At 46.4% G+C, this 144,179-nt stretch overlaps 3 protein-coding genes, 1 long non-coding RNA gene, 1 other non-coding gene and 1 pseudogene across 6 annotated transcripts; 2 read left to right on the top strand and 4 right to left on the bottom strand.

The window, feature by feature from the left end:
* Window positions 1-2,310: 2,310 nt before the first annotated feature.
* WNT7A (Wnt family member 7A) lies at window positions 2,311-69,300 on the bottom strand. 2 transcript variants are annotated; one of them, XM_072784989.1, is made up of 4 exons: window positions 69,035-69,300; window positions 63,353-63,579; window positions 44,113-44,384; window positions 2,311-4,772 (listed from the first exon to the last, which is right to left on the bottom strand). In XM_072784989.1, exons 1-4 carry the CDS (start codon window positions 69,103-69,105, stop codon window positions 4,293-4,295), a joined length of 1,050 nt encoding a protein of 349 aa, XP_072641090.1. In that variant the 5' UTR covers window positions 69,106-69,300; the 3' UTR covers window positions 2,311-4,292. The 2 variants fall into 2 exon arrangements, with proteins under 2 accessions (XP_072641090.1, XP_072641091.1); XM_072784990.1 differs by lacking the exon at window positions 69,035-69,300 and adding an exon at window positions 67,747-67,879.
* A 754-nt stretch (window positions 69,301-70,054) lies between these two features.
* On the top strand, window positions 70,055-73,741 carry LOC140611249 (uncharacterized). The gene is made up of 3 exons (XR_012012529.1): window positions 70,055-70,400; window positions 70,977-71,166; window positions 71,745-73,741. It is a non-coding gene; the product is annotated as an uncharacterized lncRNA (long non-coding RNA).
* A 6,294-nt stretch (window positions 73,742-80,035) lies between these two features.
* LOC140611521 (U6 spliceosomal RNA) lies at window positions 80,036-80,139 on the bottom strand. The gene has a single exon (XR_012012672.1). It is a non-coding gene; the product is annotated as a U6 spliceosomal RNA (small nuclear RNA).
* Window positions 80,140-96,919: 16,780 nt separating this feature from the next.
* Window positions 96,920-97,846, bottom strand: LOC140611211 (vomeronasal type-1 receptor 90-like). The gene has a single exon (XM_072788065.1). The coding sequence runs from the start codon at window positions 97,844-97,846 to the stop codon at window positions 96,920-96,922; it is 927 nt and encodes a 308-aa protein (XP_072644166.1).
* A 25,830-nt stretch (window positions 97,847-123,676) lies between these two features.
* Window positions 123,677-127,004, bottom strand: LOC140611212 (protein FAM114A2-like). Its single transcript, XM_072788066.1, is given in 2 exon segments — window positions 123,677-125,430; window positions 127,001-127,004. Coding segments are annotated over 2 exon segments (1,269 nt in total). The 3' UTR covers window positions 123,677-124,165.
* A 1,931-nt stretch (window positions 127,005-128,935) lies between these two features.
* Window positions 128,936-129,409, top strand: LOC140611213 (large ribosomal subunit protein eL29 pseudogene; annotated as a pseudogene).
* Window positions 129,410-144,179: the final 14,770 nt, after the last annotated feature.

Genomic DNA, 144,179 nt, shown 5'->3' on the forward strand with positions numbered 1-144,179 from the left:
AAGGGTGCTGGAAGCCAGGGTTGTTGGCATTGAAGAATTGGCATTGGAGTTGTCTTAGTAACCAAAGAGATCCAGCCATGCAAAGGTCAGAGGGAACCGCATATGCAAAGGCCTGGAGGCAGGACAGGAACTGGCACAGAAGGAAGGCCACCAGCCACAGCTTAGGGAGGGAGGGGCTCTGTGTCCTAACAGATGACCTTCAAAATCTCAGTGGCTTCCACGGCAAGAGGTGTTTATCTTGCTGTCGGTGTTCCTGATCAGGAGGACGCTCTCCTCCAAGTGGCCATTCAGGGACCATTGAGAGCCCTTCCTTTTGTGGTTCCACTGCCCATACCCTAGGGCCCCGGAGTGGCTGTGTCACACACTGGAAGGGAAAGAGCGTGAGAGGTGCTGAGGGGCTGGGAGGGAGCATGTCACCCCCACTTCGTGGTCTGAGCCCAGTCCCCTGGCCACTCTCAACTGCAAAAGAGGCTGAAACATGCCCAAGCAACATGACCTGGGAGAAGAAGACCCTGCCATGGCGCAAACGTAGCCAGACTCTGCCACCAAATGGCTGCTGGGTGTGCCCACGGAGAGTGGTCAGGTTTGGGTATATTGTGGCATAGACCAACGGGATATGATGATGGATGGAGGAGTGAAGGAAAACAAGACTCAAGACTGATGACAGGGCAGCTGACAGGGGTGGGGAGGGTGAGACTCTGGGGAGGGGAGAATGGGAGGACTTGGGTTTCCCTTAGCCAGCTGCCAGGGCACCCCCTGCAGGCCTATCCCCTTGGGGTCCTTGGGAAGGCCCTGCCCCTGCCCTGTGGAGCCTTGAACTGGGCTTAAACTTAAGTCCAGAGGATGTGTGAGTGCATGCCCACACATGTATGCACACATATGTACGTCTGAAAACAAACAGGAACTTTATCCCTCCCAAACCAGCCTCCAAACTACTTTACTGCTGCTAGAGTGCACCACTGTTGGTGAAAGGACTTTCCCAGGAGGCACAAGGCCCAGCTTGGTCTTCTTTCTGCTAGACTTGCTGTGTGCCTTGCATAAAGCCTTACCCCTCTCTGGGCTTCAGTTTCTCCATCTCTAAAATGAGAGGTTCGGGGGCACCTGGGTGGCTCAGTCAGTTAAGGATCTGCCTTGGCTCGGGTCATGATCCCAGGGTCCTGGTATCAAGATCACATCAGGCTCCCTGCTTAGAGGAGAGCCTGCTTCTCCCTCTTCGTCTGCCACTCCTGCTTGTGTGCACAAATGCTCTCTCTCTCTCTCTCTCTGTCCCCCTCTCTGTCAAATAAATAAATAAAATCTAAAAACAATAAAATAAAATAAGATAAAACAGGAGCTTTGGTTCAAATTAGAGGCTGCATGCTGGTGGCCCAAAAGCCAAGTTCAGCTTATAGCCTACACCATCCTCATGGTATTTGTCAAAATACCAAAAAGGTGGGAGATTTTTATGTAAAATTTTGATTCAGTCTCTTAAGATTTAGGTCTTTTTAAGTCCATTTTGTTGAAAAGCCATTTTAGGAATAAACCAAAGAGGGGGAAATATTTTGCTAATATTTTTTGCTAACACAGAGCCTAATATTTTTTAGCATAAGCTGTGTTTGAAGAATCTTATCATTATGGAAAGAATAGTAATACATGATAATAGTAATATTTATTGTTCAACCATTGCTCTGCAACTCAAAGTGCCATACAGTCATCAGTGTGAGGAAGACCTCGCGACATAATTATTATCCTACTTTTATAGATGGAGAAATTGAGATTCAGAGCCCAACTGAGCTGGGGACCTCAGAGAGGGAGCAGCCCCAGGGTTGGAAACTAACTGTGCTAAGGGGCCAGGTGACACACTGGCAGCCAACCTAGATATTCTTCTCGAAGGCCTGGCTGCCCTCATGTCAGACATACTCTCCATCTGCATAGTAGGGAAGGACATGGAGGTGATTTCTAGGGTATCTAGGGAGGCTTAGTCAGAACCTTCTTGATTCTTAGACACCATGAGGCCAGGAACAGAGGGACTATAGGCTTGGAAACTCTCTTCGCTCATGGTAGACTCTGGTTTTCTCAGGCAGAGATAAACTGTGACATGGGATCTGTAAGAAGCTTCTGTATATTTTCTCCTACCTAACTGCCCACCCCCCACCCCCCATCCATCCATCCACCCATCTACTCACCCATCCACCCATCTACCCATCTACTCCCCTATCCACCCACCCACTCACCCATCCAACCAGCTACCCATCCATCCACTCAGCCCTTCACATCCCTACCCATCCCGACACCCAAGTAAAGAAGAAATAAATGGTCCAAGGGAAGAAATCAACCAACCATCCAGCCATTTTATTTGTCCATGCTGTGATCTAGGCCCAGTGCTGACATTGGGGAGTCCAACACAGCCTAGACACGGAGGAGTGCCCAGTGCATGGGGCCATCAGGCTGTGGTCTCAGAGGTATCTGAGTTTCACCAGTGTCTGTGGGCACAGAGTTCAGAGGTGCCATCTCTTGGTGGCTCAACACAATCGCCAAAGGTCCCTATAGTCTGCCTCACACCACACCTCACCCGCAAGCAGAGACACCTGGGGACCAGCAGATGCATAGGCACACACCCACATGTACACACACCACCCTGCATCTCTCAGGCACATGGAGAGAGACACACACATAGATGAGTATATGCACGAGCACACACAATGTGGGCACATCAGCCCCCCAAGGGTACTTGATGGTGCAAAGTCACATGACTACCCCAAGACTCCCCAAGGTCATACACACATACATACACACACGTGCACACAGAAATGCAAACGGACACATATTAGAACACCCACAGCCTCTTGGAGGAGAGCCTTCCAGGTTGACAGGCACTGGATACAGGTGGACCCAGAGCAGAGAGGCCTTGTCCACACCTCTCTGCCTGTCTGCCCTAAGACCACGACATCCAGGAAGCCATGCTGAGCCCTGCTGCTCACGGGACCCCCTCACCCCAACTTTTCTGCCCCATAACTGAAGACTATGCCTCACCTCTCGGGACACACAGCAATGGCAGGGGTGTGCCAGTGAGGAGCGGGCTCCCTGAGCTGGTTTCTGCCGAGTGGCGAACCATCAAGCTCTGTGATGGTCACCCAATGCCAAGGGTACGGGCCTGCCCACCACATGGCTCATCTCGAGGTCACAGCTCAGTGACCCTACTCAAAAGGCCTTGGCTGGGGATCTGATTCCTTTCCCAGGTAATATTGATGACACCCCAGCCCAGGCATCCAGGGGCCGCTTCTGCCCACCTGGCTAACAGAACTCGAGAACCCAGCTATGTGAGGGTCCCCATGGGGACCACGCCTCACTCCTCCTTACCCCAAAGCAAGTACCAGAATTAAGAAGAAGCACAGGCCACGGAATGATACAGGCAGACTCAATATAAATAAAATATTCATATAAAAATAGTCTCTTACAAAATATTCTCTCTTATCCAGTGGCTCACTTTCCAAAAGATGGAAACTGCTGGGAGTTTTATTATTACCCTTCCTCTCTCTCTGTATTCCAAACTGGATTCCTCTACTGGTGTTAAGTTTGATCTGGGGAGGACTAAAGGATGGGAATCATAACTGGGGAGATGTCTCCAAATCTGGATCATCTTAAATTTCTGGATAAGTAGCAGCAAACAGCAAAAAAATATAAACGTGTGTGTATATATATCTATATATGTATAAAGGACGTCTGCTCTTAAACATCTAGTGCTGCAAGGGTGGGGAGTACCTGCAAAATCAACTAGTAGAAATATCTGCATCAAGGATAATTATGTACAGTTCTACTTGGCTCCTTGTCCTAGTGACAAAATTATCCCGCAAGGAAAGCAAGCGGTCCACGTTGATTGCAGAAAACGGATCCCGACGAGGTGGAAGGATTCTTTTTAATTAAATAAATTAATATTATTTTTTATCAGAATAAATTGTTAAATATTGCTATGTTGAGGCCCCAGGGTCCAGAGCTCCTGGTGCGAAAGGCTCTGCTCCAGCCGAGGAGGGCCCTGGGTGGGCGCTGTCTGGGGTCGGGGTGGAGCAGCAGTGGCTACGGACGAGAACAGTCCCGGGCTCTGGGGAGATCTTTCATTTGGGCGCCTGCAGAAAACCCAGGAGAAGTGTCCCCATAGCAGAAAAGACAAGCTCAAGCTCAGCATTCCCCCCGTGGAGGCCCCTGAAGAGACCTGCCAGGGTGACTGCAGCCCGGGAGCTGTCCGGTCCCTCCTGCAGTCTGCCTCGCAGCTGGAGGCGCCCACCTGGCCCTAGGGCGGCGCCGTCGTCTCAGGCTCACTTGCACGTGTACACCTCGGTACGCTCGCTGCAGGTGTTGCACTTGACATAACAGCACCAGTGAAACTTGCAGTTGCACTGCCACACGCGGGCGTACTGGTGGGTGTTGTAGCCGCGACCGCAGCACATGAGGTCACAGCCGCTGGCCTGCGGGGCCGTCTTGTTGCAGGCGCGGCCCTGCGTGCCCACGCTGCCCGTCACCGGGTCCTCCTCGCAGTAGTTGGGCGACTTCTCGATGTACACCAGGTCTGTGTCCATGGGCTTGCGGTAGGACAGCGGCTTCTTGATCTTCAGGAAGGTGGGCCGCTTGTTGCGGCTGGCGCGCACCGGCTCCACGTGGACGGCCTCGTTGTACTTGTCCTTGAGCACGTAGCCCAGCTCGCGGAACTGTGGCAGTGTGGTCCAGCACGTCTTGGTGGTGCACGAGCCGGACACACCGTGGCACTTGCACTCCAGCTTCATGTTTTCCTCCAGGATCTGCAGGGGTGAGCGGGGAAGAGCACAGCGCAAGTCACTGCATGTGGCGGCCTGCGGCAGCCCACGCCCTGCCCACGCCCCCCACCCCCCACCCCCCACCACCTCCACCTAGCCAGCTAGGACTTTTTGTGATTCTTTGTGGTCAGGCCACAAATCCCTCTCACCTCTAGCCTTTGTGCCATGCTTCTACCTGGAACCCACTTGCTCTCCTGGCCCCCGGTCCCGCTCCTATCTGGTCCTGAGATAGATGCTGAGATCAGTCAGGCCAGTCCAGGGCACACAGGGGTTCCCTTTGGCCTGCACAGGCTTAAAAGCATTTTTGAACCAACATTGAAAAACCAGTAGAGGAGCACCTGGGTGGCTCAGCGGGTTCAGTGTCGTCTTGGGCTCAGGTTGTGATCCTGGGGTCCTGGGATCGAGTCCCACATCAGGATCCCCACAGGAAGCCTGCTTCTCCCTCTGCCTATGTCTCTGCCTCTCTCTGTGTGTCTCTCATGAATAAATAAATAAAATCTTTAAAAAGAAAAAGAAAGAAAGAAAAAAGAAAAACCAGCAGATAGAGACTTCCAGGGTTGGTTGGTTGGTTGGTTGGTTCCAGCAAACAGAAAAGGCACCTGGCAACTCCAGGGCAAGATTCAAATCATTTAAGGTACTCGGGTCCAGCTGAGCGCTGACCGACTGGCATGGAAGCTGGCCACAAATGCTAGCATGGCTGTCCTGCTCACCACAATCTCTGGCAGCAAGCCCTGGAGCTGAACCAGCAACCATCTCCTTCACAGGCTGGCATTCCTCAATTTGCCGCAGTCCCCACCACTCCATATTGTATCCCTGACCTCGAGTATATATTTAAAAGGTCATCTGCTTTGACCACTTATGACATCTGCCAGGCACAGTGAACCCCTGGGGCCAGGAACACCTGGCTCTGATTTAACCTTCCCTGGCAGCTTTCTGTAACCTAAAGGCTCAAAGGAATGCCTCTTCTGAGATCCCAATTCCCCTCCAGCTCCCATCACCATGGCACTGAGAGGCCACCCTGTATGAGGAACAAAAAGCACAAGATACCTGACCTTGGATTTAAACCCCAGATCTAACCTGAACCAGCTGTGTGTCCTTGGGCAACTTACTTGAGTCCTCTGTGCTGGGTTTGCTCGTACGCAAAATGGAGATGATAATTTAATTAGTAGTGATCATACAATGAAATACTTGGCAGCAACAGAAAAGAGTGAACTAATACACACAAGAACAGATCTCTAAGATGTAATGTTGAGTGAAAGAAGTCAGATGCCAAAAAGAACATACTATGCGATTCCACTGATAGGAAGTTCAAGGAGAGGCGATACTATTGGCTGGGTTTCGTTAATCTTTACATACAAGGGCAGTGGGCCACAGACGGCCTGTGAACCGTATTTTGCTGACTCCTGCCTTGGAATACCCCTGCGAGCAAAGAAGGCAACATTTACCAAACCCCCCATGGTACTGGATATTTAGGTTGTTTTCAAGCTTTTGGGTTCTATGGGGTTTTTAAAGTTTTTTCTCTCCCTCCCTCTCTTCTTTCTTTCTTTTTATAACTCTATTATAGAAGGCAGTGGAACTAAAGCTTCTCTTCCTTCCTCATCCTCTTCAGCCTGATTTCATCCCAAAAGACATTTATGAAGCTCCTACTGTGTACCAGGCATGGGGATGGGGATGTACTAGTGGGCATAGTTTCTGGGTCATAACATATGAGCATTTTCATGGCCTTCATCTGGACTGTTAAATTAACTTTGCCTGTTATCTAGTGGGAAGAAATGGACTGATGACTGAACATTTATTAATCACCTGTCCAGGCACTGGTCATGCTTTTGTATGTGGCATTACTTAATTCCACGAGGTAGGTATGATACCATCTTATGAGGTAGAAGCTAGGCTCGCCGAAGTCCTAGAGCTGGTCTGGAGGGCATTCAGAGACAAGGGTCTTATTGCTGGGAGTTGTGAATCAACTGCTTGGTGGCTGCTTACTTGCTTCATGACTTTGAAATTGTCACACCCTCTCTGGGCCTCAGTTGCCTTCACTGTGACATGGAATGAAGGCAATTCCATCTTTTCAGGCCAAAGTCAGGGCACTGGACCAGAATTAGACGTCCAAAAAATAATCATTAGTTCTGTCTCTGGGCCTGGGCCAGTGCGGGTCCTGGGGACACAGAGGTAGTAACAAGATAAGGTCCCGGTCTCCAAGGATGGGCTCGTGTTCAGGGTCCTCTCAGTCCTAAGAGCTCTGCCTCTAGGAGGAGGTGACCAGTGCATGGATCAACGGACTCAACAGGAAGGGAGCACACCCTGTTTCAACCATGGTATCTGCAATTCAATGAGCCAGCAACACCACAAGTATCCAGAATGTCCAGGGACAGAGATTCCAGTGGCTAATGCTCTGACTCCAGGACACCTAGTGTGAGAGCACCTACTGTGCACAGTGTCCTCACAGGACCCGCACACACATGCAGCTGCTACTGAATGAGCAGCCCTCCCAAAAAAACACACATGTCCCTTTCGGTTGTCTGTGGGGAGATAGCTCCAAAGTGTCCAGCTCTCCTTCCTGCCTTGGCCTGAGAAGCGTGGGAAAGAGCAGGGCTCAGAGAGGGGTGTGGCAATGTGCTTTGGGGGCAGGGTTAGGCAGCAGGTTCCGGCTGACTGAGGCTTTAGTGCAGTTGGAGATCTCAACAAGACATGCTGGGGACACTCAGAATGGATTCTGACAATACTGAGGATGTGGGGCACCTGGAACCCTCATCACAGTTGGCAGGTGTACACACACTGCACGGCTCTAATAAGATGTGCTGACCTACAACTCAGAGATTTCACTTCCAAGGTATACACCTGAGAGACTGGAATGCTTGTATGCGCAGCAAACAGGTTCAAAGACATTCATAGCAGCAGTATTGATGGACATATGGAGAGTGCCCAGGGGGGTGGATGCACGGTATCTTCACACTGGGCACTCTCCATATGTCCATCCGTGGTGGGATGGATAAACTGAGGGGTGCACTCAGTGAGACACTATAAGACAGTGACAATGAACAGATACAGCAAAGCACATCACAGAGGTCAAACTCAGAAACACAGTGAGGAGGGGCGCCTGGGTGGCTCAGTTGGTTAAGCGTCTGCCTTTAGCTCAAGTCATGATTCTGGGTCCTGGGATTGAGCCCCGCATTGGGTACCCTGTGGGGAGCCTGCTTTTCCCTCTCCTCCCATGCGTGCTATCTCTGTCTTTCTCTCAAATAAATAAATAAATAAATAAATAAATAAATAAATCGATCGATCTTAGGAGAAAAGGAAAATAAATACAGTGGGAACAAAGCAATTGTAAAAGACTTCCACAGAATGAGTTCATCTATATAAAGTTCAAAGGTAGGCAGCCCCCCCAAAAAACACACATGTCCCTTTAATATAATACAACTGGATTGTATTGTTCAGGGGCACTTACAGAGGTAGAAAGTATAATGAGAAGTAAAGAAATGAGGGCCACAAAAATCAAGACAATGGCTGTCTCTGGATGCTTTATAATTATTCTTTTAAATCAACACAGATGTCCTGTGTGCTTTTTTGCACATAAGCTATATCTCACAATTTATAAAAATGCAATGGGTACAAGAGCCACAGAGCACATGAAAGGATGCTCAATATCACTAGGCACCAGGCTAATGCAAATCAAAATTGCAATGAGATACCAGTTCACACCCTCCCTCTAGGATGGCCGATAGAAGAAACACTGGCCTAGCAAGTAATGGCAAGGGTGTGGAGAAATGGAGCAGCCCTGTGGAAAACCATATGGTAGTTCTTCAAAATGTGAAGCTTAGGGTTATCATATGGCCCAGTGCTATGACCAGAATGTTTGAGTCCCCCTTCTCAAATCTGTGTGTTGAAATCCTAACCCCCAAGGAAGACAGTAAGTAGGGCCTTTGGGAAGTTTTTAAGTCATGAGGGTGGAGCTGTCATGAATGGGATGAATGCCTGACAAAAGAGGCTCCAGAGAGACCCCTGGCCCCTTCCACCATGTGAAAATACAACAAGAAGGCACTGGCTTTGTTTTTTGTTTTTTAAGATTTTATTTATTTGAGAGAGAGAGAGAGAGCACAAGCCAGGGAGGGAGAAGTAGAAGCAGACTCCCCACTGGTCAGGAAGCCCAATGCAGGGTTCGATTCCAGAACCCCAGGATCATGACTAGAGCCGAAGGCAGACACTCAACTGATTAAGCCACCCAGGTGCCCCAAAGCTGGCTTTGAACCAGAAAGAGGGCTGGCGACCATGCTGGTATGCCTCCTCCAGAACTGTGAGAAATAAATGTCTATTGTTTGTAAGTCACCCAATCTGTGGTACATGGTTATAGCCGCCTCAACAGATTATGACACCCTGCAGTTCTGCTCCTAGGTATACACTCAGGAGAAATGAAAACATACGCCCATACAAAAAACTTGCAAACCAATGTGAACACCAGCATTCTTCATAATCGCCAAAAGTGGAAACCACCCAACTGTCTGTCAATTGATGAATGGATAAACAAAACGTGGCACATCCACACAATGGAACATTATTCAGCCATAAAAAGGAATGAAGTGCTGACACACCCTATAGCATGGATGGACCTTGAAAGCATTATGCTCAGTGATACAAGCCAGACACAAAAGACACAAATTGTATGATTGTGTTTATATGCTATGTCCAGAATACACAAATTTATAGAGACAGGAGGTAGATTAGTGGTTTAGGAAGAGGCTGGGGGAAATGAGTGACTGCTAGAGAGTACAGGTTTCTTTCTGAAGTAATGAAAATATTAGAATATTATGATGGTCTAACATATCTGAGAATATGTTTAAAAGTGTTGAGCTAAATACTTTAAATGAGTGTACTGTATGGTATGTGAATTATACCTCAGTAGAGCTGGTTTTTTAAAAAGTCACTGGAAGGTTTTAGTGAAAAAAGCAATAGGTTGTATTTTTGAGGCTGTGACACCAACTGTTTTTGTTGTGGCGGATGCTGGGCCAGGAGCCCCAGTGCCAGAGGTCAGGCTCCAGGGTCAGGTTGGGTGCAGCTGCCACTCCCGCTGCATGCAGCCTCCCCTACATTGCCTCCCTCTTCCTGTGAGGCCACAGCTGGCCCGAGGCCATGGTAGTATTTGTGTGGGCCCCTAATCAGATGATGGCCAGCCTGTTAACCCTGCAAACTCTGCATTTTCAGAGCCTCAGTGATCGCATTATATCCACACTAAGCTGGGCATAATCAGCCGCCCTGGCCAGAACTGGCCACCCAGACGGGCATCCGGATGGGCACCCAGCCCTCTCCCCGAGGCAGGGGACAACAGCAGAGGAAACAAGTGTGGGACAAAGCCACATTCTTTGCACTCCCTGCCCCCACCCCTCGAGGCCAGGCTGGCTACCAGCTTCTCAGCTATCCAGAGGGACTTCCAGGGCTCCCTCTACACTTGAAGAGTCTGGATTGTGGTTAAGTGACACGTGGTTGGAGGGTCTGCAGGCTCCAAGATGACACAACCCCATGCACCTTCCCAGTGCTTGGCACATAGCAGGTGCCCAGGAAATGGCCAAAGGTAAATTCGCCAACAGGAATTGATACCGGGGATTGATACCGGGGTCCTGGGATTGCATTCAAACTATTTCACGACCAGCATGCAGCAAGCCTGAGCTACCACCCTGAATGTTCAGGGTCTGGGAGGCCCTGCCTGGCTGGATGGAGGAGTCCGGAGGACCCCGGGAGCAGGCGTGATGTGTGGAGGGGTGATCAGAGGGCTTGGAGCAGCTGCTATGGACCTATGTTAATATTTTATGTCCCTGGTTGAGGTGCTGGGTCCCAGCTTACAGAGCAGCCACCTAAGACTGCTCGGGATCTGCCACTTTGCCATCCTGGGATGCAGAGATGCCTCGATGCAAAAGGCAAGTGAAGGGGGAAATCCATCTGGGAGGCCCAGGGCCTGGTGTCTCAGTGTCTCTGGAGAACATGGAGTTCTCCGGTCTCTCCAAACGGTGGCCTGGGTTCCGAACACAGTGAGGGCCTCAGATTAATGGGCTGGGGGGCACTCTGGGGGGAAAGAAGTGGCTGCTCCAGGGTTCACATTTTACCTGATTCCTTCTCTTCTCTACCTGTCGCTGCTGGTCAGCTAGGAGATGCAATTTTATCGTGAGTGGATGGGGAGGCCAGGAACACAATTCTGGATTCACAGAGATCTTGTACTGGTTGTAACAAACGTGCCACTCTGGTGCAGAAACTGTGCAGGTGGGCGCAGGGCCGATCTCTGTCCCTTCTGCTCAGTTTTGCTGCAAACCTAAAACCGGTCTGAGAAATAAAGTCTATTTTTAAGAAAAAAAGATCTCAGGAGAGAAAGCTGTATGCAGGGACAGTCTCCAGTGCTGAGATTGGGTTTGTCTCCACTGCTCTTTGGCCGAGTACCCTTGCTGGCCCTCAGTTTCCCCATTTTGAACTCAAGGGTCTGAACTAGATGATTCCCAAGGCTGCTTCTGATGCCATCTCTCTGTCTTAGCTTTGTATCCATACTGGTCCATAACCTATAGAGTGTTTTCAGAGCCCTGACGGCACCTGATTTTCCTGACACTCCCTGAGAGATGGATATTATCATCCCATTTCACAGGTGAAGAAAGTGAGGCTCAGAGAAAGGGAGGGACTTAGGCAAGGTCAGAGTGTGTGTCCGTATGTCTCTCCAGACCACTCCCCATACTTTTGCCTCTTGCCGTGTGCGGGGGAGACCACGTGGCCCCTGACCATTGCTATTGGTGATTGCTAGGTTGGGCCTGGTGCGTATCAGTCATGGGGTAGTTTGAATGCCACTGTCACTTCCAGGTGGGCCTGACCAGTGGAAGCACTGGTGTGAGATGAGATGGCAGGAGGCAAGTCCTGCCAGGTACACCTCCTGCTCGCTGCCCCCTGGGCCCCACATTTTCCATCTCCCTAGAAAGATGCTCCACTCCTGTTAGTAGTCACTCCCTATTTCTCCCTTCCCCTCAGTCCCAGGCAGCTACTAAATAGTGTTCTGTAAGGTCACCTGGGTGGCCAGGTGTGATACAGGGGTCCTGGGATTAAGTCCCACATCGGACTCCCTGCATGGAGCCTGCTTCTCCCTCTGCCTGCGTCTCTGCCTCTCTCTCTGCGTGTCTGTCATGAATAAATAAATAAAATCTTTTTTAAAAAGATAAACACTGTTCTGTCTTCACGATTTGTCCATTGTAGACACTTCCCATAAATGGCATCATACAACACGTGGCCTTTGGTGTGTCTAGTTTCCCTCCCTGAGCATAATGTTTGCAAGGTCCTTCCGTGGTGTAGCATGTAACCAATGCGTCCTTCCTTCTTTTATTTATTTATTTATTTATTTATTTATTTATTTATTTATTTATTTATTTATTTTTGTGTCCTTCCTTCTCATGGCTGAATAATACTCCGTCATGTGGCTACCCCACACTCTGTCCTGTTCCTCGGGTTGCTGGACAGCAGTCCCTCTCTAAACTCTCCCTAATTTCCTAGTCTGAGGCAACCCTGGTGGCTGCCCGCCACCCCTCTGGGGCAAGCTGAGAGGGAGCCCCTTCCCCTGGACTCCCACGTCTGTCCTTGTCCACCCTTTGGCTCTGCCCCCTGCCCCTTATCACGCTGACCTTTACTGCCATCCTGGGGCTCAACCCAGCAAGTCTACCACTGGACATATGGACCCTCCGGGAGGCTCATGCATGTGCCAAGTGGCCAAATGCCTCACAGAGGCATTAACCGAAATAGCGAGAGGCCCAGAGAATCAAAAGATCCACCCGTGGGGACTGATTATATAAAGTTGACGCTTCTGTAAACTGGAATGTTCTGCAGCTGTGAAAGAGAATGAGGCAGTGAAAGAGAATGAGTACGTAGACCGCGAGCTCATTTGTGTGAGAAAGAAAAGATGCGTGCATGGGTGTTACTAAGAGCACAGAATAATATATCTGGAATTATACATGAGAGATTGGTAAGAGCGGCCACTTCTGGGGCCTGGGGAGGGGGGAGCCTCCCTTTCGTACCTTTTGAATATGCTATCATGTCAGGAAAAAGCCACCCTGTCCACAAAGCCTTCCTTGATTGTCAAGGCAGTCAGTGACTTCCTTATGGTCTTCCTGGCTGTCCCGGGCTGTGGAGTACCTGTCACCTCGGCCCGGTGACTGTCCACCTGTCAGCAGGTCTTTGTGGTGCACATGGACATGTACCGTTCGGATGCCTCTTCTAGGGAAGTCTTGCATCAAAGCTACAGTTAGTGTCGTGCTAGGAAATTGGCTTGGGGGGGCAGGGTCGGGGGAGCCCTGTTTTGTAGTGTTTGCTAATCTCTTTGGGATAAATGTTCCTACCATGGCTGATTTTAAGCTACACATGATTTAACAATTGGCTCCCAAATCCCTGAATCTTTACCACTGGGTCTTGTGAGCCCAGAGGACGCTCCAGCAGATCATGGGACCGGGAGTGGAATCAGCATACAGCCCGCCTGCTATCAGATACTCCAGGGCCTGTCCCAGCCACAGAACGACAGCCTTCCCGGGTGGGCTGCAGCCCGAGGCTGTGGGGACAGATGGAACAGCAGGTCTGGCCACTCTGATGGGCAGTACCTGCTCCAGAGTTCCTCCCAAGGCTTTGTCCGGCCAACATCGCAGCAACCCCCAGCCCAGTCCTGCTCCTCCCCTTTCCCTCAGCTGAGCCCTAATGAACAGCTCTGACCTGCAATTCCATCCTGGCCTCTGCTTCTGGAGGAACCCCCCTGTGACATTCCTCGGAGACTGAGGCCAGACATTCACCTTCACCTCCCCAGCCTCTGGCAGAGAAAGTCTGGCATGGAGAAGGTACTGACCAGTAGGACGCAGAAAGAAGGCCTTAGCACATGTCTACGCATGTTCATTCACTTGCTCATTTTGCATCGAGCACCTGCTGCTGAAAAGCCTTGATGCAGGGAGATGCTATCCTTGCGTTCTCTGGGCCTGCAGATCCAAGCCGGGAGCAGCCACACTGATCCTCCTGAATCTAATGGCAAAGCAGTGCGTTCTACGAAGAAGTGGAACAGAATGCAAAGAAAACTTTTGTCCTAAGGATAGCTGCTCTTGAGTGCAGCTCCAGGAAGTCCCCCCCAAGAAGGCAAAGGCTGAGCCGGCAGCCAGATAACAGGAAGGATCAAATAGAATCAGCCCAACACAGCAGGATGGGAAAAGGGCATTTCAGACCAGGAAATAGCACATGCCAAGGCCTAGAGGTAGGAGGGATGTGGCCTGCCCACGAGAGAAATGGGAAGGGACGGGGGGCTGGCCACTCAAGGTGGACACTCGATGCCCTCTGGATGGATGCCCCATGGGAGGGACTGTGTGTCCATCCAGAAGGCAGGAAAGCCAAGGGGTGCCACAAGGGCCTTTCACATAGGAAGTGGCAAGGGCCAAATGACACCTGTAAAGATCATTCCAGACAGAGCAAAAATTAGGTTAGGGAAGTTCAGAGTGGCAGGATAGAGACGGGGAAAGAAACCAGCCCTATAGCCCAAGCCAGAGACGACAGTGGCTCTAACAAAGACGGTGGGAGGGGTCGGGAGGGGAAAATCGGCAATACTTCGTGAATGCCCCTTGGGGAGTTTACTGGGGGCCCGGGGCAACTCACGGGCCTCTCGTATGGACACGGAGACTATGCACTGAAACTAGGAACCCAAAGAAGGACCAGGCCAGAGGAAGAGCATGCATGGAGGGCATAATGAGGAAATTCCAGGCACAGTGAGAAGCCCGGGGCATCTGGGGAGCCTTCTGGTGCCACTGAAATCTGGCCGGGTCAGCCTGGGTGCCCACAGGAGATAATATGACTAGAGTCCCAGGCAGGATTCAGTCACTTCCACAGACTCAAGTGCTTGAAAGAGATCAGAAGTGAGGTAAAAACTTATAATTTTTGGCATTAAAAAAAGAAAAAGGGACACCTGGGTGGCTCAGCAGTTGAGTGCCTCCCTTCGGCCCAGGGCGTGACCCCGGGATCGAGTCCCAGATTGGGCTTCCTGCATGGAGCCTGCTTCTCCCTCTGCCTGTGTCTCTGCCTCTCTCTCTGTGTCTCTCATGAAAAAATAAATAAAATCTTTAAAAAAAGAAAAGAAAAAAGATTACAAAAGCACAAATCTGAGAAAGACTGGAAACCTTTAGATAACCACAAGTTCAACAGGAACTAATAAACTGCTAAAAAGCCAATAGCCTGAGGTCATATTAACTGAGGTCTGGTGCCCACAGTAAGGGAGGCAATTGCCATGTGATTTTCAGAACTCAGCTACACCCCAGCAGATGGACAGACACAGAGCACGTGTAGGGGAAAGAGCTGGAGCTGCTCCTCCATACCAGAGGAGCTGGAGCTGCTCAGCCTAGAGAAGGCAGTTTCTGGGTGTCCCTGGTCCCTGCCCTCCCTGCTCTGCAGGCCCATCCTGGGGCAGGGTGAATGGGAGGTACTGTGTGTCCACCCAGGGGGCAGCACTGGGACTCCAGGTGGAGAGGAGTGACAGGATAGTGGATCCCTGCTCAGGGAGACGCCCGCCCTCCGCTACCGAGCTGACCAGAGCTGGATGGGGGCTGCTGGGGAGGGGATGAGCTCCCTGTCCTGAGAGTGTGCAGCAGCAGCAGTGGGGTCCGCAGTGGGGATTCCTGCACAGGGCAGGGTGGGGCCACCCTCAATCTGCTTCTCTGCTCCCCAACCTGGCCCCAAACCTGTCTGGAGAGCAGGAAGGATTTTCCGCACCGCTGGAGGGAGAAAAATCAATCTCTCTCTGACAGGTCCCCCAGGAAGTGCCAACAATGTACCAGGTGCTGCCCGGAGCCCAGAATTACCCAGGGCAGGATTCTTCGGCCCAGGAGGAGCCTTGGGAGAAACCCAGCTCCAGAAAACGCCTTGATTCATAACGCCAAAGAGACACCATCAGAGTTGGCCTTCTGGGCCACTGCAGACTCTTGGGGCTGCCCAGAGGATCTGGGGGTGGAAGGGGTTCTGAGGGGAGGGAGGTCAGTGACCTCTGGCTCCCACATGGCCCATGCCGCATGGCACTCCAGTCACCGTCTGAAGCATTCTGAGGGGCATCTAATTTCCCAGCATTGAGTCCCACTGCTCCTTTTCACAGACCCGCCCACACCGAGGCCACTGGGAAGGACATGAGGGCCCGACAAGTCCAGGAGGACAGCCCACCTCAGGGCGGCCCGTCCCTCCTCCCACGCCCGCCTCCAGGTGTGCAGCTCCTTTGACCCCCGCCTTGGTCTGAGCCACCCAACCCTTCGACAGCCTCCAAAACTGGCCCTCTTCAGAGCACCCCTGCCCTGCCCCCCGAATGCCAGCAGGACTCAGCCAACACCGATTTCTCCTGCTCCCAGCGCACTCTTCCTTGTGCCTGTTCCACAGCGAGCCTGGGGTGGCCTCGGAGCTCTACAAACACTGAGTCCTCAGGGAGGCTTGCCAGCCACTACAGTCATCCTGTCAGCGTCCGCTCCCAGTTCCTGCCAGCCATCACTCCCCCTTCCCACTACTCATCACTCCCAGCTTCCACCAGTGGTTACTCCCAGATCCCACTGCTCAACCCTCCCAGATCCCACTGCTCTTCATTTTCAGATCCCACTGCTCACCCTTCCCAGGTCCCACTGCTCACCCCTCCCAGATCCCACTGCTCACCCCTCCCAGGTCCCACTGTTCACCCCTCCCAGATCCCACTGCTCTTTGTTCTCAGATCCCACTGCTCATCCCTCCCAGATCCCACTGGTCATTGCCAAGGATAGGCTCATGACTCAGGCCAGTCAGAACAAGTCTTGGGGATTCAATGTGAAGAAAAGCCAAGAACTGTTGGTTATTTCCCACCAGATGTGAAGAAGGAATGCAGGGGCCAGAGTTATGGCTAGGCATCTTGGGATCATCTGGGTATGAGGATGCAGTTAACTAGGAAAGCAGAGCTGAGAAAAAAGAGAGGGTTATGGGTATATGCAACTGGTTCCTAGGAATAGCACCTGCATCCTGGATCAAGCTGGACCTGAATCCATTCAGTTCCATGAACTGCTGAAATTCCTTTGTTTTTAAGCTGGCTGAAACTGGATTTCTGTCTCCTATGTCTTAAAATATTCTAACTGATACACAGCTCCCTTTATCTGTGTAGGAGAGATGCCTGTTATAAAGCTGATAGGCAGTCCATGGGTTTTAAGTCACAGCATGGAGCAGACCTGGGGGGCCAAAGACTGGTTTGCTTGAAAAGGCCAGGACCTTGAGGGCTGAAGACTGAAGTTAGCTGGGTATCTGCTGCTTCCTTCCTGCCCTTTGATCCCCTCCACTGCTGGCCACCCTGGCTCCTCTGCAGGAGGGCTCAGTTCTGGACCATTTGCACCCCAGGTAATGAGCAGTGACTCAGGCAATCAGAACTGGTCCCTACATGACAACATGTTATGATGAAAAGCAGCCTGCAGCTACCTAGGTAGCCCAAGAACCCCGGTTCAAGTCCTACCTCTGGTCACCACATGCCAGTGATGACAGAAGTGACTGAAGGAGCAGGGCACACTCCCTGTCTGGCCGTCCACCCCCCATCACAACCAGCCTGCCTCCCACCACAGAGGCTGAAAACCCAAGACTCCACTTGATAAGAAGAAAGCCCGAGAGACTGACTTCTCATTTCCTGCCTTTGGACGCTGTGGTGCTTAGGCAGCCATCTTGTGACCAAAAGGCAAGAGAACCAAAAGGCTGACCGGAAGGATGGAAACAACCTGGGCCCTCAAAGAGATTGTTGAACCTCTGGAAAAACAAAAAACAAGCAACTACAACAACACCTACATCCAGACTTTATTTTGCAAGAAAAAGCCAACTCCTATCATGCAAACCACTTCTTATTGAGTGAGATGTCTTATTACTTGTAACCAAATGCAGCCTCAGTCATTCACCCCCTCTTGTCAAGTAGGAGCAAGTCTTTCTTCAGAGAGAACAGTGGGGATTCAATGGGAGATGGGCTATCGGGGCCTGGTCCTGGGCTTCTCATATAACAGCCCAGCCTGTGTGTTTTCTTGTTTTGTTCGGGAATGCTGAGATGCCTGGGCATGGCCCTGGAGGGGCAGGGGCAGGGGCAGGGGAGCGGCGTTGTGGGGTGGAGGAGAGATCAGCTGGAGGGCCTGCTGCTGCCTCTACACTGCTATGTGGCTCTAGGCGAGTCCCTTTCTCTGGGCCTCAGGGTCGCCACCTGTGCAACGAAGGGGCTAGAGAGGGACCTCGAAGAGAGACGCCAGGGACCCAGAGGGGCAAGGAGGACAAGGGTGGGGCAAGGAGCCATGGGCTGAGGCTTGCCACACTCTCCCAGATGTCCCCAGGATATGTGTCAATCTCAGGGTGGTAGAGTAGCCATGCAGACACGGGGGTCATTGTGAGTACTGAGTGACCTCTGCTGAAGAGGCTCTGGGCCTCCATCCTCCCTCCCACCTCCTCCCACACCCAGGCCGACTCACCCCAAAAACCCATCCTGTTGGAAACACCCCCAGCCCAGCTCCTGAAGCTCGTCTGTGCTACGGCCACCTGGTATGGGAGCCCAGGGCATCTTCATGAAGCCCCAACATGGCCACTTCTTCTCCCCACACACCACCCAGTCCCGTGCCTGCAATGTCTCCCATCACGACGTGTTACCACTGGTGCTTGCTCCCACTCTCAGATCCTAACCATCCTCTCCCCAGCAGGACACCTGGTTCCAGAACCTTCTCCACATGAGCTGGATCACCTGGGAAGGCCGGCCGTTGGTCAAGGAGAGGCACAGAAAGTGGACGGCAGGTCTGCTGGGCACGGAGGCCTCACCTCCCTGGGGCTGATGTGTGGGTGCCGCAGAAGGGAGGTGACCTGAGGTGGGATGGTCACCAAGTCCCGCTGGCTTCCTCTCCCAGGTCTCCACGCCCTCCCCACCCCAAGCAGCTTGTGACCCAAACCACTTGCACCGACGGAGCTGAACACTTGTCTGTCATCCTCTGGGTGTGAGAAGGGGTGCCCCTTAACTGCGCTGGTGCCACTAGCTCACGGGTACATTCCCGAGGAGCCAGACAAGATGGGGGCCCTGCTGGCGTCAAGGCCGGCTCCCGTGCTCATTTCCTGTGAGAACCCAGATGTGTGGGCAGTCTGTTTGCCTCCTTCTCTGGCCCGGAGGCTCACCTGTGCACACTGCACCCACAGGCCCCCTGTGTCCCCCAGCCTCTGGTCAGGTCCAGCCAGCGGGAGACCCCACAGAAGACTGGAGGGCAGGAAGAAAGGGAGGCTGGGGATGCCTGGGTGGCTCAGCGGTTGAGCATCTGTCTTTGGCTCAGGTTGTGATCCCAGGGTCCTGGGATCGAGTCCCACATCGGGCTCCCTGCAAGGAGCCTGCTTCTCCCTCTGCCTATGTCTCTGCCTCTCTCTCTGTGTTTCATGAATAAATAAATAAAATCTAGAAAGAAAAAGAAAGAAAGAAAAAGAAAGAAAGAAAGAAAGAAAGAAAGAAAGAAAGAAAGAAAGAAAGAAAGAAAGAAAGAAAGGGGCTAGGACACTGATGAGTAAGTTATACCACCTCCTCATTTAATGGAATTCACCCATTGATGGTGGGCGCCAGGGTTGAATGACCAAAGGCATAGTGCCAGGCCAAAGGAGGCTCTCTAGAGACATAGCTGCTGTTGTTCTGACCATTAAATTATTTACAGGGCTGCGTGACATTTTTGTGTTGGTCTGGGGTAAGAGTAGGGACGATTTCTCAGGAAAGAGCTCCAGGCTGGCTGCCCGCCCAAGCTTCACCTATGCCTCCCTGCAGATCATGAGCCCCGTGAGGGCAGGAAACCACGTGCACCCCCAGTCAAAGCCACTCGCTTCGTCCAGCTGCTGTTCTGAATAGTTCGCATAAAGCAGCTCACTGACTCGGCACAGCAGCCCCCCGAGGCAGATCTGCCGTCCTCACCCCCATTCCGCAGGTGAGAAGGCCAAGGCCCAGCCCAGCGTGGGGACTGGCACAGCGCGCAGGCCCTGGGCCTCTGGAGCCACCTGCGGCGGGGCCGCGGCCTCTTCCCTCGCCTGCCTGCGGGCCCAGGGCTGCTCCGGGTGGTGCTCCCAGGACCCCGACTCCCACTGGCCGCCCGGATGCTGGAGGCGAGGCCCTCTGGGAGCTGCCCTCCGTCCTGGAAACGGCTCACCCAAACCCCCTCAGGGCACCAGCCCGTGACTGGTGGGTGCTGCCCACAGGCCGGCCCCGCTCCGTGAGGACAGCTCGAAAGGGCCGGTGCAGCCCCGGAGCGCGCCGTGGGAGCCGCGGAAGCCCCGCTCTGGCTCCGTCACAGGCCCGGGGCTCCCAGGCAGCCCGCAGCCCCTCCTGGAAGGCGCGCCACGGCCCGGCCCGTAGGCCAGTCTCCTCGTCAGGGGCCCTGGTCTAGGCCAGCGAGCATCCGGGGGGGGGGGGGGGGGGCAGCTGGCCGCGGACCGTGCTCCCGGACACCACAGGAGTGCGCCCTGCCCTGGGAGGAGAGGCGCGGCTGCCAGCCCAGAGGCAACACCGCCTCCCCTCCTCCTGCTGTCCTCCTCCTCCCTGTCCTCTCCTGTCCCTCCTCCGCCTGTTCTTCCTCCTCCTCTTGCTCCTCCTCCCCCTTCCCCTCCTGCTCCTTTCCCTTCTGCTCCTCCTCCTTCCCCTCCTGCTCCTCCTCCTCCTTTCCCTCCTCCTCCTGGTCCTCTTCCTTCCCCTCTTGCTCCTCTTCCTTCCTCTCCTCCTTTCCATCCTGCTCCTCCTCCTCCTCTTCCTCCTTCCCCTCCTGTTCCTCTTCCTTCCCCTTTTGCTCCTCCTCCTTCCCCTCCTCTTCCTCCTTCCCCTCCTGTTCCTCTTCCTTCCCCTTTTGCTCCTTCTCCTTCCCCTCCTCCTCCTTCCCCTCTTGCTCCTCCTCCTGCTCCTCCTTCCCCTCTTGCTCCTTCTCTTGCTCCTCCCTCTCCTCTGTCTCTTGCTCTCCTTCCTCCCCCTCCTGCTCTCTCTGCTCCTCCTCCCCTAGCTCCCCTCCTCTTGCATGTCAATCCATCATGAGCAGAAAGCTGCATGTCATTCAGCCGCAGCTGTATTCCTCTGGGCAACTCAGATGAAAGAGAGAGAGAGGAAAAGGCAGCTTTTTTGGTAAACACTCGGAGTATTTTCTTCTCAGTCACATTCTTTAAGTCATCTTGGATGCACTGACTTCAAGCAAATATTCCTGTCTGCCTCAGGTGGGGACGGCAGGGGAAAGCTGCGTTCCAGAGAACGGCGCCACTGGAATGCAACCAGGTTGGCTCTGAGTGCAAGGCGGGCACAGCGTCTGGCCTGGGCCTCAGGAAAAGGAGTGTCAACCCAAACTGGAGCGAGAAATTCCTGGTCTGGACTGGGACCTTCTCAAATTCAGTGCTGGCCACGTAACAACTGCTCTAACACCATCTATAGCTCCCCGTTGTTGGGGTTGAAGCCCAGGCTCTCCAGGCCTCCACGAACTTGGCCTCTGCCCAACTTTGGGGACTTGAAGGAAGCCACGTCTTGGAGACAAACCCCCTCAACCCTACACTTGTCTCCTTCCAGGCTCCCACTCCCCCCAGTACACCTGCATGTCCCTGCTCACAATCACACACGCCCTCTCCACATGCATGGCCCCCAGTGACCCCCACACTGTTCACACCCTCCCAATCATCACCACACACCCCGTCACCCATGTGCTCACATTCATCTGCTCCCTCACGCCCAGTCACACATACATGTGTGCACACTCACACATACCACCACACACCACTCACCCCTGCACAGCTCATGCCCATCTAATCCCTCACCCACCCAGACACACCAACACCCTCCTGTGCTCACACATGTACATACATATAAAGAGCCCCCACATCCTCATACATGGACACATGCACATCCATCTCCCCATACACACTCACACATGTCATACACATACGACCCCATACTCTTGCACACGTCATACATATACACCTATCACATGCTCACACACATGTATACCCATACATCCACACATACACTCACACATGTATATACACACATACACCTCCTCTCACACACACTCACACACATCATACACATATACACCCCTTATATGCTCACTCGTGTACCTAACCACATACATCTCCCCTCCTACATTCACATACATTGTACACATATACACTCACACACATTATACACACATCCTCAGACGTGAGGGAACCCAGATGGTGGATGCCAGCAAATGGGCTCCGCTGTGCTTCCTAGCCAGGCCCTGGGCCAGGCCTTAGCTTTGCTTACCTATAAATGGAGACTAGCACAACCCCTTCAAAGGGCTGTTGTGGGCATTTAAGGTAGAAACCTCATCTGAGAGGTGGAACAGACAAGCCCCAAGCGGGGCAATGGCTGCTCTAGTGCTGCCTCCTAACCCCAGCCTGTCTCTCCCGAACACACTCCGCTTGATTCTCACAAGCTGACTCACCTGGAGGCACCTGGGTTGACCAAGGGGCAGGGGCTGCCTCCAACAGGGTCGATCCGAGAGATGGGGTCTGGGTGGGGAACGTGGACTGTGGCTGGGAGTGAGGCTGTCAGGTGACCCCAACGGTTGCACAAGGGGTAGGGAAGCCAGCAGGAGGGCGCTGGAGCCACTGAACCCACCTGTTCCTCCCCACTTCCAGAGCTTCAGTGAACTGGCCTTGGCATGCATGGATTCTTTTACTAATTCATCCTTCCACCACGTGTTCACTTAACCCCTGCCCTGGGCTGTGCCCTGAGGTTGACGGCCAGGTGGGCAGAAAGAGGCAAGTCCCCTAAGAGGCAAGCCCTCTGTTCTCTGGGAGCTTAGACTCTGGGGGGAAGGTGACCATGCATCTGACTGTGCGTAGGCCGAGGTCAGCCCCCACCAATGGAGGCTCTGAAGGAAAGCACACACCTGCCCCTCCTGTGGTCACAGACCCTAGCCCTCTCCCTTTCCATTACCCTACTGGAAAACGTTTTTGAGATAATGGGGGCTATCATACAGCATTGGAGAACTGTTCATGTTATTCTGGGTAATAACAGTACCGTTGTTACATTTTTTAAAAAATCCTTATTGATTAGTGAAATAACATGATGTCTGGGATTTGCCCTCAATTGTTCCAGTTTAGGGGAGTTGGGGTGGACACTACAATAATATTGATGGCTGGCTGCTGGCCAAATGTTGGGGTTGTCATAGCTGGGGGTTGGGTGTGCGGGGTTCATTATACTGTCCTCTCTCCATCGACCCCCACCCCGTTACCTCTGACCTCAGCTCCTATGCTTTTGTCCACTGCACTCCTGTTACAATATGTTCCTAGCTGTTTCTCCAACACACGAGGGATGCTCTTGCCTCAGGGCCTTTGCACTTGCTGTCCCTCTGCCTGGAACACTCATCCCCACCCTCTCTATATATGGCTCTGTCTCTCCCGTGACCTTTGCTTAAGTCTCTTCTTTCCAAGAACATTTTCCCTGACCCCTGCCCTGGTTCATCTGGTTCCCTTGAGTTAGTAACTGACCAAGCACATATTTTCTTCCTTTGGTTTCTCTCGTCTCCCACTGGAACACAAACTGCTCAAGGACAGGGACTTGGTCTGTCTGCTCCTGGGTGTGTCCCTGGCACCTAGACTGGTGCCAGGACCATAAGCCAGTGCTCGGGAAACACTTGTTGAATGAATGGCTGAGGGCAGTTAACTATGGAGCACACCTGGAGTGAGGTGAGGAAATATCCTCCGGCACTGAGAACTGACGTTGAGGAGGACGAGGCTGGACATGAAGGAGGCAAGGACAGGCCGGGCAGAGAGAATAGCACAGGCAAAGGCCCTGGGGCAGAATGGAGCAAGAAGTCAAGACCCGGGGAGAGGGCCAGCCTGGCCTCCTGATGGGAGACTGGAGCTGGGGGTGGGCTTGGTATTTGAGAAGCCTCCTCAGGTGGTCCTCGGATGACAGAGCAGAGGCCTGAGCAGGTGCAGGAAGCAGGAAGATGGAGGCTCAGCCAGGTGGAACAGCAGATGAAGGGCAAGAAAGCTCACAGAAGCTAGAGGACCACTTGGCCATTTTCCAGAAAAAGGCCCCTGTAAACCTGCTTTGGTGGTGAAATCAGCTACAAACGGTCACAGCACCTGCTGCCTTTCATGGTCCTGGCCAGCCATCCGCGGCTACAGAGCCTGGGCACCCAGGGCATGGCCCTCGGCCTGTGTCTGTCTAGACCCTCCTCTCTAGACCTGGGGACTGGGCTCCTTCAGGGACAGCCCTGACAGTGGTGAACTTCAAGGACCCCTGGTATCTATGACCACCAGGATCGTTTAACAGACCAGACCAGATGCAAAACCTGGATGTGAACGTTCAGAGCAGCACCATTCGCAGGAGCCCAAAGGCGAGACACCCCAAGTGTCCCTCGACTGCTGCGCAGAGACACAAAGTGTGGCATATCCACACAATGAAATATTATTCAGCCATAAAAAGGAATGAAGTACTGATACAGGCACAACGTGGATGGTCCTGGATGGCACGATGCTAAGTGAAAGGAGCCAGACAAATGGTCACGTACTGTTGGATTCCCTTATATGAACTGGCAAATTCATAGAGACAGCGACTAATAGCTGCCTGCGGCGGGAAGGTTAAGGAGTGGGGAGTAACTGTGAATTGCTAATAGGTACGTGGTTTCTTTGGGGAGTGATGAAAACGTTCTAAAATTGTTATAACAGGGGCGCCTGGGAGGCTCAGTCAGCTGAGCTTCTGCCTTCAACTCAGGTCATGATCTCAGGGTCCTGGGATGGGGCCCCAAGTCAGGCTCTCTGCTCAGTGGGGAGTCTGCTTCTCCCTCTCTCTCTGCCCCCTTCCCCTGCTTCTGCTCTCTCTCTCTCTTGCTCCACTCTCTCTCTCTCAAATATATAAATAAGCTCTTTTAAAAATTGTTATGGTAATAGTTGTGCAACTCTGTGAATCCCTCTGTGAGCACTTACTGGCAGGTCTTTCTGAACCCCACAAAGCGCATGCCACCCCAGGGCCTTTGCAGCTACTGTTCCCTCTGCCTGTGACACCCTCCATCCGGTTCCTTAGCTCCAGCTCAGTTCCACAAAGTAACCCTCACTGGTTAGCCTCTCCACAGTGCCCTATGCACTTCCCCCCCAGGGTAACCCCCTGTCCTATCACCCTGTTTACAACCTCCCCAAGCCCTGGGGGCACCTGAAGGTCACTTGTTTGCCTCTTCCCTCCCTGCCTAAATGTCAGCTCCAGAAAAGCATCACCCTCATCTGTCTTGGTCAGGAGGCGTCTAGAAGAGGCTTACTTCACAGGAGATGCAACCGGCATTTGAATGCAATGAAGGAGGCCACCTGGGTGGCTCAGTGGTTGAGAGCCTGCCTTTGGCTCAGGTCGTGATCCCGGGGTCCTGGGATTGAGTCCCATGCCAGGCTCCCTGCAGGGAGCCTGCTTCTCCCTCTGCCTGTGTCTCTGCCTCTTTCTGTATATATCATGAATTAATACATAATATCTTTTTAAAAAATGAATGCAATGACGAAGTGACTGATGAGCAAATGAATGAGTTCACCCTGGATCGGGAGCCTAGCTGGCCCTTTCCTTCCTGGTGGGATCTTGTAGAGAGACCCTGACTTAGTCCACAAGGGGATGAAGGCTGACACCCCAGGGAGGGGTTTATGATGGGGGACATAAGGTAGGGGTGCTCCAGAGCATGGAGGAAAGACCCAGGAATGAGGTCATGCTGCCTGAATGCCCTCTGTGCCCCTGGCCACCTCCAGATGAATTGCCCTGACCCCAACAAGGCTCTGCCTGGGTGACCAGGTACCAACGGAGCCCTCTAAACCCTTATCCCAGAACAGGCATCCGGGCAGGGGAGCTGGTATCTAGGAGCCCCGAGGTTTCATGTTCCCTCACATGCCCCAGAGGACATGGGCACAGGGACACCTCCCCTGAGATAGGCTTTTTCCTGCCCCACTGATGGTGTCAGGTTTTTTTCCAGCCAAACGACAAGGAAAAACACCCTGGGTTATCTCTATGCCACGGCAGTTCCCAGAGAGGTGGGGTGAGACCTCTCAGGCGGAGGGGGGCCCTTATTGAGCAGTGAACCACCCTGAAGCTACAAGGAGCTGTCACAGGAGCTGAGACCCAAGGGCCCAGAGGGACCTGGGGTTTTGTCTCAGCCTAGCCACCAAGAGCTGTATAGCTTCTGTGCCCTCTCCTTCCAGCCATCTCTGAGGCTCTGCCACTGGGCCAGCCCTGTGTGTCTGGAGGCATGTGAGTGGGCCTGGAAGAGCCTCTGAAACCACATCACACCAAAAGAACTGGAGCACCTTACAGCTGAGAGAGGAGTTTTCAACATCCTGACTGGGAGTCCTGACTGCTGCCACCTGGCTGGGCAACCACAGGAATATGACTCAGCCTCTCTGAGCCTGGTTCTTCAACAACTAAACCTTAGAACAACAACAGAAACCATCTCAGGGCTGCTAACTGAGGCAGAGGATGTGACATGTCTGCCTCATAGGAGGGAGCTGGAGGAACCTGGTCAGTGCCTCCAAATTTTTGCAGGACTGTTTTCTGCAGAGGATGCCAGTGAGTTTGTGGATCTGGGGAGCAAAGCTGGCTCTTCCTAGTTGTTTTGGGGGCAACTCCCAACTGAGAGCCTGCAGGATGACAACCGACTGAGAAGGAGTGGGCTCCCTGTCGCCAGAGGTAAGCAAGCCAGATTTAGATCTGCACCATCCAGAACAGCAGCCACTGGCCACATGAGCACATGAACCGGGGTTAGTCTGAATGGAGAGGTGCTCTAAGTATGAAGCAAATGCCAAGATCTCAAAGACTTATTATGGGGAAAAAGAATATCATAAAGTATCTCAGCATTTTCAGATTGATTATATGTTGAAATCACAATATTTTGGGTGTCTTAGATTAAATACAAGATATTAGCAAATTTAATGTCACCTTTTTAAACCTTTTGGTGTGGCCATGAGAAAATTTAAATTACATACATGGCTCCTATTAGTTTCTTTTGGACAGCTAGTCAAAATCCTTGCTGCTCCAAGGGTGGCCCCAGGTACCATCAGCACAGTCTCGCGGGAGCTTGTTGGAAATACAGATTCTCAGGCCCTACCCCAGACCAAAGAACAGGAGTCTGCATTTCCACATGCTCCCTAGGTGATCCGTGTGCATGTTTAAATTTGAGATGCCTTGCAGATGCCTTGGCTGGTGGTCTGGGGGATCCCCCCTTCAGGTAGGGAGTCGGAGCTAGTGACCTGCAGTCCAGCCCCCACTATGTGAAATATAATGTCCACAGTGTCCTTTAAACCCGCTCTCTAGAGCCAGGAACCAAACCTCCTTTTGCAAGAGACTAGTCTCTCTTAGAAGTGAACAGTATCAGGGAATACGCCATTGTTTGGCATCCTAACTTTTTAAAGGCTGGGAAATAATCTCAGAAAATAAGTGAAATGTTAAGTGTTAAAAAAAAAAAAAAAAAACCGCAATCAACTCCCCCTAAATTCCTCCCTCTTTTTCTCTCTGAAACCCTGGCCCACAGGCATTAGATGGCACTAAATATAGAAATGGTAAGCAAGTAAATCACTCAGAGGTGCCACAGGTTGCCCAGGGCCTGTTTTACGGTTGAGTTGTAAACCATTGAGAGCTGAGAGCTGTAATTAAAATGCTGACAGCCTCCCAACTGGGAACAGGCCGGGAGGGAGCAGGCTGGGGACCCGTAGCAGGGAGCAGGGAGGGTGGTGCCTTTTCCAAATGCACATCAGTCCAGGTTCAAAGTCCGCCACTGGCTTCCCGGGACACAACAAACCCATGCTCCTCACTTCCCCAGGTCCAGGAGGTGATGTGCCCCCCTCCTACAGCCCCACTCCCAAACAGCCAAATGACTTCATGTCCTCCCCTCCCCTCTCTGGCTCAGGGAGAGACCCTCAAGCCTCGGCCTCAGGCTCGTGCACCTGTTGTTCCCTGTGTCTCAAATGCTATTCCCCACATGGCTCACTTCCTCACTTGCTGCCCAGAACTCACCTTCTCAGGCTACCCTGAGGACCTATATAAAATGCTCCCCCCTCCGCCCTCCCTATCTTCTCACTGTGCTCTATTTGTTCATTATAGCATTTATTATTCTCTGACAAGTAGATTCTCTCTATATTTGATTGTTTGTCCTCTGCTTTCCCTCTGGAATGTCAGCTCCATAAAGGCAAGTACCATCTAATCCCAGAGCCTAAAACGGTACCAGACACATAAATAGGTGCTTAATAAACATTTGTTGAATTAATGAATGCATGGATTTCCATCCCTTTCTTTCAGTTGGTCTGGTGATCTCACTGGGAAAATGTCCAACTTGCCAGCAATGAGCTCAGCTTTTCACCCATCCATTCAACCAGCCATCCTTCCAAATAACTATCCATTCATCCATCCCTCCATTCATCCACCTGTCCATCCGTATAACTATTCATCCAATGATCCTTCCAAATACTATCCATCCATCCATCCATCCATCCATCCATCTATCTATCCTTCCAAATACCTATTCACTCATCCAATCACCTTCTAATATCTACCCATCTAATCATCTCTCTGTCCATCCACATAACCACCCACCCACCCATCCAAATCAACCCCCAGATGGTTAGACCTCCTATGCTGGGGTCCCACAATCCCCTAGGCTCCCCTTTACCAAGTCCAGTTCCTGTCATCATGAATACATGCAGTAATTTGCCATTTCCCTCTGTTATTACAATATAACAACCACAAAAGCAAAAATTATGTGTTTTGTTTGTTTTTGATTTCCAGGGCCTAACACTTAGTAGGTGTTAGTTAAGGTTTCCTAAATGAGTATTTTTTCCTTTCCCGTTATTTACTTGTTCTGCATTCCCTAGCAGCCTGTGAGCTCCCTGATGGCAAGCACCATTTTTTAGTCATCTGGGGGGGGGGGGGGGGAGGGGGAGTGTGTCTCTAAAATCTCTTTTTTTAAGATTTTATTTATCTATTCATGAGGGACACACACACACACACACACAGAGGCAGAGATACAGCCAGAGGGAGAAGCAGGCTCCTTGTGGGAAACCTGAGATCCTGAGACTCCAGGATCATGCTCTGAGCTGAAGGCAGATGCTCAAATACTGAGTCACCCAGGTGTCCCTGGGGGAGGGGGGTGTCTCTAAAATCTTACGTTTGACATAAAAAAGACATGCTATAAATATTTCATGAATGAGTGAGTGAGTGAGTGAATGTGCAGAAGAGAGGAATATAGCAAGAGTATAGACTCTGGAGCTAGACTGCCTGGATTCAGATCCTGGCTCTCTATTTATTAGCTGTGTGACCTCAGGTGAGTCAAAGAACTTCTCTGTGCCTCAGTGTCCTCATTCATAAGAGGCAGATAACAATAGTACTTAACCTCAAGGTTCTTATGAGATTTTTTTGAGTTGATAGATATGAGGTACTTCAGATAGTGCCCAGAGTAAGACAAAGGCTACATAGCTGTTTAAAAATGAAATCTCCATTTAAAGCTGGCCCATAGGAACAAATATTAATGGCACAGAGTCTTGAGCTTAAAGGGTAGGAGGGAAGCGTCTCTCTGAGCCTGTACTGTTCCCACAGGAGGCCCGCTACAGCAAACACTTTAACTTTTTCCAGCCACACTGGGATCATTTTGCAAACTACCAATATTATGTCAGGTGGTCACAAGCGCTATGTAGAAAAAGAAAACATGGAAGGGGACAGGAAGTGGTGAGGCAGATGGGACAGCAGTCTCAAATAGGGTGGTCAGGAGAGACCTCCTTAGGAAGGTAATATTCGAGCAAAGACTAGAGAAGGTGAAGGGGTGAATGTCTGGAGGGTGGAGCATTCCAGGCAGAGGAAACAGCAAATGCAAAGGCCCTGAGGTAGGGATATACCCAGTGTATTTAAGGCACAGTGTAGGTGGAATAGACTGAGCGAAGAGGAAGTAGAAGGAGATGAGGTCAGAGGGTCACAGGGGCCCAGGTCATGAAGGGCCTTGTCGGTCATTGTGAAGACTTGATGTCTACTCTGAGTGAGTTGGGAGCCACTGTGAAGTTATGAGCAGAGGAAGGACAATTTCACTTACACTTGAGAAGACTGCAGGGGGGCAAGGCGGGAGCAGGGGGACAAGTTAGGAGGCTGTTGCACTACTTCAGGGAAAAGATGATAGTAACTTGGACCAGAGGATCAGGGATACAGGTTTGCTAGAAGGGGGAAAATCCTGGATAGATGTCGTAGGTAGAACCAACATATTGGATGTGGGGTGTGAAAGAAAGCCAAGGACAAAACCAAGCATTTTGGCCTGGATGACTGGAAGGATGGTGCTGCCATTTCCTGAGCTGAGGGCTCATGAAGCAGGAGCCCGTTTCTGGGGGCAAGATGAACAGTGAGGTTTGGGATGGAAGGGCTTTCCAGCAGGCATCCCGGAGTGGGAGTGGGAGGCAGCTGGACATATGAGGCTGCAGTGTGGCTGGGGAGCCTGGGCGGGGGACGGGCCCCGACTTCTCTGCAGGGCCCGGAACGTGGCACGCACTCTGGCCCTGCATCCTTGGGTCCCTATGGCGTGAGGCCAGAAAGGACAGAGACAGGGCCTCTCTGGTGCAGGGTCAGACACGACTAGCAGACCCAGATGGACCGCCCCCACCTCTGAGAGGGCAGGAGCAGTGTGGTGTCGCTACAGCTCTGTCCCCTGGCAACCCTTCCTGTTCCGTTAAAGTGACAACTCCCAGTGACCTCCCAGACATCTCCTCCCCGGTCCTTCTAGCATGCTGCTTGTCTGGTACATGGGGGAAACGGAGCTTTAGAGCTAGAAAGATCCATAGGAATAGAATATAGGCATGAGACCTAATTGTAGCTTTAAGATGACTACTATTGGGACGCCTGGGTGGCTCAGTGGTTGAGCGTCTGTCTTCGGCCCAGGGCGTGATCCCGGGGTCCTGGGATCTAGTCCCACATTGGGCTCCCCACAGGGAGTCTGCTTCTCCCTCTGCCTGTGTCTCTGCCTCTCTCTCTCTGTGTCTCTCATGAATAAATAAATAAAATCTTTTTTTTTTTAATAAATAAAATCTTAAAAAAAATAAAATGACTACTATTGCTACTACTCATAATAATATTCACAATAGCAGCTACTGTTCTCCGAGCGCTCATCCTGCACGAGAGCACAGGACTCAGCACTAGGGCGTTCAGTCTGCACAACGGCTCCGGGAAGTACCAATCATTGCCTTTCTCCCAGCGAGGAAACTGAGGCTCAGAATGGGAGGGGTGCTCAAGGTCACATCACAAACAAGCTGCCAAGTTGGGGTTTTTATCGCAGCTCTTTCCACAGCCATGTCACTCCCATCTCGCAGCACGGAGCAAAAACCCAATATCCTTTCATGAGTCAAGAGCACAGTGTGGCTAGGAGGCCCCTTCCCAGGACCCTCAAGGCCCAGAGGAGCACAACTCCCCACATGGCCACCCTCCCAGCAGACTGAGTGACATCCAGCCAGACCCTCAGTTGCCTTGTCTACAAAATGAGCACAATGTCTCCCCTCCCCTGGAGGTAAGTAAGTTCTGAGCCTCGCCATCAAAGTGTTAAAGAAAAGTTTTGCAAATTATAAAGTATTTTATAAATGTTATTGTTAGGGGCGCCTGGGTGGCTCAGTCTATTAAGCATTGGCCTTTGGCTTAGGCCATGATCCCAGGGTCCTGGGATCAAGTCCCATGTGGGGCTCCCTGCTCAGTGGGGATCCTGCTTCTCCCTCTGCCTCGGCCCCCTGCCCCCCACTCACACACACACTCTCTCTCTCTCTCAAATAAATAAATAAAATCTTTAAAGAACAAGAAAAAAACTCCCCAAATGTTGTTAGAATTATTATTTCACAATATAATCAATCCTTTCAGGTCCCTGCCCCTGCCAAAAAGTATATATGTGCACACACATATATATACATATCACCATACATACATAGATGTAACACACATACACACACACACACACACACAGCATACACTATTCGGGCTGGGAAGAGGCTTCATAGAGCACAGGCTACAAGGGCAGATGGCTGCGAGGGACCCCTGACTCAGATGCTTTCCCCCTGAGCAACCTCAGTGTACCACATAACCGTTCTGTGCCTCAGCTTTCCTCATCTGGAAAATGGGAGTGAAAACATAGGCCCTCCCCTGTGAGGTGGTTTGTGGAGAGCACTTGGAACTGGTGGGCACATGTTGGGTCAGGCCTTGAGAGAGGCGCACAGAGCCCCTGGGGGCTGGTCTCCCACTGCCGGCACCCTCCTGGCCCAGGGCCTGGCTGCACCCCCCATGTCCTGGGAAGGCCTGGGACATGCAAGTGACCTCTGAGATGAGGTCACTCGTTCTGCTACCGCTGGGACATCCCAGGAGCCTGAGACGCTGCCTGGACCTCAGCTGTCCATGGGTAGAGCGGAGTTCACAAGGACCCCCCTACCACCCCTAAGTTCATCAGGCCAGCAAACAGGATTAGCTCCTACAGACAGAGTGCTGGACTGAACTAGCACTCACCAGGGTGAGCAGTGGCTATCATCTGCATCTCAAAGTCAAGATTTAAAGAAGCCCCGCCATCAGGCAAGGAGCCCCCTTTTCAGGACACGCTAGCACCTAGATCTCCCCTCAAAGGATATGCAAGTGTTCGGGATTAGGGAAAGTGACCTGTGCTCCCACACCTCACTGGGTGCCCCCCCCTTCCCTCCAGGATCACTCCTGCCCCTCTCCCCTCCCTGCTTTCCCCACCACCACTTGGCTCCCCCTCCTCTCGTCCCAGCAGATTTGATAACACCCAGGAGTCCCAGTCCCCCTCCTGAGGACAAAGGCAGCGATTGTCCCTGGTGGGCGCCTTTTGACTAGGTCTCACCATGGTGAAACCGAGCCCCCGTGGCCTCACCTCACTTGGGAGGCCTCTCAGGGCCCCCTCTTCCCCTCAGGTCGGTTTCGAATGAGCCCCCTGGCCGAAGGGCCAGCAGCCACACTGGAAATTCCTTCCAAGGGAAATCAGATGGCCACTATTGGAGAACCCCTTGGGCTGGCCAGGGGCCAGGAGGTGAAAGGATTCGCTGCCACCACGCCTGCCAAGATCTTCCCGAGTCCCCTTAATAACAACACCAATGTCTGTGCCCACCGCCACCCTAGGAGGATGGATGCTGTCCAATGATGAAACCGTCTGGGCGGTAGCCACGAGCCACACGTGGCTCCCCAGCACTTGAACTGTGGACTACAGAACTGAATTTATTTTCATTTGTTTGCAACTAATTTAAATGTAAATACCCACATATGGCCTGTGGCAACTGTATGGGACAGCACAGTTCTAAGCACCCCATCTCCCTGAGAACACCTGCTGTGTGCCAGGCCCCATGCTGGGCTCTGAGAGATGCCCAGGCGACCCTCACAGCTGTCTGGAAGGATGAGGAAGATTTGGCAGGGGGAGAGGAGGTGGCTCCCAGGCTGCCCTCACAGGCTGAGCAAGCCCAGAAAGCCTGTTAAAACAGAAGGTGCAAAAAAAAAAAAAAAACCAAAACAGAAGGTGCCCCAGGTCTCTGCACAGGTGAGGGCATTCCTGGGCACTGCCAGGTGTGGGCATCTCCTCCTGAACCCCCCATGACAGCCAGAACCCCTCCCCACTGGGAAGGGGCAATGTGCAGAATTGTCCTCATACAGCCAACTTCCCTCCTGGCCTGAAGTGTCCTCTCCCAGGCAGGGGACGGTGGCCCAGGACGGTGGCAGGGCCACAGCACCCGGAGTGGGAGAAAATTCAGTGTCTGAGTGATCCACAGCCCCCTAAATACCAGACACTGGAGTCTTCTGGGGGTCAAGGACTGTAGAGTCTTCAAGTCCCCCCAAACCAGAGGATCTGAGAATCTTAGGAAAACATCTTAGAATCGCAGTGTGTCAGAACCGGGGCTGAGGATAAACGCATCCAAGCCCAAGAACCCCTGAGGCTGGTAAGACAGTTCAGGGGTTAGGAACTGAGTCTGGAGCCACACTGCTTGGGTTCAGATCCAAGGGTGGCACCTGCCAGCTGTGTGACCTTGGGCAAGTTTCTTAACCTCTCTGTTTCTCAGTTTTTCCATTTGTAAAATGTAGACAGCAGAAAATGCTAACCTCATAAAACTTGGTGGGATTAAATTAGCACATGAATGTCGAGCTAATATTAGAATCGTGTCTTTATTCTCCCAGTAAACATATACCTGCCCACCAGCCGATCTCACTTTCTGGTAGCAAGTTCTTCCTCACTGGAACTGCAATTTCCATCTTCCCATATTCCTCTAGTTCACGAGTCCTGGGCCTACCTGCTACCTTACCACCATCACTCCTAACCCATCCTTCAGCCGCTGGGGGTCGATGAGGCTGCCCATTCCAGGCTGAACCTAAGCTCCTCCCAGGCCAGAGTGTGGAGCCACCTCCTGTGGGCCTGCGCTGGGCTGCCTGTGTCTATTCCCAGGTCAGGGTGGGGAGGTGGTCTTAGCAGCTCACCCAGAGCAAAGTGGGCTGCTGAGCACCAGGCTCCAGGGAGCTGGGGACCCAGAGACATTTGTCTTCTGTGGGCTCTGCCTCTGCTCCCCACCTCTGTGGCTCCCTATCTCATCCCCTCCCTGCCCCAGCACCATCCGCTGCTATCACCAAGGCATCAGGGTCTAGACCTGGCTGGGCTCTGCCTTTGCTGTGTCATCAGAGAAAACTAGAAAACCTCAGGCCTCAGGAGCATCATCCACCTGGGCCTGGGCTGGTTTTCTTCTGACCCCTCCTCAGCAGCTTCTACTCCAGACCCATTCTGGCTCCTTCCCCTGGGCCCGCACACCCCAGCCTGGTCATCCCAGGAAGTAGTCCCCGATGGACCTCTGGGCCCCCATATCAGCACCTCATCTAGCCCAGCTCCCACCTGGGCCAGCCACAGGGACAGGAGGAAGGCAGGAGGGAGGCAGGGCTGGGAGCCAGGCCTCAGGTACGAATCCTACGCCTCCACTCTCCTGGCGTGTGTGGTCTTGGCAAGGGCTCTCTGCATCTGGTGTCGGTCTCTCTTCTATTAAATGGGCCCAAGGAAGGGAGGGTGTCAGTTCTAAAATAATTCTACAGTTCGGCTCCCCTGTCCTGAGGCCACTCTCCTCTATGGAGCGGTAGGGGCTGGGTGGGGTCCCCAGCTTGCAGGTCGAGCACATCGATATGCCAAAAAAAAAAAAAAAAATGAAAAGAAAAAAAAGAACCGTGATCTAAAACACACACCTCAAGTGAGAGTTAACTCAAAATGGATCACAGAACATTGAGGACACTGTGCTCAGTGAAATAAGCCAGTCAAAAAAGGACAAACAGTGCATGATTCCACTCGTGCAGGCAAATTCATAGAGACAGAATATAGGAGGGTGGTTGCAGGAGAGGGGGGAACGAGGAGTTAGTGTTTAATGGGGACAGAGTTTCAGGATGGGAAGATAAGAAAGTTCTGGAGACAGGTGGTGTTGATGGTTGCACAACAAGATAAATGTACCTATACCACCAAACTGTACATCTTAAAATGATTATGATGGTAAGTGTTATGTATATTTTACTGCAATTAAAAATAAATTTTATGGGGTGCCTGGGTGGCTCTGTCAGTTGATCGTCTGAGTCTCAGCTCAGGTCATGACCTCAGGGTCATGAGATTGAGCTCCACGTTGGGCTCTGCACTGCAGAGTCTCCTTCTCTCCCTCTCTCTCTGCCCCAACCCCTGTTTGTGTTCTCTCAAATCAATCAATCTTTAAAACTAAGTAAGCAAATTAAAAAAAATTTTTTTTAATAAATTGAAAAAATCGGCCTTTGTTGCTTTAAAAAAGAACTAGTTAATTAAAAAAAAAAAAAAGAATCACGGGCTCAAATGTAAAATGTAAAACTACAAAAGCTTTTGGAAAAAAAAGGGAGGGATCCCTGGGTGGCGCAGCGGTTTGGCGCCTGCCTTTGGCCCAGGGCGCGATCCTGGAGACCCGGGATCGAATCCCACGTCGGGCTCCCGGTGCATGGAGCCTGCTTCTCCCTCTGCCTGTGTCTCTGCCTCTCTCTCTCTCTCTCTCTGTGACTATCATAAATAAATAAATAAAAAAAATTAAAAAAAAAAAAATATGAAAATCCTTTTAAAAAAAAAAAAAAAAAAAAAAGGGAAAATCTGTGGGGCCAGGAGTCAGCAAGTTCTTGGCCAAGACCAAAAACGCTGTCCACAAATAGGAAAATTGATCAACTGGGTCTGATCAAACTTAAAAATGTACTGCTCTGGAAAAGACCCCGTGACAAGGATGAATAGACAAGCTATCTGCTGAGAAAAAAAAAGATTGGCCAACCATGGGTCTGACAAAAGACCAGCATCTAGAATATAGAAAGAGATCTCAAAACCCAACAGCTGAAACATAAACAATGCAATTAGAAAATGGGCATGAGACATGACTAGACAGCTCACTGAAGAGGATCTACAGATAGCAAATAAGTGCGTGGAAAGCTGTCCAACATCATCAGCCATCAGGGAAATGCTCATTAAGACCACAGTGCGAGGGGCACCCGGGTGGCTCAGGGGCTGAGCATCTGCCTCTGGCTCAGGGCGTGATCCTGGTGTCCCAGGATCGAGTTCCCCATCGGGATCCCCGCATGGAGCCTGCTTCTCCCTCTGTCTGTGTCTCTGCCTCTCTCTCTCTCTCTCTGTGTGTATGTCTTTCATGAATAAATAAATAAAATCTTAAAAAAAGAAAAGTCCACAGTGCAATACTGCACACACCTATGAGAACAGCAGAAGTAAAACCCAGTGAGAACACCCAACGCTGGTGAGTATGCGGGGAAAACTGGATCCCTCATATGTTGGTGGTGGGAATGCACTTTCTTACAAAGCTCAACACACAATGACCATATATCCCAGCCATTGCACTCTGGGGCATTTTATCTCAGAGAAATGGAACCTTATGTTCACCCCCAAACCTGTGCGCAAATGTTCAACTCAGTTTTGTGTGTAACAGACCCAAACTGTCTTTCAATAGGTGAGTGGTTATGAAGAGACTGTGGCACATGCACACATGGTAACAGAAAGGAATGGACTATGGATAAACACAGCAACTTGGAGAGATCTGGAGGGAATAAGGCTGAGTGAGAAAAACCAATCTCGATAGGTTAGATACTGCATGATTCCATTTATACGACATTCTTGAAATGATAAAAATTGTAGGAACACAGGACAGATGAGCAGTTGCCAGGGATTAGGACAGGGTTACGGGAAGGAAGAAAGTAGATATAGCTCAAGAATCCCTGCGGCAAGCAAATGTTGCGTGTCATGCCTGTACCAATATCAGTATCCTGGGTGTGATATTATACTATAGTTTTGCAAACTGTTGAAGAAAATTGGGCCAAGGTACATAGGAAGTTTCTGGGTTCTGACCATTGCGTGTATATTTATAATATGTCGACCTATGAAATTTAATTTAAAAATACAAGAAACCCAGTAAAATCTGAATTTGAGTTAAACAACAAACAGTTTTTTTTAGTATAAGTATGCCCCACATAATACTTGGGTCATACTCATACTACAAAATAATTTGTCATCCCAAATTCAAATTTAACTGGGAGTTAACTGTATTTTATCTGGCAATCTTACTCCTGGGAAATTCCCCAAGGTAAGAGCAGATACTTGTCATTTCATTCATTTACTCAACAAATATTTCTTGAGTTCTTACTATATGCCAGGCACTGTTCTAAGGCCAGGCAACACGCCTTGAACTTACATCATCCCTACCCTGCGGTGCTGACATTGCAGAGGAAGAAGACAGGCAATAAACGCATAATGATCTGTGTAAATAAGGTAACTTCATATGGTGGTAAAGTCACATAGAAAATAAAGCAGGGTAGTGTAGAGAGAGCTGAGGTGGACGTAGGAGAGGAAAGTCAGGGAGGGGCTCCCTGAGAAGGGGATATCTGGGCAGAGAGCTGAAGGAAAAGAAGGAGCTGGTTATACAAAGATTGAGGGAAGAGCATTCCAGACAGAAGAAAGAACATGTGCAAAGGTCCTGAGGTGGGAACAAGATCGGCCAAATCCAGGAGTGTCTTCCCCTTCCCCACATGTCAGATCTGGAAGACGCTTCTGAGATCATGGAAGAAACTGAAGCCCTGGAGGTCAACTTTTGTCCAAGGCCGCCACTAGCCCATATCCCTCAACTTTGGCTAGAAGCCTCTCCATGGGGAAAGGTGAGAACACACAGCTGCGCTTGGATCTGGGGCAGAAATTGAGGGCATGGCAGGCGGAGGGGTGGACTCCTCACAGCCTTGCCTGGTCAGCTGGCTTCAGACCAGGCAGGGCTTGGCTCCTCTGGCCCTCTACGTGCCACCGCTGACCACTCCATCTGGTCAAATATGCAAGTGGCCCTTGGGAAAGTGGAGCGGAGCATAGCTCAGTCTTATCTGGGCCCCGCCCCAGCTGCCAGGGGCCAAGTCCCTGGTGTCCCCTGATGCACAGGCCTGCCTGCTGCCAGGGCACAGTGGGAATCCAGCTCCCAGGAGCACCCAGACCAGACGGGGCAGGGCAGGAAGGGACAAGACCGACCCCCCCTCCCTCCGGTGAGCAAGAGGCTGGGCAGGGACTGGAAGGTGACTTCTCACTCCGGTGGAATTCCATCCCCCTGAGCTCACCTCCCTGGAGCAAGCGCACATTCCAGCAGGGCCAGCCCAGTCCCAGCTGGGCCCCGTCCCCAGGGCTGCCTCTCTGGGACTCAGTCACCACAATCCCAGGTACGGATGCTGGGGGCCCCCTCCCTCCCTCAAGGCCCGCAGAGCTGCAGCACACTCCCCTTTGCACAGCAAGGCCTCTGACAGACAGCCTGCCCTGCCAGGTGCAGTATCTGTGCGGAGGCTCTGAGAGGCGGGTCCCCTAGCCCCCTGGCTGGGGTTCCAGAGCTGGGACCTGGCAGGGGGTATCTGCTGAGGTAGGATTGGGGGCATCCTGCCCAGCAGGGGAATGCATCTGGAAGGCCCCACACCTGTCTCTCCTTCCACCTCCATGACTACTCTTTTGCTCCCCACAGCCTTCCTGCCCAGTGCTCCCCTCCCCAGGGCTGTGCCTGGCTCTCCTGCTTTCCCACGTCTTCTGGTTCCTCTGGGCAAGCCTATCACACACCGGGGCTTCTGTTACTGCCTCCTGCTGGTGGCTGCCAGGAAGTGGCTGCAGCCAAGACCTCACTCCTGAATTAAGACCCAGGCATCCAGGATGCCCCTGGGCACCCCAACTTGCAGCCCCCAGGATCTCCCAGTCCCAAAGGCATCCCTATCATTTCCTCCGAGACTGGTTTCCTCCCCCTGCCTCAGGCCCTGACCCCAGCGAGAAGCGGCACCCACCCATCCATCCCAAAAGCAATTCAAGATGGGTCTTGGCTATTCTGCTCCCTAATGGCTTGTCCCTCCCCACATGCTGCTGCCCTGCCCCCTTTACACTGTTCTGTACTTTATCCCAGAGGGGCCAGAAACCTGCCCATGCACTCCCCTGCCAAAGCCTTTCAGGAACCTCCTGCAGAAGGGGAAAGTCTCACTCCTTGAACTGGCATTCAAGACCTCACATCTGGCCCTGGCTCCCCGCTCCAGCCTCCTCACCTATTCCCCCTCTCTCCCCAGACCCACAGAGCACTCTGCCGGCCCCACACTGCCTGCACTGCCCTCCCCCTGCCTCCACCTGCCTTGCAAGTAGGACTCCTATTGATCCTTCAAAGCCCAGCTAAGGAGTCCCTTCTTCCTAGAGGTCTCCAGACTTCTCTGAGAGGAAACCACTGCCTCTTCTCTCTGTGTTGCATTTCTCCTATGGAGGGTCATCCTCAATCAAATTTTTATTCTTCTCAACTCTCTCACTAGACTATCTTAAGGGCAAGAATCAGGGTTAGTTCATCTCCCCCAAAAGGCTGGAAAGAAACCATGCAAAGCCATGGATTCCACCATCCAAAGATTTCAGCCCAGCGCTCTGACACGTCTGTCCCTCCCACCCAAAAAGGGAGGATCTTTTCCACCAAAAAGATCCTGTGACTCCAGGCTCCACATGTGAGGATGGGAACCTAATATTCTAATCCCAACCTGAATAGCATGGGATGTCAATACAAAAATATTATGGCCCTAAAATGCCTGTAGGCAGAGACTCTAAGATCACCTTCCCAAAAGAGCTGTCGGCACCCCCACTTCTTTCTTCTCACCTGACCATGCTAACTTGACCCCGCGGACCACACAGCTACATGAGACAGAGAGGGGAGAGCCCCCGCGGCCTGCAGCAGTGCCCCCCCACCCTGAGGCCCGCATCTGCAGGTGATCACCTGGCTCTGCCCCGGCTCACACCCAAGCTAGAGACCTATAAGGGCATAGTGCCCCACGGCCTTTACCCGCCCGCACCTGCCAGGTGAGGCGGTGGGCTGCCCTGGGTCTCCCCTCACGGGGCCTGCCACCACCTCTGCCCCTCGGGACGCCTAACCCTTCCCCAACTTCCTCCTCCTTTGCTCTCTTACCACTGCCAACAAGCCCAGAGCCTGCGGTCGGGTTGAGTCTTGTCTTCTCACGGCAGGAGCAAGGGAGCCAGCGATAAACACATCTGCGATCCCTTCCAAGATGCTCAGCCAGGGGCGGCTGTGGGCTGGCCTCCTTTCTCCTGTGCGTGGGGCCGTGGAAGCCTATTGTGGGGGAGGTCCTGTGGTGGGCCGCTGTGCCTCTGAATAACAAACAGCACACACGGCAGGACCCTGCGGGCATCTCCCCCTGCCCCCTACACCATGCCTTCACCTGGCCCTGACCAGCACCTGGGGATCACATGGTGGAATGGAGGCCTCAGATGGAGATGAGGCCCAGAGCTGATATACACTGAGCCTTACCAACCCCAGGCTAAGTGGCTACCCTTGCTCCTCACCACTTGGATGTGTGCCTGGACCCTTGGGGTACCCTATAGCAGGGTGTGAGAGTCTGGCCACCGCAGGGCTAGGCTGGGACGCTGCCTTCCCCCTGTGCTCTGCCTGAGTAGTGTGGCCACTGCCCTGGGTGGCCTCTGATTGCACCCCACAAGGAGCCAGACTGGTGGTTGCTCAGGTCTCTTCCTGTGTACACTGGAAAGTCTCGAATTCCACCTGTGAGCTCTGGAAAATACACAGTGCCTGGGTGAATGAATGGCTGTTTTAGGAAGGCACCCGCAAGGGTCCTCCCAAACCAGACTGGAGCTGGGAGGGGTGCGGAGCTTCCTTCAGCTGCATTTCCCTGAGCTAGGAGAGTTGTTCCTGCTCCAAAATATCAACTTGGACACAGCCCACTCTCTTCCCAGACCCATTTCCAACCCTGCCGGAGGCCTCACTCTGCCTCCCCAGAGTCATCTCCTAGGACTTCTGCACCACCTCTGCTCCAGAACCATCAGTGGCTCCCCAGTGACCACCAGGCACTCAACCATTCACTCCGTACCTATGTAGAATGCCTCTGCCTGCCAGGCTCTGGCGTGTGGCCGTGAGTGAGACACACGGGGTCTCTGTCCTCATCAAGCTTATGGTCTAGGGAGAGCAGAAAGCTGCAGAACGAGGCAACACCTGAGAAGGGGCTGGGAAGGAAGTGAAAGGAAAGCTTTTCTGAGGAGAAGACAGCTGAGCTGAAACCTAAACAGTAAGAAGGCAGCCACAGGAAAATCTGAGGGGAGAACGCAAGGCCCTCATTCCTTAACCTGGCATGTAACCTTGCCGGCTCCTCAGGTGCTGTTACCCCTTCAGGGACCCACAGACCAGCTGCTCTGGCCCCTAAACTGGCCCTAAGTCCCCACCCAGACCTGGGTTCTCTTCACCTCTCTTCTCTGCCTAGCCAGACCGCACTTACTTCCTCCAGGAAGCCCACTGAAGTTGGTTTTATGACCTCTGACAGCTCCCATCATCTGCATTGCCCCAAAGCTGCCTGGCACAGCACCACGGGCCTCACACCTGCTGCAGCTGCGTGGCTTCCCAAGCCCTCTTGCATGTGATATACCCAGAGTCCTTCTTACCCCAGGCTAGGGAGTCCCTCCTTTAGGTCTCCTAGGGGTCCAACCAGGTAGGCACAGGTGAAGAAACAGGCCGGAAGAGGGAAGCCACTTGCCTTCCTTCCGTCCACCCCCAGGGAGCAGGAGCTTCCAGGGCAGGAGGGAGCCTAAGAGCTGTGACCTCAACCCTAAGGAGTGATCTGACCACAGAAACAGGAAGGACTGAGTAGCGGAGAACCCTGGAGGGGGGGCCCTGGCCCCAGGCAGGAGCTCCCAGCTGGGGGACTGAACAGGCAGGGCCTTACGCTTCGCCCCAGGACATCGTCCTGGGAGGGCCAGGTGAGCCGCTCTGCCTGTGTGACTCACCGTGGCAGGGCAGCTGGGGAGGCTCTGACACACAGGATGCGGTGGGAGGCTGGAGAGGAGGAGGAGGAGGGCAGGGGACCCGAAGGCAGCAGGAAGGGCCAGCTGGCCTGTCTCATTCCTTTGCACACCAGGGGGGGCTGGCTCCCCTGCAGGTGTGCGGGCTACTCCTGACACTACTTGCCAGACAGACTGCCTCGAACATGACACATGTTTGCACAACTTGTAATCACACCCAACCTTGCCGAGGACTAACTCTGTGCCAGGCCCCGGGGTAAGTGCCCTCCTGCCTTGTCTCCTTCGCTCTCCACCGTAGCCCTAAGGACACTCCTGCCAGCTCTGCTTCCTTCCCAGGAAGGAAGGAGTGTCAGAGCCAGAGTGTGAACCCAGGCAGCCTACTGCCGGCCCATGCTCCGACCACCACACCTTGGCAAGCAAAGACTGCCCAGCTCGGGAACCAGATGTGCTGGGTTCGAATTCTGACTTTGCTCATTAGCTGTGGGAACCTCCTTCATTTCTATGCCTCAACGTCTTCACCTGTGAAACAGGGATAATGACAAGACCATTCACAGGGATGCCTAGAGGATTAAGTGAGCTGATACATCCAGAGCCAGAAGACACCTGTTCCATGGATGCGCTCTCGCAGAACAAGACCATGCCACAGAATCCTCCATCACCCGAATGAGCAGCTCAAGGCCTACATGTTGCCAGGAGATGTATGCAACTGAGCCTCTGGTGATCTTTCTTTTCACCTTTTCTTGATTTTTCTTTTTTTAAGATTTCATTTATTTATTCCTGAGAGACACAAAGAGAGAGGCAGAGACACAGGCAGAGGGAGAAGCAGGCTCCCTGTGGGAGCTCGAGGAGGGACTCAATCCCAGGACTCTGGGATCATGCCCTGAGCCGAAGGCAGGTGCTCAACCGCTGAGCCACCCAGGTGTCCCGACCTTCTCTGTATTTTTTAAGTCTGCCAGTGACTACCAGTTTTAAAGTCCAACACTTAAAAATGAAGCGATTACACGTAGAAGTCTGAGTCTGGCAGCCATGGGCCGGCCTCCCCACGTAGCCACAGCAGGCAGGAACCCAGGGGAGTCTCATAAATGGGGCCCGGGTTCCCTGGTTCACCATCGCCCTATGCACGGTCTCCCTCACGCTTGTCACTCCTGCTCCAGCCCGGCTCCTGTGGCTCACACATGTCCAGGTAGCATGGAGCCCTCCCTCCCTATCTGCCCTGGCTCACAGACGCTCCTCTATGGAGCTCCAACTAGTCCCTGGAGATTTTCCTCTCCCGAGTGGGCTCTGAGCACCTTGGCCTTCACAGGCACTTCCAGAACCCACCCCCAACCTCAGGCCTCTGCCCCAGACACCGCCCACACCAGGCAGCCTATCTTGGGTGCCCCGAGACACCTGTTCAAGCTGCTGGCGCTTGAATACTTCCTGGGATGGAGAGCTCACTTCCTCGGCAACTCAATCTGTTTCTCAGTGGCTGCGGCTTGTCCTCACAGTGGCAGGACCTGCCTCTGTGTGACACTCACTCCCCACAGGCTCTTCCTTTATACTCTGGGCCTGCAGACCCATGTGCTCCCCTGCCTTGGGACAGCCAGCTGCTCATGGGACAGAGTGTCCAGCCCCCTTTCCATCCCAGCCGCCTCCACTGGGAACATCCCGAAGCATCCCTGACTCTCTTGTAAGCTAAGCCCAGAATGCAGGAGGATCTGAAGAGGCAATGGAGATGGAACAGTCACCTCCCTTATTCTGAGCTCCAGATCTTGGTGGAGGCGACCGAGGACACTTCAGCGGCCCCGGCAACTGCTCCTCAGGGGTGATTCCTACCGAGCTCACCTCCACCCGTCCCCCTCGCCCTAGCCGACTCCGTGGACTCAAGGACAGGGCGTCGCCCCCCTCCCTCCCTCCTGCCATGCCCCGAGTCACAGCCCTCGGTGCTAAGAGGGACCCGGTCGTTCAGTGTGTCCGGTGCCCGACCCCGTGGCGCGGCGCTGTCTGCGGCCTGCCGGGCTGCCGGGCGCCCGCCCCGGGCTGCCTACCTTTCGGCCCGCCTCGTTATTGTGCAAGTTCATGAGAGTCCGGGCATTCTGCTTGATCTCCCGGGCATCCACAAAGACCTTGGCGAAGCCGATGCCGTAGCGGATGTCGGCAGAGCAGCCACCCCACTTCCAGCCCTCGTCCCGGTGGTACTGGCCTTGCTTCTCCTTGTCGCAGCCACAGTCACTCAGGTTGCCTTGGGTGCAGGCGGCCGTGATGGCGTGGGCCACGCCGGCAGCGATGATGGCGTAGGTGAAGGCAGCCTCCCGGCTCCCTGCGAGGAGAGGAGGAGGGGACGGCGTCAGGCCGGGCGCACCCGCCGCTCCCTCCCTCCCGGGAAGCTCCACCGTGGGCGCTCGCAGCGCCCGTCCAGAGCCATCCGACGCCCGACGCCCGGGCGAGCGCTGGACGGAGCAACTCGAAGGCGCAGGGCCGCTGTCCAGCCTGTCCAGCCCGCCGCGAGGCCCATGTGGCGCCCTGGTGAGAACCACCCGCTCCCCGCCACACCTGGGGCCGCCCTGAAGCGGGGCACGCGCACTCACGGCACGGGCACCTGGCGACAGACCACAGCAGTTCTTAAACCCCTACAGGCCCCAAGCCAGAGCAACGACTTTCAGCCAACCACGACCCCTCCCCATGCCTCAGTCTCCTCAGCTATAAGGTGGGGACATGGCAATCGTGCCTTTCTCAGAGCAACGACAGAGAACGTTAAGAGTCTCTCAGCTCCGTGCCTGGCTCATGCTCCTGCCTGACAGCAGGTCTTGTGCTCCTGATCCCTATTATTATTGTTGTGTGTCACCTGTCCTTTATAGGGCCATCCCTTCCTCTTCTCCATGGCCCTCGCACTAGACTGTGAGCCTCTCCAGAGAAGGCTGGGACCTGGCCCCCTTCACGTCTGCATCCTCGGGCATCAGTCTGATACAGAAGGCAAGGGCTAGCGGAGGGGAGAGGGACTGCCCACAGTCAGGGTGGAAAGGGGCAGGAGGAACCCTGGACAAGTAGGTCCAATGGAGGGGAGGGCATTGGGGGAGCACTGAGGCAGTGCCTTCCCACAGGTCTTCCCGGCTTTTTGGAGACGGCCCTGCCAGGAGGCTGGAAACTACCTATAAGGATGTATAAAGGCCCTGCAGGACGGTGCTAGGGCTTTAAGTGGGAGTGGAAGGATCCCGAGTAGCTGGGCACAGCAGCACTGCCACTCTGCCTCTTAGCCTTTCTGAGCCTCAGTCTCTCCATCCACAAAAAGGGTTCAAGAGCAGAGTCTACTGTACAGGATGAAGATGAACCCAGGCACTCTATGGGAAGCCCCAAGTGAGCCCTCAGCAAATTTTCTCTCACAGTGGGGGTTCAGGGAGGGCTCCCCGGAAGAATAGGCCCCGCGCCCAGAGCAGGTGAGAGAGGCAGGGCTGAGCCAGCACCAAGGGGCAGGGAGAAGGGTTCCAGGGTGTTGTGGCGCCATGCCCTCAGCAGTGGGGGAGGACTGGGTGAGGCAGCCTCCAAGCTGCTTCAGGCCTCAGGTTATGATTTTCCCATCCACCTCCAGGCCTCCCTCACCCAGATTGCTGAGGCACAAACAATCTGCCCCCACCCCATCCCCGACTACGGCTTTCTCGCTCTGCAGACATGCAGGCCTCTCCACCTGTCAGATGGCTTTGCTATATCAGGGCCCTCTGCCCTGATGCTCCATGCCAGCCCATCCGTGGGGCTCCTGTTCTCACAGGGCTTCCAATCCCAGCTCCACCACCTCCTGCCCGTGACTTAGGCAAGTTCCTCCTCCTCTCTGAGCCTCAGTCTCCCTATTTGGGAAATGCGGACGATGCCAATGCCTGCCTGATAGGAGCAGCTGAGAAGTTACAGGAGTGTGTGTGACACGCTTAGCCCAGCACCCAGCTCAACAAACACCCCTACACCGGGCACTTCTCCTTTTGACAGTATCTCAACCCCTGGGATGTGAAGAAGGGCATTATTTGAGCACCTACCAGGTTCCTGATTCTGCACACCTTATTGATCACACTGGTATGAGAAACCATACATGTGTCACATGCGCCTTGCAGAGGGCTGAGCACAAAGTAACATCAACAGGAGGCAGCCCCGGGTGGATATATGCATAGGCTCGACCTCTGGGCAGGCTGGACACCTGACAATGCTGTGAAGTTAAGAAATGCTGCATAACCTCTTCTAGTGCATGGCTGGGCTCACAGGAAGGCCAGGGAATCCGTGGGGGGCCATGTGTTGGAGACAGAACTGATCAGCAGCAGGACAAGTAGGAACGGAAAGTGGCCATCTCGTGTTGCTGGGCTCTTGCAGAAAAGGGAGCTAGCGAATTAAGGCCTCAAGGACGATTTAAGGCCTCAGGACCAGTGATCAGGACTTGAGTCCCACCGGGGCAGAACATTGGAAAGGAGCTAGTACTTGATGGATAGACTCCACAGAAGAGGGTAGATTGGGAAAAATCAGCCCCGCCCCCAGGAAAGCAGGTGTGACGTGGCCAGAACAGGAGGTACGAGGGTGAGGAAACCAGAATCTCCTGGGAACTGGGAGTCTTGTCCCTGCCTTTGAGATTTGGCTCCAACTTGTCCCTCTGCATGCTCAGGGGCTCCCAAGTCAGGCGGGAAGACCAGCCCCAGGCTGGTGATTCCCTAAGACCCCTGGAGAAGCAAAGACAAAGCCCCCAGGCATCAGTTCACAGCACAGACCATCAAACACACAAGAAAATAATATGCTGGAGACAGCCAACAGCGAGATTAGACCCTCAACAACATCAAAGAAGAGAATCATCAGATGAAGGGCATAAAGAGAGCAAGACGAGGGGCAGGAGGTCATCCCCATTTCGCTTTCCAGCTGTGTGACCTCAGGTAAACTCTCACCCAAACTCTGGGCTTCAGTCCTTCCACTATAAAATCAGGATAACAACCACTCACTTTCTTAGGGTAGAGAATTAAAAAAACTAACAAAGATGAAGCATTTAGCACAGGGCCCAGTATGAAAAAGGGGCGCCAAAGGTTAGATTTATTACAATGTCTCCTGATGTCGGTAGTAACAGTTCTTTACTGCTGGGAAAGGTAAAGGCTGGGAGGCTACATTGATCTTCATTTATGTTTGAAAGAATTGAAGCCAGGAGAAAGGTCCAGCTTGCGCAAGCCACCCAGACAGGGAGCAGCAGAGCTGAGCCGCAGACTGAGCCTCCAGACACCCCATACAGATCAAGACCGGTCCCCAGGGATTTAATGACCCGAGGTACAGCGGGCACCATTGGCAGGCTCTCCAGCTGAAGGGAGACCTGTCCCCTTGACCAGACCAAGAATGGAGTATACAAATTGAGCGGGGGGGCAGGCTGGTCATCAGAGCTTTGCTCTTCTCCCAGACTCCTCCCTGGGGCGGTGGGGGGGGGTGCGGGGGCAGGGGCAGGGTGGGGAGTGGCAGGACCTTTGTGGTAATTTTGTATGCAGCTGCTGTACCTGCCCCGCAGGATGGTCCCCTGGTGTCCCTGAGCCCCTTGAGTAGCGTACAGTGATGGAGATGGTGACGGACAGTCAAACACAGCTTCTGTTTCCAGGCACACCCCCTTAAGGCTGGGGGAGGGCAGCTGCACCCTGACACATTTAACTCCCCTGAGTTCAAGGTGGACTCCCCACACCAGAGTGAAGTGCCACCATGCGCCATGGCCTTCCCCTCTCTGCCAATCTGGCCTTCACCTCAGCACCCCTGCCCCAGGGACGTGAAGGCTATGGCTGTGAGAGTCCCCAGGAACCCAGGGACTGGCTGCTCAAGTCCAGTGCCTCTGGATGCTAAGGGTCACCATGAACCTCTGCTATTGACCTGGATGGTGGCCTTGCCCACCAACATTAGACTGGCACTGCTCAGTCCCACCTCCCTTTCTCCCCCACCGCCCACCTGGCCACTGAGGAAACTGGCCTGGGCATCAGGCTGTTAACCCCTTTACACCTCTGTTGCTTCCTCTGTGAAATGGGCACAATGACATCAACCACGAGTGAATCACAGAATGAGGGGAAGGTGCTGAGCACAGAGCCTGGCATGTACTAAGTGTTCCGTAAATGCCAACCATCATGGTCGTTTTTGTAATTATTACTTCCAAGTCCTATTTTGCTGTCTGTGTACTCAGCCACCCTTCAGGTTCATAGGAGGATGGGGATCGTGTCTGTCTCACTTCCACTGTTTACAACTCTCACCACAATGTGTGAGGCATGAATGAATGAGCAGGGCTGCATTCCAGCTGCACCCCTGCCAGAAGCTGGATGACCTTGGGCAAGTCACTTAACCTCTCTGTGCCTCCATTTCCATGTCTGCTAGTATCACCTACTCTGCAGGAAGAAATATGTACCACCTGGCACATAGCTGGTGCTTAAACAAATGCTAGTGAGTATTACAGCGATTATAATTGATGAATTTACAGGCACACCCTTGGGACGTAAAGAAACTCCCTCCGCCCCTGATCTAATTTTCTCCATAGCCCTCCTGCCATTTTAGATTTATCGTCTGTTCCTCACACACCAACCGCTCCCACTGCTCCGCTGGAATATAATTTCCTTGAAGGCAATCACTCTGTCATGTTCCCCACTGGGTCCCCAGAGCCTGACACACAGTAGGTACTTGGTAAATTCTGTTGCATGCATGCATGCATGAATGAATGAAAGAATGAAAGCTCCAAACTTGGTCAGTGGCCAACAACCATATGACCTTTATTTAGGGCTTATTTGCCAGGCTCCCTGCTAGGCACTTTGGAAAAGTATGCTTACCTACTCCTTAGGAAAACCACCCCAAATGAGGTACAGGGAGGGTCTGATTAGGCAGGTGGGGAGCAGTGGTGAACTTGGTCCATTCAACCTACTGCCCCCAGGGTATCAGCAGAGAGTTAGCCAGAGGCTGGGTGGCTTTGTGGAGAGTTGGGGTTGGGGTGAGAAAGGCAGAAAGTAGCATTTGCTGAGCACCTCCTATGTGCCAGACCTACACTTGGCTCTGTGTGGTATCTCCCAAGACACCATTCTCCACAATGTTACAGGTGAGGAGACCAAGACTCAGAGAGGTAGACGTGATTTACTGAGGCCACTCACCCACGGCCAGAACTGGGACTGTAGGCCCAAGTGTCCCTTCTCGGTCCTACCCACCTCCTTTCCTGGCTCCTTGCTGCACCTGAAAGCCCACAGTAAGAGAGATTCCTTTGGCTTAAGGCATGGATGCTTATCAAAATGCCTTTATTTCTGCCAAGAAATGCCATTCGGTTATCAGTCAAAACATATCAACAAATAATTTATAAGGCTCATTCTAAGAAAATGACTTGCTAAGCTAAGAACAGGTTTTGATGGCAAAAAGAAGGTAGAGAAGAATCCCAAAATCTTTTTTTTTTTAAGATTTAAAAAAAAATTGAGAGATAGAGAGAGAGAACAAGCATCAGAGGGAGAGACAGAAGCAAATTCCTTGGGGAGCAGGGAGCCTGATGTGGGGCTCGATCCCAGAACCCCAGGATCATGACCTGAGCCGAAGGCAGATGCTCAACCAACTGAGCCTCCCAGGCACTCCAAGGATCTCCAGATCTTAAAATTTCAGCCTCTCAGGGTGAGAGACCATGTTACACTCCATCCATCCATGCCTCCTGCATGGGGATACTGCATTTTATCAGTGGGGATACTGAGACTCAGAAAAGTGACTTACTCAGGCAGAGCCAGTATGAAAACTTGGAGGTCACCTGCTATCTCTAACCACTCCACGGACTGCCCTAGACCCTGACCATGCTCAGGGCTCCCAGCACAGCCCCTGTCTCAGCACCTGAGGGAGCCCCTCTAGCTGGGTGATTTCCCAAATGGCACCTTGTCAGTCTCTCTTGAGACATCTGCAAGAGTGTGTGTAGGACATCTGTTTTACTGCTGCAGAAACTCTGCCCAATGGCACAGGTCTTTATAAGCATAGCAAAGTCATAAAACACTATTTGCGAGGCTCTTCCCTAAGCACTCAATATAGATCAACTCAATCCTGGCAACTACCCTATGAGGTGTGGACCATTACTGTCTCCATTTTACATATGGGAAAACTAAGGTTCAGAGAGGTGATGCAACCTGCTGAGATTAAACCCAACTAGCTCTGCTCCAGAGTCCAACCTACTCTCCTGCCTCAACACCAGGATGCCCACTCAGTCCTCCTGGCCTCAGCCCAGGCTCCTCCCCAGGTCTTCCACATGAAGCCAGAGAGCAACACACACTGGGCTGGGCCAGTGCTGACCACATGCCCTCCAAGAAAAGACCCATGTCCTCTCTGTCTGGACTGTCAACCTGTCCCTCCCACCCACGAGCAGAGGAAGAACCTCCATCAAACTTCCTTGACCAAGCCATGTGCCCTGTTCCTGCACTCCACATATATTTCTTGAATGCCTACTAGGTGCCAGGCACTGTGCTGGGTGCTGGAGATACCACAAGGACAGATTCAGGCATGGTCTTGCCTTCACAGGGGGACAGACAGTAAGATCACACCACTTGGTGGCAGCTGAGGACTCTGAAGAACATAGAACAGAGCAGTGCTGGGAGCAGGGAAAGAGTAGGGGTGGCAACTTTAGAGCTCCGAGGAGCCAGCCATGCACCTCTGTCTGTGGGGAGAGAGGGCTCCAGGCCCAGGGGTGGCCCTGATGAGGACCCCGAAGTGGTCTAGCCAGTGGCAGAGGCAGGTGAGCCAGGGGCACAGGGCAGCAGTGACAGGTTCGGCTGGCTCCACCATCCTGCCCTGCACAGAGGCCCCACATGTCTCCAGAATCAGAGAATAGACCGCCAGAGCCACAGACAGAAAGCCCATGGGTCCCTCCTGGAATGACAGGTTCATGGAGGCCAGGAGACTTGCCCAAAGTCACCAGCGACTCAGCAAGACCAGGGGGACTAGACCCAGGCTCTCCTCACTCCCGACATGAGGCCCCCACTCTCACCTCCACCCCATCCTCCTTAATTCTCAGTGCAGGTACATTTTCCACCCAGAAGTGGCTGGCTTCCACTCAGAACTTGGGTAAGATAGGGCTTGTCTGTCTTTCCTCTCTACTCCTTATTCAGCCGGGTGACCCTGAGCAAGGACACTGCCTCCCTGAGTCTCAGCTTGCACATCTGTGAAATGGGAACCACCAGGAGGATGCTGCCAAGTTGCCAGGAAGAGTCAGTGCAACCTCGAGGTGAATTGCCCAGACCCCGAGAAGGTGCTCAGCAAAGAACCGGGTTATCACTGAGGTGAAAATGGGTAGCCTGGTTGATGCCCTCCACACAGCCCAGCTCCATAACGATTCCGGCGGGTACAGAGGAAATAAACTGATGAGCAAGCCTGCCCGAAAGATTCCATTCCACCGCCCTGTGCAATCGCTGTAAATGGCTTGCCCCGGAATATTATCTGGGTGTATTTACGGTATCTTACTGGAAACCACAAAGTGCATTGTATTTTTTTTCTTTTGCTATTTAAAGCCAGTGGGTCAGAGAGTGAGCAATCTGCAGTGACACAAGCTGAAATATATGATGATTTGGAAAATATACAGATGGAAAAAGGTTGCCTTTGCCAGTCCCGTGGCATGGCGGCTCACAGCCCTTCTGGGCTCAGAATGCCACAGCTGGCTGTCTCCATCCAGAGGAACTAGAGAGCCTCTCGATGAGCAACTGGAAGAAGAGGGGTGTGTGTGTGTGTGTAGGTAGTACCTGTCTGGGCTGCGCCTGGCTCAGATAATGGGCCCACAGCACCGGAAACTGGGGGAGGGGCATGTGCCCTTCTCGCCCAAAGCCAGCGCACACCACTGACCATCCACGAAAGGTCAACGTCTGCCCCTTCCTGCCAGCGTGCCTTTGCACATGCTGTTCCCTCAGCCTGGACCTGCCCTCCCTCCTGTCTGCCTGATGAGGGGCAATGTAGCCAGGTGGTTAGAAGTAGGGCCCTGGAGGTCAATAAATCTGGGTTCGCATCCTGGCTCTGCTTGCCCATGGCAGGACCTTGGATGAGTTAATGGACCTCTGAAGGCCTAAGTTAACCTCCTTGTTTGGATGGCAAAAAAAACACAAAGCACAAAACAGACTCGGTCCACACCGGGGAAAGGATCAATAAGCAGGAGCTCCTACAAGATGCATGCTGGGGACGCCACTCCAGTGTCCCCTCTCTGAGGGACCTTCCTGACATCCCCTCCCTCTGCTTGTGGTCCTGCACCTTAGCCTGTGTGTTGAACTGAACTCTTGTCTCTTCCCACGAGGCTGTGGGAGCTGGATTGTTTATCTGCGAAGTCTCCCACAGTTGATGAATGAAAGACAGAGCGTGTGTAAGGGTGTAAGCGTGTGAGTGTGTGTGTGTGTGTGTGTCTGTCTGTCTGTCCACCATAGGAAAGCTGGAACGGGAACATTATAACAAAAGACTCATCTCAAAGAATAGCGTCAGGAGAGCTAAAACCCAGGATGAACTGAAGCTTGCAAAAAAAAATGCAAACGAGACAAAAAGTCCTTTGTTAGCTGCGTTCTAAGCAAGAATGGGGAAAGAATAGGTCTTTCGCTGGGGCAAGATGGCGTATTGTTAAGAAATGGCAGAGAGAAAGTGGAGCTGGCCCGCCCCTTGCTTCTGTTTCTCTCACTCCCTGGAAAGGCCTCGAATCCATCCCTCTAAGCAGTCATTAGCTCACCAGACATGTGCTCTAGTCTCTTTCACAGCCCGAAACGGGCAAAAAGACAGAGCCATTTGTGGGGGTGCAGATTCCCAGGGGAGGGACCCTAGGCCCAGCAGGTCCCCCCAGGGAGGGAGGGGGAGCGGCTCTAGAGAACTGGTGACAAATGTCACAGGAGCAGAAGTCCAGAAATGCTTCAAAATCACCGGGTTTGCAGACGCAGGAGGGCGTAGTGCCCTCCCAGGGCCTGAATCCTGGGTCATCTGTGCCCATCCCTGGAAAAATTCTGGCGGGGGAGTACCAAACAGGAGGTCGTGAGTATCTGGAAAAGAATGCAGCAGTCCCCAGGAGCACACGTTGGGAAATCACCATTTCTTTGTTGACAGTAATGCTGGGGACATTGCAAATTTCTATATGTGCTAAGAATGTGATTGTCTTCCCACATCCTGTCTCTCCCCTGACACAGGGGAAAGAAATTCTTCTGACAGATCCCCTCCCAGGCAGAGCCGTGCTGGACTGATTCATGTCCACCTCTCTCTCCAGCCCCTTTCTGTGCTCCCTACCCCACACCCTAGAGTCTGGGGTGCCTGGGTCACACCTGCAAGTCCCTCTCTTCACTGCTTCTCTGCCACCATGGCCTTCCCTCCCTCCCTCCCTCCCACGGTGGTGGACCAGCCCATTGCTGTGCTACAATCCACCTGCTCCCCTGCCCAGTGCCCTCTCCTCTTCTATGAGATCCCAGAGCACATTTCAGCCCTGGCTTTGCTGCTTCTCCCCACCAAACCATGAGCATCTTGAGGGCAGAGCCCGTGGCCTATTCATCAGTCTACACACAGAAGATTCTAGTAAATATGTTTGGGGCGGATAAATGACTGAATGGGTGGACACAACGGTGGGGCAGGGGGAGCTTGTGGTGTGTGATCCCACGAGGATTTAAACTAGATGAATTCAACCAAAAGCACCTAGGGAAAGATAAATGACAATATTGTTGGAGGGGGGGAGGGAATGTAAATTTGTGTAGCCACTATAGAAGAGAGTATGGAGGTTCCTCATAAAGTTAAAAATGGAGTGACCATATATGATCCAGCAATCCCACTCCTGGATAACATACCCAAAGAAAACGCAATCATTCTCTTGGAAAGATACCTGCACCTTTGTGTTCACTGCAGCATTATCTACAAAAGCCAAGATGTGCAAACAACTTATGTGAACATCAATGGATGAATGGATAAGGAAAATATGATTGATACATATAGTTGGATATTATCCAGCCCTAATGAAGAAGGAACTCCTGCCATTTGTGACAACATGGATGGACTTGGAGAACATTACACAAAGTGAACCAAATCAGACGCAGAAAGTCAAATACAGAGAAATCCACGTACATGTGGGATCAAAAAAAACAAAAGAACACTAACATGTATACTTATACTTTAGACACATACTCTTCCTTCTATACTGTACATTACTACATATACATTATATATTCATACAAATGTTTTACTGTAGAAAACCAGGTATTCTGAATTTTGTGGCTGATTGAAGGGACTTTCAAGTCCCTTTGAAAGGGGGGGGACTTGAATACATTTCACTGTGCATGCCAATGTCAGAGGCTAGGGCGTGCCTCTACTGTGCCACTGCGGAAAGACGTAGGACTTGGTGACTGAATACACCTAGGTCAATTCCTGGTTAGTCCCAAACCACATTATGAGCATGATCAAGCTGTGAGAATCTCCGGAGTGGTGTTTCTTAGTGTGGGGGGCCTCTGAAGAGGAGTTCCACCAGATGGTCAGTGAGTCCCAGGTCAGAAATGAATGGACCTTCCAGGGGAACACTGTTCAAGATGTTCTCCTGCCTGTAAGACTTTTCAGAGCCTTTAATATGCTGGTGGGCATTCTGGCTCCCTTGAGCAGGGAGCATAGCATTCTAAGTTCCCCAATTTATCATCCAAAAAACCCTCCTATGTTTCTTCAGAGGGTTTGGTGGTAGTGGAGGGAGGAAGAGAGGGGGTGGGCCCTGCTGTTCTGCTGAACAGACCCTGGGACCAAGTCTTCTCAAATCATGCTATGGGGAAAGGGTCTTCCCTAGGCCTTGACCTAATCAGAGTTTCTATCCCATTTGAAGCCAGTGCAAAGGTTGAAGGGAGAACCAACAGAAGGCCAGGCTAAAATGGGTTAAAATGAAAATGTGCAGTCTTGTATTGGGGCCACAATAAAAAGCATTTGCTCACACAACGGAGGGAACAGAGTGCTTCCTGTGCATGAGGTATAACCCAGACCTGGGAGTCAGAAGAGAAACAAGAGCCAGGTCTTGTCCTCAGGGGCTCAGAGCAACAGCTGGTACAGGGTAGAGAGGAGCTTCAGGGTCGTGCATGTCTTCATGTGTTTCCTGAGCACCTGCTGTGTGCCAGGCTCTGGGGGGTGTCCCAGGAGAAGATGATTGACAGGCCTGGGTTCCATGGACACCCCCACGGTCAGGGAAAAGACTGATATTGGACATATCCTTACAAAAGTAAGCAATGTTACTTCTGAGAGTGGTAAGTGCTGTAGAAACATCAGTACAAGTTGACCAACCTTGATGATCAAGGAAGGCTTCCTGGAGGAGATGGCATTTGAGTGGAAACCTGCTGGGATACCTCCTATCTATTGCCACCTTCTCCCTCTCACCCTTCTCTTCCATTTCCTGCCTCCAGAGGGAGTTAAGTGCAGGTACCAGTACCCAGGGAGGTCCCCACATCCTCAGTGCCCATCTGTGGCCACCATGTCTTCCACATGCCAGGTGCTGTGTCAGAGGCTTCTGCTTCCTCACAGAGCTGTCTTCTGGCCCAAGAGATAGATGATAGCAACACCACAACTATGATTTCTGGAGAACTGTGCCAGACAGTTCTGAATGCTTGATGGGGAATAAATGATCTCAACCTATGGGACACAACCTATGGAACAGATGCTATTATCATTGCTGTTTGGTCAAGGTCCATAGCTAGTAAGTGGGGAAGACAGGAAAAGAACCAAGCAGGTGGCCTCAGGGCTGAACTCTCATACAGTGCTGCACAAATGAGCAAATAGAGAATCTGTCCCCAGGTAGTGACGTGATATGAAAAATCCAGCAAGGTAAAGAGCAGACAGGGACAGGTGGTCTATGCTACACAGGGGTGTCATGAAGGCTTCTCTAGGAAGGTGACATGTAAGCCAGGAATGGAAGGGCAGAAGAGCGTCCGGGGAGAGAGCATGCTTGAGGGTCAAAAGAAAGGCAAGGAGCTGTGGTGGAAATGAGACGAAGATGGAGTGGAGATGGAGTCTGGCTGCAGGTCACCAAGGTCTGTAAAGGACCAGGGGCCCTGTCCATATTTGATTCCCAGAGGAACAAGAAACCACTACAGGGTTTTACACAGGGGGATGCCATGATCAGAGCAATGCTGGGAAGATGCTATGCTGGATGGCTGTGTGGTTGGAGGCGGGGGTACATGAGGGGCTGATGGAGCTGTCTGGGCAACAACTCTCTAAAGATGGAGGTTTTGAACCAGAAGGTGGTGACAGAGGTGTGAGAAGTAGACTGACAGGCAGATTCATTTCATAGGTAGAGTCCAAATGGTGAGCTTAGATTAGCAATTGCATCAATAGCTTCTCCCCATTCTTCTCTACATCTGCCCACTCTACTGCTCTGAGAATAAAATCTAGTGCATGCATCCTCAATTCCTTGAGCTCATCTTCATCTGAGATGGGCATGTGAGCCTCCTGGGAGGGGTAAAGGGATGATTTCTGATGGACTTAATCTACAGGTGCCAGGGTCTTATATCCCTCACAATGTTGTCACCTGGCAAGGTGGATCATGGGACTCCCCCATTCTGCAGATGAGCAGACTGAGATAGGAAAGGTGAGGTACTCTCTCAGAGTCCTAGTGATGGGACTGGGATGGAAACCTAGCTGTGTGACTTTCCTATGAATTCTCACTTGGCTGCCACATGGTCTACCAACAAGATAAGGTTCTCAAATACATGTCAGCTTAGAGAATCTGAAATCTGGCAGGCTCACAAAACAGAAGAATCTCCCAGCAGCAGGGAACTTGGCACTGCCCATCTCAGCTCTACCACAAAACAGCTAGTTGACTTTGGTCAGCCTCTGCCTCACTCAGAGCCTGAGATGGAGGTAGACAGACCACCTTTTGCAGGGATGGATGAAGCCATACAGGAGGAAGGGCTGTCGCAGTGCCTGGCTGCTATGGATCCTCGGTGAAAAGACAAAGGACAGGAGAGTGAAGCCCCACTTGGGCCACCATCCCTGGGGCCTGCCTGGTCCAGCCTTGCTCCCCTGCACCATGACTCAGTACTATAATCACGATGGCCAAACCTGAGGGAAGAACATACAACTGGATGGAAAAATGGGCAAAAAGCATGAACAGGCAACTCACAAAAGAGTAAACATGCACAGCCAATACATAAAGGAAGAGGGTTCCCCCAAATTATTTCTCAGGGGAAATCAAGACAACAGTAAGAAGGCATTTTATACCTGTTCCCTAGGTATGAAATCTGGATAATCCCAAGTATTGGAGAAGCTGTCAATCAATTCTGCTGGCGGGCACTTGGCACAATCACTGCAGAAATCAGGTTGACATTCATACCCTGTGGCCATCAATTCACTCCTCTGTATACACTCAAGAGAAACACACGCACATGGGTGCCAGGAGACATGCTCAAAGAGGCCGATGGTGGCAATGTGACACCAAATGCTTAAAGGTGACCCAGATGCCCCCTAACTAAAAGCACAGGAGTATAGACTGGAGTCTATTACCACAGCCAAAAGGAATCAACAACAGCTGAAGGAATACTGTAGATGGTTTTTTTTTTTTTTTTTTTTTTTTACTAGTAAGTGACAATAGTAAATCCAAAAGATTGCATATAGCATGATGTCTTTTCTTTATAAAATTAAATACAACTAAAACCAAATAATTTACTTCTGGGGACTATATCGCTATGATACAACAAACATAAACAAGCAAGGAATGGGAAACCCAAGACTCAGGATAGAGACAGTGTGGCTTGGGAGGGAGAGGCAGGGGGTGCACAAGGGATGGCTACAGCAAGTATAAATTACCCATTCTCAGTTCTAGTTGTGTTGGGTGGCAGATTCAAGGGGAGTTCACGGAGTTATTTAAGGAAAGGAAAAGGCTGAAGGGGAGGTGAATGCCTTCTTAAGCCCCCAAGGGCCACACTGGGTAGAACCTGATAAATTTGATATGGAGCCACATACCTCATTCCGATAACCCCTGGCATTTAAGAGCCCTGGAGAGCTGGCCTGCAATATCATCTGAGGCTACTGACCCCCTGCCTCCTGAGGCTGCAGACTCCTGTTCAAGATCCTCTTAGCAATCCAACATCCATGTCTTTGCCCCATGATTCCCTCTGCCAGGGATCCCATTCACTGGTGAAATTCTTCCTACCCCTTAAAACCCAGATCAAGGGCTATCTTCACTGTCCAGTCCACTTCTCCCACCTTGGAGTCTCACCTCTGAGCACCCACTACATCCTATTGGCCTTTCCCTAAAGCACAGACCATTCCACTTTCTGGTTGCTCATTGTTATGGGCTGACTTGTGTCTCCCATCCCCTTCATATGTTGCAGCTCTAACCCCCAGTGTTACAGAATATGACAAAGGACAGTGTGTATTCAGAGGTATGACCTTCAAAGCAGGGGTTGAGTTGAAATGAGGCCATTACGGTGGGTCCTAACCCAGTCAGACCGGTGTCCTTATAAGCAGAGGAGATGAGCACACAGAGACATGAAGAGCATGTCCACAGGGGAAAGATCATGTGAGGACACAGTAAGAAAGTGGCCATCTGTAGGGCAAGGAGAGGGCCTCAGAAGAAATCAAACCTGCTAACACCTTGATCTTGGGCTTCCGGCCTCCAGAGCAGTGAGAAAAGAAGCATCTTTGTCTAAGCTGCCCAGCCCGTGGTTGTTTGTTACAGAAGCCCCGGGCTGGCTTATAGACTCATGAACAGTCCCTGTCCCCTGAGAGATGGTCTAGGTGGGGCTCCTAGGCCTGGCCAACAAAAGCACTGCCCTTGGCCACTGTGATTGGTTTGGGATGGACACATGACCCAAAGTCAAGCCCTGTTGGCTAATCCACCCAGGGTGAACTGTAGGACTTCTGTAGGTGTCACCAGAGAAAGGCTAATGCTCTCTCTTGCAAATCTAGAACCTGGAAGTTGTGGTTCTGGCACTGTAAGAGCCATCTTGCTACCCCAAGAGGCATTCTGGGGTTGGCAGAAGCCAACACCACCTCTGATCCAAACCATTCCAAAAGTCAGTACCATCCCTGACTTTGCAGTGACTCAAACAGACACAAATTCACCTTTTTGCCTGAGGGGGCTTCAACTGGGTTGTAGTTTCTAGCATCCAAGAGGGCTTTGTCTGGTACATGCCCATGGCCTTCTCCTGAGAGCTATACAGTAAAACAGCTCCTGAGAGCTATTCAGGAGGGGAAACAGAGCCGTAAAACACAGAGCTGGAGACCAGAGCAGAGGCAGAGGAGACGGAGGAAGGTGAGCCTTTAGGTCTCAGCATAAGATGAATACTATGCCGGGGGTAGTTGCCCACCCCAATGTCAACTTTCCCCTTCCTCTTGTCACAGACCCTGAGCTTATCTCAGAGCTACTCTGAGAAGAAAAGACTATGTTTCCCAGACTCCCTTGCAGCTAGATGTGGTTATGTGACTGAGTTCTGGCCAATGATGTAAGTAGAAGTAGGAAGGTAGTGGGGGGAGGTGATGTTTCCCCGCCATCCAGAGTGTGGCCTTGGTGGCCAAAACTCCCAAAGTCAAAGACTACACTCTTGATGCCTCACCCACAAGGCAGCCCGAGCCTCACCCAGGAAGAGGCAATCCCTTAAGGGCAAGAGCACTGGGGAAGAGGCCAGAAAGCCAAAATCTGAGGCTTGCTTCTTGGTGTCCTCAAGTAGGATATGTTTATACATGAGGAAAGCACGGCTCAGAGGGGAAGTAACTTCTTAGCCCCTGGGGGTCTCACCTGGGCCTCCTCTTCCTCTCTCTATTGCCACCACCTTTCAGGTTCCAGGCCCAGGGTAACTTCTTCCTAAGTGGCCTTCGGGTCATCAGCTCCCTCCATCCTTTACAACTCATTTCCAAAGCAGAACTCCACTGCCATCACTTAGGCCGTAGCCAGGATCACCTCCTGCCTGGAAGACTGGACCAGACTCTAATTCCTATCCTGGCCCCTCCACAGTTCATTCCATTCCCAGCACCTAGAGCAATGCTGCTAAATCCAAAGCCAGATCTGCCATTCCCTTGCTGTCCATTCTCTGGAGGAAAACCCCAACCCTTGACTTTGCCAGAAGATGTCATGCTGTCCCCCTCCTGGCTCCTTCTCTGGCCTCTGAGACTTCCTCCTCCACCTGCTTGATATACTCCAGCTACACTAGCCCACTCACTGGACCTCAAACACGTTCCTGCCTGGGGGCCTTTGTACATCCATCCTCTTTGCCCCGCACACCATTCCCCAAACATGCCCATGGCTTATTCCCTCATGAATCCAGAGGCCTTCCTTGACCAAACAGGCTGGAACGGCAGCCTCCAGCCATGCTGGGCACTCAATAAATATTTGGTGAATATATGAGTTAATAAATGACATAATAAATGAATGAGTGTTATAGCCACCCTTTAATGAATCTTCCAGAATTGCTATTAGGCTGAATCATATGCGCTGTTGCCATTTTTGGAGGCCAAAAATCATTGAATAGTGGCTATTTCATACAGTATGACCTTACTTTGGCAGCTATGCCCGTGCTCAAAATTTTCTAACTGCTCCCACCACCCAGAAATTCAAACTGTTCAGACTTACGCCACATGCCTCCCAGCCCTGGCTCCCACTCACTTCCAGGCCCTTGGACTTGTTGCCCTAGCACTGCCATGCCCTGGGTTTTCTTGAGCTCCTCTTTTTGCTTGGATTCCCTGAGGCCACTCAACGTGCATTGGATTCCCTCAATTCTACAACTCTGGTCAGCTGGGAGGGCTGCTGGACAGCAGGAGCTCCCGTAAACACAGCCCTCTGCTGTACCCCAGCATGCTCTATTACAATGCCAGGCTATGGGCTGCTTCTTCCAAGGCTGCAGCCTGTGGTGGCATGAACCGAGTCCTGGAAGACTCTGTCACTCACTCTTCATTGACCTAGGACTAGTCCCTTCGGAGATTGTTTCCTCATCTGTAACATCTCATACATCAGCAAAACACAAGTTTAAAATAGTGCCAGAGCCCAGGCCTGCGTTCCAGGAACAGGGTACTGGGGATGTGAGCAGGAGAAGGCAGAAAAACTATAGGTGCCAACAAAGGCCCCCCCAGACAGAGATTTCAGGGACCTACACTGGACTCCCAGTGTGACACCACCTCCTGGTGTGAGCCAGGGCAGCCCCGCCCCCTCTCTGGACCCCTGTTTTCCACCTGCAAAGTCAGCTTGAGGTTGGTAAGAGGGAGAAGGAAGGGCAGGTGGCGCAGGGCAAAATTCTAACCATGAAGATGTCAGAAAGGGCACGCGTGGAAAGAGAGGCTCTGTAAGAGGAGGCTGCCACACCCCCCTGCCAACCTGACCATGAAGGTGGCATCTGGCTCCCTTGGGCATGAGTAAGCAGGTGCCTACAGAAGATGGGGACAAAACAAGACCTGCTCAGGACTGACATGACACTGTTCTTCCTTCCAAGAAGGAGGAAGGAAACCCAGTGGCGAATGTGACAAGGGAGCCCTGGCCCCCATGGAGCTGGCATTCCCAAGGGGTGAGGAATGAATCACAGTGCCAAGTGCTTGGCTGATGGGCTGGAGCTTCGTGGGGAGAGGGGACTTCTTTTAAGCTTTATTTATTTATCCATGAGAGACACAGAGAGAGGCAGAGATACAGGCAGAGGGAGAAGCAGGGTCCCTGTGGGGAGCCCGATGTGGACTAAATCCCCAGACCCCGGATCACACCCTGAGCTGAAGGCAGACGCTCAACCACTGAGCTACACAGGTGTACCAGGAGAGGGGTCTTTAGACATCAGTGATCAAGGGAGGCCCTGGGAGGCCCAGAGGCTAGGAGGGAGAGATGCGCTCAGAGAACGGGCTCTGGGGTGCTGGCTGTGATAAAGGATGTGAGGCAGAAGGAATGTGCGGTGCGGGGGCCCCAGAGCAGGAGTGATGTGTTTGGGAAAAAGGACCAGCCTGGGTGGGCAAGGGGGCGGGGGAAGATGGAAACAGACATGGGCAGAGGTCAGCAGTGTTTTAAAATGAGAGGGAGGGCAGCCCTGTGGCTCAGCGGTTTAGCGCTGCCTTCAGCCCAGGGTGTGATCCTGGAGACCCGGGATCGAGTCCCACGTCGGGCTCCCTGCATGGAGCCTGCTTCTCCCTCTGCCTGTGCCATTCTCTCTCTCTCTCTCTCTCTCTCTCTCTCTGTGTGTGTGTGTGTGTGTGTGTGTGTGTCTGTGTGTGTGCCTTTCATGACTAAATAAATCTTTTAAAAAAATTAAAATGAGAGGGAGCCTCATGGAATTTAAAGCAGGGAAATGACACAATCTGATTTTCACTTACAAAGGAGGACACTGCCTACAGGAAGGTCTGCAGAATAGCCAGAGGGCAGCAGGATTGATGCGGGTGCCAGGGACCCCAGAGGTGCCAGCTGTGGGACCCGACGAGGAGGAAGGAAGGTCGTGGAGAAATGGCTGGATTTGGGGAGAATATTTTCAATATCCACTGAATTTACTGATGTTGGGGCCAAGGGAGAGAGAGAACTCGGGGTGCTTTTAAGAACCACTCTAGCTCAAAGAGGCCTGAGGTGGACTTACTTTCAGGGAAGTTCACAGCTTGGCAGCAAGCCTGCAGAGATCCTGGGCCCCTAGTCCAGACACACACAAGCAAGACACACAGCGTGGCCTTCTCCACAAATATCCCAATGACCAACAACCCCCCCTTCTACCAGGTTTTCCTCACAATTGCTTTGAAAAACCAAAAGTGTGACCTGACACTTTGTGCAAGTCTGTGTATATGTGTATCTGTGTGTGTGCACACACACTCGCATGCCCATGTACGCATGGCTGAGCAGTACACATTCCCACCAAACAGGGGTTGCAAATTCAAATGCCCACAGTGGCCTGGGGAGTCACATAAGGGGACATGGTGGTCATAGGGAGTGGTGGGCTGTGGCAATGGCTCCATTTAAAGGAAGCTGCAGTCTCAGCTTGACCCCATCATGACCATGTATGCCCATGGTAAGTTATCAGTAGATCTGCCAGATTTTTTTAAAATAAGACAGAAATTCATTCTTTTAGCTGAAAAACTTATGCTTTTTTTTCTTTTTTTTTTTTAAATTGGGCTTCGATTTAAGAAACATCAGTGCCGTCCCGGCCGGTTAGCACTTAGGCCACTGGTTGCTGGTTTTCAACTTTGCCATACGTGGTTGGAGTGATCTGGATTTGAATTTGAGAGCTGACCCTCACCCACCGGGAGACCCGACTCAAGTCGTGGCACCTGCAGATCCCATCCTCGGGAGCACGGCTGCTGGGGCAGGTGACAGGCTCCCAGGGGGCTCCCGAGGGTACTCGGGTGGCCCATGGCCGCGAAGCCCTTGCGTAGGTCATCTGGGTGAGCACATACCCACTTTGAGCTCCTTCCCGAAGACGGTGCGCTCCCCCAGGGCTGAGCAGTTCCAGCGGCCGTTGCGGAACTGAAACTGACACTCGTCGAGGCCCATTTGCGAGCCTTCTCCTATGACGATGATGGCGTCGGGGCGGCTCTGGCATATCGCCCGCTGTCTGGGAGCCAGGCCCGGGATCTTGTTACAGATGATGCTCGCGCCCAGAGCTACCACGGAGGAGAAGCCACTGGAGCAGGGGACACAGAGAAACGGAGCGTTAGGCCAGCGAGGTGGGGGCATGGCCTCCAGGCCCTCCCAGAGCACCAGGTGTTGCTGCTTCCACTCCTCCCACCCCTCACCCACTGCTCCCAGCAGAGGTCTCCCAACTTTTTTGATACTGCACCCCAAACCCACATTTATTCATTTTTTTATTCCATATCGGTACTTGTGTAGCATGCATATTCAATACCAGTGAGGCTTGATTTCCCTTTAAGATACAAACACACACCCACACAAAGATGACAAATGTCACAAATACAATGTTGTACACAAAGCAAGTTGCCCTCCTACTTATGGTTAGGGTTCAATTGAGGTGGAATTTAAAATCATGCAAACTAGGCTCAACTGGGTGGCTCAGCAGGTTAGGTTAAGAGTTCGCCTTTGGCTCAGGTCACGATCGCAGGATCCTGGGATGTAGCCCCCAGCCCTGCAGCAGACTCCCTGCTCAGTGAGGATCCTGCTTCTCCCTCTCCCTCTGCCTGCCACGCTCCCTGCTTGTGCTCTCTCTCACTCTGTCATATGAATAAATAAATAAAATAAGATAAGATAATGCAAAATAACAGCCAATATTGTTTAGGAATTGTGCCAATGTGGTAAAACTGCAAAGGCAAGCAAGGGGATGAGAAGTACAAAGTTTCATTCAGCAGTTGCCCTGAGAGGTTGTGGGTACACATTTAAAAAAAAAACAAAAACTGCTGGGGATCCCTGGGTGGCTCAGTGGTTTAGCACCTGCCTTCGGCCCAGGACATGATCCTGGGGTCCCAGGATCGAGTCCCACGTCAGGCTCCCTGCATGGTGCCTGCTTTTCCCTCTGCATGTCTCTGACTCTCTCTCTCTCTGTGTGTCTCTCATGAATAAATAAATAAAATCTTTAAAAAAATGCAACTGCTTGTACACGTCCTATATACTTCCTGGTATGTACGTATATGTTGTATTACAAACAAAATCTTTCAAAAGTAATTGTAAATAGAAGGTTTAGTATTTTCTTTCTGCATGCCAATGGAGCATGTGTACCCCACTCCAGGCATGACCCGTCTAGAAAATGCCTATGACTATTCATACTGTTTCTTTTTTGTTGTTGTTTATTTATTTGACAGAGAGAGAGAGAGTGCCCAAGCACAAGCAGGGAAGTGGCAGAGGGAGAGAGAGAAGCAGTCTCCCTCGTGAGCAGAGAGGCCAACACACAACACACAAAGCGGGGCTCTGGGATCATGACCTGAGCTGAGGTCAGACGCTCAGCCAGCTGAGCCGCCCAGGTGTCCCTATTCATATGGTTTCTATCTTCCTAACTTATTCTCTGCGCAGATACATGTTGGACACCTATCACGTGCCAGGCACCATGCCGGGAGAGAGTCAAGGGCCTGCTCTCCTGGATCTATGTGGAGGGAGACTACCCCCATTTCACAAATGAATCAAACAGACTGTTTCGGACAGCCTTCGGCACTGTGAGGGAAGTAAATGAAGAGGGTGGGCTTGGAGGGCCGAGAGAGGGGCCGCTTTAGCGGGGTGGTCAAGGACGGCCTCCCTGGGGAGGCGCAGTGCAGCAGGGCCTGAATGGCCAGGAACCAGCCAAGGGAAGGTCTGGGGAAGAGTAATCCAGGCAGAGGGAACCGCAAATGCAAAGTTCTGGGAGGGGAACAAGCTCAGGATCACCGAGGAACAGAAAGAACCCACAGAAGCTGGTGCAGAGCTCGGGGAAGGGGTCTGAGGAGAGAATCTGGTAGAGGGCTAGAATGTTCTCAGGTGCATCGGGAAGCACTGTGAGCAGGAAAGTGACAGGATCCCATCCGTCCAGCCCCTCTGGGAGGGAGAGAGGCATGCGGGGTGCCAGAGCAGGAGCAGAGAGAATGGTATGGGCAAGAGGGGGTGCGGGCTTGGCCTTGGCAGCAGCAGGCAGTGGCTGTAGATGGAGCGACCAAACGTGCATGCGGGTGGACTGATGGAAGGGTGGAGTCGAGGGGGAGGGATGGGGGAGAGTCCGAGGGAAAGGCAGGCGTCAGCGTGACTCCTAGGTATCTGGCCGAGGGTGGGGCCGTTTCCTAATATCAAGATAACCCCAGACAGGCTCCAGTGGCAACCCTGATGGACCAGGTAGCCCTCCCTTTACACAAAGATGGTCCACACGTCCGGAGCTTTTGACTTCACCCCTGATGCCTCACTCTGGTTATAATAATAAGAGCTTCCATTTATTGAAGGTCACGGCCAGCCCTGGGCAAAGTGCCTCACACTTTCCATCCTGGGACTCAGCTACAGGAAGTTGTTCTGGAATTGGAATTTCTTAAAGCGAGGCTCTGTGCATCAACAGCGCAGGAGATGGGTGACCCCACTCCTCTCCAAGCACACAATTGATCATTCCTACCCTCTTTTCCTTTACTTCTGCCTCAAATCAGCCCTCTTCCTGCCTCCGGCCCTTTGTCCTTACTGGTCTCCTTCCCTGGAATCTCTTTCATACCCTGAGCTTCACAGGCTTGGCTTCTTGCCATCATTCCTGTGACTTCAAGGGACACCTTCCTTGACCATCCCAGCTAAGGGAACCTGCTTCCTCACCCCACCCCTCATAACTTTGCATGACAGTCTCTGTTTTGTTTACTTAATTCTCTTGATTACTTATGGTCTCCTGAAATGCTTTGATGTACATGTTTGGTTCTGTGTGCCCACTTTGTTTATCACTTATCCTTCTCGTTAGACTATGAGCTCTTTGGGGACAGGAGTGCTATTAGCCTGGTCACTAAATGGCTACTAAATGAATGAATGAATGAATTATGGAGCTCTCAAAATTTCACTCAGGTTAAGTACCTATGACCCCCCTCCCCCATAGGCACTGAATGCATCAGTGAACTTTTGCAGCATCCCTACCACGCCAAGGCAGGATGGCAGGTGTTGCTGAAAACATGAGATATATGTAGCCTTTCTAAACAGTCCCGGTGGGCAGGAATTACCATACCCCTTTCACATATCTGAAAATTGAGGCTCACAGAGATTGAGATCTAGAGGCTAGTGGGTCACCCATCTGAAACAGAAGCCTTGTTAGAGCGCTCATTCATTCATTTCAGCCACCAAGAGACAGCCTAATACAGCTAGAGCTGGAATGTTTGAAGAAGAGGCAGGATGGAAAGATGGTCAAGTGGAGATGTTTTGCCACAAGTCAGGGGGAACCTGTGACTATCCAGCTGACCACCAAGGAATTCCTACCCCAGCAGCGTAAAATAATATATTAGAGTCAAAAATTCACAGGAACAATTAATGTAGCAGCTAAAAGGTCAGGCCTAGGGTGCCATCCAAGCTTCTTTTTCACCTACTAGCTGTGTGGCCTTGGGCAAGTTACATCCCCTGTCTGTGTACTTCAGCTTTTCTATCACAAAAATGAGGATATAGATCATTAGTCTTCATTTCACAGGGCTGCTGTGAAAATTAAACGTGTTAAAACACGGAAAGTGTTCAAAAGGTGCCAGGCACCTAATAGGTAGTCAATAAATGTGCTGCTCTGGTGGTTTTTATTGTTGCTGGATTCGATTGTTGGAAGGGGATAGTACTTGATTCACTGGAACTATCCACGTTAACAGATTACTGCAGACGCCTTGCCCTCAGCCCTGAGCAGGGAGGAACCAGGAACATTTGGGGAGCTGGAAGGCTTCTTAAGGGCCCTGGGACTCTACCCCTCATGCCCATTTTACAGATGGATAACCCGAGGCTCAGGGAGGAGCAGGGCCCGGGGCCAAATTCACCTTGCAACCCCTTTTCCTGACCTGGACCCCTCCCCGCCCAAAAGGGCGACCGCGGTGCTGAAGGCCAGCGCCCTCGGTAGCTCCCTCCCTCCGTCCGGGGCAGCTGGGCCCCCGCGGGGCCAATGAGGTCTCCGCGCGCCGGCGGGAGGTCTGGCGGGCGGGACGGCCAGGGGAGGTTATTTTTCTGTTGTTTTCCCTCTCCCTCTCCCTCTCCCTTCCCCGGTCCCTCCGCCCCGATTCTAATTAAAAAGAAGATAAAGCCTCGCGCGGCCAGCGCCAATCAGCCCGACCAGCTTCCTGGATGCTGGATGCGCGCGGGGCGGCGGGGCGCGGGCCAAGATGAAGATTAAAGCAGGGAGGAAAAGAAAAGCCACCCAGACGCGGACGAATCAATAACACTTAAAACACACCCGCAGGCAGACAGCGCGCGGGCCCCGCAGCCGCCTCTCCGCCTGCGGTCGCCTCTCGGTCCGCGGTCGCGGCGGGCGGCAGCCTGGTCCGCTCCGCGCGCACCTGCTTAGAGCCGCGGCGGTTCAACTTGCGAAACGCCCGCTACCGAGAACGCGGGGCGGGGAAAGGGGAGGAGTGGTAGTGGCGAAACACAAAGGCTCGGGCGCACACACCCCCGCGCCGCAGCCCCCGCAGGCCGCCCCCTCCCCGAAGCCGGGCGGCGGGGAGGTGGGAAAGCAGGTTGTGCGAAACCCGCCAAGGTGGCCCTAATTTAGCGCCAGAACCTCTATCCATCCCTAAAGCCCCCCACCCCCACCCCCACCCCTCCGTGCTTCACACGCATTATCTCCTAAGTACAAAGGGTGACTGGCCCTGCAAACGCAGCTCCAAGACGCGTCCCGAGCCGCCCCCTCCCACTCTCCAGCCGGAGCGCCGCCCCGGCCCCACCTCCGTAGAAATGCCGGGGAGCAGCAGGGAGGGCCGCTCCGGAGGCGCGCCCGCCGACTCCGTGCAGTCTTAGGGGGCGGGGTGGCCCGCCTCTCTCCGGCGCTGGTTCTGCGAGCTTGTCTCCCTGGGTGTTTGGGGGCGCCTCTCGTGCTACCTTTGTGTGTGTGTTCGTCGGGCCTGGGAGGCACTGTCCCCGTGGCCCGGGAAAGGGCTCTGGGGTACTGAGGCTTCTTGGAAATCGGGTGGTGCCAGGGATGTGAGCAGCGGTTCTTGTTTTTGCCAGCGAAGGTCCCTCCCTCTGGTACCTGCTTCCCGTGGCACGGACCGGCCCCACCTGCCACCCGGGGACTGCCCAGTCCCCAGGAGCGGCTGTGCCCGCGCCTCTGTTCAGAGTTCTCTCCGGCTCTGGGGGCTGAGCTCCTTGGGGGCTGCTGTCGTCCTGACTCTCGGCTCCGGTGCTCCCGTGGGACGGGCAGAAGTGTCCCCAGCAGAGACTGACCCTCTGCAGGAGCTGGCTCTCCTCAGAGTCCCCCAAGCCGGACCGTCCACACTGGTTGTCTCTGGTTCTGGGGGTTCCAGACTCAGACAACCTTAGGATGGCCCGACCTCTGCCCAGCGTCCAGAGCTGTGCGCGCCCTGGGGCGCCCGTCCGCGGGGGGCCTTTGTGCGCCCACCACTCGCGCACCTCGCCCACCCCGCCTCTCCGAGGGGCCCAACAAGTTGGTGGCCGCCGGCCGCCCCCCTCCCCGGGCCAAGCCAACTTTGCCGGGACAGCGTGCGGGGGATGCGAGCGGCCCTTACCCGATCCGGAGGTAGACCATGCCCAGGCTGAGAAAGAGGTGGCCCAGGCAGCGCCGCGCTTTCCGGTTCATAGTCCCCGCTGTGCGCCGGGGCCGCGGGCCGGGCTGTGCTGATCCCGCGGGCCGGCCCCGGCGGGGCTATCAACATAGCCCGCCCGGTTGGCGCGGGCCGAAGCGTCCCGGGGGCCGTCTGTCCGTGCGCCCGTCCGCGCGCTCGGCGCCCGAGCCTCGCCGGGAGCGCGGGAGCCACGGAGCGGGAGGAGGGAGGGAGGAGCGAGCGCGGCGCGGCGCGGGGCGACGCCGGGCTGCGCGCGAGCGGCCGGTGCAAGTGTGTGGGGCGCGGGGAGTGCGGGGGCGCCGCTGCCGCCCGCCCCCGCCCCCGCCCCCGCCCCTCCTCCTCTCTCCCGCCCCCTCCCCCGCCCGCCTCCCCGGAGCGCCCGCCCCGCACCCCGCGCCCGCGGGACCCGGCCGCCAGCTCCGAGCGCGCGCGCACGCCTTGCCCCACGCGCTCCCGCGGCGCCCCCTCCCGGCTCCCGGGCGCCGAGCGGGCAGGGGGCTGTGGGGACCCTCTGGGCCCCGGGTGGCTCCCGCGCAGGTTGCGGGCCGAGCTGGCGCCTGCGACCGCCGGCGGGCCGAGGGAATCCAGGCTCGGCGGCACCCGAGCGTGCCGTGCCTCCCGGTGCTCCCCGCGGGGCCGGGCGCTCAGGGCTGGCGGGGGTGCCGGCTAGGCGGCGTCGGGGACCCCCACGCCCCGGGTTCCGAGGCCAGCCCCGGGGGAGGGCGCCCCCTTCCGCGAGCGGGGACAACCGGCTCAGCAAACTCCCTCCCCCCTGGTTCGCGGGCGGGGGCTGCGGCAGGTGGGCGCCCAGGTGGGGCGGCCTCCTCGGGACTGCGCTCCTGGCGGCCGGCCGGGGGCGGGCTGAGCCGGGACGCCCCGCGCGGGACCCAGACGCGGGCCTCCCGAGCCGCCTCCGCTCAGCGCGCGCTCGTGGCGACACCTGGTGGGGGCCGGGGGGCCCGAGGTGCAGACCCCTCCCCGTGACGTACACCCCAGTCCGGCGAGCTGCCGGCTGTTGGACTCGCGTTCCAGCCGAAGAAACTGAGGCTCGGAGACTCGAAGGCGTTTTCCTAAAGTCACCAGCTAGTGGGTGGGAGCCAGCTTGGAAGCAGCACCCACCCCCCACCCACACACATTAACTGCCAGTCCTTCAGAATTACTCTCCTAGATCTTCCCTGAGGGCCGCTGTTCATACCTTCACTCACATCACACGAATGTCCGTGCCAGACATCACGGCAGACACCTAGGATAAAGGCAAGAGGCACATGGGACCTTCTGTCTTGGAGCTAGTGAGGGAGACTGACCAGAGGTAAACAAATACATAATTTCAGACATCACAGCGAGAAGCGAAAAAATAAAACGGAGTGATGAGAGAGACAATACTGGGTGCCAGGGGATTATTTGAGATCAGAGACGTCGCACTGGAGTCGAGGCATGAAGGACCCCGGGTCTGGGGTCCCAGCATTTCGAGAGGGAGGATAGCAGTGCAGAAGCTTGGAGCTGGGCAGGAGCACCAGGAGGGGATGTGGGGCTGTGCTCAAGGAAGAGAAAGAAAGCCAGTGGGGTAGAAGGGAGGTGATGGGGGCACACAGATCCCACAGAGCTGTGTGGGCATGTCAGGGAGCTTAGATTTCGGGGGGGGGGAAGTTCAGCAGGAAGACATTGGAGGGATATGAAGAAGGGTGACTCATCCGATGTGTGTGTTCGAAAGCTCCCCTTGGCTGCTCCCTAGAGAATCCGGGGAGGCGTGGGGTGAAGGGTAGGGCTGGGCAAAGTGGAGCCAGGCAGACCAGAGAGGAGACTACCCCAGGGGTCCAGGTACAAACATTGGTGGTTTTAAACCCCGGCCACACAAGTAATTATTCCACGTGCCTCCCACTGAGAGGTGCGCTGTCTGTGCTCTCCCTGCTTGAATCCGAGTGGGCTTATGTGTGGTAGAAGCAACGCTGTGAAACTTCCAGGCGAGGTCAAAGGAGGCAAAGGCAGCTTCCGCCTCATTGGCTGGAACACTCCTGCTGGAGCCCTGAGCCACCGTGGAAGGAGTCTGGTGGCTGCCATGATGTGAGGAAGCCCAGGTAGGTAGGTGTTCAATCCACAGTCCCAGTTCAGCATTGGAGTTATCCTGGCCCAGGTGCCAGACATGTGGCTGAAGGAGCTTCCAGATGATTCCAACTCCCAGCCGCCAAGTCATCCCTGCCTTTGAGTCTTCCCAGCTGAGACACTGTGGACAGGGGCTTCTGCGGTCATCCCCAGGGTGCTCTAAGTTCCCAAGACCCATAACTTGCAAGTATAATGAAATGACTGCTTTATGCCACTATTTTTTGTGGGGGGAGGATGCTTGTTACACAGCGATTGTAACTTGAACAGCTGAGGTGGAAGTAGGGTGCAGGGAGAAGGGAGGATGCTGGGCATGGGTCACAAGCAGCCCTGCCAGGACATAGAAGGACCCAGTGGAGTGAGGGGTTGGAAAGACAGAGAGAGAGATGGACAGTGAGCCCTAGGCCGGCAGGAGCCCTCACATGGATGAAGGTAGCAATGAGGGAGAGTGGGAGAGGGAGGTTAGAAGAGCCAAGGGCTTGGGAGGAACAGTCCTCAAGTCTGTCCTAGCCTTGCTCTCCCTCCCGTATTCCTCCTTGTTCTCTCCCACCCCCAGATGCAGTCAGCGCTGGGTTCTGAGCAGTCGTCCTCCAAAGCATCATTCAAATGGGTCCTCTCTTTCCTGGATGCATTGTCATTCTCTTGGACAAAAGATTTATTCACAAGTGTTGGGCGACACTCCGGATGTTGGGGCAAGTGCTGGAAATGTAGCAGTGGATCAAATAAACCCAGTGTCTGCCCTCCTGGAGCAACTATTCTGAGGGCTGATTTGATTACCAGACACACAGGTGGCACTTACTATGTGCCAGGCACTGTCATCAGCACAGGGACTCAGTCCTCTAACAATACTGTGAGGCAGGCACCATTCTTTTGTTAATATTTTTATGATTATCATAATTATCATCATTTTATCGTTTGGAGAAGATGAATTAGGGAGGGATTAAATAAAATCCCAAACTCCCCCAGCTGTCACATGGCAGAAATGGGATTGGAACCTGCAGAATTTTGACTTAGAGCATCTGCTCTAATCCTTCAATTATGCCTCCTGTCTAATGGAAAAGAGAGGTGGAGGCTACTACTATGGAAAAGAAGGTTTTAGGCATCAAGGTGGGAGATGCACGGAGGACTGTGGGGACGCAGAGAAGAGGGCTGCGAATGAGTGGGTCATGGAAGGCTTCCTGGAGAAGGTGTTCCTAAAGCAGGATCCAGAGGAATAAGTTGGGGTTCACCAGGCAGAGTTTTCAAAGCCAGAGGGAGCAAAGCCTGTGGAAGTCTGAAGGCCCTGATGAATGGAGCATCAGAGGGAATGGAAGTAGGGAGGGCTGCAGAGATGAGACCCAACAGGTCATCTGGGGACACAGGGCATATGAATAAGTTTGGGCTTTATCATAAAGGGAAGCAGGGTGTCACACGATCAGGTTTATGTTACAGAAGGCTGATGGCAGCAGTGACAGGGAATTGAGGGAAGGGGACAGCACACGGAGGCAGAAGGTGTCAACAGATAGGCAGGGCAGGAAGGCCCAGCCCACGCCACGGTGCTAACAGACAGCAAGCAGAAAAGTGGACAGATTTGAGAGCTGGTTTGAAAGCAGCATAGACAGCACGATGCATCCCCATGGACAAGATTCTGTCCTGGAGACACTGTGACTGGTGAGGACAACACAGAGACAGGACAGGGAGAAGCAGGTTTGAGGGTGCTGTGTCTGTAGCTCACTGAAGGGCCAGTTGAATGAGTGTGCCGGGCACTCAGGAGGGAGAGTGTGGGCTTTGGAGGGTGAAGGTCTCCACAGCTACAGGCAGGCAGTCCTCCAAACCAGGGCACGGCTGAGATGTTAGGGAGGCTGAGAAGGCTGAGTGGGGACAGCCTAGCACAGAGCCCCAACTCAGCACCGTTGGAGGAACCAACCAGAGAGGAAGAAGCAGCCAGAGGCGACTGTAAAAGACTAGCTGGGGTGGAGAGGAGGTTTCTCAAAGAGCTAGAGAAGGTGCAAAGAGGAAACCCTTGGTGGCTCAGTGGTTGAGCATCTGCCTTTGGCTCAGGTTGTGATCCCCGGGTCCTGGGATTGAGTCTCACATCAGGCTTGCTGCAGGGAGCCTGCTTCTCCCTCTGCCTATGTCTCTGCCTCTCTCTCTCTCTCTGTGTCTCTCATGAATAAATAAATAAAATCTTTAAAAATAAATAAAAAAGAAGGAGCAAGGGTTTGCAGGGTCAGAGCTTGCAGGGGAAGCAAGGACTGAAAAAGATCCAAAGTCATCAACCCAAGCATCCAAAGATCTTTACAGCATGGCTCCAGATCACCTTTCCAGCCTCCACGTTTCCCAAATCCCCTGTGCCCATATCACAAAAAATTAATGGGTTGCCACCAATATTTACAAAATGGAATTAGACCAGAAAATAACAGCAGACATTGTACATAATAAGGGTCCAATTGTATGGTATATACTGTGGGTTGTAATAAAAACAAACTTGAGACCGTTCCTCCATCCTGTTATTCCTTTTCATATGTCTGGGATGCCTTTCTCTTCTTTTCCACCTGGCTAGCTCCTCTCATCCTTCAGGACCTTCCCAAGTGTGAGGGTCATCACAAGCCTTCCCTGATTAGCCTTGCCTCTGTCCTAGGCACTTGGTCTCTTCCTCTTTCATCCATCCATCCAACATTCACGGAAGACAGTTTTGTCCTTTGTGCTCCATGGCCCGTTAGCTGTTCCTGGTGGAGTCCTTCCCACCGGAGGGATGTCGGTTCAGGTGCCTCACTTTTCCATTAGAACATGAGGTCCTTGCAGACAGGACCCTCGCTCCTGCATCTCTGTATCCCCAGCACCCCGCCTCGACTGAGGACCACCATGGCTTGATCAAAACAAAACAAAACACAACCCATAGACTTTGGAGTCAGAGGCTTGAGTCTGAAAATACCAGCTCTGCCACTTAATAGCCGCAAAATCCAGGCCAGTTTTTTAAAGAGTTGTTTGGCTTTCTCTGGGAGTAAAAATCTTTCACTTGAATGAGAACTCCCCCAGAGGGAACTATAGCTGATTCATTACAAGACCCCGAACCGGCTGTGACTAACTGCTTCATGACTCAGTGGGACCTATTGCAGAAAGTTCTTCTTTGGCAGAGTCATGCTAAGCAAGAGGCTTTCTCCCCATGTGGCTCTTTCTGCCTGTATCAAGGCAGAAGGGTGTCTCTAGCAGGTGCGCCTCCACTTTGAGCCTCGCCGAGCCTGCCCGGGACAGGGGCACAGAGGACCCTGGCCTTTGGCTCCCCCTGCTGGATACAGAAGGAGAGGCTGCTTGGGTCCCGAGGCCCGCATCACAGCACAGGCCCTGAGCTCCGCTAGTGCCCATTCCCTGCTGTAAATGAAGCAGCTCTTGAAGTTTCAAGTTCTGGCTTCCTTCTGTTATCTCCGTGACCTTGGGAAACATACTTAAATGCTGCTTGCTTCAGTTCCCTCATCTGTAAACTGGGGATTATAAGAGTTTCTACCTCCTAGGGTTGTTGCCAGGAGTGAGGTGCACACCCCGCCCCGTAAAGTGCTTGCCATGTGCCACGCATGCAACTGAACCATAAAACTAATGGAAAGGCCACAGCCGCCACTTGGCACCACCACCAATCAGGACAGGATGTCCGTGTTTAAGACCACCTCCGTCGTTGGATTCCTAGGGTTCAGGTTGTAGAGTCTTCCCTTTTGTCTTTGCTTCTTTTGTTTCTTCATGTATGCTTATGGGAAAACTTCAGCAATGCAAACCAGGGAAAAAGCTTCTATAGCTAAAGTATTTGGAGCTGCTGGGAGCAACTGGGAGGAGCAGAGATTCCCGTGAACCAGGCCCCCAGGGATGGGTGTCTGGGGAAGGCTGTTGGAAAAGTGTGGGTTTTTCAGCATGAGGGAACTCTGGGAATGTGGGGCCTAGGGCAGAAGCTGTTCTATGGAAGCCAGAGAATGAGCTTCTCCCCTCAGCTTTGTCACTACTCTGTGTGGCTTTGAGAAAGTCCCTGAATTGTCACTCCTCAGAGACACTTCCCAGGCCACTCAGTCTAAAAGAGCCTCACCTCCAGCCACCTTCCCTCCCTTCACTGATCTATTCCCTTCACAGCACTGGCCACAGCAGGGACCCCACTTTTCCTCCTGCATCCTGTCTCTTTCTTGTCTGTCTCCCTACTCTAGAAGGGCAGGTGGGAGCGGAGATCCCCCATGAGGTCAGTGGAGGGTCCTGTTCATAAGGAGTCTTAATAAGGAGCGTGCAAGAGAGTAGGGCTTAGTGGGGCCTCTCACCAGTGTGGCCAGAGGAGACCTCTCTGCTGACAACCATATGATGGAAAACACACTCTGTGATGCAGTTCCCCTCCTCCAGACATCGTCCCCAGCAGACTCCTCCCCCAGGCATGTTCATCTCCATAGGCCCCCGCCCTGGCCCCTGTCACAGCAGCCAGCCAGCTGTATCACCTTGACTTGCGGGCTGGTCTGTCCCCCTCACCTCACGTGAGCACTTCCAGAAGAGGGCTCACAGATGCCATGCTCAGGTGATGCTCACAGGACCCAGGGTAACCAGTCCGTGGAGCGCCAGAAGTTGGGAGGCGACTGGGAGGAGCTGGAAAGAAGGTTGCAGGGAGCCTGGGTGGCTCAGTGGTTGAGCGTCCGCCTTCGGCTCAGAGCATGATCCCGGGTCCTGAGATCGAGTCCCACATGGGGCTCCCCATAGGGAGCCTGCTTCTCCCTCTGCCTGTGTCTGTCATGAAAGGCTGTGGATGTGGGAAGCCACAGTGTCATCTGCGTCTGAGGAGGGCAGTGACCCAGTCCTGTGCAGGTTTCCATGAGTGAGGTGAGCCGCTATGATCTTGTGGCTGTCCGGTGTCCAGGCCCTGGGTGACTGGCACGTCAGTCTCCACTTGGAAGGCTCCCACTGTGTGTCAGGCAGTGGGCATTGCGCAGCCTCTCCCACAGAAGCTTTGCCTCCTCCTCCTGCTTGGGGCTGTCGACCTCCAGGCCCTCTCTCCCACGATGGGGGCAAGTGGGACAAGAAGGGGGACCACATTCCCACAGCTAGGAAAGAGCAACAACACAGAGCCCACCCACTTGGTAGAGTAAGGAAATGGTGTCTCCCTCGGAACTGTGATAGCATTCACCATTTATTGAGCACCTACTATGTGCCAGGCCCCCTGATGGACTCTGAGTTTTTTGCTCCCTGGAAACACTCTTCTCCCAGGTAGTTTTACCAGTGGTTCCTTACTTCATTCAAGCAGTCCCTGATCATCCATCCTGTCCCTACACGGCACCTACACACATCTTACCCTGGCTTTATTTAGCTTCTAGGCGTTTGTTGACACTCTCTCCAACTTTACACAATGGGTTTCTTCATTGGCTTATTTTAATCTGTTTCCCAGCTGTACTGTTAGCCCTACAAGAGATAGATACTCATCGCTTCGCTGCTGCATTCCTAGAATGACGGCTGGCACTTAATCAGCCCTCGGTGAACGATTGTTGGATAAATGAGTAATTGAGTGGGTCTCATTTACTCCTCATAACCACCTCGTTTTCCAGAAGAGAAGACTGAGATGTTGAGAGGTTAAGTGGCTTGTCCGGCAGCTAGCGGAGTGTCTGGCACACAGTCAGTGCTTAATAAAAGTTAACTATCGATTCCTTTTCTGTCTTGCCCCACGTCTTCCCACCCCTGCTAACAACGGGGCCCTCTATCCTGGTTTCATCTCCATTCCAGCCCTCCCACTGCTGTGCATGAGGTCAGTGATTCAGTGCCTAACACAGTGGGGCCAGGATGAGTAGGGCCAAAGCATCCTGACTGGGAGGAGTTGGAACATGGGGATCAGGGCTGGAAAAGCAGCGTCTCACTCCTCCTGCTGCCAAAGTCCTATTAACTGCTCGGCTGGGCAGCAAACCCAAAGGCCTGTTTGCAAACTTGGGGCAGAGCATGAAGGGTGCAAGGAGGCAGCCCATCCCATAGATGAGGAGACTGAATCCCAAAGCAGATACTAGAAGATCCTGAGACTTGGCCAGCTTCGGGAAGAGTCACACATGAAAGGCTGCTGAGGCCGTGGGGCAGCAGACGCAGCCTGGAGTCCCAGCTTAGCCACTTGCTATGCTATCTTAGGAAAATGATTAGCACCCCCTCAGCCGCAGTTTCCTCCTCCGTAAAATGGGGATGATAATAATGCTACCTCTGAGTTACATGTGATCACGTATGTAAAGCATCTAGCAGAGCCTCTGGCATATATCATGCGCTCAACATACATTGATATTTGATGATGATGACAGTAATGACATATATTGGAACCCAGCCTTTAGGACCAGAAGGAATCTTAAAGGTCATCTATGCTCGTGTTTCTCAAATTTCTTTGTCTGTCACAATGACTTGGTAACGAATACAGATGCCCAGGTCCCTTCCAGATCAAGCAGGGCTGCCTGGGAGAGGTGGGAGTGGCTTTTCTGCTTCTAAGCAGCCCCCCAGGGGCCAGCCATGTCTGGCTTTGCCGGAGCAAAGGCTGTTGAGGATCCAAATCCAGACCTGTGGGCTGGGAGGTGAGGAGGCAGAGAGAGTCGGCCGCCAACAGACTTACTCTGGAATCCTGGGCAAGCCCTTTCTTTGCCCTCTCTGTGATCCATCCTTCCCACTCATACCTTGAGGAGTTTGGACAAGTCATCCAGAAGCAAGAATGAGACCTGAGGCCTGGTTTGCCTGAGACCTGAGTAGAGGTGGGTCGTATTGTCTGTGCGACTCCCAGGTCCTCACAGGAGCAAGCGGGGAGGGAGCACAGTCCCTGTCTTGGCTTCCTGCTTTGAGGAAGCCAGCTGGCAGCAAGAGAAAGGCAGGCTCCCATTTCAAATCCCATCTCAGCCATGTGACCTTGGGTGAGTGACTTAGCTCCAAAGCTCTGTTTTCTCATCCTGAAAGTGGAGATGCTCATCCTCATGGTAGAAGGTCTCTGAGAAGTCACTCTGGCAATGCGTTTGGAGCCAGTGGGTCTTCTTAGATACATCTGAGTACTACAGTCTCATGTGGCCTCGTTGATCACCGGCCAGCTGACCGCGGGCTCCTGGTCACCTTGGGAGGACGCTGCTTATCACAATTCCACCCCCAAGGTCTTCCTCAGGATAATCTGTCCCGGGTGATTCATCTCGTGGGCCGGGCCCTTCCTCTCAGGCCTGAAATATCTCCCTCCCTTCACCATTCCTGGGTCAGGCCTGTGACCCCCACCATGTGACTTCCTCTGGGGACTGGCCCTGGGCCCCTGCCCGCCTGCCAGCCCTCCAGTCCCTGGCCAGTGACCCATTCTGGGCCTGACATATCAGGCAGGGCTCAGCTAGAGAGGAGGAAGCCCACAGCTTGTTGTGCTGGGGAAAAAGTGCATCCCCATGTCCGGCTCCCACCCTGGCCCAGCCACACCTCTGCCTTCGGCAGGCTGGGCTTCCGCCGCACATCCTGGCATAACCTGACCCGTTTATCACCCAGCTTCCGTGTGGTGCCCTGCCCCTCGGGCACACGCATTCCCAGGGAAGCTTCTGGGCTGGCTGGAGCAGAGGGGTTGACCAGTGTACCCCACAACTTTGTGGAAGTCACCTTTTTCTGGAACCAAGGACAGCTCTTTGGAGAAGGTAAAGAGTTGTAGACACACATCCCAGCTCCACTGTGGACTTGCTGTGTGACTTTGGGCAAGCGAGTCTACCTCTCTGGATCTTAGTTTACCTAATTTTAAATAGAGAGAAAAAAATACTTCCATCTCCCATTGTTGTGAGGATTAAATAAGATAATACAAGTTGACTGATACCCAGGCTTCACCTCCAACCAATTAAATCCAAATCTGAGGGATAGGTCCCAGGCATTGGATGCAGCCAGGCATGGAAATCACTGGTGTAGAAAAATAATATTAAGAGCCAAAGCTTTGGAGGAGATCAACACGGGTTTGGATTCTGGCTCTTTTATATAATTATCGACCATCAAATAGATCACTAGCCTCCCAAAGCCTCGGTTTACTTGTGCATAGATGGGAATAATAGTGCTGAACATTCCAGTGCTGTTGGGAATTAGTACTTAACATTCCAGTGCTGTTACAAGAAATAAAAGGAATAATACGTAGTATGTCTTTTGCACATAATGAGCACCCCAAGTGACACATGTGAGCAGACCTTTGTCACTTCACCACAGTGCACACAACAGTGAGCGCTGTGCCCAACCCACACGTGGCACTTCCAACAAACATCTGCAAATGAGTAAGTGCGGCTTACCATAGGTTATAAAGTGAAACATCTGTTATCACAAGACAAAGCTCCTGTCTTTGGACAGACTTTAAAAATGACACATCCCTTGCTTGGGGCACCTGGGTGGCTCAGGGGTTGGGCATCTGCCTTTGGCTCAGGGTGTGATCCCGGGGTCCTGGTCCACGTCGGGCTCCCCACAGGGAGCCTGCTTCTCCCTCTGCCTGTGTCTCTGCCCCTCTCTGTGTCTCTCATGGATGGATAAATAAAATCTTAAAAAAAAAAAAAAAAAAAAAGGATATATCCCAGCACCTGGATCTGCTAGGAGTGGCCAGGACTCTGTTGTGACCACTGAGATGTAGGTGGAAGTCCCAGATTCTTAGTCCCTTGAATTTGCCCTTCTTTGTGGACCTCTGGCTGCCATCCTGAAGAACGGCAGAATGGAAAACAAGAACTTGCCAGCATGGAAAACAAGGACTTGCCAGCGTGGGTGAACTGCCATTGCAGCCCAGACTGCACCTCTGGGCTTTCATTTTTCCCCCAAGTGAAAGGAAAATAGACTTCTTGTTGTTTAGGCTCCTGGTTAGGGAGGTTTTTTTTGTTTCTAATAGAAGGAAAACCGATGCTTTGGGCTTCCTTGTTGTTCTACTATCTTTGCTTCACAAATTTGTGTCTCGCCCTTGCACAGGGGCCATGCTAATTTCTGTATCATTCCAATTTTACTATATGCACCCCCAAATCAAGCACACTCATTGTTCTTTCTGTTCATAGTTGTCAGACTCCAGTTAAATCTATGCCAAGAGGACCAGCAGCCTGTGTCATTAATTCCCTTGTCAGCCCTCTAGGTACCCTGGAAAGCCTGCCCAGCCCCAAATCTGACCTCTAGAAGGTTCCAGAAAGGAAAGTGCCTCACTCCTTCCTCCCAAGACTGAAAGCTCCTGGCTCCCATTGCTCTCCTGAGCATGGTCTCTGGAGTCAGGCGAGTATATGAGAATCTTAACTCCTGCACTGATTTGCCATGGGCAAGGTGTCTTTGAACAAGCCTGATTTCACATTTGTAAGTGGACCTCTGCCAACCAAGAGATAGATTTAGTCCGGGAACTCAGAGAGGGAAAATGCAAAGTAATGCTTCCAAATGAACCCAGAACTAGGTCTGAACATCTAAGGGAAGGGAGGTGAGAGAGCAAATGTGATTATCACAGACCTGGGCATTATAAAAACAATAACCCAGCCACAGAGTGTTGGGCGTGTGCAGGGAAGAGAGTGCGAGGGACTTAACTTTTCTCACCCTTCACAGTAGGGAAAAATAGAAGTGAGAGTGAAAAATGTAAATTAAACAAATATACAACCCCCCCCCAACTTCTTAATGTTCTTCATAATCTTAGGGGGTCTTGTAGGAAACAATATCTGATACAGTAACAAAACAATGGAGCAGTGGGTCAAGTTAGCAACTGCTTTGATTTCAGTTAAATTCTTTTTCTTTTGTTAAATTTGAGGATAAATCAGCTCCATATTTTATTTTTAAAATTTAGCACACAGAATAAGAAATAGGTGTATTGTGAAGAAGCATCATAAACAAATGCCAAAGAGATGGACGGTTTACTTAGCAAAGACTTTTGGAAATGTATCTAATAATAAAAGCATTCAACTTATACCATACTGATGCGTTTATTAAAGATTTCAGTGTAAATGATGAAACTCTAAAATACTACAAAAAACGAATGTGTCTTGTTAACTGGTACAAAGGTAAAAGGGAACTTTCTAAGGAAAAGGCAATGAAAGAGATGACAAAGGAAAAAATGATGTGATAAGGTTAAAACATCAATACATCATAAAACAGAACACAAACAATATAAAAGTAAATAGTTGGGTAAAAATAATTTTGACAAGAGGTAGCTATCCTTAATACATAATAAAAATCTCTAAAAAGTCACTTTTATTCTAATAAAGAACATGAATAGACAATTATGGATAGAAAAAACAGTAATTACAACAAATATAATAAAAATTACCAAATTCATTACTAGAGAAATATGCATTAGAGCCACAATAAAATACTATTTATTATCTATACAATTGACAAAATATACTTTTTAAAAAAATATTTTACTTGTTTATTTGAGAGAGAGAGCAAGGGAAAGCACAAGCTGGGTGAGGAGAAGAGGGAGAAGCAGACTTCCCACTGACTGAGCAGGGAGTCTGACACAAGGCTCAATCCCAGGACTCCGGGATCATGACCTCACCCAAAAGCAGACACTTAACGGACTGAGCCACCTAGGCGCCCCGGCAAAGTATACTTTAAATGTTAATTCTCACTGCTCATTAAAACAAGTACTCATGCATCCTTTGTGAGGTTATAAATTAATATTTATTTTAGGAAAGCAAACTGAGAATTATCTCAGAAATATTCACAGTCCTTAAGTCAATAGTGCTACTTCTAAAGAAATAATCAGAGATGGGTTCACAGATGTCTATACAAAGATGTCTATACAGATGCCTAAACACTGTCTTTTATTGCAGTGTTATTTATAGTAGTGAAAATTAGCAATAATCAAAATGTCCAACTATAGGTAAGTAATAAAATACATTATGATTTATAATTCATGAATTTGATAGAATATTATACAGCCATTATAACGCTGCTTCCAAACCTTATTTAAAGACTTGGAAGGTTTTCATGATACAGTATTAAATGAAAATTCAGGACCTGACCTTATATTTGTATAATTATTACAATAAACATCACAAGTGGAAATAAAGAAAAATTTGCTTGAAGAGTGTGATCGACTCTAAAGTTTCTTTTCCTTCCTTCCTTCTTCCCTCCCCACCTTCCTTCCACCCAAACTTCCTCCTTCTTTCTCTCTCCTTCTTGCCCCCTGCAATATATATGCCTACAAAGATATCTGGAATGATATTGCCTAGCATTAATCCTGAATATCTGGAGTGCTGAAATATGTGTGATATCCTACCCCCTTCATTTTTGCACCATTCTGCCTATAGTTGAATTCTTTGTAAAACGTATTTAGCATTTTTATAAGAAAATAAAATCATTTTCCAAAAAATTAATAATACCTATTTTTGTAGAGTTTTGGTGAGCATTGAATAAGATGACCAGGAAAGCACCTGGCACAGTGTGGCAAGCAGAATTCTGAGTTGGCCCCAAGATTCCTGCCCTATGCTGGACAAGCCCCGTACATGCAGCTCCTGCCTGGAAGGTCCCCTTCCCTTTCCCTTTAGCTACTTTTTATTCATCCTTTGAAACCTGCTCAGGTCAATGTGAAGAATGTCCAGACACCTAGGCACCACTAATGAGATTGTTTCTCCAGACACATAGAGTCTAGCAGTGACAGCCCAGTCAGATAGTAGAAAGGGTTGGAATACCTTCATAGAGCAGTAGCATCCAGGAGTGACAGTTCAGAAGTTTCAGATACAAAACCACCTGAGACAGCCCAGCTCCTGCTTTACTGACCCATCTTTTTCTTTCTTTTTTTTAAAAGATTTTATTTATTTACTCATGAAATACAGAGACAGAAGCAGAAGGAAAAGCAGGCTCCCTATGGGGAACCTGATGCAGGACTCGATCCCAAGACCCTGGGATCACGACCTGAGCTGAGGGCAGATGCTCAACCGCTGAGCCACCCAGGTGCTCCTGACCCTTGTCTTCAGGCTTCCTTTATTCCACTACTTTCCCAGCGTCCTTGTAACAATTGTTTTAATTTAAATTAGTAAATTCTGTCTCGGCAGCCCGCAACTCAAGTACCCAACTGTTGCTCTGTCTCTGCAGAGTTCAAAGCTATTAAATGTTTCTAGAATGAATATTAGTTGCACAGAGGGCTGTTGTGAGAGGCTATCCTTACCCCAAGTCAACCTTCTGAAAGACGGGTAAGGGGACGGACGCCTTTGCAGCCTCATCCTGAGACATCCTGGGCTGGAGGGCAGGGCAAGCACCGATGGCTCTTGTATGCTAAGGAGCTATGCCTGCCTGAGAGAGCAGAAACTCGGGTTTGGGGCACCTAAGTGACGTGCTCAGAGCCACACAGCTACAGCAGAGCACAGGACCTGGTCTTCTGAAAAATGCCCTGGTTAGGCTTGTGTGCTCCTGGAGGATGCTAGGCCAGGGTCTCCTCTGCGTCTACACTCGCTCAGCACACAGACGGTGCTCAACACGTGCTCAAGGGCTCCCTGGTCCTCCCAGGAGCCCCAGGAAAGTGGAATTATCAGCAGCTTCATTTTGCAGATAGACTGAGCCTCAGAGGGGAGACATGCCCCCAAGGTCATCCACATGTGATGTGGGGGTCCTGGACAAGATGCCAAGTCCACCAAATGTCAGAACCCAGAACTGTCCCTCAGTCCGCCTGGCCTCTGAGAGGATGGAAACCCTGCGGGGTCGGGTGGGACCAACTCCCTCCGAGCAGCCTGGTATGAGAGGAGTTGGCAGGTGTTTGGGGGGCTTCGTATGTGACTGAAGAAGGGGACGAGGGGCGCCCAGTAAAGCCCAGCTGTGAGCCACACAACCCAAAGTGGGTCACATAGGGCCTGGCCCGGCCCGGCACGTGGCCTTGGGGCGAGAGAGGGCGACGGTGAGAAGATACGGTGTCCTCCTGGCTGCAAGGGGCCAAGCCCGTGGGCCAGGGGGCCAAGGGTCTGGCCAAGCAGGGGCCGTGGAGCCGAGCAGGGGGCCAGGGGCCAGGCCCAGTGGGTGGGCCTCGCGGAAGCGGTGGGAGCGCGGCCCGGAGGCAGCCCCCGGAGACTGTGGCAGGCACAGCTCCTCTGCACCCCGCCGCTCTAGGCCCAGGGGAAAGCCACCTCCGGTTTCCTCAGCCCACGAAGCAACTCTCACAGAGACTCTCTGCCTTTGGTGGCCTCGGTTTCCCCATTTGTAAAATGAGGGCAATGCCGGGGGCAGCAGATGCTGGGGCGTGCAGCCTTTCTTAAGGCCTTCCCCTCGGGGAGTGATAGAGACTTGTCATAGTTTCTTGTGGGATTGACTGTTGCCTCTCTGGTTGGGGTTTGTCCTGGGGACTGTCCCTTGAAAGGCTGTTTTTCTGGAGGTATAACGGCCCCTCAGGCTGGGCTGAGGACACTTCCCTGGGTGCAGGAGATGCTGTAACCTGGTGGTCCAGAGGGGGCTTGTGTGACTGTGTGACCGCTGGCACAGTGGAGCCTTGCTGGTCCCAGAGAGTCACGGACGGGAAGGGGGCCTTGGCCCTTGGCAGAGCCACCTCTCCAAGCCTCCTTGTTTTCTTTTGCAAGATTGGGAAGCTGATGATGCCTGCCCAACAGGCTGATGAAAAGTCAGAGCACATCCCTTATCCTCTAAAGAGACACCTTGACGAGGGGTGGGGTAGGGGAATCTGCATGTGGACAGTATTATCATATTATCTTTAAAAGGATCTTTTAAAGGAAAGGGTGCTTTATAAAAGTAGCTTCTGAGCTGTTCTATATTGAAAAAAAAAACACTTTTGTGTATTGACATTAGAAGCCATTATTACTTTGGGATGATTAAATACACTCATGCATAGCTCTGTTATGTCCCAGGCACAGTTGTAGGCAGTGTGGGTAGAGATGTGAGCAGATCAGCCAATAATCCCTATTTATATTCTGGTAGAAAGCAGCTATTCCTATGATCTGGCCCAAGAATTGAGACGGTAAGCATAGTCTTGCACATGCTGACCCGCATAAGCGCCTGATGCCTCCTTGAAGCCCATGCCTATGTGCCTACAGCTGAATTGTTCAGAAACACACATTTGATGACAGCACTGAGGTGCTCACACCCCTTCAGTGCCTGTGAGCTTCCTTCAGGAGCTGGCCCCAGCCTACTTCTCCAGTTGCACCTCCCTCCTCTCCCTAAATTTTCAGGAACGCCTGGCTGCTCACCCCTGCCAGAATAGATCAACTCCTTAATACCTCCCTGCTCTTATGTATTTTTTCCTTGTTTGGATGTGCTGATCTCAATACTAGACACGAGATGGCGCCGAAACTGTACTCAAAGCTTTCTCTAGAAGTCACGGAGCAGTGGCTACCTGTAAACTGGCTTGGTTACTGGGGGGAAAAAAGACCCTTAACAAAAAAGCCCCTTAACAACTTGTTTCATAAACAGCTTATGTATTTTTGGTACTAGTATTGATGACTTTTATGTATCTAATTAACGTTCCAGATGTAAACAGGAATGGGAGTAATATCTACCCAGTGTTGCAGAACCATCATCCATCCTCAGACAGCAAGCCACATAGCTGTACTCGGGAAGCTAGTTCAGGATTTGAATTCACTCACAGCTTCTTCCTACAACCTTTGTTGCCTGGATGCTTCAAGGACTTTGGCCAGAGTTGGGGGGGGCATCCCCTTCTCATCGTCAGGCTCTGCTTTTCATAAGCCAAGAAACAGAATTCAATCAGGAAGATTTTTTTCCCCCCGAAGTCCCATTTATTTTCCCAAGTAGTATTAGGTAAAAATCAGATCGTGTTACTTGCACTGGTTTCTCAGCAAAATTTCTAACATTTCAAATGTGTGAAATTGGAGGCTGCCCGGCCCCCAATCATAGGAGGGTCCACAAAATGGATTTAAATCTGTTGTCAAAAAGCAGTCATGACCTGGTCTCTGCTGCCAGGTCATGAGGGGACATGCCATCCTTTTATAGATGAGTTTTTCTCCCAAAGACAGCCAAATAGAGTCTAGGGAAATATTAGAATAATTACAAGAGCTATGATTTTGCCTTGCCTTGTTCAAATTTGTATTTCTGGTCATGTTGTATAATGTATTATACAATACATCTGAGTTGTATTTATCAAGCCTGTGTTTTGCACAGGGCACATGGCCAGGAGTCTCACTGGCTTGTCCCAAGATCTTTTGACCTGAGTGGGATCCCTGGAACTTGAGCAGTGCCTCTTGGAGAGTTTTGTCTTTCTCCACCTCTCAGCCTTATTTCTTCATCTACAGAATTATGCTCATAATCCCTATTCCCTAGAGTTGTGAAAATTCAGTAAGATCCTATAAGCCTTTTCCCAGACTTTGAGAGCTGTGGTGTTGGGGGCAGGATAAGCAAGGCTGCTGGTAGACTACACAGCACATTTGGGAAGATGAGAAAAAGGCATCCCTTTCTCCTGGTAGATGCAAACCTGTGCCAGGGTGCATGGTGGGTTGAGCGTGATTGGAATTCAGCCCCATTAGCCCTTGTGGCCAGGTACCCAAGGACACCATCTATACAATGGTTGTGGCAGCCCTGTAGGTGAAGTCCAAATTCATATGGGACGGACTACCCAGAGAGCCTCCCCCATGTACACACCCTGTGTTTCTACCAAACTGAGGCCATCAGTGCCTTGAAAGTAAAGGATCATTTCACCCCTCGCTGCCTTGCACATGTGGGTCCCGCTGCCTTGCATGATCCTTGCCTCACTCGTGCTGTCTCGTTGAGCTCCTGCTCAGCCATGAAGACCCGCCTTAGGCGAGTTTTCTTTATGTGTTCCTGATTTGATGTCTTCTACCACTGTGGCCCTTCCCCTTGATCTGAGGACACACCACTATCCTAGCCCTGACACACTTATCTTTTCTGTTCTGCTGCTCTCCTAGCTTTGGACCATGAGAAAGAGACGGACCCAGAGAGTGAGCCCCCCCTTGTATTCTAGACAAGTCCCACTTGCAGCATGTGAGCTTGTTAATGCAGCACAGTTCTTTGCACGGAGTGGTCACTCTGAGGAGAAATTGCCAGACTATGGGAGCTGCCCAGGACCAAGGAACATGACTCATTTATCTCCTGGTGCCCAGTTTGCAGCAGCCCCAGGGCCCAGGGGATTGGTGCCAGTGTCTGTTGACTGATTCACTCACTGACTATGTCTCATGGTTCCTTTCCTGCCCTAGCCCTGAGCCAAGGCCATGGAGCCCAGGGAACCATGGAGGTGAGCAAGGGAAGGACAGTTTGGGAATAGATAGGGTTTTCCAGGAGCAGGAGGAGGGGAATGCAGGGATTGTCTTGTAAATGTGCTACCCACACCTAAAATCTATACACTCATTACCCTTGTGAAAATGAAAACATTGTAAATTAGGCTGATGCACCCAGTTCAAGCACTTGGACCAGAGGTATCTACTGGTCCAAGTGGGTTGATCTCTACGTGTGCTTTTTATGCGTCCATTAGAGGGCATGCTGGCTATGGTGCCAGAAAAAGCTCCCAAATCTCAGTTGCTTAACATTGAAAAGTTTATTTCTCACACTGCATAGTATAATGTGGTTGGAAGGAAACTCTGAGCAACAACCCCAGAAGGTGTCTTGGAGTCTGGGCTGGAATGGCTTGTGACTGCCAACTCCTTGACCCTGTTTCTAGCTATGAGAGGAAGATTGAGGGGGCATTTTAGGCTGGAGGCAGCATATGCTATTTGTTTCCACATTCTAGCAGCACGAACCCAGTCAGGGTCTGAAGTAACTGCAGAGAGACTGGGAAATGAGTCTTTTTTTTTTAAGATTTTATTTTTATTTTTATTTTTATTTTTATTTAGTGACAGCTGGGTGGCTCAGAGAGTGAGTGTCTGCCTTTGGCTCAGGGTGTGATCCTGAATAAAATCTTGATGATGCTCAACCACTGAGCCACCCAGGCATCCCTGGAAATGAGTCTTGTATGAAGAGGGTTTGTGAGCACCCAGCAAATCCTGCTGCCATGGAGATGGTTAGCAATAGAATATATAATAGGTATTCTATAGTGACTAGGTGATAGAATAAAAGTGGTGGGATTTGGGCTATTATTTTGGCTCTAGGGAAGGCAGGGTTTGTTGATGGAATAGGTGTGATGGATATGGGAGAAAAGAATCTAAAGATGATTCCTGAGCTCTTGGCTTGGGCAAGTGTAGAGAGCAAGATGGAGCGACTCATGTCACGTAGGGGCCTGTGTCAAGCAATGACACGAGCAGCTAAGTGGATGGCAGCTACCAGATATGGCAGAGACCAGCATCAGCTGGCGACAACCCGGGAACTGACGGCGAGCAGGGGCAGAGGAGGTCTGCAGGGGCCCAAGACCACTGAAATCCCTTTAAATCCTCTCCTCAGACACTGACCCCTCCAGAAAGGCAGCTGCTGCCGAAGGCTCTCTGCCCAACTCATCTCCACAAAGAACAGAGATTCTTCACTGAACAGAAGCAGCAGCGAGTGCTGAGAGCTGACCTGGACGGGACCGAGGCCTTATCTCAACTGCGTGTCCACTGACTTGGCGTTTGGTCTATTCACTTCCTGCCCTCCATGTTATCTTGTTCATTGTGTGACTTGTCTTGTGTTCTGCTTCATGTGCCGTGTCAGAAGCCAAGTTAATCACGTGGTGAAATGTCACTCAGTTTAGAAACCTGAACCTACTTTATTTATTTTATTTTATTTATTCATGAGAGACACACAGAGAGAAGCAGACACACAGGCAGAGGGAGAAGCAGGCTCCCTGCTGGGAGCCCAATGTGGGACTCGATCCCAGGACCCCGGATCACTCCCTGAGCCAAAGGCAGACGCTCAACACTGAGCCACCCAGGTGCCCCCTGAACCAGCTTTATAATTATGTTCACCTTGCTTCATGATTGCATAAAGCTGACATTGGGGGTGTGTGGCCCTTCATAGCATGCTCATGACAGCAACACAGAGGGTTCATGTCGCTGGATCCTGGACAGAGAGTTAGAGACTTGGAGCAGGAAAAAAAGGGACAGATTTTTCCCCAGGGCAGGACATGGGGGTGGGGGGTCTTCTGTGTTTGCATTGTCCGGTGTAAGATACTATTAGATATCCTTGGGGAAAACAAAAAAAAAGGATATCCTTGGGGAGAGCACTCCAGGTAGGAAGGAGGCCAGAAGTCATGGGAGTTGGATAATATTTAATACCGTGACACTGAGGGTGCAGACAGAAACATAGTGACCTCACCCTGAGTCCTGGGCATGCTGACGTTTAGAGAGAGAGAAGAGAAGCACATGAAGGAGACAGAGGAAAGGGCATTCAGTCAGGCAGATGGCAGACTGGGTAAATGTAATGACATGGATTTCAAAGAAGAGATGATTTCAAGAAAGGTGATGCCACCTTGTGCTGAAAACCCAGTGAGACAGTGAACAGAGAGACCAAGAGGGGATGATTAGATTTGGTACCATGGCGACTACTGATGCTCTTGGTGGTACAGACAGAAGACAGTTGGGTGAGTTGATGGGAGAATGGGAGTGGATGAAGTAGAGGCCACAACCACAGGTAATGTTTCTCTGACTAAGGAAAATGAGATAAAAGGAGACCTGCCCTGGGAGTTAACATTGCTCATCTTGGGACTAAGGGGCATGACTTTGACACCGCAGGGCACTTTATAACACTGTCTTAGCCTTGGCTTCCTACTTGTGCGAAGCATCATGCTTTGTCATGTCTTTCCCAGCACACCTGAAGCCCTGAGTCTGCACAATACCCTATGTGTGCTTGTGGTTTTTAGATTCCCCCGAAATTCAGAGCCCCACCCCCACCCCCACCTCCCATTGACAGCTTGTTCTCCAGATTTTACTTTCTAAAAGGTTTTGGTTAGCTTGATTTTTTAAAATCCCACCTCTTAACACCACCTCAAGGAGCTCAACTGCTGATTATTTTTGACAGATGGCCTGTTGACTTGGCTTTTCGCAGTGGTTAATTCTGAGTAACGAAAAATGAAGAGAAGGGCTTTGAGGTTATCTCTGGAGCTTCCAGACAGGTGAAATAGTGACAGTTCTCTTGGAGCATTCCAACCCAGTTCTTTCTCCTTCATTGGCAGCTAGGCTGTAGATTTTCACTCTGACTGCTGGCTCTTGATTTTCAAAGATACCCACAGACAAGGAGAAGAAGGTACAGATAGAGCAATTTCAATGCCACAGAGCACGCTGTGCTTACCTATATTCAGCCACTTTCTTGAATTCTCTTATTACAAGCCTTTGGTTAATTTCAAGAGTCTGAAAGGGTTGATTTTGACTAGTTTTGCCAGTGTGCTCATTGCTTTTATGAAGCAGAATATTGGAAGTCCTTTTTCTGTCATTCTCTCTGACACCTCTCTAAGCTCTTTAGTTTCTGGTAACTCACCTGTCTGTGTACTTTAATTCTCCTCTACTTATTTCTTGTGTGTGCTTTATGGATTTTCTGCATTATATAGGAGTATATCTGAAATAATTCAAATGTTCTCTTCCCCAAATTGTCCATTTTTCTACCAATTGGTTTATGACAGGTACTTTTTCAGACAGGAGAGGGACTATTCGCACTTGAGAAGAGTAGACCTGAAACCAGGATATCAGACACACAACAGGACACTTCTGACCAAAGATATGCCTAAGTAGATTGTAAGAATATTCACAAAGAATAGTTATTTATACACTTTATGGAAAAGGAGATTTCAAGCCAGATGAATTCATTTTCAATAAAGCATTGACTCTGGAGGAGGAACATGAATGTGGTAAAAGTGAAAAACCAATTTCACTGGAGCTCAGAGCTTATTCCTCGAAGAAAAATATCCCATAATCACTTGAGGGCATTTCAATTGTAGTGTAGACAAAGATGAGAGAAGCTGCTAGCATGAATTCTTATGTACATAACAAATGTGTGAAATTATTCTGTAAGAGCACAACCCAGGCAGGAGTAAAACTTTTAAAATGTAATCAGTATGGGAAAAACTTCAGTCATAACAAACCTCATAAGATCTGTAGGGATTAATAGTGGAGAGATTCCCATAAGTGTAATAAATGTAGGAGGGTTTTCACTAGGGAAGAGAGCAGACAAGTCATACTGTAAAGAATTCCTCTGATTTTACTGTAAGTGAGAAGCTATAATGCCAGGAGTTAAAACTCCTTAGCCACCAAAATTCTGCAGCGATGATAATCCTTATAAATGCAATGAATGTGGTAAAGCTTTCTTCAGTGAGTCATACTTTATTACACATCAGAAGAAAACCCTAGTAGATTTCTAGGGTTGCCATAACAAATGACCACAAACCGAATGACTACCCAGCAATATATTTTCAACATCTGTACAATATAAGTTTGGCATCCATTGATTGTGTTCATCCCTTAGAATTGGTCACATTTTCCTGATACTTTGTATATTGAGTCATTTTGAATTAAATTTAGACATTGTGAGTATTATGTTGTGTTCTCAGTCTTGGTATATGCCTCGTGAGATGTTACTTTGCTGTAGAAAGCAATCGACCTGGTTTGGGTCAGTCAGCCTTTGTGTCTGGTTGAGATTGTGTATTAGACCACGTAGCTCCATTGTTTCGTATGTGTGCCATATGTGCTCAGGGATTAGGCTGGGACACCTGCAGAGACCCACACAGAATTAGGAGCCGTTTCTGGTTCTGTCCTCTGGAATTCCCTCCCACACTCTCTGGTCCTCAAGGGCTCTTTTCCTGTATTCACTGGCCTGAGGGATATGGTTTCTATTACTCTTGCCAGGCCAATCCAGGAGAAAAAAAATCCATGAAAGCCAAGAATTGGGTAGCTCAGCCTCGTTCATATACATCTGGTTTATTTTTCAAGTATTTTTGATCTTTGCTCACGTTGAAGTCTTATATTCATGTCTAATATTTTCATGCTTATATTACATATGTGGTTATTACAATATCTGCACTCTTGGTTATTACAGCATCTAGATTCTTAATTTCAACAGAAATTAGGCTTATGTATGTCTTAAAAGTTTAGATTTTTTTTCACTCATATATAGCTGATCTTACTCTTGGAACTATTTTATGAATGAATTACTATTTGTTTCCCTCTTGTTCTTGAGGAATAACTAGAGAATGTCTATTCTGAATCATACACACTTGTAAAATTTGAAGTCCAAACTAATATGAAGGAAGACCTCCATTACTATCAGATCCATCTGAAAATTACAAAAGTAAAGTGAAAACATTTTAAATTGAAATTTGGTGGGAGGAAAAAAAAAAAGAAATTTGGTGGGAGGGCTCCAGTTCTTTTCTAGTGAAAACTTGCTCTTGCTAATTACAGCTATAATCTTTGGGAAGAACATGAAAAATGGCTACCTGAGGACTCTGAAAAGTGAACAAAAGCAGGCCAATGGTGGAGCAAGCCAAAATTTGGAGATGCATCCTGCTTGTGGGTGAGTTCCCATTTCTTTTCTCTCATGAAATAATAATAGCTACCACATTATTTTAGCCAGAGGTAAGAGGGGAAGGGGACTTTGAGGGTCACAGCAAACTGTGACATGCTACAACTTGGGCGAATCTTGAGGTGCTCAGTGAAATGAGGACAAATATGGAATGATTTCACTTATATGAGGTCCCTGGAGTCATCAGATTCAGAGATGGAAAGTAGGCCTGCATCTGAATCTGATGACTCCAGGGACAGAAAGTAGGCTGGAGGTCGCCAGGGACTGGGGGAGGGACAAGTTTCATGGGGACAGAGTTTCAACGACACACGATGAAAAGAGTTCTGGAGATGGATGCCAGGGATGGTTACCCAACAACGTGCGTGTGCCAAAGCCACTGAACTACATATTTAAACATAGTTAAGATGTTAAATTTGATGTGTGAGGTATTTTATACCAAGTTTTAAAAGGGAAAAAATTGCTTTGTCTTTATGTCTGTTTTACCTTAAAACAGCCACCTGTGACTTCCTCTGCTCACGTTTTAATGTGGTGTATCTCTCACTCCCTGTTTAAAGTATTCGTATTTAGAAAACATATCTTATCTAGTATGGAACTTGTTTTTCTTAAATCACTCTTAATATTTGTCTTTATTCGGATTATTGAGATTATTAACATCTCATATAATTATTGATACAGTTGGATTGAGATCTATCATTTCCTGATGTATTTTCTATTTATCTCTTGTTTTTTTTATTCTTCTCTTCTGCTGCTTTCTCTTGAGTTATTTTTTTTTTAAGATTTTATTTATTTATTTGAGAAAGTGAGCGAGAGAGAGAGAGAGAGTGAGCACAGGCAGGGGGAGCAGCAAAAGGAGAAGGAGAAGCAGGCTCCTTGCTGAACAGGAAGCCCGACATGGGGCTCGATTTCAGGACCCCAGGATAATGACCTGAGCCTAAGGCAAAAGCCACCGAGGTGCCCCAGGTTTCAGCAGTTTTATTATGATCTGTCTAGGCATGGTTTTATTCAAATTATTCCTGCTTTAGGTTTGCTGAAATTCTGTGTTTTTAAATCACAATTGGGTAGTTTTATGACTGTTATTTAAAAAATTATTCCCCCATCCCTTTCCCCTTTCTTATCATAATAACCAATTACATATATTTTAAATATTTTGATATCGTGTGACAGGTCACTGAAACTCTGTCCATGTTACTCATTCTCATTTCTTGTATTACTGTCTCCTATCATCTCCATTTTGCTATTGAGCAGAGAGGGAGATCTTATTTCAGGTATATAGTACTTTCTATTCTAAAATGTCCATGTGCTTATTTTTGTAATTTTGCTTACTCTACTGAGAAATCTTATCTTTCTGTTCCTTCTTAGTTACTTTCCTTTACTTTATAGAACCTAGTCATCAAAGCTTCCTAAAAGTCTCTGGTAATTTCAACATCACGTGAACGTGGGTTTGGCCTCTGTTGAAAGTATCTATCCCTTAGAGTTACTCACATATTCCCCATTTTTTCTACAGCAGGTAATTTTGCATTATATCTTGAACTGTCTGAATACTCTGCTGTGTTCTCAGTCCTGCTGTGGAGAATGCTGATGTTTAGAAGACAGCCAACCCGGTCCGTTTAGTGTATACGTGTTGCTTTGTCTTCTTGCCCCATTGGCTAAATCTCTGCTCTGTTTGTTTGGGCCTTCTCCAGACATGCTCAGGGGGTAGGATGAAACCCTTGCAGGAACAGGTGCAGAGTTGGAGAACCCCTTCTCTGATTGTCTCATCTCTGGCTTTCCCTCTCACACCGTCTATCCCTCAAGGGCTCCTTTCCTTCTTTCTCTTGGTCAGAGGACATGACTTCTCTTACCTCTTCCATGCTGCTTCGTGAGAAAGAAAAAAGGTATTCTAAAAAAGAAATGGGAAACTATCCTCTTTGTAGGATGGATCTCCAGCTTTTGGCTCCCTCTATGATTGACCTGTTTCTGTTATTTTGGGGTCCTGACAGGTTTTTTAAAAAAATATTTGGTCCAGGGGCACCTGGGTGGCTCCATGGTTGAGGGTCTGCCTTTCGCTCAGGGTGTGATCCAGGGGTCCTGGAATCAAGTCCTGCATCAGGCTCCCTGCATGGAGCCTGCTTCTCCCTCTGCCTGTGTCTCTGCCTCTCTCTGTGTGTCTTTCATGAATAAATACATAAAATCTTTTTTAAAAAAGATAAACAATATTCTGTCTTCATGATTTGCCCATTCTAGACACTTCCCATAAATGGCATCATACAACATGCGGCCTTTGGTGTGTCTAGTTTCCCTCCCTGAGCATAATGTTTGCAAGGTCCTTCCATGGTGTAGCATGTAACCAATGCGTCCTTCCTTCTCATGGCTGAATAATACTCCATCGTGTGGCTACCCCACACTCTGTCCCATTCCTCGGGTTGCTGGACAGCAGTCCCTCTCTAAACTCTCCCTAATTTCCTAGTCTGAGGGCAACCCTGGCGGCCGCCCGCCACCCCTCTGGGGCGAGCTGAGAGGGAGCCCCTTCCCCTGGACTCCCACGCCTGTCCTTGTCCACCCCTTGGCTCTGCCCCCTGCCCCTTATCCCGCTGACCTTTACTACCATCCTGGGGCTCAACCCAACAAGTCTACCACCAGACATACAGACCCTCCGGGAGGCTCACACATGTGCCAAGTGACCAAATGCCTCACAGAGGCATTAATCGAAATATCAAGAGGCTCAGAGAATCAAAAGATCCACCCGTGGGGACTGATTATATAAATTCAGACGCTTCTGTAAACTGGAATGTTCTGCAGCTGTGACCTGCATGGAGACCTGGGCCCTGCCCTGGCCCAGCAGGCAAAAACTCATTATCCAGGTTATCACTCGATGTCTCAAGAGCAGCACAGGCTTTCAGCTTGCTTAATATTCTGGTCTTAGATCATTCTTCATATTTGAACCCTGGCATTATGTTTATTTTATTTATTTATGTTTATTTTTATTTTATGTTTATGTTATTTTAGGTATTTAAAGGAATGTTTACTGTAATTTATCCACAGTTTATAAAAAGAGGTGTTCATACTGACTAGACTATCTTATCACCTGCAGGAACAATAGTCACATTGTATGTGTCAGGAATGTGATTTTCAGACTCTTCACACAGACTGTGTTGGAGGAAAAAAAGTATGTTGTCAATAATCTTGACTTTGTGACATATTCATTCTGTGTTGCTTCTAATATTATGTTATAGGAAGAATAATAATTTTAATGTTTTGATTGCATTTTAAAAAATGAAATAACACCATGGGGCACCTGAGTGGCTCAGTCAGTTAAGTGTGTGCCTTTGGCTCAGACCATGATCCCAGGGTCTTAGGATGGAGCCCTGCATCAGGCTCCTTGCTCAGCAGGGAGCCTGCTTCTCCTTCTCCCTCTGCCCCTTCCCCTGCTCCTGCTGTGGTTCTCACTCCCTCTCAAATAAATAAAATAAATAAAACTTAAATTAAATTAAATTTAAAAATCTTTTTAAAAACCCACCAGAATTTGATATTATAATCTTCATGTTACTAAAGGGATATAACAGTGGTTAAAATTATTGACCTCTGGTTTCTGAATCTGACATATACAATTAAAGATTTGAATTCATGTTCTGTTCTGCCTCCTTGTATCTAACTTCATTTAAACTATATATATATAGTCTACAGTTTCTACTAACATATGAAGATTTAGTACATAATGTACTAATGTACAAAGATTTATACATTTTGCAAGGGGATAAATAATTCTTACATGTAAACATTTTGCTGTTATTCGCTGATGTTATAAATTATGTCTAGATAATTAAAACTGCAAGACTTACTTATGGACTATGTAGATTTTCTCTGACCTTGTACATGCTCAATATTTAAAATTCTGTCTTACAAATATATTCTGTGCGCACATACAGACACACACATATGTACGTATTATTTTAATAAGTGATTAAAGTCTTCAAATTGGTTATCTAGGTTTTGTCTTCCTTGTTTTTCACTTTGTCATTTAACAACTTACTTGAGTTAGCTGATCTGTAATAAACTATACATACTTGAAACATACAAATGGATTCTTTCAACATATATACACATCATGAAAATATCACATCACCACCCCCCCCAGACTTTCCTCGCGTCCCTTTGTAAATCTTGCCTTCTGCTTTTCTTGTTCCCCTTGGCCACCTGCAGATAGTCACTGATTTCCTTATCACTTAAAAGTTTGTTACTGGGTTAGGGGTCCAATTCCTATGAATGAGATTTGAATGAAATCCCTGAATTATCTCATATAGGTATACTCTTAAATGATCTACTATGTAGTTGTGAGCCATGTGTACCAAAATAAACAGGCTTAACAGAAAAAGCCTAAGTCTTTATGTTTCAGTTAACCCAGAGAGCACACCCTTTACACTATGATGAATTGGTTTGAAGTCAGTGCCTTGGATCATCCTTTAAAGGCATAAACTGTCACAGAAAAATTACACATTTATTGTCGTTCTTTGATTTTTGTCTTTTGGTGCTGATGAGCAACAAAGGACTGATGGTGGCGTAGCCATTTCCCACAATCATTTGGACACACAGACGCACAGGGTCATTGTTCCACAACATTCTTGAAGAAGAGGAGACAATGAAGTCCAAAAAGTACATGACCACAAAGAAACTCATGAGTAAGAGAATGGTCGCAGTGGCCTTTTTTTCTGGAGATGTCTTTGAAGAAAGATTGGTGCTGTGAAGATGCTGGGTCTGCCTCTTATGTTGGTACAAAAGAATCACCATGTACCCACTTGAGAGGGCCATAAGCCCCATCATGGAGACTTCCTGGAATGCCACCAGTGCAAAATATATGTACCTAAAGAAGTAGCTCACAGGACAAAGTGAGCAGGATTCAGTGACAAATAGAAGACAGGCTGAGGTCACATTGGGGGTGGCAATAGTAGATATTAAGAAATTACTATTAATGGCCGTATTGAAGACCCAGAGGAAGAAAATGCTATACATGTTTTGGTGTGATGATTTATGTTTGAACTTTGCCAAGTAGGAGCTTCGGGGACTCAGGGTGATGGCCTGGGTGACACTTAGGAGGCAGGTGGTACAAAAAGATAGGCCCCTCATCAATCTGTAAAAATAGATAACTGATTTACATTTTATGTCATCCCAAAGTTTCTGGGACCCAAAGATGTCTGCAGTCATGAACCCCATGGTTAGTAGCATGACTATGTGGATTAGGGCCAAGTGAACAATGATCAGGTCAGTTGGCTTAGGCCTGTGCTTAAGAAATAGGGTGTTGAAGTGGAAGATAAGAAGGATGGCATTGGCTGTGATCCCAATTCCAATTTCGGAGAAAGAGGCATTCTTTACATCAATAAAACTGGAAGGTTTGTTATTTTTATTCATCTTTATGATGGTGGAAAATAAACATGTAGTAAATGCCTAAGGAGAAGCTCAAGAAAAACTCTTTATCACAAATATGAACAAAGTTATCAACTTAACCATCACAATTGCCATCCTGAAAATAGGTGGAGTAATCCCAATGTCCTGCTTCTTACCCTTTAGTGCAGAAGACCACTCTACCACCCTCCTGAAAGCCATCTCCAAATTCCCCTCATTTTGCAACTTCCCAGTCTTCTCTGGATTGTGTTTCCATTGTTGGGCTCATACAGTACCGAAGTTTACCTATATAGTAAAAATAGCCAATTTGCCTTTGTACTTACAGAAACCTGATAAAATTCTGGATATATAGTAAGAGCTCTATAATTTTTGCTGAATTACAGTGAAGGAAATTGCCTAAAAGTGGGAATAAGGCCCTCTCAAGCAAAAGGAGTCAATGAGATAGCCATGCATACAGATGTATTAGTTCACTACAGTCTTTATTCTGATTCTGGTTTATTTCTAGACCAAATAAGACTAAAATATTGATGTGTGGTTCTTAAGTCAGGCAGCCGGAATTTAAATATATGAGCTGACATTTGATACAAGCATGAACTTGAGCAACCAGTTTAGCATTAAACTGAGCTCACATGTAAAGGATAACTATAGTACCTATATCCTAAAGATATAAGGATAAACAGATTAAGTCAATATACTGAACATGGATGAGTGCCTGATGCATAGGGATTGCCACAGAAATGTTAGCTATTATTTTTATTATTATTTAGTTCCTCATACCTGTGACTTAAGAGAGTTGATGCAATTATCTAATAATTCCCTAGCTCTGTCCTTTCTGAGAGAGAGAGGAGAAACAATTATTAAAATAGTAGAACATTTTAATGAGCTATGTTCATAGGACGCTGGTGAAATTTTACTCTTTTCTCAGATTCCTCCAAGAAATTTCACATTTTATGTATTTTTTATTATCAGGCAAGAAGGGGGCAAAAAAAAAAAAGCAATTTTAAGTGAGCAAAATCAAATAACTAATCATTAGCAGGAACAAATTCCCAAATTTCCCAATTTTCTCCCCAAATTTCTTTTCTCTCTATTCTTTGCAAATGGTACCAGGGTAGTAAAGATAACAGCAATTTAAATAGATTCTGGGTTATTTTCTAGAAAGGTTTTAACCAGAAGACTGATGATCACCCCAACCTGAAAGATGTTTCTCCACGGAAGTTCAAGCATCCAAGTCTCCTTCAATTAATCACTGATATCCCATAAGGACCAAATGTAAAATTTACACTAGGGAGCTTGGTGATGGCCCTACACAAGGAATATCTTCCCTATACAATGCAGGTATTTACTTTAATTCAAGCCTTAAAAATATGGGAGTACATAACATTGTAAAATGGGTCCGGACACATATTTTCAGATTTGTCGTCTATAAATCAAGAATGTAAGGCTCAAATATTTTCACAGGTATTTAACAGGTACTTCTATTATGTTTAGTTACCATCAACATAATATAGCATTTAGATGGGCACTTGTTCTAAAGCCTTTGGGGAATTTTTATTTTATTAAACAGAAATTCCTTAATAGCATTAGAAAAATAATATCTTTTTTCTTCTATCCCCTCCATATCTGTCTACTTTTTAAATTCAATTAATTAATATATAGTGTATAATTAGTTTCAAAAGTAGAATTTATGATTCATCAGTTATATGTAACACCCACTGCTCATTACACCATGTGCCCTCCTTAATGTTCATCACCAAGGTACCCCATCCCCCTGCCTATCTCCCCTCCAGCCACTCTCAGTTTGTTTCCTATAGTTAAGAGTCTCTTGTGGTTTGTCTCCCTCTCTGACTTCATCTTATTTTATTTTTATCTTCCTCTATGATCCTCTGTTTTGTTTCTTAAATTCCACATATGAGTGAAATCATATGATAATTGTCTTTCTCTGATTGACTTATTTCACTTAGCATAATACCCTCTAATTCCATCCATGTTGTTACAAATGGTAAGATTTCATCATTTTGATGGCTAATATTCCATTGTGTATATATACCAGTCCCTCTCCAAAATATTGAGCAAGTAAAGTGATATAATTTTTTCTAGTCACACATTCAGCAAGTTAGGGTTTACTCCTGTGATATGCCCAGAAGAAATAACAGAAAAATATTAATTTTCTGTGTTTTCTGGGTCACGATGATATCATCACGTATACAGTCCTAAGTGGTATTCGTTGTCTGTTATGTGCTTAGGAAATATATATATATTCCTATAAATTATTTCCTATAGGCATTGAAATATATACTGATAACATTTTAAAAGAATAACACTAATTAGATATACTATTTAAAGGATAACATTTTGGGTCACCTGAGTGGCTCAGTCAGTTAAGTGTCTGCCTTTCACTCAGGTCATCATCTCAGGGTCCTGGAATCGAGTCCTGCATCAGGCTCCCTGATCAGTGGAGAGTCTGCTTCTCGCTCTCCCTCTGCTCCTCTCCCCCTGCTCGTGTTATCTCTCTCTCTGTGTCTCACATAAATAAACAATATCTTAAAGGACAACATTTTAAAGAATGGTATAAAATAAATTACAATGAAAATTGTAAAATTTTTATGTGTAATTTCTGTGAATACAAACTTCGCTTTAATTTAGTTTGAAAATACAGTTTTATAAGTATGTAACATTGTAAAAGTGGTCAAGTAGCATATTTCAATCCTCTATATTAGGGTGTAGAACTCCCATTACTTTCAATATTACTAAGGGGACTGCAGTCCTACAAATAGAAATTATTAAGGTAAGGCAGGGGTGTATAGTTGCCTTGAACTTGCCCTGGTATTTAGGAAATCACGCTTTAGGTGGTCATTGCTTTAGAACCACTGGATCCTACAGCTAATCCCTTTCTCTGAGCCTGCCTCTCAGGAAGCCAACCTGTAAGAAGGGGCTCTAAAGATAAACTCCTAGTTTTCATTCCTCCTCATGAATCAGCCTGATTCTGTATGTGGGCAGTTGCACCTATTAGAAGTTTCTTATTCTGAAACACAATGATCTCCTAGTAACCTCTAGTCTTAATATCTGCTCATTGAAACCAAACAGAGCAAATCTATTCCTTCTTCTTATAACATCCTAAATTAGCAGAGGATTACTATAATGTGCCTACTAAAGTTTTTTTTTTCCAAGCAAAAGAGTCCAGTTTTCCCTACTGTTCCATAGTAAGACAGGTTTCCAGATTTGTCTCCATCCTTAATGACATCTCCAGTTTACCCATATCTTTTCATTTATTACTTTATACATTTTTAAAAGATATCATTTATTAATGAGAGACGGGGGGGGCAGAGATATAGGCAGAGGGAGAAGTAGGCTCCGGGGGGAGCCTGACATGGGATATGATCCCAGGATCCCGGGATCATGACCTGAGCCAAAGGCAGATGCTCAACCACTGAGCCACCCAGGCATCCCTCTATTTGATACATTGAAAGAGATCCTTTTCCCATGAGTAAAGGACATGATTTCTTAAAAAAGAAAAAAAAAAAAAGGCCACTAGAAATTCTTGTTTTTCTATAGGAGAAATCCCATAGGAAGCCCAAGAAAAGTTAATCTCCTTTTGCCCAGTATCATGACACAATTTGATGCATTCATGAGCATCCACTTATATCTCCTCCATGGAGTAGAGGAGAGACAACAGAAAATATTATCTCACTCATCTAGCTGTCTCTAAACTTGGTGGATTACACAAAATTATATTGATGAAGCACACACTCCACAAATACACATTTTATATTTGTTTGTAAATATTATAAATATGTGTAGATTGTAAACATTATAAAGATGTGTCACTATATTATTTTTATATAAAGTAGTAGGTACAAACATTTCATAAAAACAAACTAAAAGAAACTAAAAGAAATTTAGTGTGTCCTTTCACAGTCATTACCTGAATAAACCACTGTTTTAGGAGATTAGGGTGCCAGAAAAGAATCATTTCCCGTTAGCAGAATGATCTAGGAGACCTTCCTCAAATAAAGCTCTTAGGAATAGTTAATGTTGAGATGGTCCCTGACTTACCTATATACCAGGCACACACAAAAAAATCTCATTTTATAAAGTGGAGAAAAATAGCTGCCCTCAGAGATATTTAAAATGACATAATACCACAGAGAAAATAAAATGGAAGAAAATTCTAAAATAGGCCACATCTGGAGAGGTCACTTTGTGAAAGATGAAGGAGAAGCAAATAACAGATTAGGGAAAACAAAACACAATTGAGTAAGAAATGCCAAATAGAAATCTGAGCATTCAGGGGCACCTATGTACTCAGTCAGGTAAGGATCTGACTCTTGGTTTTGGCCCAGATCATAATCTCAGGGTCATGAGATCGAGTCCTCAATCAGGCTTCACACTCAGTGGGGAGTCTTGTTCAGATTCTCTCTCCCTCTGCCCCTTCTTGTGCTCTCGCTCTCTCTCAAATAAATAAATAAAATCTTTTAAAGAGAGAGAGAGATTTGAACATTTATTTTGAAAAGTTACCACCAAGAGCTCTTAGACCTGATAGTGAAGCTATCAGAAAGATATGGCAGTTAAGACCCTGTGATACCCTGATCAAAAAAAGCAATCACTGTAGACATTCTGCATTTATCCAAATCATGGATAATCAAGAGGGTCATCAACTAGTGAAGAATAGTAAGGTCATTTCACTGGATCCAGTGGTCACAAAGGACGTGGAAGGTATAATGGAGAGAAGAATTCCCTTGCTAGACCCCAATACAAGTTTGGTCTCTTGTTCTTTTGGGTGGAACAGATTACATGGTGAAGGGAAAGAAGGAAGGGCACATGCACTTGCTCATGTGTACCGTGAAAATAATAATGCACATAGAGGTGATGTAGAAGTAGCATGATTAGTGTCAGCACTTAGGAATGTGCCTTAGATATATGAAAGAGCAGACTTTGGTTTATCACTATTATATGTGTCAAATTTTCCACCGTTGTCATTACATTTGTCATCTATGAATTAAATTGAACATACAAAAGACATTTATAAGGCACAATTGATCATACGCTATGCGTTTGGGGCTGTGGGCATATTAAGTAATATTCTCTACCTGAGGCACAATTTTAGTTGGAGAACTATGAGGAGAACTACTGGCATACCTTGTTTTATTGCGCTTCACAGATACTGTGTTTTTACAAATTGATGGTTCAAGGCTTCAGGGGAGGAAGTAACTACAGATGCCAAAATAACGAGAGAACCAGAATCAGAAGTAGAGCATGAAGACGTGACTGAATTGCTGTGATCTCGTGATCAAATTTGAACAGATGAGGAGTGGCTTCATATAGATGAGCAAAGAAAGTGGCTTCTTGAAATGGAAACTACTCCTGGTGAAGGTGCTGTGAAGATTGTTGAAAGGATAACAGAGGACTTAGAATCGACATAAACTTAGTTGATAAAGCAGTGGTGGAGTTTGAGAGGATGGACTCCAATTTTGAAAGACGTTCTACTGGGGGTAAAATGCTATCAAGCAGCATCGCATGCTACAGAAAAATTGTTTGTGAAAATTAAGAGTCAGTTGATATGACAAACTTCACTTTTGTCTTATTTTAAGAAATGGCCACAATCATCAACTTGATCAGTCAGCAGCCATCAACATCGAGGCAAGACCCTCCACCCACACAAAGATCACAACTTGCTCAGACAGTCATTAGCATTTTTTTAGCACTAATGTATTTTTAAAGTAAGGTATGTACATTGGTTTTTTTAGACATAATGCTTTTGAACACTTAATAATCTACAGTATGGTATAAACATAATTCTTATATGCACTGAGTAGCCAAAAATTCATTTGACTCACTCTACTGTGATATTCACTTTATTGTGGTGGTCTGGCACCAAACCAGTGATACCTGTAAGCTATACCTGTAGGGAGGAACAGCTGGCACAGTCAGGAAAGTCAAGTCTTCACCAACTCCGTGTCAGTGCTGTGTACAGAGCATTTGTGACCCGTATGAACTCCGGAAGGATGAGGAAGAAAAATTTAAGGAATATATAAGTACATGGATGGCAGCTATTTTTCAAAAATAATGGATGAGAATTATGTATTGATTTTTACAAATTGAAAAGATCGTAAGGTACATCTCAGGGTGCTCACTTGAACTCCAGTATTTAAAGTATCAATATATTTTCATCTACTTTGAGAACAATCATGAGAAGAGGAATTCTTTTTCTAAATTAAAGAAACATTAAAATCCCAGAGGCACTACATCACAAATATGAAATTGTCAAAAATCAGGAACCCAAATGGTCCTGCGTAAGAATTGGTTTCTTCAATCAACCAACCAATGGTGAAATCAGAGCAGGATGGCTTTTTTGTTGAACTGCTCTCACTTTCATTTATCACCAAAACGTTTGTATTTTAGTCACAAGGAAGGAGATCTGTTCACTTTTACCTGTTCATAATGAATGCATGATAAGATGAAGTTTGGAAAAAATATTTAAAACCCAAGCATAGAGATCAGGGTCATAAATTTTCTTCCTGGTCAAATGTGTTTCAGCATGTACGTCATAAATGGAAGGGGAAGGAAATTTTTGAAATGAATATGAGCTAATTAACAAAGAAAAGATAAATTGATCCAAATAGTCTTTTCTCACCAGTTTCTGGGGGATCAGATCCTTAAACAAGCAGAAGAAATCTCTGTCATCATCACTTTGTTTTCTTTATTTTTTAATTAATTGCAGCCTCACTTTCTCTATTCTGTGATTTGAAATTTCTACCTGCTAAGGCACAGGCTTAAGTGCTAATGCCATTGATTTGAAATCTGTGAAATTAAAACTGGGCAAGCAAGGCTTTCATGAGAAAATACTGGTAGATTTTTTATAGTACTGTGGTTAATGTTGCTATATAAAGCAATTTTTTGAACAAAGAACCTTATTTCCTAATAAGGAATCTGACTTTTCTTAATTACACAATTACAGCAGCACTTATTAAATAATAGTTCTAGTTGACTCGTGGAGAGAAGTAAACTGAGTATACTTAATTAAAAACCAGAGCTGAAACTTACCCTTTCAAAATAAGTTATGAATATGAATTAGTAAGGTTTGGGTTTAAAATGAGTGGATAAAACTAGAGGGTATTGTGCTAAGCAAAATAAGTCCATGAGAGAAACAAATACCACATGATTTCACTCATATGTGAAATTTAAGAAACAAAACTGATGAAATAAGGGAAGGGAAGGAAAAATAAGATAAAAACAGAGAGAGGCAAACCATGAGACTCTTAACTATAGGAAACCAATGAAGGTTGCTGGAGGGGAGGCAGGTGGAGGGACGCGGTAATTGGGTGATGGGCATTAAGGAGGGCACTTGATGGAATGGGCACTGGGTGTTATATGCAACTGATGAATCACTAAATTCTACCCTTGAAACTAATAATACACTATATGTTAACCGTTTAAATTGTAAAAAATATGAGTTGATAATATAACAATATATACCTTCAGAACAAATAAAATAAATAAGTGAAAGCCATTATATTCAGAGAAATGAATGGTTATCTAAAATTAGTGGACTATCATGTGAAAATCAACTGATTTTCATGAGTCAACAAATTAAAATATAAATACATTAAGAAGATTTCCCATTGCATAGCAGAGAAAACAATCCTCTGAGCTGTGGAAGATGGTTAGAGCTGGATGGCTCACCGGAAGCTACCCAAAACTTCACCATTAGACCCAATTTGCCTGCTTCCACCACCTGCCTAGGGCCCTGCCCACTCACTGATTCTTAGTCTGGGTAACAAAGAGGCACTTACGTGGATGGACGTGTAGGGCGATCCGTGCTCGCCAGAAGAACCCACACAGTTTAAAGGCAAGGATGTCATTAGCTCATCTCTCTGCAGGCCTGTAATTTTAGTGTCTGTCGAAAGGTAACAGGGACAGGCTGGGAGGGCAGAACCATGGAGTTCCCAGTGGGAACATTTTACTTGTCTCTTAACTTTAATTGATTCTCTCCTGGAAAATAACAATCTGGGAAGAGCTGAGCTCAAAACTTTCCGAGTTCCCTTGCCACAATCTGCATAAAGGGATCAGAAGGGTGAAAATCATGGCAGAAGTTACTAAGTTCTCTTATTTCAATCCTAGAATCGGAGGAGTACAATCCCATTTCAGACTTTGTAAAGCCACTCCACTGGAGTGAGAGGTTCCTGGCACCTCATGTGAGTGCAGTGTGGCTCTGAGTGTCTTGTCTCAAGATGTGGGCTCCCATTCTTCCCTGGGTTGATTCTCAGATGAAACTCATGGTTTCTAGATATTATCGCCCATGTGTCCCATGATTTCCATTTCATCAGTTTCAAATTTCAAGCTCTCAACTCAAATAAGGTATAAAAATATCCCTTGTGACCATAGATGAAGGCAGCAAAACCCCTTTGGAGCTGATTTCTTTTCATTTTTCCAGGAACACCTGCAGTGGCCACACAATAGGCTATAAACATGCATCCTCTGCATACTGGTGACTCCAGGCTCTTTCTGTGATGGAACAAACATCTGCAAAGAGCTGACAACCTTCTGTGTTCCTTGACTGAGGTACTGAGATACAAGTTTCTTTTCTTTCTTTTCTCCTCCTCTCTCCCTTTCTTTTCTTTTTTCTTTTCAACTAGGCTCCATGTCCAGTGTGGGGCTTGAACTCATGATCCTGAGACTGAGAGTCACATGCTCTACCAACTAATCCAGCCAGGTGCCCCTAAGAAATCCAGTTTCTGATCCCTCTGAGGTAACCAATGAGAAACACATCATGATGGGTCAGTGTGGTGCTGACCAGAGGGTTTTCTGGCAGGAGAGGTATCACATGCTTTAATAAGAACATTCTGTAGAAGCAAAGTTCTTACACAGTAGGATCTTGAGTGATTCCCAACTTTCTTTTTTAATTAAATTCATTAAAAGGGGAACCAGAAAGAAGACAATAATTTCTGCACATTCAAAGAAATTAATTTTTTTCTAAAGATTTTATGTATTTATTCATGAGAAATGGAGAGAGGGGCAGAGACATAGGCAGAGAGAGAAGCAGGCTCCTGATGCGGGACTCGATCCCAGGCCCCACCTGAGCCAAAGCAGATAGATGCTCAATCACTGAGCCACCTAGGGGCCCCACATTCAAAGAAGTTTAAAGAGAGAAAAATAAGATGCTCTGCGGGGGGGATTATAACATACCTACCCAGACTACATACCACTGATATTTAATAAATCAAGGTTTTATTTTAAAAGTGCATAAACTTTAACGTGTTTTTCAGTGGTGAGGGCTAACCCAGGTCATGATATGTGGGATCCACCACCCAGGTCTGCACTTTCTGCCCCTGGTTTTGACCAGGAAACTTTATCTGTGGCTGCCAATCAGACATTCTGAGCAAGAGTGGGAAACTGTGTGTGAGTGGTAATCACACATGTCAATGACAAAATTCTCTCCTCCTGTCGTGTCAGTTGGGCACCATCTAGCAAACACATCAGCCAGCTAAGTTTGGCTTTTTTGTGGACACGTTTTCAATTTTCTTGGATAAATACATGTGTGGAATCACTGAGTTAAAAGAGTGTTGTTCTGACTCAATAAGAAACTGTGAAAACTTTTCAAATGTCATTGTACCATTTTGGGTTCTTCTCAGCAATATGTGAGATTTCTAGTTGATGAATATCCTTGTCACATTTTTGTTTTTTGGTTCTTGATTTTAAATATTCCAGTGAATGTGTAGTGGAATATCACTGGAGTACTTACTACAATCTCTAAAGAGCAAGTGAACAATTGTTCATGTGTTTACTGTGTATTGTCTGCATATCCTGCTTTGTGAAATTAACATTGACAAAAGACTTAAAAATCTTTTGCCAATGTTAATGATTTGTTTGTCTTTTTGTTTTTGAGTTGTTTTTTTTTTTAATAATCTCAATACAAGTATTTGGTTGATAAATACTGTTTGCCTATTTTCTCTCAGTGTATGGCTTTCCTTGTTAATATTGGAAATTTTGGGGCATCCTGGGTGGCTCAGTGGTTTAGTGCCTGCCTTCGGCCCAGGGTCTGATCCTGTGGTCCCGTGATCAAGTCCCACATCGGGCTCCCTGCATGAAGCCTGCTTCTCCCTCTGCCTGTGTCTCTGCCTCTCTCTCTCTCTCTCTCATGAATAAATAAATATTTTTTAAAAAGATATTTGAAATTTTGACTTATGATTAATAAAATTAGTCAACACAAAGCCTAATTATCATTTTTCCTGTTATGATAATTGCTTTCTGTGTCCTCATAAATCTTTGCCTATACAACATCATGAATATGGTGTCTGATGTCTTCTCCAAAAGTCTTTTTAGTTTTAGTGATGAAGACTATAGACTGTCTTGAATTAATTTTCATCTATTCTGTAAGGTAATAGCCAATGTTCATTTTTCTCATATGTATATCCACTTGGAGAAAGTGGAACCCTCTTACACTGTTGGTGAGAATGCAAACTGGTGCAGCCACTTAGGAAAACAGTGTGGAGGTCCCTCAAAAAGTTAAAAATAGAGCTACCCTACAACCCAGCAACTGCACTACTAGGTAGTTATCCAAAGGATACAAGCATAGTGATTCTAAGGTGTACATGCACCCCAATGTTTGTAGCAGCCATGTCCACGATACCCAAAATACGGAAAGAGCCCAGATGTCCATCAACAGTTGAATGGATAAGAAGATGTGGTATATATGTACAATGGAATATTACTCAACCATCAAAAGGAGTGAAATCTTGCCATTTGCAATGACATGGATGGAACTAGAGGATATTATGCTAAGCTAAATAAGTCAGTCAGAGAAAGACAAATACCATATGGTTCCATTCATATGTGGAATTTAAGAAACAAAAAAGGTGAACATAGGTGAAGGGAAGGAAAAATAAGACAAACACAGAGAGGGATACAAACCATAAGAGATGCTGAATTCCAGGATACAAACTGACGGTTGCTGGAGGGGAGGTAGGTGGGGGTAGGGATAACTGGGTGATGAGCATTAAGGAGGGCACTTGATGTAATGAGCACTGGATGTTATATGCAACTGATGAATCATTAAATTCTACCTCTGAAAAAGGAAAGAGAAGAAAAGAAAAGAAAAGAAAGAAAGAAAGAAAGAAAGAAAGAAAGAAAGAAAGAAAGAAAGAAAGAAAAGAAAGGAAGGAAGGAAGGAAGGAAGGAAGGAAGGAAGGAAGGAAGGAAGAAAGAAAGAAAGAAAGAAAGAAAGAAAGAAAGAAAGAAAGAAAGAAAGAAAGAAAAAGATTTTTTGAAAAAACTTCCTTTTCCCATAGGATTAGCTTTCTCTATCATTGAGAGAAGAGTTTTGAATCTTTGATAATAGCTGTGAATTTGTCTATTTCTTCTTTCTGTCCTTACCATTTTTTGCCTCGGTATTTTGAAGATTTGTTAATACCTGCATAAGCATTTAGGATTTCTATTATCATTATGAAATGCCCTGCTTTACTCCTGAGAATAGCTGTTGTACAGAAATCTAATTTGTTTCATATCAGTATAATCCCTGTAGCCTTCTTTTGAGTGTTATTTTCATCCTTCTACTTTAAACTTACCTTTCTGTTCAAAAGGGATTTCTCACAGACAGTGTAGAATTAGCTTTGGTTTTGTAAACCTAATTTTTCAGCGTCTGCCTTTTAATTGGAGTGTTTCAACACTACATGTAGTGAGATCATTAATATAGGCTTCAATCTGTCATCTTGGTATTTGTCTTATGTATGTCACATGTTTTTCATATTCGGATTTTCTTTGGTTCGCCCTCTCTTTTGCCTTTTTGGGGGGCTTTGATTATATATCTAATGACTCAATTTTATCTTCATAATTGGCTTTTGGTAGTCCTTTTTGGTTTTATACACTATTGATTGATCCAGGATTAGTAAAATACATCTTTAACTCAGCACAGTTCACCTTCAACCAATATGATGCCATATTTTTCTACGGAGGCATAATTGACATACAACACTGTATTCGTTTCAGGTATACACAACATAATGATTTGATACTTGTACATATTGCAAAATTATCACCACAATAAGTTTACCTAACATTTGTTACCATACATAGTTACAGAATTTCTTTCTGTAATTTAGCAATTTTCAAGTATGTAATACAGGATTATTAACTATAGTTTCCATCTGTACATTACATCCCCATGGCCTACTGGTTTTATAACTGGAGGTTTGTACTTTTTGACTCTCTTCCCCCATTTCTCCCACCCCCACACCCTACCTGTGGCAACCATCAATATATTTTCTGTATCTATGAGCTTGGCTTTTGTTTTGGTTTTGTTGTGTTGTTTCTTAGATTCCATAAGTGAGATCATAGGATATTTGTCTTTCTAACTTATTTTCACTTACCATAATATCCTCAAGGTCCATCCATGCTGTCACAAATGGCAAGGTTTCATTCTTTTTATGGCTGAATAATATTCCATTGTGTATATATACACACCACAATTTCTTTTTTTTTTAAGATTTTATTTATTTATTAGAGACACAGAGAGAGAGAGAGAGAGAAACAGGTTCCCCACAAGGAGCCCAACTTGGGACTCGATCCTGGATTCCAGGATCATGCCCTGAGCTGAAGGCAGATGCTCAACCACTGAGCCACCCAGGCATCTCTATTTCTTGTCTTTTAGATGGTAGCCATTCTGACTGGTGGAGGTAATATTTCATTGTGGTTTTGATTTGAATTTTCCTTATATTAGTGGTTTTGAGCATCTTTTCATGCATCTGTTGGCCATCTGTATGTCTACTTTAGGAAAAATGTCCATTCAAGTCCTTTGCCCATTTTTAATTGGATTATTTGTTTGTTGCTGTTGAGTTGTATGAGTTTTTTTATTTATTTTAGATATTAACTCCTTATCATATATATCATCTTCAAATACCTTTTCTCATTCAGTTTTCCTTGCTTAAATTTATTCCCAGGCACTTTTTCCTTTTCTTAAGTTTTTATTTAAATTCCCTTTAGTTAACATACAGTGTTATATTAGTTTCAGGTGTACAATATAGTGATTCAGCACTTTCATATAACACCTGGTGCTCATCACAACCAGTACACTCCTTAATCCCCATCACCTATTTAACACATTGTTCCACCCACCTCCCCCTGGTAACTATCAGTGTGTTTTCTATAGTTAAGAGGCAGTTTCTTAGTTTGCCTCTTTTTTCTCCTTTGCTCATTTGTTTTGTTTCTTAAATTCCACATGTGAGTGAAATCATATGGTATTTGTCTTTCCCTGATGGACTTATTTTGCTTAACATAATACTCTCTAGCTCCATCCACATCATTGCAAATAGCAAGGTTTCATTCTTTTTAAGGGCTGAGTAATATTACATTGCATATATTGTGTATATATAGATATATATATATATATACACACCACATATTCCTTATCCATTCATCGTTTGCTGGATATTTGGGCTGTTTCCATAACTTGGCTATTGTAGATAATGCTGCTGTGAACATCAGAGTGCACATATCCCTTTGAATTGGTATTTTTGTATTCTTTGGGTAAATACCTAGTAGTGTAATTGCTGGATCATAAGGTAGTTCATTTAACTTTTGAGGAGCCTCCATACTGTTTTCCAGAGTGGCCTACCAGTTTGCATTCCCAATGGAATGATGGAATGGGTTATAAAGGGTTCCCCTTTATAAGAAACAGCAGATGTTGGAATTTATTCTTTTTTAAAAAAGATTTATTTATCTATTTATGATAGACAGAGAGAGAGAGAGGCAGAGACACAGGAGGAGGGAGATGCAGGCTCCATGCCAGGAGCCCGAGGTGGGACTCGATCCCGGGACTCCAGGATCATGCCCTAGGCCAAAGGCAGGCGCTAAACCACTGAGCAGGGATCCCCAGCATTTATTCTTTTTGATGTAACTGTAAACAGAATTGTTTTTCTTGATTTCTCCAATATTTCATTATTAGTGTATAGTGCAAATGGTGAGAATTTTGCTTCTTCCTTTCCAATTTTCATGCCTTTATTTCTTTTTCTTGCTTAATTGGTTGTCCAGGACTTCTGGTAATATGTTGAATAAAAGTGATTAGTGTTGGCATGCTTTTCTTGTTCCTTGATCATAAGAGAAAACTTTCAGTTTTTCACTGTTGAATATGATGTTAGCTTTGGGCTTGTCATTTATGGCCTTTATTATGTTGAGATATATTCCTTCTATACTCACTTCACTGAGAGTTTTTATCATAAATAGATACTGAATTTTGTCAAATGCCTTTTCTGCATCTACTGAGATGATCATCTGATTTTTATCTTTCACTTTGTTAATGTAGTGTATCACATTGATTGATTTGCAGATATTGTACCATCCTTGCCTCCCTGGAATAAATCTCACTTGATCATTGTGTATAATCCTTTTAATATATTGTTGAATTTTGTTTACCAATATTTTGTTGAGGATTTTTGCATCTATTTTTATCAGGAATATTGGCCTGTAATTTTTGTTTGTTCTTATTTTTCTAATTTCTTTAGGTGTAAGTTAAATTGTTTGAGATTTATTTTGTTTCTTGGAATAAGCCTGGATTGCTATGAATTTCCCTCTTAGAATTGCTTTTACTATATCCCATAGATTTTGGTATGTTGTATTTCTGTTTTCATTTGTCTCTGTTTTTTTATTTCTGATTTGATTTTTTTTATGACCTAGTAGTTGTTTAGTAACATGCTGTGTAATCTTCACATATTTATAGTTTTTCCGGTTTTCTTCTTGTAATTGATTTCTAGTTTCATACCATTGTGATCAGAAAAGATGCTTGATAGGATTTCAATCTTCCTGAATTTATTGAGACTTGTTTTCTAGCCTAGCATGATCTATCCTGGAGAATGTTCCATGTGCACTTTAGAAGTATCCTGCTGTTTTTAGATGGAATGTTCTGTATATATATATGTTAAGTTCATCTGATCTAATGTGTATTTTAAGGCCAATGTTTCCCTACTGATTTTCTGTCTGGATGATCTATCCATTGATGTAAGTGGAACACTAAGGTCCCCTACTATTGTGTTGCTGTCCATTTCTCTCTTTAGGTCTGATAATATTTTGGCCTGTTAATATTAGGTCTGCTTTATATATTTTGGTGCTCCTATGTTGGTTTCATGTATATTTATAAATCTTCTATTTTTTTTGATGGATTGACCCCTTTATCACTATGTAGTGCTCTTCTTTGTTTTTCATTTATTTTTTTTAATTTTTTATTGTAGTTCAATTTGCCACCATATGGCATAACCCCCAGTGCTCATCCTGTCAAGTGCCCCCCTCAGTGCCCATCATCCAGTCACCCCAACCCCCATCCACCTCCCCTTCCACCACCCCTTGTTCGTTTCCCAGAGTCAGGAGTCTCTCATGCTCTGTCTCCCTCACTGATATTTCCTACTAATTTCTCTCCTTTCCCCTTTATTCCCTTTCACTATTTTTTATATCCCCCTGTGAGTGAAACCATATAATGTTTGTCCTTCTCCATTGACTTACTTCACTCAGCATAATACCCTCCAGTTCCATCCACATTGACGCAAATGGTAGGTATTTGTCATTTCTAATGGCTGAAGACTATGCCATTGTATACATAGACCACATCTTCTTTATCCATTCATCTTTCGATGGACACCAGGGCTTCTTCCACAGTTTGGCTACTGTGGACATTGCTGCTATAAACATTGGGGTGCAGGTGTCCCAATGTCTTTGTTTTAAAGCCTATTTTGCCTCATATGAGTATAGCTACTCCAACTTTTTTTTTTTTTCATTTCTGTTTGCATGGAATATTGCCTTCCATTCCTTTACTTTCAGTCTTGTGTCCTTACTTCTGAAGTGAGTCTCGTACAGGCAGTATATGTATATGTCTTGTTTTCTGATCCATTTTGCCATCCTTTGTCCTTTGATTGCAGAATTTAATCCATGTATATGTAAAGTAATTACTGAGAGGTATTTATTGCCACTTCGTTGTTTTCTGGCTAAAAGTTTTTGCAGTTCCTCTCCATTCTGCTTTTGTTCCTCCTCTCTTGTGTTTTGATCACTTTCTTTAATGTTATGTTTAGATTACATTCTCATTTTCTTTTGTGTATTTGCTATAAGTTTTTGTTTTGTGGTTACTGTGAGGTTCACATATATCATCCTATATATATTACTGTCTATTTTAAGTTGATAGCAGCTTAAATTTGAACACATTTCAACACATTTCTTATAAGGCTGGTTTAGTAGTGATCAGCTTTTTTTTTTTTTTTTTTTAGCTTTTGCTTGTCTGGAAAACCTTTATCTCTCTTTATATTCTGGATGACAACCTTGCCAGGTAGAATATTCTTGGTTGGAAGTTTTTTTCCTTTCAGCACTTTGAATATTTTATGCCACTGTCTACTTGCCTGCAAAGTTTCTGTTGAGAATTAGCTGATTGCCTTATAGGGTTTCCCTTGTATGTAACAAGTTGATGTTTTCTTCCTGCTTTTAAAATTCTCTCTTTTGAATGATATTAAGGAGGGCATGTGATGTAATGAGCACTGAATATTATATAAGACATGAATCACTGACCTCTACCTCTGAAACCAATAATGCATTATATATTAATTAATTGAATTTAAATTAATTCATAAAAATACAAAAAAATTCTCTTTAACTTCTGACATTTTAATTATAATTGAATTGAATTAAATTAAATTAATGTCTTGGTGTGGTTTTTTGGAGCTCTCTGGCCTCCTTGGATTTGGATGTTGTTTCCTTTAGGTTAGGGAAGTTTTCTACCATTATTTCCTCAAGTTTTCTGCCTTTTCCTATCTCTCTTTCCTTTCTGGGATTTTACAATGTGAATATTATTCTGCTTGATAATGTTCCAGAGTTCCCTCAAGTTATCTTCAATTTTAAAATGTTTTTGTTTGTCTGTTTGCTGCTCTTTTGTGCTGAGTTCCATTGTTTTGCTTTCCAGCTCACTAATACATTCTTCTGCTTAATCCAGTTTGCTGTTGAACCCTCTGATGTATTTTTCATTTCAGTTATTTTATCTTCTGTTTGGCACTTTCTTATATTTTCTATCTCTTTGATGAACTTTTCACTGTGTTCATCAATTCTTCTCCCAAATCAGTTGAGCATCTTTAATGACCATTACTTTAAATTCATTATCAGGTAGACCACCTATCTTCATACCATTAAGGTCATTTTCTGAGGTTTTATTCTTTCATTTGGAACATATTTCTCTGTTTCCTCATTTTGCTTGACTCTCATTATTTATTTATATGTATCAGATACAATAGCTACTTCCCTAAGTTTTAGTGAGTGGCCTTGTGTAGATAATGAAACTTCTCATTCGACCTTGCCCTAGCTCTTGGTTGTCTCTCAAACTTCTGTGACTGTCTAAACCTGATTTATGTGCTAAGACCTATCAGTGTTCCAAGGAGGAAGAATCTCATTTAGTACCTAGTTTCAGGCTGATTAGGAGCCAGACTCTCAGGCATTAGCTTTTAAAATATGCAAATATATATAGTCCTGTGAGGCCAAATATATACAGACCTGTGTTATCTCCTTGTTGAGTATTTTTTTTCTCCTTGTTGAGTATTAAGAGTTCTTGTATGTTTTGCTTACAAGTCCACTATTATATGTGCTATTTGAAAATTGTGTGGCTTATTTTTTCATTCACTTAACAATATCATTCAGAGAGCAGACCTTTTTAATTTTGGTAAAGTCTAACGTAACTTTTTCCTTTCATGGAATATGCTTTTGGTGTTGACTCTGAAATCTCATCACCAAATGCAAAGTCATCAGATTTTCCTGTGTTGTATTCCAAAAGTTCTATATTTTTTACTTATATACTTAGGTCTGTGGTCCATTTTGAATTAACTTTTATGAAGGTGTAATGTTTATGTCTAAATTAATTTTCAGTTCTGAATGTCTAATTGTTCCTGTATCAAATTTTGAAAACATTATTATTTCTCCACTGGATTGCCTTTGCTGTCGAAAATCAGTTGGCTGTATTTTTGTTGGTCTTGTTCTGGGCTCCCAGTTCTCTCCCATGAATCTATTTGTCAATTCTTTCACTATGTCATCATGATTACTTAGCTTTACAGTAATTCTTGAAATTGGATAGTGTCAGCCTTAATTCTTCTACAGTATTTTTATATTTATTCTGGATCTTTTAAAAATTTCCAGATAAGCTTTGGAGTAAATTTGTCAATATCCACTAAGTATTTAGCTGAGATTTTGATTGGATTATTTTGAATGGAAAGATCGAGTTGGGAAGAATTAGCATCTTAATAATATTGAGCCTTCCTATTTGTCAACTTGGACTATCTCTTCATTTATTGACATCTCTGATTTTTTTATCAGCATGTTGTAGAATTTCTCAAGCAGATCCTGTACATATATTTGCTAGATATATACTTAAGTATTTCTTTTGTGCCAATGTAAGTGACAAAGTGGCTTTAATTTCAAATTTCATTGCTCATTGGTGATATATAGGAAAGCAATTGACTTTTGTCTATTAACCCTGTATTCTGCAACCATACTTTACTGATACAGGAGTCTTTTGTTGATTCAGTGGCATTTTCTTACCTAACCAATCCTGTCATCTGCAAAGACAATTTAGTTTCTTCCTTTACAATCTGTATACCTTTTATTGCCTTTTCATGTCTTTGTTATTTCATGTTATTGCATTAGTTAGGATTTCTAGCATGATATTGAATAAAAGTTGTGAAAAGGGACATCTTATATTATTGCTGATTGTAGGGGAAAGACATCTAGTTTCTCACCATCAAGTATGATGTTAGCTGTATGTGTTTACAGTTTAACATAATGAAGAAATATCCTTCCATTGCTAGTTTGTTGAGTTTTTATCAGGAATGGTTTTGTAGTTTATCAAATGCTTTTTCTACATCAATTGACAGAATTATTTAATATTTTCCTCTAGCCTGTTGATATGATGGATTATGTATATTGATTTTCAGAGTGAACCAATTTTGCCTGCCTGGAATGAGTCCCACTTGGTCATGGTATATAAATCTTTTTACACATTGTTGGATTTGATTTGCTGATATTTTGTTGAAGATTTTTGCATCTATATTCATGTAGATTCCATCTATATTATGTAGTTTCCCTTCTTGTAATGTCTTCATCTGGTTTTGGTATTAGGGTAATTCTCCCTCATAGAATGAGTTAGCAAGTCTTCCCTCTGCTTTTATTTTCTGAAGAAATTGTGAAGAATTGGTAATTATACTGGTATAATTTCTTCCTTAAATGTTTGGTAGAATTCACCAGTGAAATCATCCAGGCCTGTTGCTTTCTTCTTTGTGGAACATTTTAGTTATCGCTTCAATTTATTTACTAGATGTTGGTAGTTTGTATCTTGGAAGGAATTAGCCCATTTCATTTCAGTTATCAAATTTATGAGTTTAAAGTTGTTCATAATATTCTTTTTATTACCCCTTTACATGTCAGTAGTGATGACCTCTCTTTCATTTATGGTAAGAGATTTAAAAATGTTATTGATCATTTTCAGACAACCAGAGTTTGGTTTCATTGATTTTTCTCTATTGATTTTCTATTTTCAATTTCACTGATTTATGCTCTAATTTTTATTATTCCTTACTTCTGCTTGCTTTAGACTTAATGGATTCGTTATTTTCTAATTCCTTAAGGTAGAACCATAGATTATTGACTTTATATCTTTCTTATTTTCCAGTATATGCCTTCAATGCTATAAATTCCCCTTAGGCACTGATTTCATTGTATACCACAAATTTTGACAAGTTGTATTTTTATTTTTATTTAGTCCAAAATAGTTTTAACTTTTTGAGATTTCTATTTTTATCCATGTGTTATTTAGAAGTGTGTTGTTTAGGGTGTCTGGTGGCACTGTCAGTTAAGTGTGTCTCTTAATTTTGGCTCAGGTCATGTTCTCAGGGTCATAGGATCAAGCTATGGTGGGTTCTGTGCTCAGCAGGAAGTCTGCTTGAGATTCTGTCTCCCTCTGCCTTTCCTCTTCATGTTTCTCGCTCTCTCACTAAAATAAATAAATAAATGTTAGTGGGGGGAAAGTGTGTTGTTTAATCTCCAAGTGTTTGGGGATTTCCCCCCTATCTTTCTGCTATTGGTTTCTAGTTTAATTACATTGGAGCTCTGAAGCATATATTGTCTGACATCTCTTGTTAAAAATTGGTTAAGATGTGTTTAATGTCCCAGGATGTGCTCTATCTTGGTGAATGTTCCATGTGAGCTGGAAAAATATATATACTTTGCCCTTGTTAAATAAAGTAGTCTGTAGATATCTATATCATATCTGGTTAGTTTATGCTGATGCTGGTTAGTTTAGCTGTGCCCTTCCTTATTTTTTGCCTGCTGGATTTCCATTGGTGATTGAAAGGCACTGAAATCTCCAACTGTAATAATGGATTCATCTGTTTCTCCTTGCAGTTCTACCAGTTTTGGATCACATGCATTGATGCTCTGTTGTTAGCCACATATACATTAAAGGATAGTTATGTCATTTTTGGTGTACTTTATAAATATCAACCAGTCAAAGTGATTAATGTGGTATTAAAAACTTTGGGGATCCCTCAGTGGCTCAGTGGTTTAGTGCTTGCCTTCAGCCCAGGGCATGATCCTGGAGTCCCAGGATCAAATTCTGCATCAGGCTCCCTGCATGGAGCCTGCTTCTCTCTCTGCCTGTGTCTCTGCCTCTCTCTCTCTCTCTCTCTGTCTCTCATGAATAAATAAATTTTAAAAATCTTAAAAAAAACTTTGCTTTTCTTCCTATTTTTTTGGTCTTAAATAATTCTATGAATTGTTGATTGAAAACTTTTAAAAATCTATAATTGTGGATTTGTCAACTTCATTTTGTGTTGTCATTATTTCCTTATGTGCTTTAGAGTTCTATAAATAGTTTTACACATAGTATAATTGTGTCTTCTTGAATAACTTTAACCGTTTATCACTAAGAAATACCCTCATTTTATCTGCAAACAGAATAGACATCTCAGACATGTCATGCTTGCTGTTTGTAAGGTGACTTTTTTCCAGTTTTTAAGGGACTACCGTTTTTTTAGTTTTGTTGCAGTTTCAAAAACAATGAACACTGAAAAGGCCATAAAAATACTCCTCCATTTCCCATGACATGTCTGTATAATAATAAGTTTTCTCCATATACTTCAGCCATGATACTATTTCATAAAAGATTACATAGAGTAATATACACAGGAATCCAGCTCTTTTCTCTTAAATCAGACATTAAAGAGATTGCTAAATATGTAAAATAAGGCCATCTTCTCAGTAGATTCATTTCTGTTTAGAAAAATATGTCTATCTTTATTAACATATCTTATAACTAACAATGTTTTCTAAAATTTTTTATTGTTTAATGAATTAATATAAAAATTTTTAGAATTACTCAGTTTAATTTCTAGTATAGTAAGTTTTAACATAATCCACACCAGCAAAAGCTCTTTGGTTTTTAAGTGAATAAACTTAATGAATTTTAAGTGTATAAAGGGTTCTTAGCATCAAAAAGTTTGGAAACTACCACTCTAGGGATTATAATATGTATCCTTAATCTATTTCACGTTCTAAATTATTATTTAATGAAAATATATTACATATTTATATATAATGTAAAACTTTTGCATTACACTTCCTTTTACCCCATTTCTGTCCTTCATCCTATATTTTAGTTCTACAAATGTTGTACATCCCTCGGTCAATTATTAGTCTTTTTGCTTTAGTCATTTGACTTTTTAAGAAATTAGGAAAAGAGAAAAAACATAGTTTTTGGTACCTTTTCCACATACCTGCCATTTTTTATTATTAATTTCTTCCTTTAGATCCCTGTTTCAATCACTTATTCTTTATCTGCATTGTGAAAAATCTTATGTTATATATTTTATTTGTTTATGCTGATGATTAATGCTTTCAGCTTTTCTATATCTGAAAATTATCACTAATGTTCTCATCATTAAACATTATTTTCACTAGATATAGAAATCTGTAGAAAAAAATTTCTTTAGGTTTTCAGATATTGGCTATTGTCTTTGTTTTCATTATTTCTGATAGTAAATTGTTTTTCCTTCTTATAATATTTTGTGTATTGTAATGTGCTTCCCTTTTTGACTGCTTTTAACATTTTCTCTTTGTTTTGAAATAATTCCACTGTAATGGGCTGAGGTCTCATTTTCTTTGTGTTTTTCTCAGAGTTTGTTCAGATTCTAGGTCTGTATATTTTATCAGGTTTGGAAAACCTTTGGCCATTATCTTCTTTTAATATTCCCCTTTCTTTTTCTTTTTGCTTCAAGTTTTTTTTTTTTTTTTAAAGATTTTATTTATTTATTCATGATAGTCACACAGAGAGAGAGAGAGAGGCAGAGACATAGGCAGAGGGAGAAGCAGGCTCCATGCAGGGAGCCCGACGTGGGATTCGATCCCGGGTCTCCAGGATCGCGCCCTGGGCCAAAGGCAGGCGCCAAACCGCTGCGCCACCCAGGGATCCCTTGCTTCAAGTTTTTATCTAAACTCTAGGTAGTTAACATGTAGTGTAATATTGGTTTCAGGAATAGAATATAATGATTCATCATTTACATATCACACTCAGTGTTCACCACAACAGAGCCTTCCTTGATACCCATCACCCATCTAACCCATCCCTCACCCACCTCCTTCCAGCAGCCCTCAGTTTGTTCTCTAGTTAAGAGTCTCTCGTGGTTTGTCTACCTCTCTTTTTTTTCTTCCTTCCCCTATGTTCATCTGTTTTGTTTCTTAAATTCCACAGATCAGTGAAATAAGATGGTATTTGCCTTTCTCTGGTTTATTTTGCTTAGCATGATATACTTTACCTCCATCCATGTCATTGAAATGGCAATATTTCATTCTTTTTGATGGCTGAATAATATTCCATTATATTTGCATATATATACTCTATATGTATGTGTGTATCACATTTTCTTTTTTAAAATATTTTTAAAATTACTTATCTGAGAGAGAAGGAGTGAGAGCACAGAGGGAGAGAGAGAAGCAGACTCTCCGAGCAGAGAACCCAACATGGGGCCCAACCCCAGGATATCATGACCTGAGCTGAAGGCAGAAGACTAACCGAGTGATCTGGGCAACCCACCACATCTTCTTTGTCCATTCATTAGTTGATGGATATTTGTGCTCTTTTCATAATTTAGATATTGTTAAAATATCTATACTACCCAAAGCAATCTACACATTTAATACAATTCCTATCAAAATACCACCAGCATTTTCCACAGAAGAAGAACACACAATCCTAAAATGTGTATGGAACCACAAAAGACCCCAAGTAGCTAAAGCAATCTTGAAAAAGAAAAGCAAAGCTGGAGGCATCACAATTCCAGACTTGAAGCTATATTACAAAACTGTAGTCATCCTCTCTTTTACTGTCTGAGGCTCTACACATATTTTAGAATGCTTCTTATTATACTTATGTTTGTTTCATTTTTTAAAACTTTTTTTTCCCCTCTGCATGAATTTGGATGTCTTTTTTTTTTTTAATTTTTTTTTTAAGTTTTATTTATTTATGATAGTCACAGAGAGAGAGAGAGAGAGGCAGAGACATAGGCAGAGGGAGAAGCAGGCTCCATGCACCGGGAGCCTGATGTGGGATTCGATCCCGGGTCTCCAGGATTGCGCCCTGGGCCAAAGGCAGGCGCCAAACCGCTGTGCCACCCAGGGATCCCCCTCAGCTTGTTTTCCATAGGTAAGAGTTTCTTATGGTTTGTCTTCCTCTTTGATATCTTGGAAGCTAAGTAGGGTCAGGCCTGGTTAGTACTTGTTTGGGAGATAATAGTTATTTTAAAGTACTGTCTCCTGATTTCAGTACCTGGAACATCTGTGAGTCTGCTTCTATTGATTATATTTTTGAGTATAAATCACAGGGTCCTATTTTGTCAGATGTTATACAATTTTTTATATAATTGTGTATAAATTACAGTTGACACTGAGACATAACTTTATCTTATTTACTTCAGAGAAAGTGGAAACCTTTTCCTACTTCCATTAGTTAGGATGAGGATTGAACTATTCAGATTCCTAATGGAGTTTAATTAAGATGGGCTATGCTTCAGCTTTAATTATGTTCAATATGCCTGTGATTACCTCAATTCTAAACCTCCAGCTCTGCCTCTATATTTCTATTTTTATTTCATTTTTTAAAATTCATTTTTAAAACTGACTCACAGCTTGAAACATGGAACTACAGTTTTGGAAATCATAAAATACAGGACCACTGATACTCAGAAACTACATGCTCCATCTCAGAGTTAGCCTAGGGGTGAGGATGCCCATCACACATAGTAGGAAGAAGACACTCAGAGCCACTGTGAACTCATAGGAGATGCCAGGAATCTCTCATCCCAGAGGGTGGCATTACAAAGAATGAAATGGGATTATACAAATTTGATTTTAGGATTAAAAATGAAAGAACTGTATTTTCTACCATAATTGTGATCTTCTGATCCTTCCACACAGATACGGGAAGAGTGTTTATAGAAAAGCTTTGGGCACAGATCTTCCCAGATAATTATTTTCCAACAGAGAATAAAGTACAATTAAGGGACAGGTAAACATTTTACTGGGGACTCCATGGTTCTGTCCTCCAAGCCAGATCTTGTCACCTTTATACAGATGCTAAAACTATGGGCCTCTATAGGTTATCTCATATATATCTATAGATAGATAGATAGATAGATAGATAGATAGATAGATAGATAGATAGATATGATATAGATATATATGATATAGATATAGAGATATGAGGTTATCTCATATAGAGATATGAGATATTCTTTCCTTTCAACTATACAGATTCTTCTCACATGTGCCCCACATGTCCATCTGGTAAGTGCCTCTTTATTCCACAGACTTAGAATCACTGCATGGGCAGGATACTAGGCAGGCTGGGGAAAGAGGCAAATTGGGTCTTAACATTGGGTAAGATTTTTTGGTAGCCTCAGGTTTAAATATCTCCCATAGTTCAGAAGATTGTTTTCTCTATAATGGAATGGGGAAATGTTTTAAGTATGTTTAGTACTTTAATTTGGTGACTCAGAAAAATATTCGACTTTTTCATTTGAAAAAGTTACTTTTTTTTTCAAGTGACACAATTATTACTTTTTATTTAAATGTTTTAGAAGATGAGTGGTAGAGCTCACAAAAGTTACCTCCAACAACAAAGTTGGAGAATTTTTTTTAAAAAAAGAGTGGATACCAAATAACTTTTAGGAAAATAACATCTTATTAGCCTCTTACATTGTTGAAGAGAGCAAAAGAAGGCTTAAGATCTAAAGGATAAAAGTTGTATTTATAAACATGCTAAGGAATACATTAAAACAAACAAAAAACAAAAATAAGGAAAAACATTGTATCTTACAGGTTAAATTCTGTTACAAATGATTTCTATGGGACTCTATAGTCCCCTTCAACAGCATTTAAATAACAAAAACTCCATTACTGAAAGAGCTTCAATACTCCTTTGGAGCTGGCTATTACAGAATTTATCCTGCATATAAGGTATGCATGAAAAACATCCTGGAGAGACTTGGAATACCTGCAAACATGAAATTGTTTCTTTAAGTTGCACTTATTGGTCTGGAATCCCCTTGACTGGGGTTCAATTACAACTTGAAGCTTGTCACCTTAGGGTAGAAGAACAATTTAAAGCCAAAGGGCACTTTGCTGTAGTTAATTCATGTGGCTTCAAGTACATTTCAGAAGTTTCTCCTCCATGCCAAAGACCTATTGAGAATTAAGGAACACATGAAACTTTCTAACCGAGTCCTAAGAATCTAGGTAATCATTACAGTTTCTATATACTGTTTTCTTAAAGCCACAAATTTTATTATAGAAAGGAGAAAGGTCATGGCATCGACAGATCAAGCACAAGACTTCTAAAATACTAAATTGTTTCTCTCTTGCTTCACAACCAATTATATCAGGGGGCTGCAAAATCATACAGAACCATAACAAAACTGTTAGTGTTTTGCATCATGTCCAATAAAGAGCAATATTTTTGCCTGAGTCTCCCATTTACCTTTATCTAGAGCTATTATTCTTGAACTTTCCATAAAAATTTCTTCTCAAATAATTTAATAATTCTAACAACTTAGAAGGGCAGTGTGAAGACCTGAATATTTCACCCAAGCAATGAAGGCAACAAAACTCCTTTAAACCTGCTCTCCTGCCCAAATTTTATACACTAAAAGAATCCTTTCTCCTTCCCTTCTGCAGGGGTACCCAAAAGAGAGTGGCATTTCTTGGCCACCACAAGTTTTGGGTTGGATCCTCTCTGTTCTTCAATGTTCTGACAAAGATCCTGGGCCTGTATATAGCTCATGCCTCTGGTAATTCAGTTTTGTTCTCAATGAGAGAGATCTCTAGCACAGGTAAGAGCAGCTGAAAGGCATCCTGCATATAGGAAGCACTGTTTGATGCCTCCAGAAATACTGCAGTGACTAGGGGATTAAGGATGTCTGCCTTTTCTTTGACCCCAGCAGTTGTTAGGCAAGTGGTGAACTCTTTAGACAGAGAAGACAACTCTTTACACAACACAATTGTCATCTGGGAAAAAGTTCTGCTTCTTTCTATGGCTGTCACTTCCTGCTTCTGGCCATGCAGAACCAGAGCCGCTGTTTTGTGAAACAGCGTCAGCTCTGCTAGGCTCCGGATTGCAAATGCATGGATATCCTCTATTGAATTTTTACTGATTTGCTCAATTTTTTCTGTTTCCAACTGTTTCTCTCCATCTTCCTTCTCTTCTGATGGCTTGGCCAGAGATGTACTGATCCATTCGTAGGCAGTATTCCTTGCCTTGGTAAGTTTCTCAGGTTTGGAGGAGACATGCAGCTGGGAAAATAGCTCTGTTATTTCTTTGGTAAAGTCTTCGTCATCTTTTTTCTATTCTTCCTCTTCCTCACAGAACTCTGCTAGAGAAAATGCTTCCTTGAGTTGCTCCAATTCAAGTTTTAGAGTCTGTAGTTCTTCTCCACTTAAAGAATTAAGAATAGATTTCACCTTTATTTCACTTTCTCGTGAAAGCATCTCCAGAGCTTCCAGATGCGAAAGGCCTTGAAATTCATCAAAAAGGAGCCCATAATGAGTTTTCTTGTCCGTTTCCAAGGTAACCTCATTGGAGGTCCGTAGCTCTTCTTTCTCCTTTGCCTTTCGTAAAACCTGAGACAATGTAGAATTCCGGTTCATCAGACCCTTGGTTCTTTTAAATCCAGGATCCCCTTCTGCTATTACATCCATTGTCTTTTTCCCAATGAATTCTAAGGCATCCAAACCCCCAATGATCACGCTCTTTCCTGTGGTTTGAACAGCAGTAGAGATGGTTGAAAATACACCAAATGGCTCAATCAATGAGGAGGAGTTTGCATTCTCATTGGCATTTGTCTCTCCTGCTGCATACTGGACTTCAGTTGAAATTTCACTGGGACTAGGAATTCCAAGAGAAGTCTCTGCCTTCTCAATGACATTTGAAATACCTTGTCTTACTGTAGCTACTGTAGCTGAGGCTGAAGAGAGCAAGCACTTGCCCCAGCTGCCCCAATATCCCCATCCAGTCTGAGGTACATCTTTGGAAACAGTCTCCTGTTCTTCCCAGTAGGCAGAAAAACAAAAGGCAAAAGAAAAGGGAAAAAAATAAAAAATAAGAGAGAATACAGAGAAGGTATCTAATTAGCTTTGTCTACAGCCTGTGATGCCTCAACAGGGAGAACTTCTTAAGTCTCAAGGTCACTGGAAGGTTTGGACTCTGGTCTTTTCCTAGTGATAGCTGCAAGCTCTGATTTATTCTCTGGCTTGGGACTTTGGTCAACAAAGAATTCTCAGCCAGATCACAGTTCCCATCTTCAAGGGTGGAGTCTCAATATCATCTTTCTTTTTTTACGTTTTTTTTTAAATTTTTATTTATTTATGATAGTCACACACACACACAGAGAGAGAGAGAGAGAAGAGAGAGGCAGAGACACAGGCAGAGGGAGAAGCAGGCTCCATGCACCGGGAGCCCGACGTGGGATTCGATCCCGGGTCTCCAGGATCGCGCCCTGGGCCAAAGGCAAGCGCTAAACCGCTGCGCCACCCAGGGATCCCTCAATATCATCTTTATCTGACATGATTAGATCATTGCCGCCGCTGCCGCCGCCGCCGAGGAACCCTGAATAAAGTTACTTTTATTGACTTGCTAGTTCAGATCTCAAGGAGATATTACATTTTGTCATTTTAGAGCAGAATATTACTAATTCATATTAATATTCCTCATAAAGGAATAAATTTTAGCTCTGGGTTTTCATTAAAAATACTGCTTTACTTGTCTCATCTTCATAAATCAATTAGAACTATTCTTTAATAACCCTCTAATTTGGGCCATTAAAAAATAATGTATGTCTTGAAAAGAAAGTGAGGTTCTTTGTTTAAAACATCATTTTATCAAGAGAGTTTAACCTCACACTCCTTCAAAATATTTACCAGTATTTTCTCATGAGGATCTTTCATTTCTCAGTTTTAATTTCATGAATTTAAAATCAATGTTGACAGTACTGAATCATATGCTCTTGCAGCTAGGAAACTTCACATCAGAGGATGGTGAAAATGAGGCTGCAGTAACACAAAAAATAAAGAAAACACAGTGATGATGATAGAAACGTCCCTTGCCTGTTTGCTGAAGACTTAAGCATATAATCTTACAATATTTGGTAGGGAAAAGGACTGTTTTGTCTATTTGTCTCTTCTCCATGTATTATTCATTTTAAAAATACCCCTTCCTTCTCATTGAGCATTAGCCAGAACCCATTTCATTAAGAGGAAAATGTGTAACAGAGCATTTTCATCTGCCCTGATCTCTATGTTTGGGTTTTTTTTTTTTTCTAAACTATATCTTATCATGAATTTATTATCAGATAAATGGGAACAGATCTACTTTTTTGTTACTCAAATACAAAGAAGATGATGTTAAAGAGGAAAAAAGTAAGACTACTTTTATGTCATTAATGGGTGGATTATGGAAACCAATTCTTAAGTAGGACTGTTTGGGCTTCCCAGTAATGACTGTTTCATATTTGTGATAAAGCACCTCTGGGGTTTTCTTGTTTCTTTACTTTGGAATAATAATTAATCTTCTCTTGATTTTTCTCAAAATAGATGTAAAAATATTGAGACTATAAGTACCCATGTGTAAGGGACCACCCTGAACTGAACTTTGCAGTCCTTGAAATTTGCAAAAGCAATGAATAATTCTTACCCGTGTTTTTTTTGGAGATTGCTGCTACTCATGTATTCAAATATTCCTCAGATTTCCCATTTTCATTCCCTTGCAGTTAGCATATTTCACCATGCTCTGTACACTGACATCTAGTTGGTGATGATTTTGCCTTCCTAGACTCTACCAGCTGTTTCTCCACAGTTCCCTCCCTGGTCCATATGCCACAAGGCAGAGGATATTGTCCAGTAAATCCACAGCCCAAACCCACATGTGTGGTGTATTGTCAATTTCACCTCCCAGATCCTTTCTGTTCATTTATACTTCAGTTTCTAGAAGAGGATTGTAATGATGACAATGAAGGTGAAATTGACCTTTATGATAGTAACAAACTAAATATGCCCTTTCCAGCCTGAGTGGCTCAGTGGTTTAGCGCCGCCTTCAGCCCAGGGTGTGATCCTGGAGACCCGGAATCAAGTCCCACATGGGGCTCCCTGCATGGAGTCTGCTTCTCCCTCTGCCTGTGTCTCTACCTCTCTCTCTTTCTCTCTCTCTCTCTGTGTCTCTCATGAATAAATAAATAAAATATTTAAAAAATATGCCCTTTCGTGTATATAAGGCACATTGTAAATCCTAAAGATAAATCATATTATTTATACATTATCTCCATCTTAAGAAATGTGCATTTTTATGATGGTATCGTACAATGAAAACAGATGTGTTCATCCTTCCTTTTTTCCCCCTGTAATCTGTGCCACCCACAAGGTCATAATGCCCAAATTTGCACTGGGATCTGGCAAAGAGTTTCCTCCGTCATTATATTCTCCATTTCTCTGACCACTGGCTTGAGTACAATGACCTTAGCATTCTTCACTAGTTCGCAGTCCATTTGAAAACACTGTGTGCCATATGATTATTCATGATTCAGATAATTGCAGAATGACACAACGTCTAAAGTGATTGCTTCCTTGATCAAGTTTTTAAGGGAAATTTTAGCCGTGTTAACTTTCTCCTGAGGAAACCGCAGCCTTCGCTTTAGTTCTAAATGGCCCTTGAGTGGTAATTTTTCCAAATGAATGTTCATATTTCACTTTGACATTTCTTATTCCATTTATGTTTTGTTTTGCTTGCCTCTTTCTTTTATTTTGATTTCCTGATTTGCCTACTTATCTTTTCTTTCCTCTTTCACAGTGTGGTATGTCTCTTAGAGTATGACTTGTTTCAGAATTTTCTTTCATGTTATTTTCTCTGTGATTTATGTCATTATAATCAGAATTCCAAGTCACTTTGAAGGTATCTATTTTTCTCCAGTTTTAAAATGAGATTTTTGTGCTTGATTCATTAGGCAAGCCAGGTATCATCTGAACACCAGCCACTCCAAGAACCTTATTTGAGGAGGGTCTCCTAGGTCAGCCGCTGATGACCAAAATTCTGCACCCTGCTATCCTAAACAGTGATGTGTGAGTCAGGTGAAGAGCGTGATCAATCTTATGAATTGATGTGGCAATGGTAATAGGAATCATGTCCTGCTGGCCAGAGGGAAAAAGATCGGGGTCTTTAAAGCCAGAGACTGTCAGAAGGAATCCCAGAGGGAAGACAATCCCAGAGGGAAGACAATTAGAGACAAGACCCCAGAAGGGTCTCTAATTCTGTATATGTAGTGCACAAATCTAGGATTAATCCCAGACATGTATGGGACTGTCCTAAACCAACTGTTGGAACAAATACAAAAAGAAGAAGAAACAGAACTTATAATATGCATCTAAGAGGGGAGATTGCCTTCTAAAACAAAACAAACATTCTTCAGAGCATTGTAACAGGACTAAAAGCATAGGCTAATAGTCACAAAGTCCAAGATACAATTCAAAATTACTCAAAATAGAGCAGCGGGCTTTGGTGCAGACATGGCCAAGTCCAAGAACCACACCATGCACAACCAGTCATGAAAATGGCACAGAAATGGCATCAAGAAGCCCTGGTCACAAAGATACAAATCTCTTAAGGGGGTAGACCCCAAGTTCCTGAGGAACACGTGCTTTGCAAAGAAGCACAACAAGAAGGGCCTGAAGAAGATGCAGGCCAACAATGCCAAGGCCATGACTGCACGTGCTGAGGCTATCAAGGCCCTTGTCAAGCCCAAGGAGGTTAAGCCCAAGATCCCAAAGGGTGGCAGCCACAAGCTCAATTGACTTGCCTACATTGCTCACCCCAAGCTCGGGAAACGTGCTCATGCCTGCATTGCCAAAGGTCTCAGGCTCTGCCGACCAAAGGCCAAGGCCAAGGCTCAAACCAAGGCCCAGGCTGCAGCTGCAACCCCGGCTCCAGCTCCTGCTTCTACTCCTGCAGCGCAGTGTAGAGGCTTCTGCCTGCCAGTGTGAGGACGGAAGGACTGGTATGACCCCTGGGCTTCTGTCGGCATGGGCCTGGTGTCCTCCTGTGCTATTTTATTTGTACAAATAAACCTGCGGCAGGATCTGTCAAAAAAAAAATTACTCAAAATATAAAGAACTGGGAAAATGTAAGCAATTCTAAGAGATAAATACATAGAAGCCAAACCCAAGATTAAGAAATGGTATTGAAACTGTTGTAGACACAAATAGAAGCTCTTATAAGTTATAAATATATTTTTCTATATTATATTTATAACATTATAAAATATAAATCTGACCCATAAGGTAAGAAAGATGCACTAAAAATGAATGAAAAGATAGGATTTCTCTGTAGAAAAACAGAAGTTATAAAACATAACCAAATGGAAAATTTAGAACTGAAAATTTTTACAACTGAAAATTAAAATCTTCCTCAATGGGCTCAGTAGTGAATGGAGATGACAGAAGAGGAATAATCTACAAACTTGATGATTGGCCAATAGAGAAACAGAAATTAGATTGAAAGAAATGACAGAGCCTCAGGTTCCTACCAGATAATATCAGAAGGTCTAAAGTACATATAATTATCATAAGAGAAGAAAAAAATGGGGGGGGGAATTTTTGGAAAAATTAGTAGCCATAAAACTAACCCAATGTGACAAAAGATACATATTTATCAATTTTGAAGTTCAGCAAACCCCAAATGGGATAAATGCAAAGGAAATTATGCTTAAACAAATCATAATAAAACTACTGAAACCCAAAAAGAAAAAAAAGCTACTGAAACCCAAAGATAAAATATTTTGGAAGCAGCTAGAGACAAATGATACATTGATATGAGAAAATAATTATTTGAATGACCATAGGTTTTTTTCATCAGTAACAATGGATATCACAAGGCAGCCAAAGTATCTTTAAAGTGCTATATTTTTTTAAATCCTACTAACCCACCATTCTATATCCTTCAAAAATATCTTTGATTGAAGTTGAACTAAAAGAAATATTTGCAAGCATAGTTGCTCTACAGGATAAGCTAAATAAAGTACTTCAGAATTGAAGGTATGATGGAAACTTGCATGTGTAGAACCTAAAGGATGGCACAGAAATGGTAAATGTATGAGTAACTAGAAAACATTTATTTTATTCCTTCTCAAAATTTCTTTAAAATACACATGACTGTTTTTTTAAAATTACAACACAGTGTATTGGGAGTTTTCTGTGTAGAGATGTAATATCTCCAACAATGACGGTGGTGTAAATGACCAATACGGTATTAAAGGTTTGACAATTTACATGAAATGATACTACATATTAATTCTAGGTAGGTTGTAAAAGGTCAGATACAGACATTAATTTTCCTGGGATAACAATGAAAAAAGTAATTCAAAGACATACTGCCAAAATTCCAATTGATACATTAGAATACTAATGTTATAGTAGTCAAACAATTTTTTTAAAAGCAAGAGAGGTGCCTAGGTAGCCTAGTTGGTTGAGCATACAACTCTTGGTTTGGGGTCAGGTCACGATCTCAGGGTTGGAGGATGGAGCCCCACGTCAGGGTGGGGGGGTGTCCACACTCAGCAGGGAGTCTGCTTGAGATTCTCTCTTTCCTTCTTCACTTGCCCTACTCTTCTCTCTAAAATAAATAAATGAATCTTTTTTTAAAAAATTGATAATCTAAACAATCAAGTTAAAAGGCAAAGACTGACATAGTGAATACAGAACAAGTCCCATTACATGTTTTCTAACGTAAGAGAACTAAAAAGGGAGTAAGGGAGTGAAAGAGATATACCATGTAAAGAGTGAGTATAAGACATCTCAAGTTGCTGTTTTAATATTAGATAAAGCAGACATAAAGATGAAGTGTTTGCCACAGCAGGATAGATTTTTCACAATGATAAAAGCACAAAACTTCGTCAGGAAGGCAATTTGATATTGATAACAAATATCACTGTGTATGCAACTAATCACATGGCCTCAAATGCATGAGGAAAAATTGAGAGAAATAAAGGGAGCTACCTACAATTTCACAAGCATAGTGAGATATTTTAACATCCTCTCCAGAAATTAATAGTAGAAGACATTAGACAACATGGTAGATTTAAGCAATGCTATCAAGGACTTTCTTTTAATTATTAGGTACGGAGCTCTACATCCCAAACTGTAGAACAATTTTCTCCATGCACATGACACACCAACATAAGCCATATACTGGGACATAAAATGAATCTCAATAACTTGAAGAGGATCAAAATTAAACAGAGTTGTTTTTTCAGACCACAAACAACTAGAGTAGAATCTATTAAAATAATATACCTAGGAAGGAAAGAAAGGAAATAAGAGAATATATAAAGAAAACTAATCTGACAACTATATAGAAAATTAATGAAGCCAAAAACTGTTTCTCAAGATCAAAAATAACAATTCTTAGCTAGATCTACAAAAAAAAAAAAAGACAGAGAAAAGCAAATCACCAATATCAAGATTTAAAAATGGGTTGTTTTTGGGTCTGCATGTAATGAGCTTGGAAGTTGCCACTCCATCTTAACAAGTAAATGGCTCCACAGACTGAAAAATCAACAGCTCTGCCTGGATCCACAAGAGAAGGGGAAGGCACAGGAAAACCACAGTCGCCAAGATTGGAGAGACAGACAGACGAATACAAGGAGTCATAGATTACTAAAGCAGAGATGCACAAGTGGAAACTGCTGCAAGAACCAGTGCTGGGGTAGGAAAACCTTACCTCTTATTAAATAAGTGCTGGAAACTCAGTGTGGACAACTCAGAGAGTTAAAAACTCCAGGGTGATCCAGTCATGGGGGAAAGGGGGATGCGGAACTCCACAATAGTATGAAATTTATCATCAGAACTCCTTCTTATTCCCATACTAAATATCTGAGATCTCCTTGTTTCCAAAAGATAGGGAAGGGAAAGGATTATTCTATTCTATTCTATTCTATTCTATTCTATTCTATTCTATTCTATTCTATTCATTATTTTTTTCTAGTTTTGAGTTTTTACTTAAATTCCAGGTAGTTAACATACAGTGTAATGTTAGTTTCAGTAGTAGAATTTAGTGATTCATCACTTGAATACAATACCCAGTGCTCATCAACAGCTAGTGCCCCCTTTAGTACCACTCACCCATCTAACCCATTTCTCTGTCCCTCTCCTCCAGCATCTCTCAGGTTGTTCTCTATAGTTATGGCTTGCCTCTCTTTTTTCCCACCTAGGTTCATCTGTTCTTTCTTAAAATCCACATGAGTGAAATCATATGGTATTTGCCTTTCTCTGTCTGACTTATTTCACTTAGCATAGTACTCTCTAGCTCCATCCACATTGTTGCAAACGTCAAGACTTCAACTTTCTTATGGCTGAGTATATTCCATTATGTGAGTGTGTGTGTGAGTGTGTGTGTGTGTGTGTGTGTGTGTTTATCACATTGTCTTTATTCATTCGTCAGTTAATGGATGGACATTTGAGCTGTTTCATAATTTGGCTGTTGAAAATGCTGCTCTACACATTGGGATGCATGCATCCCTTTGAATTAGTATTTTTGTATTCTTTAGGTAAATACCTAGTAGTGCAATTACTGGATCATAGAGTAGTTCTATTTTTAACTTTTTGAGGAACTTCCATACTGTTTTCCAGAGTGGCTACACCAGTTTGCATTCCCATTAACAGTGCAAGAGGGTTCCCCTTTCTCTACATCCTCACCAACACCTGTTGTTTCCTGTGTTGTTAATTTTAGCCATTCTGACAAGTGTGAGGTGGTATCTCATTGTAGTTTTGATTTGTATTTCCTTGATAATGAGTGATGTTGAGCATCTTTTCATGTGTCTGTTGGCCATCTGGATGTCTTCTTTGAAAGAATATCTGTTTATGTCTTCTGCCCATTTTTAAATTAGATCATTTGGGATAGATGTTGAGTTCACTAAGTTCTTTACAGATTTTGGGTACTAGCCCTTTATCAGATATGCCATTTCATATCTTCTCCCATTCTTTAGGCTGCCTTGTAGTTTTGTTGATTGTTTCCTTTGCTGTACAGAAGCTTTTTATCTTGATGAAGTCCTAGTAGTTAAATTTCGCTTTTGTTTCTCTTGCCTCAGGAGACATATCTAGTAAGAAGTTGCTATGGCCCATGTCAAAGAGGCTGCTGCCTGTGTTCTCTTCTAGGAGTTTGAAGGTTTCCTGTTTCACATTTAGGTCTTTCATCCATTTTGAATTTATTTATTTTTTTTAATTACTTTTTTATTGGAATTCAATTTGCCAACATATAGCATAACACCCAGTGCTCATCCCATCAAGTGCCCTCCTCAGTGCCCATCTCACTCTTCTGCATGTTGCTGTCCAGTTTTCTCAACACCTTTTGTTGAAGAGACTGTCTTTTTTTCCATTGGATACTATTCCCTGCTTTGTTGAAGATTAATTGACCATATAGTTGTGGGTCCATTTCTGGGTTTTCTATTCTGTTCCGTTGATCTATGTGTCTGGTTTTGTGCCGCTGCCACACTGTCTTAATTCCCACAGCTTTGCAATATAACTTAGAGTCTGAAATTGTGATGCCTCCAGTTTTGCTTTTCTTTTTCAAGAGTGCTTTAGCTATTCAGGGTCTTTCTTGGTTCCATACACATTTTAAGATTGTTTATTCCAGTTCTGCGAAAAATGCTGGTGGTATTTTGATAGAGATTGCATTAAATGTGTAGATTGGTTTGGGTAATATAGACATTTTAACAATATTTGTTCTTCCAATCCATGAGCATGAGATGTTTTTCTATTTCTTTGTGTCCTCTTCAATTTCTTTCACAAGTGTTTTATAGTTTTGAGCACAGATCTTCACCTCTTTGTTAGGTTTATTCCTAGGTATCTTATGGGTTTTGGTGCAGTTGTGAATGGGATTGATTCCTGATTTCTCTTCCTGCTGCTTTATTATTGGTATATAGAAGTGCAACGGCTTTCTGTACATTGATTTTGTATCCTACTACTTTACTGAATTCGTGTATCAGTTCTAGCAATTTTTTTTTGGTAGAATCTTTTGGGTTTTCTAATAGAGTTTGATGTTATTTGCAAATAGTGGAAGTTTGACTTCTTCCTTGCTGATTTGGATGCCTTTTATTTCTTTGTGCTGATTGTTGAGGCTAGAGATTCCAGTACTATGTTAAGTAACAGTGGTGAAAGTGGACATCTCTGTCTTGTTGCTGGACCAAAAGGGAAAAGCTCTCAGTTTTTCCCCAGTGAGGATGATATTAGCTGTGGGTCCTTTATATATGGCTTTTAGGATGTTGAAGTATGTTTCATCTATCCCTACTTTGTTGAGGGTTTTTATCAAAACGGATGCTGTAGGGCACCTGGGTGGCTCAGGTGGCTAAGTGTCTGCCTTCAGCTCAGGTCCCAGGATTGAGTCCTACATTGGGCTCCCTGCTCAGTGGGGAGCCTGCTTCTCCCTCTCCCTCTGCTGCTCCCCCTGCTTGTGCTCTCTCTCTCTTTCTCTCAAACAAGTAAGTAAAATCTTTCAAAAAAAAAAAAAAAGAATAGATGCTGTACTTTATCAAATGCTTTTCCTACATCTATTGGTAAAGGTTCTTATCCTTTCTTTTATTAATGTGGTATATCATATTCACTGATTTGTGAATACTGAGCTACCCTCGCAACCCAGGAATAAATCCCACTTGACCATGGTGAACAATTCTTTTAATGTACTGTTGAATTCAATTTGCTAGTATCTTATTGAGAATTTTTTCATTTGTATTCATCAGGGATATTGGCCTGTAGTTCTCTTTTTTAGGGGGGTCTTTGTCTGGTTTTGGAATCAAGATAATGCTGGCCTCATAGAATGAGTTAAGAAATTTTCCTTCCTTTTCTATTTTTTGAAATAGCTTCAGAAGAATAGTATTAACTCTTCTTTAAATGTTTGGTAGAATTCCTTTGGGCAGCCATCAGACCCTGGGTTTTTGTTTGTGAGGAGATTTTTCAATTACTAATTCAATTTCTTTGCTGGTTATAGGTCTTTTCAAGTTTTCTATGTCTTCCTGCTTCTATTTTAGTGGTTTATACATTTCTAGGAATTTATCCATTTCTTCCAGGATGCCCAGTTCATTGGCATATAATTTTTCATAATCTCTTATAATTATTTGTATTTCTGTGGTGTTCATTGTGATCTCTCCTTACTCATTCATGATCTTATTTATTTGGATCCTTTTTCTTTTGTTTTTGATAAATATGGCTAGGGGTTCATCAATTTCATTTTTTCAGGGGCACCTGGGTGGCTCATTGGTTGAGCATCTGTGTTTGGCTCAGGTCATGATCTTAAGCTCCTGGGATCGAATCCCACATCAAGCTCCCCACAGCGAGCCTGCTTCTCCCTCTGTCTATGTCTCTGCCTCCCTCTGTGTCTCTAATGAGCCTCCCTCTGTGTCTCTCGTGAATAAATAAATAAAATCTTTAAAAAAAATATTTTTTCAAAGGATCAGTTCCTCATTTCATTGATCTGTTTTACTGTTTTTTTTGTTTCTATATCATTTATTTATGTTCTAATATTTATTATTTTCTTCCTTCTGCTGCTTTTGCCTCTCTTTGTCATTATTTTACTAGCTCCTTCAGGCATAAGGTTAGGTTGTGTATTTGAGATTTTTCTTCTTCTAAGGTTGACCTGTGTTGCTATACACTTTCCTCTTAGACTGCTTCTGTTCCATCCCCAAGGTTTTAGACCATCGTGTTTTCGTTTTCATTTCTTTCCATGTATTTTTAATTTCTTCTTTAATTTACTAGTTGACCTATTCATTCGTTAGTAGGATGTTTTTTAACCTCCATGTATTTGAGGTCTTTCCACATTTTTTCTTGCGACTGACTTCAAGATTCATAGCACTGAATATGCATGGTATGATCTCAATCTTTTTGTACTTGTTGAGGGCTGATTTTTAACCTAGTACGTGGTCTATTCTAGAGACTGTCCCATGGTCCCATGTATACTTGAAAAGAATGTGCATTCTGCTGCTTTAGGATGAAATGTTGTAAATATTATCTACTAAGTCCATCTGGCCCAGTGTATCATTCAAAACCATTGTTTCCTTGTTGATTTTCTGCTTAGATGATCTGTCCATCGATGTAAGTGATGTTAAAGTCCCCTACTAGTATTGTATTATTATCAATGAATTCCTGTATGCTGTTATTGTTTTGTATATTTGGGTGTTCCCAAGTTGGGAACATAAATATTTACAATTGTTAGATCTTCTTGTTGGAGAGACTCTTTATTATGATACAGTGCCTTTCTTCATTTTTGTTGCAGTCTTTGGTTTAAAATCTAGATTGTCTCTCAAAAATGGTTTAAAGACCATATGAGACAGGAATCCATAAAAATCCTGGAGAAGAACAGAGGTAGCAATGTCTTTGACCTTGGCTTCAGCAACTTCTTGCTAAACACATCTAGCAAGGCAAACAAAAGCAAAAGGAAGGGAAACAAAAGCAAAAATGAACTACTCGGACTTCATCAAGATAAAAAGCTTTTGCACAACAAAGGAAACAGTCGACAAAACTAAAAGGCAACTGACAGAATGGGAGAAGATATTCACAAATGTCTTATCCAAGAAAGGGCTAGTATTCAAGATCTCTAAAGAACTAATTGAATTCAACACCCAAAAGACTTACTGAACTCAACACCCAAAAAACAAGAATCCAGCCAAAAAATGGACTGAAGACATGAACAGACATTTCTCCAAAGAAGACATACAAGTGACCAAAAGCCACATGAAAAAAAATGCTCAACATCATTCAGTACCAGGGAAATACAAATCAAAATCACGATGAGATACCACCTCATACAGGTCTGAATGGCTGAAATTACTAACAGAGGAAACAACAATATTTTGGCAAAAATATGGAGAAAGCGGAACCCTCTTCCACTGTTGGTAGAAATGCAAACTGGTGTAGCCACTGTGGAAAAACAGTATGGAGGGTCCTCAAAAAGTTAAAAATCCGGGCAGTCCGGGTGGCTCAGCGGTTTAGCTCCGCCTTCAGCTCAGGGTCTGATCCTGGAGTCCCAGGATCGAGTCCTGCATCAGGCTCCCTGCAGGAGCCTGCTTCTCCCTCTGCCTATGTCTCTGCCTCTCTCTCTCTCTCTGTCTCTCATGAATAAATAAATAAAATCTTTAAAAAAGTTTCTTCAAAGTTAAAAATAGAACTACCCTATATCCCAGCAATTGGACTTCTAGATATTTATCCAAAGGATACAAAAATAATGATTCAAATGGGCACATGCAACCGAATTTTCTTACAGCAATGTTCACAATAGCCAAAATGTGGAAAGAACCTTACATGTCCATCAACAGATGAATGGATAAACAGGATGTGGTATATACATACAGTGGAATATTACTCAGCCATCAAAAAGAATGAAATTTTGCCATTTGCAACTAGAGGATATTATGCTAAGTGAAGTCAGTCAGTCAGAGAAAGACAAAATACCATGTGATTTCACCCATATGTGGAAATTAAGAAACAAAATTGGTGAACATAGAGGAAAGGAGGGGAAAATAAAATAAGATAAAAACAGAGGGAGGCAAACCGTTAGAGACCCTTAACTATAGGAAAAAACTGAGGGTGGTTGGAGGGGAGGAAGGTGAGAGAATGGGATAATAGGCTGATAGGCATTAAGGAGGGTACTTGGTATAATGAGCACTGCGTATTATATGCAACTGATGAATTCCTAAATTCTACTCCTCATAAAACTAATATAAACTAATAATACACTATGTGTTAACAAAATTGAAATAAAAATTCTTTAAAATTAAAAAATATAATCTAATTTGTCTGATATAAGTATTGCTACTTCAGCTTTCTTTTGACGTCATTTTCATGAACAATATTTCTCCATCCCCTCACTTTCAATCTGCAGGTGTCCTTAGGTCTAAAATGAGTCTCTTGTAGGCAGCCTATAGATGGGCCTTGTTTTTTTGTTTTGTTTTGTTTTGTGTTTTGTTTTTGTTTATGGGGTGGGGGAGAGAGAGAATTTTAAGCAGACCTCATGCTCAGTGGGGCTCAATCTCATGAACCTGAGATCATGACATGAGCTAAAATCAAGAGTCTGACCCCTTAAAAAAAAAAAAAAAAGAGTCTGACCCCTTAACCAAATGAGCCACCCACGCACCTGGCTCTTGTTTTTTGGTTTTTGTTTTAATACATTCTGTGTCTTTTGATTGGAGCATTTAGTCCATTTACAATCAGGGTAATTATTGATGAATATAAATTTAGTGCCATTTTATTACTTGTGTTGTTATTGTTTCTGGAGATTTTCTCCATTCTTTTCTAGTCTTTTTCCCACTCAAAGAGTTCCTTTTACTGTCTCTTGCAGGGCTGGTTTAGTGGACATGAATTCCCTTAGTTTTTGTTTGAGAAACTCTTTATCTCTCCTTCTATTCTGAATGACAGCTTTGCTGGATAGAATATTCTTGGCTGCAGATTTTTCCCATTCAGTATGTTGAATATACCATGCCATTCTCTTCTGGCCTGCCAAATTTCTGCTACTAACTTTGTCTTACCATGTAAGCCAGGGACTTCTTTTGTCTTGCTGCTTTTGGGATTTTTTTTTTATCTCTGTATTTTGCCAATTTAACTACATATACCTTAGTTTTGGCTGGCTTTTGTTGATTCTGATGGGAGTTCTCTGTGCTTCCTTGATTTTGATGTTTGTTTTCTTCCCCAGATTGGGGACATTTTCAGATATAATTTCCTCAAGTAAACCTTCTGTCCCCTCTCTCTCTTTTTCTGGGACTTCTATGATACAAATGTTACTATCTTTCCATGAAATCACTGTATTCCCTAAGTCTACTTTCATGATCCAAGATTTTTCTTTCCCTCTTCTTGTCAGCTCCATTATTTTCCATACTTCTGTCTTCTGTTACCACTTATTCATTCATCTACTTCTTCCATACTCATGGTCAATGCAACCAGGAGGTTTTAAACCTCAGTTATTGCATTTTTCATTTCAGCCTGATTGATTTTAAGCTCTTTTATCTCTGCGGTAAGGGACTCTGGAAGCCCAGCTAGTATCTGTATGATTTAAAATCTGGATCAGGCATATTACTTATATCTACAATCTATTTCAATTAGATCCCTGGCTATGGCCTTTTCTTGTTCTTTCTTTTGGGATGAATTCCTCTGTCTTGGCATTTTGTCTAGGTCTCTTCTTCTGTGTGTTAGGAAAGCCTGTTTTATTTCCTCCTCCTGAGAGTAAGGGCTTTATGAAGAAGTGGTCATATAATGTCCAGGGCCTAATGCTTGAGGAAGTATCTCTGGTGTGTACTGCATGCATTCTGATGCTGTGTTATGGCTACTCTTTCTCTCAAGTCAGTATTCTGCAAGGTTTCTCCTTGCATGCATGGGGTGTGTTTGGACCTTGGCTAGAGTGTGGAGAGTTTAGCTAGGTGTGCTCTGATCTGCTTGTTAAAAGAGACTTGGAACTATTTCCACTAGAGCTGAAGCTTTGCAGAACTCTAGGTCAGTAGGTGTGATGTACATGGGGGTTTGTGCTGGTCTTCTGGGGAAGAGACCTACTGCACTGGTTCTCAGGTACACTTGCCCAAGAAAAGCAGTACCAGCAGAGTGCAGGGTAGCAGGGCTTGGTGTAAGCAATTTAAACAACTAGAGTTGGTGCTGTGCTGTTTACTGAAGTTGATTTATGCTGAGTGGTCGGGAAGTAATGGCACGAGACAGCTCCTTTGTCCCTGGGGAGGGGAGTTTGTGTTTGCTGCTGTCGTGGAAGTCCTCCCAGAAGCCTATATAATTTTCCCATTGTGTATTGCAAGTGTTTTTCAGATTGCTGTTTTCACACTATCTGTGCCCAGGTTGCTTGCCTGCCTGGAGCAGCACGTACACTTTGGGTTCAATCCCAGCCAGGCAGGCTGAGCCTTAAAACTCAAACTTTAGAGACCTGAATTGGTCCTTTGAGAGAGGGTCTCTCTGCACTGATGCAGGTTTAACCCAGAAGGGTGGTCCCAGCATAGTCCAGGAGCATGGAGTTTGGAGTAAAGCACAGCAAATGGCTTGTGTCCAGGTCAGCAGGTGTCTCTGCACCTGTGCTGAGGGGAAGGGGAGGAAATAGCACTCATTGGCTCCTTTGTCCTTGCATCTCTCAGATATGCTGCCAGAAGGGCCAACTATCTCTCCCAGTGCATCCCAGGGGCTCCTCAGATCATGCTGCCCGCTACCAGGCTTCTGCCCTCCTCCACAGGAGCACCACAGTGCACCAGGTTCAACACCAGCCACAGCACAGAATTCTAAAACCCCAGTCTTTGAGTTCTGCTGGCTATAAAAACTCACAATAATCAGCCCCTCTCATTTCCTCAGTCATTGGCTTTGAGGAATTGTTTTCCTTGAGCCATCTCCTGTGCACTGCTGTCTCTCTCTCTCTCTCTCTCTCTCTCTGGTTCTCTCTCTCTCTCTCTCTCTCTCTCCTCTCTGTGATCAGGGCCCTTTCCCTTTGGCTGCACCTGTGATCCTTTTCTCCCCCAAACAATGTCCCCACACCGCCTACCTTCCACAATGTGCCCTCCTCTCTTCTACTAGTTGTACAGTTTTTTCTGTCAGTTCTCAGGTCAATTTCTTGGGTATTCAGAATGACTTAATGTTTATCTAGCTGTGTTGGAAGGATGAGGCAAGTCTAGGGTCCTCATACTACCCTGCCAGCTTCACTCTGCCAAACATGATTTCATTTTTTTTTTCATTTTTTATTATACTTGGTATACAATATTTTTTTTTGGTATACAATATTATGCTACCTTGAGATACTATATGGCACTTCAGTGTTCACATACATTATGAAGTGATCACTATGATACATTTACCTTATCCCTGTTACTATACAAAGTTGTTACAATACTATTAACTATATTCTCCATGCTGTACATAGTATCCCCATGTTTAATTTATTTTATAACTGGAAGTTTGTACCTTTTAATTCTTTTTCCCTATTTTGCCCACCTCCACTCTCTCCCCTCTGGCATCAGCAGATAGTTCTCTGTATCTGTGAGTCCTTTTCTGTTTTATTTACTCCATTGTTTTGTTTTTTAGGTTCCACATATAAGTGAAATCACAAGGTATTTGGTCTTTCTCCGACTTATTTCACTTAGTATAATACCTGTAGGTCCATCCATATTGTTGAAAATGGTAGGATATCATTCTTTATTACTGCTGACCATTATATAAATATATACCACATCCTTTTTATCCATTCATCTATTGATGAACATGAGCTCTTCTATATCTTGGCTACTGTAAATAATGCTGCAATGAACATAGAGGTGCATATATTTTTCAAATGAGTATTTTCATTTATTTCATGCAAATTCCCAGAGGCAGAAGTTCTGGGTTATATGGAAGTTCTATTTTTAATTTTTGAGGAACCTCCATACTGTTTTCCATAGTGACTATGCCAATTTACATTTCTACCAAGAGTGCACAGGGTTCCCTTTGCTCCATATCCTTGCCAATACTTATTATTGTTTATCTTTTTGGTTTTTTCTTTTTTTTGTCTTTTTGTCTCATACTAATCTGACAGATTAATGCCTATCAGCCTATTATCCCATTCTCTCACCTTCCTCCCCTCCAACCACCCTCAGTTTTTTCCTATAGTTAAGGGTCTCTAACGGTTTGCCTCCCTCTGTTTTTATCTTATTTTATATTCCCCTCCTTTCCTCTATGTTCACCAATTTTGTTTCTTAATTTCCACATATGGGTGAAATCACATGGTATTTTGTCTTTCTCTGACTGACTGACTTCACTTAGCATAATATCCTCTAGTTGCAAATGGCAAAATTTCATTCTTTTTGATGGCTGAGTAATATTCCACTGTATGTATATATCACATCCTGTTTATCCATTCATCTGTTGATGGACATGTAAGGTTCTTTCCACATTTTGGCTATTGTGAACATTGCTATAAGAAAATTGACTCTTGCCACTTTTATTCAATATAGTACTGGAAGTCCTAGCCACAGCAATCAGACAAGAAAAAGATATAAAAGGCACCCAAGTTGGAAAAGAAGTAAAACTGTCACTATTTGCAGACAAGATGTTGTATATAGAAATCCCTAAAGACTCCACAAAAATACTATTAGAACTAATAAACTAATTCAGTAAAGTTACAAGATACAAAATTAATATACATAAATCTCTTGCACTTCTATACACTAACAATGAACTATCAAAAAGAGAAGTTCAAAAAACAATCCATTAGCTACACTTGTGGTGAGCATAGCATAACATATAAATTTGTCAAATATGTTGTACACTCAACATTCATATAACATGGTGTGTCAGCTATACTCAAATAAAAAAAATAAAATATAAAAAATATTTAAAGAAAAGAAAACAATCCTATTTACAATTGCATAAAAAATAATAAAATACCTAGGAATAAATTTAACTAAGGAGGTGAAAGACCTGTACTCTGAAAATTATGACACTGATAAAAGAAGCTTAAGATAATACAAATAAATGGAGATATACTGTACTCACAGATTGTTAAAATTCCCATACTACCCAAAGCAAATTTATAGATCCAATGCAATCCCCATCAATAGTCAAAGCAGTCTTGAGAAAGAACAAAGCTATTGGTATCACAGCCCCAGATTTCAAGCTATACTACAAAGCTATAGTAATCAAAACTGGATGGCACTGGCACAAAAACAGACACATTGATCAACAGAACAGAATAGAGTCCATAATAAATCTATGCTTACACGGTTGATTAAGCTTCAAGAAAGGAGTAAAAAAATATACAATGGAGAAAATAAATAGTGTTAGGAAATCTGGACGGCCATATGCAGAAGAATAAAACTGGACCACTATCTTACACTATATACAAAAGTAAACTCAAAATGGATTATAGGTTTAAATGTAAGAGTGAAAACCATAAAGTTCTTAGAAGAAAACATAGGTAGTATGTTCTTGGACATTTGTCAGAGGAATATTTTTTTGGCTCTGTCTCCTTGCAAGAGAAGCAAAGGCAAAAATAAACAAATGGGACTACATTAAACTAAAAAGCTTCTGTACAATGAAGGAAACCATCAACAAAACAAAAAGGCAAGCTACTGAATGGGAGAAGATATTAGCAAATAATATAACCAATAAGCAGCTAACACCTCAAATATGTTAAGAACTCACATAACTCAATATAACCCCCCCCACACACAAATAATCCAATTAAAAATTTGACAGAAGATTTGAACAGACATTTTACCAAAGAAGACATTGTCAATGGCTAACAGGTACATGAAAAGATGCTCAGAGTACAGGTCTTTCACCTCCTTAGTTAAATTTATTCCTAGGTATTTTATTATTTTTTATGCAATTGTAAATAGGATTGTTTTCTTTTCTTTAAATATTTTTTATTTGAGTATAGCTGACACACCACGTTATGTGAATGTTGAGTGTACAACATATTTGACAAATTTATATGTTATGCTATGCTCACCACAAGTGTAGCTAATGGATTGTTTTTTGAACTTCTCTTTTTGATAGTTCATTGTTAGTGTATAGAAGTGCAAGAGATTTATGTATATTAATTTTGTATCTTGTAACTTTACTGAATTAGTTTATTAGTTCTAATAGTATTTTTGTGGAGTCTTTAGGGATTTCTATATACAACATCTTGTCTGCAAATAGTGACAGTTTTACTTCTTTTCCAACTTGGGTGCCTTTTATATCTTTTTCTTGTCTGATTGCTGTGGCTAGGACTTCCAGTACTATATTGAATAAAAGTGGCAAGAGTCAATATCCTTGTCTT

The sequence above is a fragment of the Canis lupus genome, chromosome 19 (genome assembly GCF_048164855.1).
Source record: "Canis lupus baileyi chromosome 19, mCanLup2.hap1, whole genome shotgun sequence".
In the NCBI taxonomy this organism is placed as follows: domain Eukaryota; kingdom Metazoa; phylum Chordata; class Mammalia; order Carnivora; family Canidae; genus Canis; species Canis lupus.

What these genes read in the sequence shown, in the direction of transcription:
- WNT7A (XM_072784989.1), bottom strand. Translation starts at nt 69,105, where the DNA reads ATGAACCGGAAAGCGCGGCGCTGCCTGGGCCACCTCTTTCTCAGCCTG. An exon ending in CGGGAAGGAGCTCAAAGTGG is followed by an intron (nt 44,385 to 63,352) that starts GTATGTGCTCAC and finishes CTCTCCTCGCAG; the next exon opens with GGAGCCGGGAGGCTGCCTTC. An exon ending in ATAACGAGGCGGGCCGAAAG is followed by an intron (nt 4,773 to 44,112) that starts GTAGGCAGCCCG and finishes TCACCCCTGCAG; the next exon opens with ATCCTGGAGGAAAACATGAA.
- LOC140611211 (XM_072788065.1), bottom strand. Translation starts at nt 97,846, where the DNA reads ATGAATAAAAATAACAAACCTTCCAGTTTTATTGATGTAAAGAATGCC.